Raw genomic sequence first — 144,179 nt, 5'->3', positions numbered from 1 at the left:
CCTCACAAGATTTCATTAAAATTCAACTCATTTTTGGATCAACAATCTTAATTTTATTGATGAATCTTTGAAAAATTCTACAAGAAAAGATAAAGGAATCAAGAATAACCACTGCTCTAGATTTTCTCTCTCCTATTTACTTGCTTCTCACTCAAAAAATATCTCTCTCCTTTCCTTTACAACTGAATGGCTATTTATAGGGAACTACATAGTGGATGACAGCTAATCTGTCCTTTATTTTCGGATATGGTTTGCGACATTCTCGCAACCTTACAAATATTAATCTCGCACACTTCCTAATTTTCGCAAGTCCATCATATTTTTCTCATGATTTAACTTATGTCGTTTATAATGTCGTTTTTGAAATTGCTTTGCGACATTGTTGTGTTATGTTGTTAATAATTTCGCTGAAGTGTTGCAGCTGCGAGATTCTGATCCTACATCTTGCCTCTTCTCATGTCGTCTCTGCGAAGAAGAGAATGATATGAGAAATGCCGCAGTTATCCATCTCTTCGTATCTTGCATTTATTACACGTATCTTTTCTTCCATTAGTTTCTTGACACGTCTACTGTAACCGCTGCTTCTCAGCCGTTCACGTCTTTTCGCCTTAACTGTGTTTATCTTCTCGAAAAAAATTTCCTCTATATATACTCTTTCTTACTCTCCTTTTCTCTCTTTTTATCTTCTCTGCAACTTCATCGTTCTTCTTCAAATTCCGCCATTGCAACTTTTTCTTCTTTCTTCTTCTTTCAATATTTTTAATTTATTCTTCATCTCCATACTGTTCCCTCTGTAGATCTTCACTGTTCGTAATTTTCTTCCTTTTTAATTTTTACGAATTAATCTTCCTGCTGTGTTTTCCATGGATTTATCGAGGTTAGTTTTGTTTTTTCTTTCTTATGGGTTTTGCTGAAATTGATCTTGCTTACTGCCTTATTTGATGATGTTTATGTGATTCCCACATTGTTGTTATTTCAGCAAAAATGCCTCTAACACCAAATTTACGGTTTAGAACCCTAATATACCCAAATTGCAGCATAAGGTTGTGGTAAACAAAAGAAAGTCTGCGGATCATAAGGTAGTAAGAAACATTATTCTTTGCTAATAACAATATTGTTGCCTCTATTTCTTATCTGGATTGTGATTCGCAGGGTGATAAGGATGCCAACAAACCTCTCAAGAAATATCGCCACCTCAAAACCGTTGAAACCTTTGTTCCATTTCACTTACTTATCCCTTCAAAATCTCCTGCGACATCTTCGCAAGTTAAACCATTATCTCCAATTCGCGAAAAGGTTTCCTCAGATTTCATTCCTTCAACTGACCTTTCAATGATTGAAACCCCCCTTATTAATCCTTTTGTGGATGAAACTTCTTCTCCTCCTATTAATAATGTTTCCCAACCTTCTATCATTGCCAGTTCTCTACCTGAGCCTCTTCCTTTTTCGAAAGAAACTGTGGAAGGAATAAATATTGCTTTCACTGTTTTGTCTGAGATTCTGGATGATGTTAAGAAGTATCCCATTGATCCTATTAAATCTGGTGTTTGCGAAATTCTGAGTAAGTATTTTGGCTCTGACAGAGCTGCTTCGCAAACAGCTTTGGAAAAAGAGGTCAAAACTTAAATAAGAATCTCCAAACGATGACTTTAGAGTGTAATGCTCTTCGTCTCGAAAATCAAAAGCTCCAGAATGTTTCGCTGGATCGCGACAATCTTCGCAAGAAGAATGATGAACTGAGAGGTATGATTTCCTTACCTGTGTCTTAAATTTGCTTTTCTGATGATTTTATCCTTTCCATATTTAATTGCCCTTGAAATCCCTTTTTCGCATGTTAAGCCTTAAACCAGAAACGAATAATGGAGAGATATCAATTTGAATCTGCTGTTGAAGAAGCCCGTGTTGATAAAGAGATTTTGACGGATCAATATAAACAATTAGATAACCTCTATTCATATTCTGTTGATCATATAAATAATCTTACCAATGAAAATACCCAATTAATTCAGAGGCAAAACTTATTAAGTAATGAAATATCTCGCCTCTATTATTCTTTATCTAAAGCTAATCTAGGGACGGAAACTTTATCAGATGAGAATAAAATTTTATCTCAAGAGAAGCGAACTTGTTTAAACAAGATGGCGATATCTTCGCAACAACTTAGCATCCTTCAGAAAGTATGTGATGACCAAGAACAATCTCTTCGCTCTTTGAGAAATGAACTTAAAGAAGTAACAGAGTTATCTATCTCTGAAAGAGATACACTCATTCAAGGTAGAATAGCTTTAAGTGTAAAGGCGAACCAACTTAAAGAACAATATTCCAAACTAGAAGAATCTTATTCTTCACTTGCGAAGAAAAATGCTTTTCTTATTTCTAAAGAGAAAAATCTTCGGTCTCGACTTAAAGGTTTAGTTGGAGATAAATTTGATGATGCGATGGACCGTTGGGAGAATAATTCTCTGACTTTGATTCAGCACCTTATTTCGCAAAAGGAAGGTAGTCATAACAGTTTGACTGCCTTAACTATCTTTTCTGTGTCATACCTTTTTGAGTTCTTCATCTTACTGAAATTTTGTATTCTACTTTTCGCAGAGTCGGAGAAAAATCTTCATTCCTCCATTTCTGTTTTGGAGGCTAAATATGCCAAAATTCACAAAGAAAATGCACTACTCGTCTCTGTCCTTACTAGTGCTCACGACCGAGCAGAAAGAAGACTGGATTATCTTGCTCACTTTAAGGATATTCAAGGTAGGAATCATCATAGAACACTTCTTCGTCAAGTTCATCTCCGGGCTGAAGTTCTTGTGAATGATATTTTATTGTCCAAATCTCTTCCTCCTACATCAATCGAATCTTTGGAAGTAGATGATGATGAAATTCCTCGTCCTGCTGACAGTGATTATGATTATGAAAGCGATGGAGAGAATAATCTTTTGGAAGATGAAGAAGAGATCCCTTCTAAGGAAGCAACTGCTGGTGCTAATCAAGATGGAAGCAAAAAAGAATTTTCTTCTAAAGAAGTAATTGCTGGCGATAATCAAGATGGCGGTGGAAAAGAAGTCCCTCTCAAAGAAATTATTGTTGGTGAAGATCAGAATCGAAATGAAGAAAAGGCTGGCGATAATGAGAACATTGGCGAAGAGCGCCCATTGTCTCCTTCTACTGGAATTAATACTGAAGCATGAGCTTCTTATCTAGTTCTATCTTCTTGAACTCTCTTATCTTTATTATTTCTTGCGAATGATATTCTTCAACCAACTTTGGAATTAATTTTCTCTTTTAGTATTTTGCTGGCGAGAAAGATAATGCCTTTTGTTTACTGATTCCCATATTTGCCTCTCATTATCTTTCTTGCGAGAAATGATCTGTTATGAATACTTATAAATATTCTGTTTTGTCATGTGGTCCTATTTTGCCTTCCTAATTAAAGGTCTTATTATGCCACCTGTTGTCATTGCGACAAAATAGCAGGACGTTCTTGCATTTTCATGCAAAAACCCATTGATCTTGCCTTAACTTTTTTTTTGTATTATTGCCTCTTTAGGATTATTGCGACAATATGACAGGCCTAAATATTCTTGCGAAAATAAAGCCCCATGACATTGCCGTTGTGCGACGAAATCGCAGGACGTCTTCGCACTTTCATGCGAAAACCCATTGATCTCGTCTTATCTTTCTCTTTAATATTATTGCCTCTTCAGGATTAACTCACAAATATGACAAGCCTTAATACCCTTGCGAGTAAAAAGCTTCATGACATTTGCGTCTTAAGACACTTATCAGCTCCATAATGGAGGGTGCCGCCCTTATCTCCCCCCTGGTTGCCCCTTCAAGGAGGCGTACCTCTACCATACAATGTTGGCTCCTCCCATCCGTTCTTAACAACAACCAGTTGTTTTCACAGCCTCTTATCCCTTTTACCTATAAGGTTTATGGTTACGAGACTGCACCCTAAGTGGGGTTTTCTTCGGGCCGAGTACAGTATAAGCCAAGACTTGTCAAGAATGGCAAGGTACGCTCCAGACGCCCCTGGCACTCTTGACTCAACCGTGTACCTCGGCGCCTTGGTCAGATTATGCACTCCTTGGGAGAGTCCTTACTACCTTAGTCTCCCAACCTAAGTCATATGCTTAAGCTGAGAATCCAAGGTGCCTCTCCCGGATGGGCTTTATTGACCCCAAATCTCCATGACTCAGGTTCCAGTGGCGGTATAGCCTTTCCCTGAGCCATGCAACAGGTACCCCCTTATATGACGTACTTTAGGTCTTACATTTGCCTCTTGCGAAATTTTATTCACGAACTAGGGTGTACGCCATAAAGGTTCGCCCCTTTCTCTTTTGTCATTGTTCTCTGATTATCTCTGCGAAAGTTTCGCATATCATGATCTTGTTTTGATATGAATAATCTCGCAACTATTCTTTCATTGAATGTTTATTCGCAATCGTTTTGTTGCGCCGTACATAACTTCTCAAAGCTTCTTATGGATAATATCTCTTTAAGTACAATCTGTTCCATGGTCTGTCAAGTCTATGACCAACATCTCTACCTTCTGGATCCATTAATTTATAAGCTCATGTCCCAACTATCTCCTTAATGATGTAAGATCCATCCCATTTTTCGCTAACTTTCCACCATTTTCTCGCTGATATATTGGTGTCTCTCGCAGAACTAAATCTCCTGGTTGAAATTCGCGTACTTTGACACGTTTATTATATTCTCGGGCTAATATTCGCTGATAATTCTCCATATGCTGTAAAGCTGTTTCTCTTTTTTCTTCTAACTCATCAAGTTTGCTTAAAATCAAACTCGCACTAAGATTTTTCTCCCAAACTTCTCTCTTTGTCGTCGGAATAACAACTTTTGTTGGTAACACCGCTTCAACTCCATATGTTATACAAAAAGGTGACATTCCAGTAGCTTCTCTCCTAGTTGTGTTATAAGCCCATACTGCATTATGTACTTGTTCACACCATGCTCTATGATGTCTTTCTAATTTCTTCTTTAATATATCTGCAATTGTTTTGTTTGTTGCCTCTTCCTGCCCATTAGCTTGTGGATACAGAGGAGTAGACTTTCCACATTTTATCTTAAATGCATTAAGTAACATTTCTATGTTCTGTCCTTCAAACTGTTTCCCATTATCAAATACCAACTGCGCGGGAATTCCGAATCTTCAAATGATATTTTCGAATATGAATGTAAAGATATCTTTGTTGCGAATATGCTGTACTGGCTTTACTTCTGTCCATTTTGTAAAATAATCTGTTGCGACTATTAAGTATCTTCTTTGTACAGATCCTGGTAAAAATGGCCCCACAATATCTAAGCCCCACTTTCCAAAAGGCCATACACTGGTTGAAGATGACAATAGTGCTCCAGGTGCATGTATTTTCTTTCTATGCCGCTGAAAATCTTCGCAACGTCTTGATATTTGTTTTGCATCTTCGTGCATGTAAGGCCAATAATAGCCTTGCATTTTTGCTCTATGTTCCAAAGATCTTCCCCTGCTATGATTGCCAGCATCCCCACTATGTAACATTTTTAGCACCTTTTCTCTTTCTTCCCGTGTCAAACATCTGAGTGATGGTCCATTAAAGGATTTTCGGTATAGCAGCCCATCTCTTAATTCATAATTTGTTGCGCGGCTTTTTAACTTGTGTGCTTCCAATCTGTTTCTTGGTGTTTCTCCTTTCGCCAAATATGCATGAAGTTCTGTTCTCCAATCTGCGATATTGTTCGTTTGTTCTTCTTCTCCACCTTCTATTATCATTACGTTCACTTCTTCTTCTTCTTCTTCTTCTTCTTTATTGATTGATGGTGACAGAAGTGTTTGTATTTTTATGCATCTCGCAGTTGGATCTGTCATCATGCTTGAGATGAAAGCAAAAGCGTCTGCGAGTCTGTTATCCTTCCTTGAAATGTGCCTCCATTTTATCTTTGGGATTTTCGCTCACAATTCTTCAACGAGCTTCTTGTATTTCTTCAAGGATGGTTCATTTGTAGTGTACTTTCTCTTTATTTGGCGAATAACTAGCTGCGAATCACTAGTGATCCTGGCATTTTCTAGTTTCATTTCTATTGCGAACTTTAAGGCATGTACCACAGCTTCATATTCCATTTCGTTATTAGTGGATGCGAATTTCAATCTGAATGAAAAAGCCATCTTCGCTCCTTCTGGTGAAATTAAAACAATTCCAACTCCATTGCCTTCTCCATTTGATGATCCATCTACCAATATCTCCCATCTATTTGGTTCTGTTAATAAGTCTTTTGGATCTCCATGTTCTTCTTATATATCCATCATCTCCTCTACCGCTTCATCATCTTCTAAAGGAAATTCTGCTAAGAAATCTGCGACAACTTGTGATTTTGGTGAAGATAATATTTCATACTTGATTTCGAAATGTCCTACTTGTGCATTCCATCTCTCCACCCTACCTGATCTTTTTGAATTCTTCATCACTGATTCAATTGGTACTTTTGTTAGCACCCTTATTTTGTGTGCTTGAAAATATATGCGAAGTTTAAATGCGGCGTATACTAATGCTAAAATTAGCTTCTCAATTTTGGAATAATTCCTCTCTGCAGCATTAAATGTTTTGCTGATGTAATAAATGGGCTTTTCCACTCCTGCGTCCGTTCGCAATAACACAGCGCTTAAAACATGTGATGTTGTCGCAAGATAGATCAATAGTTCTTCTCCTGGTTCTGCCTTTTGTAAAATAGATATATTCATAAGGTGTTCTTTGATCCCTCGATTCTCGTTAGCTCGATTCTCATTAGCTCGATTCTCGTTATCCAAATTGAAGACATTGAGAATCTGAAACGACCTAACATCAATACAAAGGATTGATATATTGCTGCAATTATATGAAGAAATAAGACAACTTTAACCAAATTTTTAATACCAACAAAAAACTTCTACTTGTAAGCAACTGTTAGTGTCTGCTTATTTGCATGATAGAAGTACGTCTTTTTGGTTTCATTTTCCTAGGTTTAACTCTTGCATGATTTCCAAAAGTGCTTGTTCAACAAATGAAAAAAAGAAGTGAATTTAGCAAAGAGAGGAAGTCAGATGCATAAAATTGTAAAAAGAAAACATCCACAAATGTTTTATATAACAAAACCATGCATGGAAGTTCCAATTGCAAAATTGAAATATACGGTTTATGATTCAGCTAACCTACGGATATAACTAAAAAAAATGTACATGACCCGGGGAATTTCAATATTTAATCATCAGGTTTATGATAATTAAAGAAACATGAAACATGCTATCCTTTTTATATAACTCCATCGACAAGTTAATTCTGATGAGTGTCAGTAATTCTTGCAAACTTTCTCACCCGTAATTGAGACTTATTTGAAGAAGGATCATATATAATGAAAAAATAAGTAATGATTTCTCGTCAAACTAGTTATAATTTACATGGGAGGTGTAGTTGCAGGAAATCCTACACTACACCCCTCACAAGATTTCATTAAAATTCAACTCATTTTTGGATCAACAATCTTAATTTTATTGATGAATCTTTGAACAATTCTACAAGAAAAAAATAAAGGAATCAAGAATAACCACTGCTCTAGATTTTCTCTCTCCTATTTACTTGCTTCTCACTCAAAAAATATCTCTCTCCTTTCCTTTACAACTGAATGACTATTTATAGGGAACTACATAGTGGATGACAGCTAATCTGTCCTTTATTTTCGGATATGGTTTGTGACATTCTCGCAACCTTACAAATATTAATCTCGCACACTTCCTAATTTTCGCAAGTCCATCATATTTTTCTCATGATTTAACTGATGTCGATTATTATGTCATTTTTGAAATTGCTTTGCGACATTGTTGTGTTATGTTGTTAATAATTTCGCTGAAGTGTTGCAGCTGCGTGATTCTGATCCTATATGAGGCAGATTGGAAAAATCCAATCTATAGCAATTCCAAGCCATGCAATCCACTTCTCATTTGATTTTTCGGTTAGACACGCATCAAGATAATATTTTTTTTTAGATCAACACTAAAGCAAGACCAATGAGATTTCAAAGTTGGAAAATTTCATGTAAGTACCAATTTTACTAATAACCTAATTTCGTACAGTGATGCAATAGTTAATGCAACAATGACGATAGAAACACTAAGGTGATCATCATAAAATCGCAAAAGATGTTGGTTACCTTTTTTACTCCGACTATGGAAGACTTTCCTTTGTTAACTATGGTATCCCAAAAAGCAGTTGTGAGTAATTCTTGCTTAGCACACCTCTGTGTGCAATATAATCAGCAAATGGATCTACCATCTAATATCTTATTAAGAACTACAAAACACAGTCATGACAACGTTAGGCTACACCATAAGCACCAGTGGTCCACTGTAAAAAGCTATTACACAATCTTAATGCTAGCTAGTATCATTCTCTTCAGTTAAGTGAAATGTCAAGTTGGGGAAGCAGATTCAACGAGTACATTATGAAAACTGTAACATAAATTGATATGGAAAAGTATGGGGCAAATGGATTATCAAAATATGTTAATTACAAATCAAAGTAGCATACCCATATGACCATGAATATCAAATATTACAGGACGAGCAACTAAGGATACTGTATTTCACTCCCTAGTTCACCTATAGGCAATGTATGCTGACGTTTTTCAAAAGCATAGTCTAACTAAGTAAACACACAACTCTATCAAGTAAACTAAGTAAACACACAACTCTATCAAGTAAATCTGTTTCTTTGTTGCAATTCATCAAGCAACTTGTCCACAAACAAGTTAAATTACTCTATATCATATAAATTAAAACACCAAAAAGAGAATGAAAGTAAAATAACACGAAATCGTATTGCACATGATGTGATACCAAAATCCCTGAAATTGTACCAAATGTTTGTTAACCTGAATAAATAAAATTGCAAAAGAAGAAGAATAGTAACGAATCTCAATCATAGAATTAGGGCAACATAATAATTAAAATTAGGATAATCAATCTATAGAAACCCCTAAAATCAAATCTATAGAAACCCCTAAAATCAAATCTAACATGAGATGATATTTATTATTCATAACTTTTCTCAGAGAACAAGGCAGAAGAACAGTGAAGGATATTCAATATTGGAAGAAAAACACGAGAACAACACGAATCTTACAACAAAGAGGTTTCAAGAAAAACAGTGATTTTTGAAATACCTAATCTCTTGCTGATAATATAATCTCTTGCTTTGATTCTTTTTGCGTTAATTTCACGGTCGACTTTGAATACGACAGAGACAACATAGAAAATAAAAGAAAATCAACAATTTTTCTAGAGGAGCTTTCACGGTAGAGGAGAAGATGATATTTTCCTTTTACTTTCAGCGTTTTTCTTAGTTTGGTTTTTTAGGTTTTGATAATAACTGAACAAGAAAATGTAGTTACTCATAGATAAGGGAGAATCCACTAAAAAATCGTGAGTGGCTTATATTTTGGCGGTATTTTATTGGCTCGAGCGGGAAAATTATTTTTCTAAATTAATTTGTTTTGTTTTTACATAATAATATTTGAATTGTTACACTTTTTAGCGTGACATAATTAATAAATTTTTATTTATTTTTTGGATATATTGTTACACTTTTGGACAATGTCACACAAATTTGTGTAACAACCACTGTCGCGTTTATTAGTGTAACAATTCAGTGTTACAAATTACTCAATTTGGTGTAGCGGATGATTTTTACTTGCTCCGAGCATTATGGTTAATTTGTTTGAGCTAGTATTGAACTTTTCAAGTCTTCTTCTAACATCTTTATTTTATCAAGAACAACAGCTAAATCAACCTCAAGGAATTTTTCTCGAGCGAGAGAAGCGCTTTCTCTGTCATCAAAACTTATTTGTTGGGAGTTAATCCTTGCTTCAGTTGCTACAAGTTTTTCTTCTAAACTATAGAAATCTCTATGAAGATTATCACATTCAAGTGATTTTTTATTTAGGTCATTCTCACGATCATTGAGGACATAATCGTTAAGGGAATTCCAACCATAAAGACCTGAGTAAATTCTTCTTAATTTCTTGTTTTCTCGACAGCGATCAGTCAGAAACGGTGAGAGAGAAGAAATTGTCAACTTACTTTTTCCAACGGTTTCAATAGCTTAATATACACTGAGATTTCCTCATCTGCATTCTATTAATATTTGAGTCACCTTCATCAGAATGTTCATCCAACTGTTCTTCTAGGCGTGATTCCCAATTATCAACAGTTTCTATATCAAGAGGGTATTTAGATATTGATCTAGATGTGACAGTTTCCTCAGGTGTTAAAAAAATATCATCTGGTTGATTCTGAACTGGTGTTACGTTATTAGAGATAATACGTTCGTCCATAGAATCAGATTGCTTCAAACACAGACTTATTAGGTCTTTCTCGTGTTTTCCTGCTCTGATACCAATTGAAAATGCGGGGGTACCATTATACACCACCAACTTAGGCAACCTGTATGGACTAAACTCGAATACAATTCCAAGAGTTATAACTTAATGAATCTCAATCAGAAATCATATGAAGAGTTTATATCTCTTTCTCTCACAATCAATATGTAAACGGAGAAAAGTCCGTGAACCTGATTATACCGTGAGAGTACTTGGAAGATTCCAAATATCAATATCCAAGATCAATCAAGTCGTATCTAACAATTACGATGGACGTATCTACTTAGATTGAGTTACGTACAACCTGTGATATTTCAATTATAAAGATAAACAATATAATGCGGGATAAAAAAAACACACATACACACCAGAAATTTTGTTAACGAGGAAACAACAATTGCTAAAAAATCCCGGGACCTTGTCCAGATTTAAACACCAAACTGTATTAACTGGAAAAACAATTGATACCAAACAATAAAGAAGATACCAAATCAATAAGTCAAAAGAATTTACACAATTTTTCTTAATGAGAAACAATTGAATCAGAATAATCAATCCATACATCATAACTGAAAATATAAATTGTACATAATTTTGTTAAGAGAAAGCAAAATAAATGCAATAAAATCAAGCTTTTCTTAAACAGAAAAACGATTGACTAACAATAAAAGAATCATTACCTTGGTTTCCGCAGCCACTTCTCCCCAGAAAGATATATCATTCAAGCACCAGTTTAAATAAGAACTCTCCCCCTGTTTGTTTTTATCCTCTCGCAAGAACAAAAGAACAACAACAAAGACAAATCAACCTTTACCAGGGAAAGGTTGAATCACCAATGCGTGCCAATAACAAAAGTTTAAACCCACAACTCATATGTTATGCTAAACACAACCTATGTAAACATAAATTGTTATCAACATCATTGTGACTTTCACACATGAGTTTATATTTCCTTATGATCCTTTGATAAAGCCTACCTAAAAAGGCTAGAACTTAATCCCGCTAAATCAGAAAGCCACACAAATATATGGGATAACACAATATGAGATTGGAAATTAGGTTTTAACAAAAACCGAAACTAACATCTCATAAACCGAAAACAATAGCATAAAAATAAACCTGAAAACACGAGGGTATAACAACCACACCCAACTGTTTCATTTAACAACCTGTATGGACTAAACCTTAATAAGATTCCGCGAGTAATAACTCAATCAAGGAATAGTTTTAAAGAGTTTTATGGTGGGTTTGTTTGCATAATTTACCGTTTCCAGGAATTTATAATCCCATGGGATTACAAATTCTGGGATTTATGTAAATTCCTTGTGTGTTTGGTAACTCAATTAAAATTCCTAGGATTTATAGAGTTTTCTTGTATTAAAGTCTTTGTACCATTTGGTATTACCCTCAAATCTTAAAATTGCATATATATGGGATTTTGAGTTAAAAAAAAAATTGGGTATAAATCCTTGATAAGTTTCCCCGCAAATCTTAGGGGGGAGGGGTCAGACTCCATATGGAGGATTTGCTGGAAAATTGAATCCCATTCCAAGGATTCGGGCAACCAAATATACAGAGGGAAACGTAATTCTAAAAAATCCCCTAGACCCATAAATTCCACCCTTAAAATTCTACATCCAAACCCACCATTATATCTTTCTCTACACAATCAGTAGTTAAACAGAAACGAGTCTCTAAACCTGATTATAGCGTGGAAGAACTCGGATGGTACCAAAGAACGATATCCAAGATCAATCAAGTTCTATACAACAAACAAGGTTGGACTTAACAACTTTGATTGATATACGCACAACCTGTGATATTTCAATTATATAAAAAGACATAATGTGGAAAAAGAAATAACACAGACACCAGAAGTTTTGTTAACGAGGAAACCGCAAACGCAGAAAAACCCCGGGACCTAGTCTAGATCGAACACCAAACTGTATTAAGCCGCTACAGACACTATCCTACTACCAAATAACTTCAGACTGGAATGTAGTTGATCCCTAATCGAGTATCCTACTGATTAAGGTACAATCGCGCTCCTCACGCCCATTGAATCCCAGCAAGACTCCTCGCAATCGATTCCCTTAGCTGACGTCACACCAACTAAGAGTTGCTTCAACTCAATTGAAGATTTTAAACCAAATATACCTCCCACAGATTAAGCCTATATATGATCTCCTTTTACAATCAAAAAGTTTGATCAAAGGTGATGCAAATCGATAGCAATCGACAAAGTCTATCTAACCTCAAAATCCGGACTTATGCAACCCGAAGTGCATCCTAGATTATTATTCACCTTACAAGTATAAAACTTTTGGAATCAACAAAGTTCAAGACGAAGAGAACTTTGATGATTTCTATCTATCTTGATCGACTGAGTAGCTCAATAATCGATCAAGATAAGGATACTTGAGTTATCAAGGAAAGATAATTGGACCTGGCTTCAAGAATCCCTATGAAGTCTTTGTAATCGCTAAACCCTAAAAAGGTTAGGAAAAGGACGACTCTGGTTACAACTAGGACACATCAAAAAGTAGTGTTGGTATTCAAAGATCCCAGTTGCTTGAAGTTTCCCTTTTATAGACATTCAAAGTATATGTTGCTTTAGGTTTAAGCTAAGATAGCTTTGGAACCAAGCAATCAATATCTACCGTTAGATGAATCTTTGAATCTGATCTACATAAACAAGAATACACTCTGGTTAGGTAAAACCGTAACCGAACCGTGTATAAAGGCTATGTTCAAGGTGGTTCGCCGAAAATAGCCGATTTGAACTTTAAAAGCTTAATATTCATTTTCATGAAAACTTAAGACATTAACCTTGAGTCACAATCATGTGATCAATTAAGTCTAATGTTTTTTTAGAGAATTGATCAAATGCTAATTATCTCGTAGAAATAATTTAATCGCACTTGAAAATAATCAACATGGTTAGTAGGTGTACAAAGTACAATTACCATGGTCGTTCTTGAGTCCTTTTAGTCATTGTATGTGTACTGGTTTGTAAGCTAACGAGCCAAACCAAGTTCGGAGTTAACTGAACTATTTAGGTATGAGTATCGGTACGGATACCTTAAGACTATGACCGGTTCCGGAGTCCACAAAACTTGAAAAAGCGGGGGTCTAACAACCACACCCAAAATTTCACTTATCAATCTGTATGGACAAACTCCAATGTAATTTATAGAGAACCAACTTGACAGTCAGACTCAATCTAGATAAAAGTATATCAAAGAGTTTATATCTCAATCTCTCGATTTGATATATACTCAAGCAAATAGAAATCTGCGAGTCTTTATCAAATACTAGAGAGATAACTTGGATGGTACCAAAGACCAATATCCAAGTGTCAATCAATTTAAATCAACAACCAAAAGGTCGAATATTCTAATTGATTGAACAATGCACAACCTGTATTATTTCAATTATAATGATAAAACAATATAATGCAGAAACTGAAATAACAGAGACACCAGAAATTTTGTTAATGAGGAAACCGCAAATGCAAAAAAAACCCGAGACCTAGTCCAGATTGAACACACACTGTATTAAGCCGCTACAGACACTAGCCTACTCCAAATTAACTTCGGTCTGGACTGTAGTTGAACCCCAATCAATCTCACACTGAACCAAGGTACAATTATGCTCCTACGCCTCTGATCCCAGCAGGATAGTATTGCACAGTTGATTCCCTTAGCTGATCTCACCCACAACTAAGAGTTGCTACGACCCAAAGTCGAAGACTTTAATAAACAAATCTGTATCACACAGAAAAGTCTACGATAATAGATAAATCCGTCTCCCACGAATAGACCTACAAGTTTTTTTATGTCTTTTGATAAATCAAGGTGCACATGAACCAATCAATAAACTGGTCTTATATTCCCGAAGAACAACCTAGTATTATTGTTCACCTCACAATAATCTTAATCGACGCAGCGAAAAAAGGTATTGTGGAATCACAAACGATGAGACGAAGTTTGTTTGTGATTACTTTTCTATCTTGCCTATCGGAGATATAAAATCTCGAGCCAATTATTACAATCGTACTCGTAACGATAGAAGATGCAAGATCAGATCACACAACTACAAGAAAACTAGTATCGGTATGGCTTCACAATCCCAATGAAGTCTTTAAGTCGTTAACCTGGTTTAGAAGAACAAACCAAAGGTTAAAGGAGAATCAACTCTAGCTTAGCACAACTAGTATCACACAGAATGTGTGAGGATTAGGTTTCGCAGTTGCTAGAGTTCTCCCTTATATACACTTTCAAATCAGGGTTTGCAATCAATGTTAGCTTAGTAACAAAGCATTCAATATTCACCGTTAGATGAAAACCTGATTAGATTCAAGCTAATATTTCTAAACCGTTGTATCGAAAACTTATCTTGTTACACACAAATAAAATGTCCAATTTTGGTTCAACAATAGTTAACCAAATGGTTAGCCATATGATTACTTTCATATCAACCTTATTCTTCTTCACCATAGCTAGTTCAAATGACTCAAATGAACTAGTTAGAGAGTTGTTCAACTGCTTAGATCTTATGTAACCACACAAGACACAATCGAAGCAAAATCGTGTTGATTCACTCGAATCGGTTCATGAACTTTATAGCCACGGTTTGCAAAAGCATTCCTTAGTTTAAATAAACATGAGTTCAAGAACAACCAGTTTTAGATATAACCTGCTCAAGTTCGCGGACTTAAGCTCATGGAAGGAGTTCACAAACTCCAGCAGAAATTCTCGGGTCGAGAACTTCCGCCAGTTCGCGGACTTAGTTCGCGGACTTCCATTTCTCTTGATCAACAAAGATCACAAACTTTGGTTCAAGGAATAAGGACTTATACATATATGTGTTTCCACAACAATGCTTGTATCTTACCAACGGTTATGTAATCTAAACTCTCATTTCAATCATTGAAACATTCTCAGAGGACGGATATAGCCGTTATTCACAAACCATTTTTCGTCAGAGCAATTTTCAAAGTGATTGAAACATAACATGACTTTCGTCACTAGGTAAAAATGAATTCGGCTAAAGTGAAAGCTTACCAACACATATTTCGAGAAATTGATAGGCGAGTGTATATGGGGAAAAACGATTTGGTGGTTTTTAAGGAATTGAGGAGACGACCGTATGGAGGAGACTCCTCGAACCGAGCGAAATGTTAAACCTCACACAGATGCACCGCTGCAAAGGGGGTGCTTTAGATTCTAGAGATCAATCTGTAGTACTCCGGCCTAAATCAAGACAATGACCGTTCCAGAGTAAATTCGTTCACAAGAGAGGATGGGTTGATATGTAGGAGGGAAGCTGAGAAATGTGTGAGATCAATGGTGATCGAGATTGTGGGTGTGTGAATTCTGAATATGATAAGCTCTGAATGATTGAAATTGCTCAATTGAGAATAGTTGCTCAATTGATGAGTTGATGATCTCGTGTTGTCGATGAGACGTGAGATTGATGATATTGTTGATGTTGATGATTCAATCATGATTCAGAGACTTATTTATATTGCTGGAATTTTAGACACCATGACCCCATGAAGTGTGACAATTGATGGAATCAAGGAGTGGGGAAGTGGAGATAGTGTTTGAAACAAGTTGCTCAACGTGTGGAGACTTGGTCGATTTTCCACCCACTACCTCGTGAATTCCTTCAACTGATTGCACGACTTGCTCACATTCCATCGTGTGTTTGAATACATGTGTCGTAGACCGCCAGACCAAAACCCTAAGTGATATCCCCCCAAAGTGACACGATTGACGTCTCGTGGTATGTTAGTCAATTTATGACTTCGTGGTTTGATGGGACGATGAGTCCATGTAGTTGCTGAGTTGAACATGATGTTCTGAAACTCATGAATTGACCATGTCATGAGACAGAGGTATAGTTCTTACGATGAAGTGAGCAAGTATTGCTCATTCGATGGATCGTTGAATATTGATTGTTGAACCAATATTCCTTGGTTTGAGCAAATATTTATCATCTGAGCAAGTGTTGCTCATGTGATGAATTGTTGAATATTTGATCATCTGAGCATGTGTTGCTCATCTGATGGATTATTGGCAGCGTACCAAAAATATTAATTAGAATACTGGTCGTTGAACCGAGCATAATTAATAAAATTAATGACCATGAGGTCGTCGTAAAATTATTAAGGTTGGAATCTGGAATGATGATCCTTGGATTCAAAAACCCTAATTTGATCAGTTGATGATCAATTCATGGTTCGTCAGAATTTTAACCATGGGACGAAGGAGGGAGCGACTACATGGGACCGTGGATCAACCATGTAGTTTCCATATGCTCACGTGAGCAAATACAAAGAACTCCTGAAGAGTTGACGATTTGTTGGTGAAAGAATGATCAAATGCTGGTTTAATCATTTATTCGAAAATGCTCGTCTGAGCCTTAGGTGAAAAAACCTAATTACTTATGAAGAGGTGAGGGACCAACCAAGGAGTCTTGAAACCGGCCCTGGGTGGTCACGGGATCGAATGACGATCACTTCATGAAAATCCAAAGTGTTTGGAAGAGTTTTGGACCTAATACGTGTAATTGTGCACATTAGGTCAAAACTGTGAAAATTGATGGGACCGACTTCTGTAAGCCAAAGAGCAAATATTGGTCGGTCAAGATAACATGCTTGCGTCCCCAAGACGTCCGTGTCTCAGTTCTGAGAATTTTGATATTTTATGACGAGCAGTGAGCGTCATTCGAGAAAATATGCCAAAATTAGGGTTTCGCTGAAACTGAGGAAAACACCATGAGATGATGGAGAATAATTATAAAATAAAGGAATGAGGAGGTGTAGGACCGTGAAACCAAGGTATGGTCGGCCAGTCGTGACCACGGTCCCGTGGTGCCTTTCCCTTAATTTTATAATATTTTTCATGATTTTATGAAAATATCATGGATTTAAAGAGTTTTGATGAATTTAGGGAGTTTCCCTGAAGTGAAGGAGTTTTCATGAGTTCAAGGAAGCAAAAATATTAAAATAATAAAAACAAGGGCGCGTGGGGCCGTGGGATGCATGGCCGGCCGGCTAGGGCCCGGTCCCACAAGTTTTCATAATTTTATATATATTTTTTAATGTATTTTTCATGATTTGAGGGAAATTTTCCTAATTTGAGAGAAATACCATGAAATCAAGGAATTTAATAAATTCAAGGAAGATAAAATAAATAATAATAAAATAAAGGGGCGTGTGGGACCGGCTAGGGTCCGGTCCCACAAGTTTTTCATAATTTAATATTATTTATTTCCTAATTTTTGCAAAATACCATGAAATCAAGGAGTTTTTTCATGAAATCAGAGAAATAATAATAATAATAATAATATGAGGAACCATAAGGTGTGGGGCCGGTTGGCCAATGGTCACGCCCCACACTATTTTTTCTTAATTTTATATTATTTTCATGGGTTTATGAAAACACCATGAAGTCGAGGAGTTTCCTCGAGACGAAGGAGATTTGTTCAAATGAAAGGATTTTCATCAGATGAAGGAAAATAATAAAAATATGATAAAATATAAAATTGGCGTGGGATTGGTCATGTCACGGTCGGCCAGTCAATGAGTCCAGTCCCTTGGCGCCTTGGTCAATATTTTGATTATTTATTATTTTCTTCCTATTTTGCAATAGGTTAATAGTTTCGTCGTATTTTGAAATACTCGTTCGTGCGGTGACTGTTAGTGCATTGTCGTTGAATACACTTTCACCATATAAGTCGGGTTTTACTTAGAGGTATCTCAGACGCCCGGTTGTTGATTATTTATTACTAATTGTGGAATTCAGTGGAGAATAATTCACAAAACTGAGTAATAAGATGTTTCTTATTAATTCATAGGATCAGCTGAGGATTCGACTACGAATTCATAATAATAAAGTGAGAATTACCATTCCATGGGATCGTAGATTCGACAATAGAATCGGAGTAATTAAGATTTATCTATTACCATTTATGAGACCAGTTGTGGATTCGATCATGAAATCGGAGTAATGAGATAATATAGTTATTGTTATTCTATGAGATCAAGCTGTGGATTCGATCATAGAATCAAAACAATTGTTTATTGCCATTCCATGGGACCAGTCGTGGATTCGACCATGGAATAGGAGCAATTGTTATTGCCATTCCATGGGACCATTCGTGGATTCGACCATGGAATAGGAGCAATAATAGATTATTCTGGGAATTCAGTAGTGAATGTCACGGCAGAATTAATCTTAATTAGGAATAATTAACTTTGTGGCTCTATACTAGCAGAGAAAGCTGTCTAGGAGCATTAATTATCCCGATATGAGCTTGTCGGTAAGTCATATCCTTTATATAGTCAGGGTAAACTCATTGTTTGTTCCTGAATACGTTATCGCTCTATACTAGCAGAGCAAGCTGTCTAGGAGCCGTCCATCTCGTGATACTATATAGAAATAATCACTGAAAGTGTTCAGTATTCATGAGATATGCCGTTGTCCAGTCGTGAGACTACATATCTACATGTACTCTGAGAGAAAGTACTCTCCGTTGAGAATTCGATGAGAGACCCGTGTCTCAATACTCACGTCTGATTGCTGGATTAGAGCTTCGTATGATTATGAGTTTACGATTTTATCCCTTGTCGAAAATCCTCCATATACATTAAGTTCCCTTCTTACTGAGGAAAGTTGTGTTCCTCAGTCAGCATTAAATGGTGATTTTCCGGTCATAAATAACAATACCAGTAATTGAACTTAGTCGTAAGTTGAGACGTTACCGGATTTAGAGAGCATGAGCAAACCACGACTTGATGAAGGCTTCAATGTCATAATTGGAGTGTCGTTTGATGAGCATAAATTGGTGTTGAACCGCTGGTTTGGACGACGAGTCCGTGGTTGGTCAGGATTCGCGGGATGGGCCCATGAAAACAAATCCTTGTTTTATGAATAGACGCTCGTTCGTTCGTTAGTTTAAGGAACAAACAAAATAGACCTGAGTCTAATGATATAAAATTCGTCTATGAGCTTTCACGAAAAGCAAAATTTTATATTTTAAATATGTGAGATTTCATAAAGTGGAATAAACTCTCGTTTCAAAGGTGGATGCTCGTACGAGAGAAAAGTTTTTTTTTTTTTGATAGACGTGCGTCTGTTAGTAATAAAAAAATTTTTATGAGCCTTCATGAAATTTTTTATCTTCGAGTTTTCGGAAAATCTTTGAAAATATACTCTCGCTTCAAAGACAGATGCTCGTGCGAGGGAGCAAATATATATATATATATATTTCAAATTTACGTGAGTTTCACGTTGAATATATATATTTTGTAAAATCAATGGTTTGATTTTGAACAACTGTTGAAAGTAGATAATTATACATGGTGAAATAATGTCTATATGTGAGTTTTCACAATTGTAGAATGGACGTATGTACAATTTTTTTGAAGATCAGTGAGTGTTCACATAGTAAAAGTTTACGTGGGTTGTTCACGGCTTTATGAAAATTAAGTCATGATTTTTGAGCAATTGCTGAAAGTAAGCAATTGTATACGTGATGAAATAATGTATGTATGAGTTTTACGATTTTATAGTGTATGCACACATGTAGAAAATCAGCGAATGTTCACATGAAAGGTTATGTGAATTATTCATAGTTTCACGCAAAGTCAGGTGTTGACTTTAAATAATAAATTTTTCTCGTCTTGGCAAGTTTGAAGAAGCGAGCAGGTTTTTCGAGGTTTTTATGTTATTATCACTAGGTTCTTGAAACCGTAAATAAGTAAGAGTTGAGGATTACCATTTTTGTTGCGTGTTTGTTATTGGTATATCCATGAATCCATGCCTTGCGCCTCAGATAGTGGTGACTTCTGGTTACAGCCACTCTTCGGGATCTTCCGTGGAGCACTCCAAAAATATCAAGTCAAAGATGAAGACTTCTGCGGATACTCATACTGAGGAAAATCAACCTTTCAGAGACACTGGAAGCTGACATATTATATGTCTCTCGATCATCCGAGAGTCGTCCCTCATTAGCAGAAGCACCACCGACTTCAGCAAGTGAGACTATCGGCTGAAGATGAAGTTTGGCTTTGTGTTGATGGTGTAGCTCCTGATTGGATGAATGAAGAATTTCGTCATCAGAAAATTCAGAAATTAGGTCTTCGTTGAAATTGTTGTAGAATCTTCGTCCGATGTCGGATTTTCGCGGTCGATCCATGTATCCTCATGCCCAGGAAATTTCCAAACTTTCTCAAAGAAGCCTTTTGAGTTCCGAGCATGTTTAGGATGTGAAATCGACGAAACAGTAAACTTCCAGGAGACCTTCAGAAAATTTTCAGCTGGCATGTGGTCCAATGTTTTGGCCACAACTCTTTGCTCGTTTCTCCAATAATTTTGAGTTTTGGATATGTTGTAGAGTACCTTCATACGAAGAGAATGGTATATGACCCATCCCTAGATTCTTCACCAATTGCTCCCAGCTCGTAGGTTTGTACAGGACAGTGCAAAATCATCTCAGCCGAGCTTGCTGTAAAACACTCATGTTGTGTTCTTAGACCATTCGCTTGTGTCTTAAATGGTTGGTGAAGGATTTTAATGTCGTTTATTCGTTTGAGATCAGGACCCCTTGATTGATACATGATCATGGTGCTTGCAGCGCCATCTTGCTTCTGTCAGTCGTAGAAACATCGCTTCTGAAACCCTGGTCATGGGACCATAGCTGAGGTTGCTCTTGAGAGGGGATGATGTAATGACCAGGGTTTCATGTCCCGATGGTAGCATTACTTTTATGATGAATGATTAGCACATGAAAGTCTGGTTCCACGAGTCTTGGACTGTGAAACTGGTCGTCATGATCAGTGGATCGCCAGTCCCCAGTATTTTGGTTAGATCTCTCCTCTTCGTTTTCTCTTCTTCTGGCAAGACTTGGATAGAGGACCCAGGTAGAAAAATTGATGTAAAGACCTAGATGATCGAAGTTGGAGGTACCTTGATGAAGTACTTAGTGGAAAGACCTGGTGGACACCGATCGACTGTGGAAGTCATGAATACCGTCTAAGAATTGCTGCTTGCATATTGTACTTTCTGGAAGATGTAGGAACCTCATACGACGTCGGAATTTGATGCTTGACTCCAACTTTTGAAGCTAAGAGACTGAGTTATCCCATGAGACAAGAATCACTCAATTTGGAGTTGTAGAGGTCATCCAACGAAGCGTGCACATTTGTAATTTTTAATCCCGTACAAATTTTTCAGATTTCGTAGACCTGACGGTAAAGGCCATATCTTTCAGCTCGTACGTCTAATTGATGCGCCCTTTTGGTAGGTTGTATAAGAGACATAGACGAACATCTTTTGTTGAGGAAGTATCGTCTCATTCCTCACTCGTTGGTACGTTTTTGTAAACCCATTTACTGAAGTATGTTGTATCTCATTTGTAGAGGTGATGAGAACATCTTGTAGAATTTTGTGTTGTGCCCGCCCATCGTGCAATCTTCAGAAATACTTTCATGTGAGCATATTTCATGTCTACACGCCTTGATATGAATCATTAGTGCTTCGAGAAGTCTGTTTCCTCGAGCAATACTTCAGAGAATGGTTAGTTGATGGAGCCTTGTCATGAGGATGTTGCTCCTGAGACCGTTGTTGGTGCCGAGACCATGAATTATTATGCTACAGATATATTTGTCGATGCTAAGATCATGGATGGTGTTCCTCTAGATATTATTGTTGATGTTGATACCATGGTTGAAGTTGTTCTAAAGACCGAAAAGTCTAGAACTATGATTATAAATATAATTATTCTTCCTTCATCCAGTGAGCCTTTTACGTTCACGAACTAGTTAGTGAATTGAGAATCCGGTATACTGGGAGTTCAACCTGAGTGCTCTTGGAAGCATGATTGTATCGTGAAGCGGCTTTGTAAGTGAATCCACATTGTTGTGGAAGATAGCAACAGAAATCTCCATTCTAGATCGGTGAAGGGAAAAAGTTCCTCAGTCATGTAAGGTTTTGTGATGTAGATAAGTCCCGTTGATGAAGTTTCACGGAATCACCTCAGGTTGCCCAGTGTATGTTGAAGGAGTTGGTAACATTCATGTGTGAATGATGTTGCATCTGCTTCAGAAGTCTTATAATGAGATAATGAAGACTTATCGAATGTAGTGTCGTGCTGGTGTTGAATCAGTGTCGAGATATTTGTGTTGAAGCCAGAGGCGCCATTATCGAAGGTGTACTCTTTGATTGGGAGTACAATTTTGAAGGCTTCTTAGATGATTGAACGTTGAAGCGTCATACCCCTTGAGCATGTCTTAGGTTTGATCGTCTGGGCCCCGACTTTCTTCTGTTGATTCAGCATTCCTTTCGTTGCAGCAGTGAGATTCAACACTTGTGCAGAAGTCAGAGCTTTCTAATTTTGTGGCACACATGGACGCTCCTGCAAGGCTATGTAGAAACTCCCAAAGTGTTCTTTGCCATGTTTGGACATCATCTCAGCAATGAACGTCTCAGTGATCGGTTCAGAGAAATGTCAGATTCAACTACTTGGTAAATTCCTAATGCGGTGAAGTTACCATTCATAATGTCTTGCAGAGTTGCTAGCAAAATTAAGTCCCCATGCTACATAGCATGTGAGGAAATAAATGACGTAGACACGGGAGGAATGAGACTTTCCTGAGTGTGGAACCTCTTGATGAATGTCTATGCATCTTTTGCAGGTTCTTGCTTCAATCTCATCAAAGTTCGAAATTCCTCCAAGTGCTCCATCTTTTCAGCGTGGATCCACGCTCTTCTGAAGGACTTGTCATATCCTGGATCTTCATGATTATGTGAAACTTGGTTTCTGTCCAGGTTGAACTTATGTTCACTTTGATAATGATGTAGCCATAAGAATTTCCGAGCGCTCCTTCAAGGTCTTTGATTGAGATGGAGCATGGGTATCTTCTTGTCGAGTGATGCATGTGGATCCGCTGGTTTTCAGTGGAATGTTGTTGATGGCGGTGTCAGCATCGATCAACATTCTTCCCAATTCGTTTCTTCTGAGATTGACTGTGGTAAGCAGTCCCCAGTCGTACACCTCTTGGTCCATGGATGGAGGCTCAAGAAGTATTTTCGGAATGGACTTCTTGACATGATGTGTTCAGTGCTGTGAACATGTCTCTCCTTCGTGCCTTCGACAGATAGAGCAATTCACGTTCGACCAGGATTGAACTGCCTCTTTGATAGGTTGTTCAGAGAGAGTGTAAAGCTTATGATTGGGAGATGACTCTTGTGTACTCCTTCAGTCCCTCGTTGAAGCTATTGTGTATTAACCTTCTCTTTGAAAATTTGCTTCAAAATATTGCAGTTACTTGTTGGATGATTTGATGAATCTATGAAGGTGACAGTACCTGGGTTTCTTCATTTTTCTTCAGTTGGCTCTCTATGATGAGCAGCGATTTGATTGCACCATCTTGAACCCAGAATTCTAGTAACTCGATCACTGCTTCATGATAAGTTTGAGTATGTCCGATCATCTCCCCGTTCGTTAATGTCGGATCGAGGTTTGTGTAAGATTGGTTATCCTTTCTTGATGCTTTTGTAGGATGAGGTGTTGTATGTCTCATGTTTGAGCAGGAGCTTTCCTTTTGCTTGAGCAATAACGTTCATGGAAGGTTGGACATTGTATTGTTTGTTGATCAGGCGTCGGCTGCTCCGAGGTTCCTCGACCTTGTAGACTTTGCTCAGCAAAGCAGGTGTAGTAGTCACTGATCGTTTGGCTGCTTCATGAAGTTCTGAGAGAGTCTGGAATCGAAGATTCTCCAGCAAGGCCCTGTAGACCGGGAGCATGCCATTGATGCACAAGTCAACCAATTGTAGCTCCGTGACGTTTGGGTCATGACAATTCAGGGCTTGGACTCTGAACCTTTTCACATAATCATTGGGATTTTCACTGACCCTCTGAAACATTCTTCCAAGGTCGGAGAGGGTGACTTGTTCTGACACGAAGAAGTATTTCCTATAGAATGCGTTAACCATTTCTCCCCAATTGTTGATAGTCTCTGGTGCGATGTTGTTATACCAGGTGTATGCCCTGTCTTTCAGAGATTTTGAGAATTCCTTGAGACGAACGACATGATTATGTTCATGTTCTCCCAGGGCTTCGAGAATACGAGAGACATGTTCCCGAGCTTTTCAGTTCCATCATACAAGGTGAAAGTTGGATAAACGTAACCTTTGGGGAGTGGAATCCTCTGCGCAGCGGCAGGATAAGGAGGTTGATGACGATGGTCATGCGATGTCTTGTCTTTTCCACGGTTCTCTAAGAGGTGCTCCAGATCCTCGCGAGTAATGAAGTTCGATGATCCCTTCGCTGATGAGTTGTCTGCAGCAGTTTTGCGGACTTCATCGTCTTCTACTGGATGGATTGGAATTACTTCAGAATCGTCGTCTGAGGATTTTTCCTTCTCCTTTCCCTTCTCTTGAGTTTTTTCTGACATCTTGTCAGTAACAGTTTTAAGATAATTACACAGCTCCTTCTGTGCAGCAGCCATGTCAGTCTGATTCTTTGCAAGGGTCTCCTGCGCTTTGATAAGATCAGCAATGATAGGTGGTGGATCTCCTATGACTTCTTCAGGGTGTCGTCCGGACAGTGGATGACCTTCGACGTGAGGAGGAGAAATGTCACCACGATCAGTGTTGGAGGTCGGAATTGTCTCCGGGATATTCTGATTGTTGTTGTTGCTAGTACTAGCACGGTTTGTGTTAGGATTCGTAACTAAACCTGACCTGAGATCAACCATCTTGTGAAATTGTGAGATTGCAACCGAGAGAATGATCTCCCACTGTGGTCGCCAATCTGTAGATGGGGAAAAGCGATTTGCTGGTTTTTAAGGAATTGAGGAGACGACCGTACGGAGAAGACTCCTCGAACCGAGCGAAATGTTAAACCTCACACAGATGCACCGCTGCAAAGGGGGTACTTTAGATTCAAGAGATCAATCTGTAGTACTCCGGCCTAAATAAAGACAATGACCATTCCAGAGTAAATTCGGTCACAAGAGAGGATGGGTTGATCTGTAGGAGGGAAGCTGAGAAATGTGTGAGATCAATGGTGATCGAGATTATGGGTGTGTGAATTCTGAATATGATAAGCTCTGAATGATTGAAATTGCTCAATTGAGAATATATGCTTAATTGATGAGTTGATGATCTCGTGTTGTCGATGAGACGTGAGATTGATGATACTGTTGATGCTGATGATTCAATCATGATTCAGAGACTTATTTATATTGCTGGAATTTTAGACAACATGACCCCATGAAGTGTGACAATTGATGGAATCAAGGAGTGGGGAAGTGGAGATCGTGTTTGAAACCAGTTGCTCAACGTGTGGAGACTTGGTCGATTTTCCACCCACTACCTCGTGAATTCCTTCAACTGATTGCACGACTTGCTCACATTCCATCGTGTGTTTGAACACACGTGCCGTAGACCGCCAGACCAAAACCCTAAGTGATATCCCCCCAAAGTGACACGATTGACGTCTCGTGGTATGTTAGTCAATTGATGACTTCGTGGTTTGATGGGACGATGATTCCATGTAGTTGTTGAGTTGAACATGATGTTCTGAAACTCATGAATTGAACATGTCATGAGACAGAAATATAGTTCTTACGATGAAGTGAGCAAGTATTGCTCATTCGATGGATCGTTGAATATTGATTTTTGAACCAATATTCCTTGGTTTGAGCAAATATTTATCATCTGAGCAAGTGTTGCTCATGTGAGGAATTGTTGAATATTTGATCATCGGAGCATGTGTTGCTCATCTGATGGATTATTGGCAGCGTACCAAAAATATTAATTAGAATACTGGTCGTTGAACCGAGCATAATTAATAAAATTAATGACCATGAGGTCGTCGTAAAATTATTAAGGTTGGAATCTGGAATGATGATCCTTGGATTCAAAAACCCTAATTTGATCAGTTGATGATCAATTCATGGTTCGTCAGAATTTTAACCATGGGACGAAGGAGGGAGCGACTACATGGGACCGTGGATCAACCATGTAGTTTCCATATCCTCACGTGAGCAAATACAAAGAACTCCTGAAGAGTTGACGATTTGTTGGTGAAAGAATGATCAAATGCTGGTTTAATCATTTATTCGAAAATGCTCGTCTGAGCCTTAGGTGAAAAAACCTAATTAATTATGAAGAGGTGAGGGACCGACCAAGGAGTCATGAAACCGGCCCTGGGTGGTCACGGGATCGAATGACGATCACTTCATGAAAATCCAAAGTGTTTGGAAGAGTTTTGGACCTAATACGTGCAATTGTGCAAATTAGGTCAAAACTGTTAAAATTGATGGGACCGTCTTCTGTAAGCCAAAGAGCCAATCTTGGTCGGTCAAGATAACATTCTTGTGTCCCCAAGACGTTCGTGTCTCATTTCTGAGAATTTTGATATTTTCTGACGTGCAGTTGAGCGTCATTCGAGAAAATATGCCAAAATTAGGGTTTCGCTGAAACTGAGGAAAACACCATGAGATGATGGAGAATAATTATAAAATAAAGAAATGAGGAGGCGTGGGACCGTGAAACCAAGGTATGGTCGGCCAGTCGTGACCACGGTCCCGTGGTGCCTTTCCCTTAATTTTATAATATTTTTCATGATTTTATGAAAATATCATGGATTTAAAGAGTTTTGATGAATTTAGGGAGTTTCCCTGAAGTGAAGGAGTTTTCATGAGTTCAAGGAAGCAAAAATATTAAAATAATAAAAACAAGGGCGTGTGGGGCCGTGGGAGGCATGGACGGCCGGCTAGGGCCCGGTGCCACAAGTTTTCATAATTTTATATATTTTTTAATGTATTTTTCATGATTTGAGGGAAATTTTCCTAATTTGAGAGAAATACCATGAAATCAAGGAATTTGATAAATTCAAGGAAGATAAAATAAATAATAATAAAATAAAGGGACGTGTGGGACCGGCTAGGGCATGGCCGGCCGCCTAGGGCCAGGTCCCACAAGTTTTTCATAATTTTATATTATTTATTTCCTAATTTTTGCAAAATACCATGAAATCAAGGAGTTTTTTCATGAAATCAGAGAAATAATAATAATAATAATAATAATAAAATAATGAGGAACCATAAGGTGTGGGGCCGTCTAGGACCAAGGCATGGCCGGTTGGCCAATGGTCACGCCCCACACTATTTTTCCTTAATTTTATATTATTTTCATGGGTTTATGAAAACACCATGAAGTCGAGGAGTTTCCTCGAGACGAAGGAGATTTGTTCAAATAAAAGGATTTTCATCAGATGAAGGAAAATAATAAAAGTATGATAAAATATAAAACTGGCGTGGGATTGGTCATGGCACGGTCAACCGGTCAATGAGTTCAATCCCTTGGCGCCTTGGTCAATATTTTGATTATTTATTATTTTCTTCCTATTTTGCAATAGGTTAATCGTTTCGTCGTATTTTGAAATACTCGTTCTTGCGGTGACTGTTAGTGCATTGTCGTTGAATACACTTTCACCATATAAGTCGGGGCCTACTTAGAGGTAGCTCAGACGCCCGGTTGTTGATTATTTATTACTAATTGTGGAATTCAGTGGAGAATAATTCACAAAACTGAGTAATAAGATGTTTCTTATTAATTCATAGGATCAGCTGAGGATTCGACTACGAATTCAGAATAATAAAGTGAGCATTACCATTCCATGGGATCGTAGATTCGACCATAGAATCAGAGTAATTAAGATTTATCTATTACCATTTATGAGACCAGTTGTGGATTCGATCATGAAATTGGAGTAATGAGATAATATAGTTATTGCTATTCTATGAGATCAAGCCGTGGGTTCGATTATAGAATCTGAACAATTGTTTATTGCCATTCCATGGGACCAGTCGTGGATTCGACCATGGAATAAGAGCAATAATAGATTATTCTGGGAATTCATTAGTGAATGTCACGGCAGAATTAATCTTAATTAGGAATAATTAACTTTGTGGCTCTATACTAGCAGAGCAAGCTGTCTAGGAGCATTAATTATCCCGACATGAGCTTGTCGGTAAGTCATATCCTTTATATAATCAGGGTAAACTCATTGTTTGTTCCTGAAGAAGTTATCGCTCTATACTAGCAGAGCAAGCTGTCTAGGAGCCGTCCATCTCGTGATACTATATAGAAATAATCATTGAAAGTGTTCAGTATTCATGAGATATACCGTTGTCCAGTCGTGAGACTACATATCTACATGTACTCTGAGAGAAAGTACTCTCCGTTGAGAATTCGATGAGAGACCCATGTCTCAATACTCACGTCTGATTGCTGGATCAGAGCTTCCTATAATTATGAGTTTACAATTTTATCCGTTGTCGAAAATCCACCATCTACAGCGAGATAAACTCCGATCGAAATAGCAAATGTGCATAATGAAAGTCTATATATCAAAACGACTATTTTCTCAAGAGTAGGAGATAGAATAGATAGACTTTTGAGTGACAGATAAGTTTAAGTCTCCACATACCTTTTAGTCGATGAAGATACACCAGTTCCTTGAGTAGTCCTTCATCTTGTATGATGATTGCCATGGAGTTCTTGAGCTCAACTACACTTTCTATCCTAGTCTGAGACCTTTAGCTATGTAGGCTAGAAATCAAGACTTATAGTTTTGATCACTAACATTGAAAAACATGCTTGAGATAGCAACGTATGCGAGTTCGACCGAGCAATGCTCTAATAATCTCCCCCTTTGTCAATTTTAGTGGCAAAACTATTAATACATATGGAATACAAAAAATAAATAAATTAACTTTTGTAGCTCCTATTCCACATGCCTAATCTTCAACATTACTCGAAATCTTCGTCACTTCCAAGTACTCCAATGATTCCAAAGGTTGTAAGTTTAGCATCATCGTTGTTGAAAATCCGTAGTTATAACAATGAGAAAATAAGAATTCTCAACCATTGTTACACAGTGTCATAGTATTATTACACAATATCAAAGTTCAATTGTATCACAACTTCGACAACAATACTAGGGTGATATCTATCACTCCCCCTTTGTCAATACTCCATCTCACATGGAAACCACTTCCCCTTACATAATGATCTGAAAACTATATGTATTTTTAGTGTGAACTACACATTAATTCTCCCCCTTTTTGTCAATAAAATTGGCAAAGGTACGAAAACTAGTGGGATCCTAATGAAATTTCCATAGAGACATTTCATGACCAAAAGAAAGCACATATCAACTTTGTAGATGCAATCATAAAGCCGAAGCTAAATGCTTTCATCAAGGAGTTTATAAAGATACAAGATAACCCCTATAAAATTCCACAGCCGCACTCCCCACAAAGATATGGTAATTAAGTGCAAGTTCAAAAAGAACTCTCCCCCATAAAATGTCATTCCCGAAAGAACAACAAGAGCGACCTTAATTTCGAAATAAAAGAAGGATTTATTTGGACATAACAAATCACATACAAGTATGAATTTGAATCCAAAACGTTCAATTAAATTAACCACAAGAGAACCCATGATTAATTTAATCGACAAATTCTCAAACATAAGTGAACTTATGGAGACTTAAAAAATACAATTAGATTAATCACAAGAGAACCCATAATTAATCTAATTGAAATACACAACCAAATTAATCACAAAAGTAATCAATTTAATTGGTCATGCTCGACATAAGAAAACTTACGAAGCAACAACTAAATAACCAAACAAGATGATTAACTTAGTTGAAAATGCTCGAAATAAAGTACCTCACGGAACAACAACATAGCTAATCAAAAATAATAAACTTGGTTGTTTAATGCTCAACATAAGACACTTTACGGAGCCTCACAGTAATACATAAAATATGGATCAGCGATGATCAATACTGCGGAATACACAAGGATTCATTCTATTTTCCATCATTATTCGCATAACGACATTCAATGGACATAATCCTTGCAAACAAAAGATTTTAACCTATCTTCCATCAATAAATGACATAATAGGCTTAACTTTTGTATTTGTCAAAAGTCTATTCATTCTTTTATCAATACATGCATATCGACATACGAAAGACTTTACTTTTGACAAGGTATGGGACAATCATAGTTTACAGACGTAAACACACATATCCCATAACAATATTGCAATATATAAAACCATAAGATTAATACTGCAAAAATCATCTTCCAAACAATTTAGAAATTAAACCAATAAATCTAAAAACATGAAGATGAAAACGTTGGACATAGCTATTTAAAAAGCGGGGGTCTAACAACACCACCCAATATTTCACTTAGCAATCTGTATGGACTAACTCCGAAATACTTTGCTAGAGAATCAACTAGACAGTCAGACTCAATCTAGATAAAAGTATCTCAAGGAGTTATTATCTCTCTCTTGATTTTATTTTTACTCAAGCTAAAAACAATAGCGAGTCTTTATCAAATACAAGGAATAAATTGGACGGTACCAAAGACCAATGCCCAAGGATCAGTCAATATCAATCAACAACCAAAGGTTGGATTTCCAATTGATGATCTTTAACGCACAACATGTATTATTTCAATTATATAAAATATAATGCGGAAAAGAAATAACATGGACACCAGAAGTTTTGTTAACGAGGAAACCGCAAATGCAGAAAAACCCCGGGACCTAGTCCAGATTGAATAAACACTGTATTAAGCCGCTACAGACACTAGCCTACTACAAGCTAACTTCGGACTGGACTATAGTTGAACCCCAATCAGTCTCCCACTAATTAAAGGTACAATTGTACTCCTACGCCTCTGATCCCAGCAGGATACTGCGCACTTGATTCCCTTAGCCGATCTCACCAACAACTAAGAGTTGCTGCAACCCAAAATCGCAGACTTGATAATAAACAAATTTGTCTCACACAGAAAAGTCTATCAAAGGATAAATATGTCTCCCACAGAAAAACCCTAGATTTTTGTTCCGTCTTAAGAAATAAAATCAAGGTGAACATGAACCAATTGATAATCCGGTCTTATATTCCCGAAGAACAGCCTAAATTAATCAATCACCTCTCAACAATCCTTCTTGAATACACAAGCAGTTTTTCGAGGAATCACAAACAGTGAGACGAAGATGTTTGTGACTTATTTATGTTGCCTATCGGAGAACTCTCACGATCTCAAGCCAATCAATAGATTGTACTCGTAAGATAGAAGATGCAAGATCAGATCACACAACTACGATAAAATTAGTATCGGTCTGGCTTCACAATCCCAATGAAGTCTTTAAGTCGTTAACCTGGTTTTAGAGAAGACAACCAAATGTTAAGGGAGAATTGACTCTAGCGAGCGCACAAGTATCACACAGACGTGTGGGGATTAGTTTTGCACAATGCTAGATGTCTCCTTTATATAGCCTTCAAATCAGGGTTTTTCCTTAGTTACAAATCAATCCATATTCACCGTTATATGAAAATCTGATTTAGATTCAATCTAATATTTCTCAACCGTTAGATCGAAAACTTAGCTTGTCACACACACTTGGGTAGACGTTTTACTGGGTTTGTGAAAACCGTGCCCAAATGTGTACGTGTATGTTGGTTCAACATAGTAACCCAAAAGGTTAACCATATAAGTATTTCATATTAACCTAGTTCTTCTTCACCATAACTAGTTCAATTGACTCAAATGAACTAGTTAGAGAGTTGTTCAATTTCTATGAGATCTTATGTAACTATACAAGACACAATTGAAACAAAGATGATTCGATTCGATGAATCGGCTCATGAAATTTATAGCCATGGTTTGCATAAAGCATTCCTTAGTAATTTAAGTTTCATATTCAGAGCACATCTTTAGATCAAAACCACTTAAGCTCACAAACAAGTTCGCGGACTTAAGGCAACCGGCAGAGTTTTCCAAACTCAGCAGAAAATCTCGGCAAAGAGACTTCTGCCAGTTCGCGGACTAAACACGCAAACGAGTTTTTGGAAAATCCCAGCAGAAATTCTCGGCAAGAGAACTTCCGTCAGTTCGCGGACTGATTTCGCAAACTGAGTTCGCGGACTTGGAAAAGCCAATTCCTCCGGTTTCTTTCAATCAACAAAGTTCAAAAACTTCTGATTAAGGAATACATGGTTATGTAATCTAAGCTCTCATTCCAATAATTGAGACATTCTCAAAGGACGTTATATAGCCGTTATTCACAGACCGTTTCACGTCAGAGCAATTCTCAAAGTAATTGAAACTTTTCATGACTTTCGTCACTAGGTGAAGATAAACTTGATCAAAGCGAAACGCTTTACCAACACACGATTTCGAGAAAAAGATAAGTAGTGAATACTCAACGCGAAATGTCAAATGTGTATGATCCAGTCTATATAGCATACGAATTTTTGTCTCATAAGAAGTAGGAGATAAAATAGATAGACTTTTGAGTGATAGATAAGTTCAAGTCTCCATATACCTTTTTGTTGATGAAGTTCCATGGTTCATTGAGTAGATCTTCGTCGTTGTATGATGAATCGCCATGAAGTCCTTGATCTCAACTACGCTTTTCTATCCTAGTCCGAGACTTAGCTGTAATATACTAGAAATCAAGACTCATAGTTTTGATCACTAACATTGACAAACATGCTTGATATAGCAACGCATGCGAGGTCGACCGAGCTATGCTCTAACAATCTCCCCCTTTGTCAATTTTAGTGACAAAACTATTAATACATATGGAATACAAAAAAAGATAAACTTTAGTGGCTCCTATTCCATAGTCTAATCTTCAACGTTCCTTGAAATCTTCGTCCTTCCAAGTACTCCAATGATACCAAAGGTTGTAAGTTTAGCACCACCGTTGTTGAAGATCCGTAGCTATAACAATGAGAGAAATCGAGATTCTCGATCATTATTATACAGTGTCATAGTATCATTATGTAACATCAAAGTCCAATTGCATCACGACTTTAACAACAATACTATGGTGATATTTATCACTCCCCCTTAGTCAATACTCCATATCGATCATGGAAAACACTCCCCTTACACAATGATCCGAAAACCATATGTATTTGTAGTGTGAACTACATTATTTCTCCCATTTTTTGTCAATAAAATTGGCAAAGGTAAAAGAACGGGATCATAATGAAATTTCCACAAGAGACATTTCATAGACTAAAAGAAAAAATACATACCAACTTAATTTAGATGCAATCATAAAGCCGAAGCTAAACGCATTCATCAAGGAGTTTTAAGATACAAGATAACCCCTATAAAATTCCACAGCCGCACACCCCGCAAGATATTACCATTAAGCACAAGTTCAAAAGAACTCTCCCCCATTTGATGTCATTCCCGAAAGAACAACAAGAGCGACCTTAATTTCGAAAGAAAAGAAGGATTTTTTAATTGGACATCAAAAACCATGGAAATGATTTTCTATATCCAAAACTCAACAAATTAATCACAAGTAAACCCATGATTAATTTAATCGGAATACGCAACTAAATCAAACCACAAAAGTGATCAATTTAATTGATTGTGCTCAACATAAGAAAACTCACGGAGCTACAACTAAGATAACCACACGGAGATGACTACCATAATCGTCCAAATACTCAACATAAGGAAAACCTTACGGAATATACGACTACATAAACCAATAGAACATGATTAGTATAGCCGTTCATATACTCAACACAAGAACTTGTGTAATATATGAAAAACTCAACTAGGATAATTATAAGAGAACCTATAATTAATCTAATTGGAATACACAACCAAACTAATCACCGAAGCAATCAATTTAATTGTCAAAAGATTTTGCTCGACAAAAGAAGACTTTCGGAGCAAATAACTAAATAACCAATCAAGATGATTAATTTAGTTCAAGAATGCTCAACATATAGCATCTCATGGAACAACCAACAAGGCCAATATTAATCTACATAGTTGTAAGGTGCTCAACATAAGATACACAATGGAGCCTTCACGGTAAAACATAAAAAAATGGATCAATGAAGATCAATACCGTGGATAACATACAAGGATCTATTCTATTTTCCATCACTATTTTCATAACGACATAATAGACTTTATCCTTGTCAAACAAAAGATTTCATCCTATTTTCCATCAAATAAATGACTGCATAGGCATAACTTTTGTAATTGTCAAAAGTCCTTTCGTCCTTTCATCAATATGGATATCAATTTATGAACGACTTTTCTTTTGACACAATATGGGACCTTCAAGTTCACGGACGCAAAACAATACATATCCCATAAAAATATTGCAATACTTCAAAACAGATTAATACTGCAATAATATCATCCTCCAAATATTTTTAGAATTTAAAAACCAATAAACCTAAAAAATAACATAAGAAGATGAAAACAAAAATAGCTATGTGTAGTCACAATCTTCGCAATTCAAGCTCTAGTTATTCTTCCAACTAATCCAAAAAGAAGACATACTAGGCAACAAAAAGACAAGCTAGAGAGAATCAGACTCCATCGTTTTCCTGACAACGAATACGGATATGGGCAGTACAGGATCCTCACAAGACATGGAGTCTTCGGGCTTGTAAACGCCAGCCTTCTCTGCTTCATCAGAGAGATGATTCTCTTTACGAAGATCATTGATTTGATATTTTATTAGACCAAGGTTAGACACAACCTTTTCCAACTCCGTTTGCACCTTATCAAGACCTTTTAAAGTATCAACAATCTATTGTTTTGCTTCCCCAAAGTACTTAAGAAAGTCATGAACGACTTCAGCAGAGATCATATCATCCTTCTCAACATCTTCATGAGAATAAGCAAAGAAGCATGAAGCATTGAGATGATCTTCATCTACAACTGTTCTCTTCCTCCTGGAATCAACCTCAACACTCTTGTCAAGAAATCCTTTTCCGAAACCACCATAGAAAGAAGAGAAGGAAGACATTCTTTGAAAATCCAAAAACCACCAGAGACACACGTACGTGACTTGTAACCCTAAGAGGTTGGATATTTTATCCTTGGGGACAAAATTTTAGGGTTTCAAATAAACTGCTGACTCGGGCCAGAACGGAATCCGTTCGAGTACAACAAATACCCAAGAAATAAAGTCCTTCAAACATTTGAAAATAGGTCCTAAAAACAAATTTTAAGACAGTATGCAACATTTTCTTTTGACTTAACCAATACTTGATCTTAGCGGATCTGTCAACACAGGTTTAGCTATGGACGATAATAAAATAGCTTAACTTAACAGATGCAAGCAGCAAGTATACCTGTTTTTAAAACAAATTACTCAACAGGATTTTACATGAGTAAGTTCTCGAACCTTGTGATTAATTAGCACAAGTACGAGCCTACAGGCTCATTACGAGGTTTATGTCTTTGGTTAAGTTTGTTTTTTCTCTTAGTCTTAGACAGGGATCCTGTCTGACATGAGAAATTATCATAAAATTTATTGTCATCAAAATAAGAGACATAGTTAGAATTCTTACCAGAAGTGTCTTGACATGAGGAAGAAGATAATCTGTTCGCAAGCTCTTTGTATCTTATAATTATCTCTTTAATGTCTTTTCTCATCTCATCGATTTTCCTTTCTTCTGGGATGACTTTCTCAACAGGAACAAGATTGCTTTTAGAGACAGGGCGTTGAACCTCCTTAGGACGGTGTTTATTAAGACGTCTATTTGCCCTTGAACATTGGGGGAACTCACTGTACTGACTTTCCTGGTAGCATACAAAGGATATGTATGAAAGCCAATTGGCTCAATCATACGGATGTCAATCACACCTTTGAGAATCAAATCTAGGGTGTGTTGCAGTTGAACTAAGGATCCTTTATTCAACTTAGAGTTTCTCTTTTGTCTAACAAAACTCTTGGTCTCACAGACCAGACATACCTTTTGATCATAAGAATGATTTGAGGATGTTGTCTTAATATTATCATCAGAAGATTTGTCTCTTTTACAGAATGTCCCAAGTTTGGCGGTAACAATAGGAACACATGTTTTTACTTCCGATAGTAAAGCATCAGAAGTTCTTAATATGTTAGATTGCTTTGAACACCCTTGATCGGAGAGTTTATTCAAACGTCGTTCAATATCCAAGGCATATTTTTCGAGGCAAGCCTCAAGAGTTAAACATGAAGATTTATCTTCAGCATCGCCATGGACTTTGAAATTTCTTACAATACCAAGGAGAACATTGACATGGTGTTTTAACTGATCCAATCTGACAGCTTGAATTCTAACAAAATTTAAAATCAAATTACTCTCTTCAGTTGTATTCCATTCATTAGAAGAGAAGGTCTCTTTCGAAGAGAGATCAAAAACACACATGCCATTGTTTATCTGTCTCGTCGAACCACAAGGTTTTTCTATATTCGAGATTGAATAACCTTTGTCTTTAGTAGAATTAGATGAGAGAGAATCTTTATTACTGGTGACGCGTTTATCAGAGATAGTACTCTTGTCCATAGAGTCAGATCGCTACAAACACAGACTGATGAGGTCTTTAATGTGTTTTCCTGCTCTGATACCAATTGAAAAAGCGGAGGTCTACAAAACCACCCAATATTTCGCTTAGAAATCTGTATGGACTAACTCCGAAATACTTTGCTAGAGAATCAACTAGACAGTCAGACTCAATCTAGATAAAAGTATCTCAAGGAGTTATTATCTCTCTCTTGATTTGATTTTTACTCAAGCTAAAAACAATAACGAGTCTTTATCAAATACAAGGAATAACTTGGACGGTACCAAAGACCAATGTCCAAGGATTAATCAATATCAATCAACAACCAAAGGTTGGATTTCCAATTGATGATCTTTAATGCACAACCTGTATTATTTCAATTATATAAAATATAATGCGGAAAAAAATTACACAGACACCAGAAGGTTTGTTAACGGGGAAACTGCAAATGCAGAAAAACTCTGGGACCTAGTCCAGATTGAATACACATTGTATTAAACCGCTACAGACACTAGCCTACTACAAGCTAACTTCGGACTGGACTATAGTTGAACCCCAATCAGTCTCCCACTAATTCAAGGTACACTTGTACTCCTTCGCCTCTGATCCCAGCAGGATACTGCGCAATTGATTCCCTTAGATGATCTCACCCACAACTAAGAGTTGCTGTAACCCAAAATCGCAGACTTGATAATAAACAAATTTGTCTCACACAGAAAAGTCTATCAAAGGATAAATATGTCTCCCATAGAAAAACCCTAGGTTTTTGTTCTGTCTTAAGATATAAAATCAATGTGAACAGGAACCAATTGACAATCCGGTCTTATATTCTCGAAGAACAGCCTAGATTAATCAATCACCTCTCAACAATCCTTCTTGACTAAACAAGCGGTTTGTCGAGGAATCACAAACAGTGAGACGAAAATTTTTGTGACTTCTTTATCTTGCCTATCGGGGAACTCTCAAGATCTCAAGCCAATCAATAGATTGTACTCGTACGATAGAATATGCAAGATCAGATCACACAACTACGATAAAAATAGTATCGGTCTGGCTTCACAATCCCAATGAAGTCTTTAAGTCGTTAACCTGTTTTTAGAGAAGAAAACCAAAGGTTAAAGGAGAATCGACTCTATCGAGCGCACTAGTATCACACAGACGTGTGGGGATTATTTTTGCACAATGCTAGATGTCTCCTTTGTATAGCCTTCAAATCAGGGTTTTGCCTTAGTTACAAAGCAATCCATATTCACCCGTTAGATGAAAACCTGATTTAGATTCAAGATAATATTTCTCAACCGTTAGATCGAAAACTTAGCTTGTCACACACACTTGGGTAGACGTTTACTTGTTTGTGAAAACCGTGCCCAAACGTGTACGTGTATGTTGGTTCAACATAGTAACCCAAAAGGTTAACCATATAAGCATTTCATATTAACCTAGTTCTTCTTCACCATATCTAGTTCAATTTACTCAAATGAACTAGTTAGAGAGTTGTTCAATTGCTATGACATCTTATGTAACTACACAAGACACAATTGAAACAAAGATGATTCGTTTCGATGAATCGTCTCATGAACTTTATAGCCATGGTTTGCATAAAGCATTCCTTAGTAATTTAAGTTTCATGTTCAGAGCACATTTTTAGATCATAACCACTTAAGCTCACAAACAAGTTCGCGGACTTAGGGCAACCGTCAGAGTTTTCCAAACTCAGCAGAAAATCTTGGCAAAGAGACTTCTGCCAGTTCGCGGACTAAACACGCAAACGAGTTTTTGGAAAATCCCAGCAAAAATTCTCGGCAAGAGAACTTCCGTCGGTTCGCAAACTGAGTTCGCGGACTTGGCAAAGCCAATTCCTCCGGTTTCTCTCAATCAACAAAGTTCGAAAACTTCGGATTAACGAATACATGGTTATGTAATCTAAACTCTCATTCCAATCATTGAGACATTCTCAGAGGACGTTATATAGCCGTTATTCACAGACCGTTTCACGTCAGAGCAATTCTCAAAGTAATTGAAACTTTTCATGACTTTCGTCACTAGGTAAAGATAATCTTGATCAAAGCAACGCTTTACAAACACACGATTTCGAGAAAAAGATAAGTAGTGAATACTCAGCTCGAAATGTCAAATGTGTATGATCCAGTCTATATAGCATACGAATTTTTGTCTCATAAGAAGTAGGAGATAGAATATATAGACTTTTGAGTGATAGATAAGTTCAAGTTCTCCACATGCATTTTTGTTGATGAAGTTCCACGGTTCCTTGAGTATATCTTCGTCGTTGTATGATGAATCGCCATGAAGTCCTTGATCTCAACTACACTTTTCTATCCTAGTCCGAGACTTAGCTATAATAGACTAGAAATCAAGACTCATAGTTTTGATCACTAACATTGACAAACATGATTGATATAGCAACGCATGCGAGGTCGACCGAGCTATGCTCTAACAGCTATGTGAAATCACAAAAATTGCTATTCCAAACTCTAGTAATCCTTCAAAAACAAGAATAAATTTTCATAAGAAGTTTCCTAGGCATCAAGATAAACTCGTAATGCACATATAAGATGATTTGTCCTTAGAGGGTAGAATCAATCTTTTCCGCCTGGATTTACACCAAGAATAGCTTCCAAATGCGTATAAAAATATTTTCTTAACAAAGAAGAACATACAAAGTCATTAGCGACCATGCACCATAGTTCACATAAAATGATTGTGAACATTCAAGAATCCCATAGTATTGCGTGTTACTGCCCATTCTTGAACTTCCTTCTTTGTGATTCAACAACAACATTCTTGTAAAAGCTTCAAATGAGCTTATAAGAGTAGTAGTCCAAGAATACAAGTGACCAAGTCCAAGAGAAGTGGAACAAGTTCAACGAAACGGAGCAAAACACTCAAAAACAAGAGACATGACAAATACCAATCTTAACTCATCCGAATTCAAAAATTCTCATCTCCATTTTGAATAGAAATCAAAGAGGAATAGAATGCAAAAAGAATTAGGTCATTCCGAGTTCGGACGAAGAAATTATGGCCAAAACAAGTTTACCGAATATCAACGTCTACAGGAAAGTATGTGTACCAAGAAGTCCAAACATCCCGAACTATTATTTTCAAACCTAAACATTTAAGAACCTTAAACACAGATCAAGTTAGGTATAAAAGAACTATAAGAAAGGTATGTGAATCATTATAAGTTCTCTAAGCAAATAAAAACACAAATCTTGCTCAAGTTTATAGACATACCTTTTTAGATGAATCCAGTTGAATTCTACATCCTTACCAAGCATAATCTGTGCTCCCCAATTTTCGTGCTTCCCTAACCGTATACATAACAGGGCATTCCTTGTTTAGGATACACTTACAACACACTCAAGTTGTGTTGAGGTGAATAATGTCTTGCTCACCACAAGTGACTTTTGGATTATCATGAAAGAGATCGCTTTTAGAACCTTTCACATCCAAATCCATCTTCCCAAAGAACTCTTTAAGTTCCAGCATCATGGGTACTGCTTTCTCCATAGTCATGGAGATTTCTGGGAGATCATTACTTTTTACACTCAAAACATCATTGCCTTTCTTTGGTATCCACTTTTGAGTGCGTTTAGGAACGACCGAAACCTTCTTCCCATTACTCTCTTCAAGAATTTCCGGAAGAGAATTGGATTGACTATTCTTTTGCAAGTTAGTCTTTCTCCAATTGGAAGCATCAGATCTTGTCTTCATCTTTACTAAGTTATCCTTTTGATAACTGTTATGATTGTGAAAAGGATACGTATGACGTTTATAGGCCAATCTTGGCTTATCACAGTACTGATTCCTTTGCCTAAAGGTTGGACAGTTACAACCTGTAACGTTAAGAGGATTAGGCTTAACGTATGATCTTGGTTTCAGAACTTCTTGTGATGCCCAAACAAGAACATCATGAAGTTTATCATTCCTTATACGGAAACGACATCTCCTTTCCAGGTGACCTTTATTTCCACAATAGTGGCAAACATAAGGAATGTTCTTACCTCGATCTGTATGTGCTGACTTTGGAGGTTGATATACTTTGCTCTTTCGAACCTTAACTACCGGTGAAGGTATTTTACTTTTTCCATTAGTGGAAACCTTTTGTTTATAAGAATCACTAGCCTTGTGATAAGTGCATAATTCATATGATTTTAGTATCCATTCCATACTTGCTTTAGCTATTATTCTTGCGTATTTTCGTATTATTACTTTGGTTTTCTCTTATTTGTCTCAAATAGGTGAATCATCCACAAAGGAGCTACAAATTTCTGAAAAGATCTAGGAAGATAAGTATTCCAAGTATCCAAGTGCCCAAGTCCAAGACAAGTAGAAGAAGTGCGACGAAAAGGAGCAAAACGCTCATAATCAAGACACAGGCCAAAGACCAATCTTAACTCATTCAAATTAAGGATTTTTTATCACCATCTTGAATATAATTGAAAGATAAAAAGAATGCAAAAATATTGAGATCATTCCGAGTTCGGATGAAGAAGTTGTGGCCAAAACAGTTTTGATTGAATACCGAAGACAGTGAAGTCCGTGAACTGGGTTTGCGGACGGGGTTCGCAGACTTATTTCCGAAAATATCTTCTGGAATTTGAAGTTTGCGGAATGGGTATGCGAACTTATCAAATGGGAAACGTATATTCACACCTTGGAAGGCCTAAGGGCACGTTTGGAGCCGTTAGGTCATATTTTCGGGTCAGGTTTTTAAACCTAACTAAATACTTGGAAGCCAAGCAATGTAAACATATAAAAAAGTATTAGGTTATGTAAAAGATATCAATCGACTCATATCACAATTTCTACATCAAAATCTAGGGTTTACCCCTTTAGGGGGAAACCACCATTATTCATCTTCTTTGTAATATGAGTAGCTAAATCCTTTGTTGATTAAGGATGAATTCAATGTTCCAAGAGTGAAGATTTATTAATAATACAAGTCTATTTGAGGTTTTAATCATCATCGATTGTTTTCATTATATTTAGGGTTTATGATTGATTCTTAGATTGATTTGGGTGCGCAACCAGATTAGTCTATTTATCATTCTATTGCTAGTAGCGAGTTGAGCGATTCGTAATTGTCGTGCATCTCCTACATAAGTAGAAAACATGAGACCTTGCAGAGGGATTCTGTAAAGCAATCGTGTGTGGAAACAACACCACTAAGTGAACCGAGCATACTGAGTTTAACTGCTGGAATCAAACCTAAATTCACAAAACATATAGTGTTCGGTGAGTTACACCTTGTAAGCGTACCTCAAGGCGGCTCAGTTGAACAGAATCCGATGACTAAGCGTACCTGTTACCCGGTGATACCAGGAGTTTTGGGGATGGCTAAGCGTACCTGCTATTCTACGGTTGGTGATGAATGATTCTAACGGAAGATAGATAAGTATATTAATCCATCTATCGCTTGGTAACGACGAAGGATTCCTTAATCATCTCTTTCTTCTTTATTGTCTTTATAATTATCTCACAACCAAAACCCCCTTTGTTATTTACTTTATCTTGCTATTTCAAATAACCTATCAATTACACAGCTCTCTGTGGGAACAATCTCTTACTACCGCTATATTACCAGTTAATTAGTGGAAATATATTTATTAATTTGTTGAGCCTACGACAGCCCAAACACCTTGACAAATTTTACCTCTTTGCTAATACTTGGAACATCTATTCCCTTATAGCCTAATCCTCGTGTATCACGATGATTTTTACTTGCTCCTAGCATAGTGGTTAATTTGCTTGAACTAGTATTGAACTTTTTCAAGCCATCTTCCAGCATCTTGACTTTATCAAGAGAAGTAGCTAAATCAGCCTCAAGGCGTTTTTCTCGAGCGAGACAAGCACTTTCTCTGTCATCAAAACTAATTTTTTGAGAGTTAAACCTTGCTTCAGATTCTGCAAGTTTCTTTTCCAACAAAAAGTACTTTTGATAAAGATTATCACATTCAAGTGACTTCATACGTAGGTTTTCCTCAGAATCCTTGAGGATCAATTCGTTAGAACGATTCGAAACATAAACACCTGCGTAACATCTTCTCAATTTCTTGTTTTATCGACAGAGAGGAGTCAGAAGAGGAGTGACATGAAAAGTTGTCATGTTCTTCTTTTCTAACGAATTCAAAACCTTCACATACTCAGAGACTTCCTCATCAACATCTCTATCAATATCTGAACCACCTTCATCATAAAGTTCATCCAACTGTTCTTCTAGGCGTGTTTCCCAGACTTCAACAAGTTTACATTAAGAGAATGTTTATATACTGACCTAGATGTGACAGTCCTCTTCGGTGAATCCAAGATTTGAAAAGGTAATTTATGAACATGTACGTTATTAGAGATAGACTCCTCCATAATCAGATCGCTACAAACACAGACTTATGAGGTCTTAAACGTGTTTGCCTCCTCTGATACCAATTGAAAAAGCGGGAGTCTAACAACCACGCCCAAAATTTCGCTTAGCAATCTGTATGGACAAACTCCAATGTACTTTCTAGAGAATCAACTAGATAGTCATACTCAATCTAGATAAAAGTATATCAAAGAGTTTATATCTCAATCTCTCGATTTGATATATACTCAAGCAAATAGAAATTTGCGAGTCTTTATCAAATACTAGAGAGATAAATTGGATGGTACCAAAGACCAATATCCAAGTGTCAATTAATTTAAATCAACAACCAAAAGGTTGGATATTCTAATTGATTGAACAATGCACAACCTGTATTATTTCAATTATAAAGATAAAATAATATAATGCGGAAACTGAAATAACACAGACACCAGAAATTTTGTTAACGAGGAAACCGAAAATGTAGAAAAACCCAGGGACCTAGTCTAGATTGAACACACATTGTATTAAGCCGCTACAGACACTAGCCTACTCCAAATTAAATTTGGTCTGGACTGTAGTTGAACCCCAATCAATCTCACACTGATCCAAGGTACAGTTATGCTCCTACTGTAGTTGTTGGAAAACCTACACTACGCCCCTCATATGATTTCATTGTTGATCAGCTCAATTTTAGGTTTACACTCTTAATTTTATTGATTAATTTCCGAATGTTCTTACAAGGAAAATAAAGAAATCAAGAATGATCTCTGCTCTGAACTTTCTCTCTCCTATTTTCTTGTTTCTTACTCAAAAAAGATCTCTCTTTCCTTTACAACTCGAATGACTATTTATAAGGAAATACATAGTGGATGACAGCTAAACTGTCCTTTATTTTCGGACATGGTTTGCGACATTTTTGCAACCTTACAAATGTTAATTTCGCAAGCTCTATAATTTTCGCAGGACTATCACATCTTTCTCATGATCTTTGCTGACGTCGTTTCTGAAACTGTTCTGCGACGCTACTGTGCTGTACCATTGATAATTTCGCTGAGACATAATTGTTGCGAGATTCTGATCCTACATCTTGCCTCTTCTCATATATTTCTCTGCAAAGTAGAGAATGATGTGAGAAATGCCGCAGCTGCTTATCTTTTCATATTCCACATTTATCACACATACTCTCTCTTCCATTTATTTCTTAACACGTCTTCTATAATCGCTACTTTTCAACCGCTCACGTCTCTTCGTCTTAATGGTGTTTATTTCTTCGAGTAAATTTTTTTCTTTATATACTCTTATCCCCCCCTTTTTCCACTTTTCTTTTTACTTTCTCTTCTATTTTTATTCTCTCATCTCTGCAACTCTGTTATTCTTCTGCAAATTCTGCTGCTGTAATTTTTTCTTCCTTCAATCCTTTTACTTTCCATACATTCCCATACTCTATATTCAAACATGGATCCAAGTGGTCATAGATATGAGAAGAATTTACAAGATGTCCAAAAAGATCTTGCTGATAAAGGTTTTACACTCTCCACCATTCCTGGTGAGAATGCCAAATCAATTCTTTCTGTCAAGCTTTTCTCTAATCAAAATTGTGATGATCAATCAATCATAATTTTGCTAGGTCAGATCCTCGCAGGTCTCCCTATTCCTCTTTATAACCCAGAACTTCCTTTATTTTATGAAATTCTCGCTCATCCGGGATTTTCGCGGGCCATCTTCCAACTAAGTGGGGACTGCATTCGTCTGATGCTAGAGTTCGCTAATCGTGGTGCTGGTAGAGGATCTCTTTACTCCAAAGAACTTAGGGATCCAAAATTCGAAAACCTAGAGAATGTTGTTGAGAAGTATACAGTGGTGAATTTCTCTGAAAACTACGAACTTATCTCCATGAAGAAAGAGAATACTCGCTGGGGTATTCGATTAAGAAGGAAAGAAAACATTGATGAAGCCAAAATTATTATGAAAGATGTTGACTGGCATTCTGGTAAAAACACAACTCCTCGCCAATCCAAAGACGATAAATGGTGTGTTTTTCCTTTAATGTTAAAATGACCCTTCATTGCGGGATCAAACGTTCTTCCTGCGAATCGCGCTGCATATCAACCTTGGGTTTTCTCTTGGCCCGATAAGGAGAAAGAGGTATGTTTTTCACCTTTAACTCATTTTATATTTCTTTATTGATTTTTACTATTCTATTCGCTAACTCTTGCGATATTCCACAGATCCAAAAACTAAAGGATAGTTATAACAGAACTGGGAAATCTAGTACTCTGTTAGCTCTTCGCTCATACACAGATGAGGTAAGAAATTTTTTCTTATGACTTTAAATAGTACTATTACTTCCATGCTTCCATTTCTTATTTCTATCTATGTGTGAAGATTATTGCTGAAGTAGAAGAATCTGTTGATGCTGCGAAGATTAGTGATAAAGGTAAAGGTACTCTTCACAGGGAAAAATCAACTGGTCCTCCTCCAAAGAAAAGAAAAGTTCGTCCTTCTTCTCCTTCAAATTTTCTTCCTAATGAAAATTCCGAAAGTGACAAGGGTGATTAAGATAACGATGATCTTGCCGCAACCGAAGATTCTCCACCTGAATCTTCTATGTCTAAGCTTTCTGGCCTCTTCTCTGATTCTCTACAAGGAATGGCAGATAGCCAATTTGCAAACACTTGCAAAGCTCTCGCTACCCTTTGCGATGTCCCTTTACTAGATGGTGATAGCTCTCTTTATGGAGTTTCTATATCAGTGACTCCCGACTTCTTGCATTCTCTCAATAGTCTGGTATACTTTTATCTTTTTACTTCTTCATTGTTATAATGCAAAATCTCTATCTATATTAATATTTTTTATTTCTTTTCGTAGGCTGGAAAAGCTTCTTTTCCGGTTGCCTCAGATCTAGAGAGAAGACACGAAAATCTTGAAAAGAAGAATCTTCAATTTTGCAAAAGGAATGAAGAATTGGAAGTAGAAGTTAAAGGTCTTCGCGAGAAGAATAGACAAATAGTTGATTATTCCTCTTATAAGAACAAGATTTCTAGTCTTAGACAAGCTAATAATCATCTTTACGGTATATTACTTTTATCTTTTCTCTCTATTCATTTATCTTGTTGTTTTATCTTATTTAAATGATCCTTTTTGCAGACATTTATGGTCTTTCTGATGAAGCTACCCTTCTTCGTTCATTTCCTAATGCCTTGGATAATGATACCCTTCTTGAACGTCTTAACAATTCCTTAAATAGCTTCTCAAATGATAGAATTTCATCTCTTTCTCTAAATGATCTTAGATCGAAATTTCGCCTCTTAGAAATTGATCATAGATCCAGTTTATGCTTAGCCAACAGATTTAAGCGTCTCCTTATTGATTCCAAAGAGAAAACCAATGAGTTAAGAACTAAGATTATCGGTCTCATAGATGATAAGTATCGTATCTCTGACCAAGGTGCCAAGGCTTTGGCGAAATTCCAAGAGGCCCTCCTTGAAGTTCAACTTGAGCGAGATGAAGCTAACCGCAAGAATATTGAACTCTGCGAAAGGGAAAATCAAATTCGTTCTCGTCTTCTCATAACTAGTGAAGATGAATTTTTCTAGGCTGCGAAAATTTTAGATGATGCTAGAAAAAACTTAGGCGTAAATGTTAGTCCCCAAGTTGAACATACAGCCTTGATTAGAGACATGATTTCTGACAGAGAAGGTTGTTAATTGCTCTTCTTTACTAATCTTTTGCTTCTTATGAATTTTCATCAAGTTAATAATTTGTTGTCTTATGTTCGCAGATTCTGAAAATAGATATCGTGAAAAGATTGAAGAACTTGAAGCTGAAAAGGAGGAACTCGCAAAGAATCTTTCTTCTCGCAACGACAGGTATTCTAGATTGAAGAATCAAATCAAAATCACCGTTGAGAATTTTAAGAATGACGCTATGCATTTTCGCAACCAAACCATCCAAATGGTTTGTGATGATTATAATATCCCACATTCTGATTACCCTTGTCTTTTAGAAGAAATCCCACAGAATACTCCCAGTTTGATTATCTCTGATAGCGAAGCTGATAATGAAGAATCTGATAGTGGTGGAAGTTCTGATGGTGATGAGGATTCTGACGCAGATGAAGAGGGAAACAAGTCTGATGAAGATAATGAAGGATTAACCAAGAAATAGTCTTTACTTCTTTCTTTGATTCTTTGTAATACTTGTACATTTATTTCTTCTTTCTGTTTATTTGTATTTCTTTCATTTTGACCTGCGTAAATTAACACAATTCTTATTTGCAATACAGTTAATCAATATAATCATTAATTCTTGAATTTTTGAGTAAATCTCTCATATGGAGACAAATAACATTTTCTAATTTCATACATTCCCATACTTGCCTCTGTTATTTGAATCCAAATGAGAGGTTTCATAAAAAATTTCTTATTGTATAATTTCGCAACCTTTTGCGAAGTGAATTTTGTTTCTTTTCAAAATCTCATTCCTGTGTGGTCTTATTTTACCTTCCTAATTAAAGGTCTTATTATGCCACCTCTTGTCATTGCGACAAAATCGCAGGACGTGCTTGCACTTTCATGCAAAAACACATTGATCTTGCCTTTTTTCTTTTGTATTATAGCCTCTTCAGGAATGTTGCGACAATATGACAGGCCTAAATATTCTTGCGAAAATAAAGTCCCATGACATTGCCGTCTTGCGACGAAATCGCAGGACGTCTTCGCACTTTCATGCGAAAACCCATTGATCTCGTCTTATCTTTTTCTTTTGTATTATTGCCTCTTCAGGATTGTTGCACAAATATGACAAGCCTTAATATCCTTGCGAATAAAAATCCTTATGACATTTGCGTCTTAAGACACTTATCAGCTCCCTAATGGAGGGTGCCGCCCTTATCTCCCCCTGGTTGCCCCTTCAAGGAGGCATACTTCTACCATACAAGGTTATCTCCTCCCATACAGTATTAACAACAACCAATTGTTTTCGCAGCCTCTTATCCCTTTTACCTATAGGGTTTATGGTTACGAGACTGCACCCTACGTGGGGTTTTCTTCAGGCCGAGTGCAGTATAAGCCAAGACTTGTCAGGAATGGCAAGGACGCTTCAAACGCCCCCGACACTCTTGACGCAACCGTGTACCTCGGCGCCTTGATCAGATCTGCACTCCTTGGGAGAGTCCTTATTACCTTAGTCTCCCAACCTAAGTCATGTGCTTAAGTTGGGAATCCAAGGTGCCTCTCCCGGATGGGTTTTATTGACCCCAAATCTCCATGACTCAGGTTCCGGTGGCGGTGTAGCCTTTCCCTGAATCATGCAATAGGTACCCCCTTATATGACGTACTTTAGGTCTTACATTTGCCTCTTGCGAAATTGTATTCGCGAACTAGGGTGTACGCCATAAAGGTTCGCCTCTTTCTCTTTTGTCATTCTTCTCTTATAATTTTCTGTAAAATTCATTATCTTTGCGAGAGTCTTGCAAATCATTATATTGTATCTGAATTTCGCAATCTCAATTTTGTTGTTTAATCAAATTTATTTTTGAGAATTTTACTTATTGCGAGATTATCGCAACAACTTAATCATTCATACATTTCTTGTTTTTATTATCTTTGCCATCCTTTGCTTCTTTATTATTTTCTGCTACTGCTTCCTTGGTAGTGGTATGTTCATCCTTTTTATTCTGATCTATCATTAATTTCGCAACATCTCTTCTCCTTTCTTTTCGATTGTATCCACCATCAACCTCTCACTTCTTTGTACGTCTTTGATTTTGTGTCGCCAGTTTTCCTTCTTGTTTGCTCTTCCTTCGCAAGATTCTATCTCAGTTTCGTAACATCTTTTTCCTTCGACCCAATCTCCCTTTATGATTCCTACACCATTGGGGGTGAGGGAATTTGATGCATTGGTGGAAAGTTGAAGCTACACCTAGAATCCCATGTAGCCAAGGTCGACCAATTAATGCATTGTAGGGTGATTCTACATCAACGACATATAATAAGATTTTAGAAGATATTCCCTTCAATGGAATTTGCATAGTAACCTCCCCTTTAGGCTTGTTAGCAGTACCATTAAAACCATAAATCTTATATGTTGATGGTATAAGATCATCATCTCTTCCACCCGTGGTTTTATAAGTATGATAAAATAAGATGTTCACAGAGCTTCCAGTATCAACTAGAATTCTATTAATTGCCCATGAATCTTCAGCTTCATCTTCCTCATCTTCTTTGGGTTTTGGATTAATTTCTAATTTTATTACCAATGGATTGTCATGCACCTCTTCTCCTTCGGGAATTTCTTCTGTGGTAAAAGAAATGATCTGCTTCTGCCATTCTTCTAGTGGCAAAATTTTTGCAATATTCATAATTTCTCTTCCATCATTATCTCTTGCGAACACCCTACTCAAAACATTATCATGAAAATCTTCATTTGTCTTATATGAATGTACGATAGAGTGACAGAATATATTTTTTGCTTTTGCACCAACTTCTATGAAGAATGTTTCTTTCTTTTTCATCGTATTCACTTTGTGATGGTCTGGCGGTGGTAGTAATGGTTGAGATTGCGGATGCCCTACCAGAAATTCGTTTAGTTTTCCTTGATCTATCATTCTCAAAATAATTCTCTTTACATTTCTGCAATCGTTTGTGGTATGTCCATGAAAATGATGATAAGAACAAAATTCATGACTCATGTGATTTGGGGGTGGTTCCGTTCCCATATTCCATGGTGTTGGTATATTATTCATCAAGATTATAGCTTCCCATATCTTCTCCACACTTTCATTTAGAGGTGGCATCTTGATTTCTTCCCATACTACCTTGTGACCTCCTTGTCCTCTATTAAAGTTTTGTCTTTGACCTCCATAAGTTTCTTGCGGTTGATCGAGTCTTTGAATCTTGTTATTTCCTCCACGACTATAGAAATTTATTTCTCTTTCATACTCTTCTTGATCTCGGCTCCCCATAGCTACCAATTTCTGCTGATTGTTACTTGTCACCTTCTCTTGTTGTACTTGCGAAGTATTCGCCACTGTGTTTATTAGCTTGGGTAATAAGCTTGCATTCGCTGTTTGTGAGTTGGTGTTCGCAACTGGATATGATTCCATTTCATTTTGTCGTTCCTCTAGAGCAATGTATTCTTCTTGAAGTTATCGCAATTCAGTCATTGTAATCGTATTCTTGACTCTGAAAATTTGGACATACAACAGGTTTGTTGCAAACATAGCATTGATAAATGATAATATGAGATATCTCTCATCTATACGGCCAGCCATTTCGCTACACATAGTTCTCCATCTTTTAGTCAAGTGTTTCAAACTTTAGCCAATCCTTTGCTTCAATCCAAACACATCTTCTATACCAGGTCGTGAGGAATTATTACTTATATATGCTCCCAAGAATGTGGTCTGCAAATGATTGAAGGAGGTTATTGTATTCTTTGGTAAACCTTCAAACCATTTTAACGCTTCTCCTGTTAAGATGGATGCGAAATATTTGCACAATACCGCATCATGATTTTCCCATTGTAACATGCACCTCACATAAGCCTTAATGTGCTGAATTGCACAAGTTGTTCCATCGAAAATGCTGGTTAATGCAGGCAAATTGCATTTTGGTGGTATTCCTCCTAATTGTACTTCCCTTGTAAATGGAGTTTTCGCAGCTTCTTCTATTGCTTCATCCAATTGTCTTCTACCTACTTCCCCTATGTTATTTAGCATTCCTCTCATTTCTTCCAATTCTTTCAAAATTTGTTTATTTATGCCTGAATCCTGACCCATTGGTGTCTTTAATTTTGCTTCTCTTCTTCTGTGTTCACGTCTATCTTCTCTTGCGAAATTTTGTATCTCTTCTTCATTATCCTCATCTCGTCTTCTTCTGTGATTCTCTTCCTCATCCCTATCTTGAATTCGCAAATGATGATGTCGTTCATTTTCCCCTCCATAATTTTGTTCATTTTTTATCAATTCAATTCGCTGTCTTTCAACCATTCTCTTTACTCTATCATACTCTTCATTGAGATTATCGTTATTCCGGTTTTGTATGCGCTTTCTTTCCCGATTGTCATGATTGTTCTGGCGAATTGTCTCCTGAAACTCTTGTTCTTCCATTTCCGCTCTCAATCTTTCACGTTCACAGATTAAACGTGCTTGTTCAACATTATGTCTTTCAATTTATTCTTCAATTGTCTGTTGATTTCTTTGAGTTTCTCTCACATGTAAAATTCTTCTTCCTTTCTCTTGATTTCCTCCAATTTGCCCATCATCAAAAGTTTCATTTTGTGGAACGTAACAATCATCAGTTCTTTCTCTATTTTCGCGATATTCTTCATTAGGATTTGACATTTCTTCTTGAATATTGTTTCCAGCATTGATTGTGGGTGAATTTCGCCTCATTTCTCTTCTAGTCGATCTTGAATATGATTTTGTAATACTTCTCGATCTTCTATTCAGCAATCTTATATTCTCCATCCTTAATTCGTGATTTTGCCTTGTTAAATTCGCACGTTCTTCTGCTTCAGCTCTTCTTTCTTCATGTATTCTTCGTCTCAATGTTTCTAACACTCCAATTTCCCCACCTCCATGAATTATTCCTTCATCTTCTTCTTGATTTCTCTCTTCCTGTCTATAATTTCTATTTTGTTGCTTTTCTTCTATTTCTTCTGCTGAATTTGATCGCCAAGTGTATACGCTCACTCTGTCATAATCTGTATTTCTCTCTTGAACTAGTGTTTGTTGAATTTGCCATTGAATTATATTTTCTCTATTATTTCTCATTCTAGTAGATTCTCCCATTTCACTTCTTTCTCTTCCAGCAATTCTTTGGCTTCTTCTAATAGTAGTCGGTTGTTCGGATGTATTTCTTCTTCTAGCCATTTCATCAATGCTAACAGTATTGCCAGAAATTATGAAAAATTCTTAATCAATCACTTTAAATTTTCACAAATCTCAATATCAATCTTTAGCTTTTTCTAGAATAATCTTCAACTCGTCCCTGTTTCTAGCGCCATTATGTAGTTGTAGGAAAACCTACACTACACCCCTCATATGATTTCATTGTTGATCAGCTCAATTTTAGGTTTACACTCTTAATTTTATTGATTAATTTCTGAATGTTCTTACAAGGAAAATAAAGAAATCAAGAATGATCTCTGCTCTGAACTTTCTCTCTCCTATTTGCTTGTTTCTTACTCAAAAAAGATCTCCCTTTCCTTTACAACTGGAATGACTATTTATAAGGAAATACATAGTGGATGACAGCTAAGCTGTCCTTTATTTTCGGACATGGTTTGCGACATTCTCGCAACCTTAAAAATGTTAATTTCGCAAGCTCTCTAATTTTCGCAGGACTATCACATCTTTCTCATGATCTTTGCTGACGTCGTTTCTGAAACTGTTCTGCGACGCTACTGTGCTGTACCATTAATAATTTCGCTGAGACATAATTGTTGCGAGATTCTGATCCTACACCTACGCCTCTGATCCCAGTAGGATATTGCACACTTGATTCCCTTAGCTGATCTCACCCACAACTAAGAGTTGCTAGGACCCAAAGTTGAAGACTTTAATAAACAAATCTGTGTCACACAGAAAAGTATACGATAACAGATAAATCCGTCTCCCACGAATATACCTACGAGTTTTGTTCCGTATTTTGATAAATCAAGGTGAACATGAACCAATCAATAAGTCGGTCTTATATTCCCGAAGAACAGCCTAGTATTATTCAGCTCACAATAATCTTAATCGACGCAGCGAAAAAAGATATTGTGGAATCACAAACGATGAGACGAATTTTGTTTGTGGTTACTTTTCTATCTTGCCTATCGGAGATATAAAATCTCGAGCCAATTATTATAATCGTACTCGTAACGATAGAAGATGCAAGATCAGATCACACAACTACAAGAAAAGTAGTATCGGTCTGGCTTCACAATCCCAATGAAGTATTTAAGTCGTTAACCTGGTTTAGAAGAAGAAACTAAAGGTTAAAGGAGAATCGACTCTAGATTAGCATAACTAGTATCACAAAGAATGTATGGGGATTAGGTTTCCCAGTTGCTAGAGTTCTCCCTTATGTACACTTTCAAATCAGGGTTTGCAATCAATGTTAGCTTAGTAACAAAGCGTTCAATATTCACCTTTAGATGAAAATATGATTAGATTCAAGCTAATATTTCTCAACCGTTGGATCGAAAACTTAGCTTGTTACACACAAATAAAATGTCCAATTTTGGGTTTACAAACCGTTCCCAAACATTAACATTTGTTGGTTCAACAATAGTTAACCAAATGGTTAGCCATATGATTACTTTCATATCAACCTTATACTTCTTCACCATAACTAGTTCAAATAACTCAAATGAACTAGTTAGAGAGTTGTTCAATTGCTTAGATCTTATGTAACTACACAAGACACAATCGAATCAAAATCGGTTTGATTCACTTGAATCAGTTCATGAACTTTATAGCCACGGTTTGCAAAAGCATTCCTTTGTTTAATAAACATGAGTTCAAGAACAACCGGTTTTAGATATAACCTGCTCAAGTTCGCGGACTGGGTTCGCGGACTTAAGCTCATGGAAGGAGTTCACAAACTCCAGCAGAAATTCTCGGGTCGAGAACTTCCGCCAGTTCGCGGACTGAGTTCGCGGACTTCCATTTCTATCGATCAACAAAGTTCGCAAACTTTGGTTCAAGGAATAAGGACTTATACATATATGTGTTTCCACAATAATGCTTATATCTTACCAATGGTTATGTAATCTAAACTCTCATTTCAATCATTGAAACATTCTCAGAGGACGGATATAGCCGTTATTCACAAACCATTTTTCGTCAGAGCAATTTTCAAAGTGATTGAAACATAACATGACTTTCGTCACTAGGTAAAGATGAATTCGGCTAAAGCGAAAGCTTACCAACACATATTTCGAGAAATATATAGGCGAGATAAACTCGGATCAAAATAGAAAATGTGCATAGTAAAAGTCTATATATCAAAATGACTTTTGTCTCAAGAGTAGGAGATAAAATAGATAGACTTTTGAGTGACAGATAAGTTCAAGTCTCCACATACCTTTTAGTCGATGAAAATCCACCAGTTCCTTGAGTAGTCCTTCATCTTGTATGATGATTGCCATGGAGTTCTTGAGCTCAACTACACTTTCTATCCTAGTCCGAGACCTTTAGCTATGTAGTCTAGAAATAAAGACTTATAGTTTTGATCACTAATATTGACAAACATGCTTGAGATAGCATCACATGCGATTTCGACCGAGCAATGCTCTAACAGAACTATTTTGGTACGTGTACCGGTTTGGATACACAACAGAGTTCGGGAACATATAACTATTTTGGTACGTGTACCGGTTTGGATACTAACCTAGTTACGTGACCACAGTTCCTAAATGGTTTGCATATGAGTATGCGTACTGATCCGGTTCACGAGTTGAACATATTTTTACATAGTGTGCATAAGAATATGCGTACCACAAATCTGCAAGTTGTAGATGGGGAAAAACGATTTGCTGGTTTTTAAGGAATTGAGGAGACGACCGTACGGAGGAGACTCCTCGAACCGAGCGAAATGTTAAATCTCACACAGATGCACCGCTGCAAAGGGGGTGCTTTAGATTTGAGAGATCAATCTGTAGTACTCCGGCCTAAATCAAGACAATGACCGTTCCAGAGTAAATTCGGTCACAAGAGAGGATGGGTTGATCTATAGGAGGGAAGCTGGGAAATGTGTGGAATCAATGGTAATCAAAGATTGTGGGTGTGTGAATTATGAATATGATAAGCTCTGAGTGATTGAAATTGCTCAATTGAGAGTAGTTGCTCAATTGATGAGTTGATGATCTCGTGTTGTCGATGAGACGTGAGATTGATGATACTGTTGATGCTTCAATCATGATTCAGAGACTTATTTATATTGCTGGAATTGTAGACACCATGATTCCATGAAGTGTGACAGTTGAAGGAATCAAGGAGTGGGGAAGTGGAGATCGTGTTTGAAACCAGTTGCTCAACGTGTGGAGACTTGGTCAATTTTCCACCCACTACCTCGTGAATTCCTTCAACTGATTGCACGACTTGCTCACATTCCATCGTGTGTTTGAACACACGTGCCGTAGACCGCCAGACCAAAACCCTAAGTGATATCCCCCAAGTGACACGATTGACGTCTCGTGGTATGTTAGTCAATTGATGACTTTGTGGTTTGATGGGACGATGAGTCCATGTAGTCGTTTGAGTTGAACATGATGTTCTGAAACTCATGAATTGAATATGTCATGAGATAGAGGTATAGTTCTTATGATGAAGTGACCAAGTATTGCTCATTCGATGGATCGTTGAATATTGATTGTTGAACCAATATTGAGCAAATATTCCTCATCTGAGCAAGTGCTGCTCATGTGATGAATTGTTGAATATTTGATCGTTGTTGTAGTTTTTCAAAAGTGATAAATAAGAGTTCGTTGCTCGGACTTGTAAAAATTTAAAAATAAAGATATATACAGAAAATATGTCACAAGATCAAGAGGAACCAGGACTCAGGATTCCAATGTGTTTCATATTCAAGTGGCTCAAAAAATAATCCTAGGCGATTATAGCTCAAAATAAAACAAATATTAACTCTATCTTTGCCAAATTAGATTCCATAAAATATTACTTGTATCTTATAAGCATGGCACATCAAGAATCCCTAGGACTAAGCATGTTCCATCAAACAAAATCACAAGTAATTAATTGAAATCATAAATCAATTAAAATCGGTGCAAAAAGTGAATTAAGAATTATTTAAATAACCACATGGCTGAAAAACAGCTTCCTCCATCATCCCAGTATTGGGGTTTAGCTACTCATAATAATCATGTTCTCAAAATACATACTTGATGCTCAAAATATGATTAAAAGAGTGAAAAATATAAAACAGTGAAACTACGACCCTCTATAAGCGTCCAGATAAGAACGATACCAGGGAACTGCAGTAAAGGAACGACACTCCGCTGCCGCTGTTAATGCTGCGGAAAATAAGACTGCTCTGTGCAGTCTTTTCTTCGTGTTCTTCAAGGTCCTCTAATGGCAGCAGCAGCAACAGGTGGGAATTGCTGCTAATCCTTCTTCTTCGCTCCTCTGCGTCCCAAACCTTCCCCAAACTCTTGATAAACTTTTGTGAACCCATCCCATGATATTTATACACACACATGGCGATTAAAATCCGAGTATAACTCGGTTTCCTTGTTTTTCACGGAACCCTCTTTACGCGTCTTCTTTAGGTCTCCAACTTATCCCAAACTCTTAGTTAGATATAGAAGAATCTATAAGAATGTATATCCACAACTTAGTCACGCTGGAAATCCAAATTTGACTCAAACAAAACCCAACAAAGTCCGAGTTTTTCTTCTTCCCTGTTTTATCTCCAATCGGTTCTCACGGCTTATCCAGCCACTTCTGGCCCTTACAATCACCCCTGTTAGCTTCCTATAAGTCCATAGAGTAAGCCCAAACATTTCCAGCCCTTTAATCGCACTATAGCTCCTTCAAAAATTCCGATCAAAAACTGCCAGTTAACAAACTCACTTTCCCGCCAAAACTTCATTTGAAATGTGAAGAAGAGATGCCCCCTATCCAGCTCCGGTGTCCCTTTAGCAGATGCCTGGAAATGGGTCACCCCTTAGTAATTAGGTTACCCCTTATCCAAAATCGAGGGTCCGTATAGTGAGTTTTCTGGGATATTTTCCGCACTTTTTCGGGGTTCCTCCGGGGTATTTCTGAGGTGCTTCCGGTACTCTATCAACGGAGGTCCAAACGCCGCATTTTCAGCCAATTTCGCCGCAAAACCTTATTCTTCTAAAAACACCTACAAATAAATAAAATAACCAAATAAGTATAGAATGGAGCACTAACACTATATACAATTGAGATATATTAGACACATAAATGCGTCTATCAAATACCCCCAAACTTATTATTTGCTAGTCCCGAGCAAATCAAAACTACAAAATAAAATCCTAACTCACTGTCGCAGGCATCGTCGATTGCGTTTAGCGTATGCAATAATCCTTTAAACCCCTAGGTGGCCCTAGTGGCCGAGTTATAGTCTCGGGAGGGCTTACAAGAGATATACCCACAAAACCTGTACTCCAGACCTTAGCTATCTACGCAGAACCTTGGAAGGCACTAAAGAATCTCCTTGGTTGGCATACTTATTGACTACAGGAAGAAGTACCCTGATGCGAAATTCCAATTGCTGTACACGAGTTTGCACTCAAGCATACTAAAATTCATATAAAGTGACAGAGCTCTACTCAGATAGTTGCACTATGGACATCATATTCGGAGTCAAAACTAATCACATGGATAGATCAAGAAGATGGATATAGAAAAACATATATGGTTTTGATGTTTACTAAGTGAACGACGTTTCCCATATCTGTCTGAAGGCCGCCAAAATGAACCTATCCTAATGGATTGAGATACTAGTCTCACTAATATCAACACACTGGCATATACAAGGGTACCAGTGGTCGATAACCTAACTCTAGGTCAACACAACTGGCATATACAAGGGTACCAGTGGTCGAATTTATTGAATTTATTCCTTTTGGTCAAATGGTCTGGTCTCAATTTCTTTCTTCTTTTTTTTTTCTTCTTTTTTCAACTTTTTTTTCAACTTTTTTTTCTTCTTTTTTTCCAACTTTTTTTCAACTTTTTTCTTCAACTTTTTTTTTTTCTTGGTATCTCAATCACTCTAATTCACCCTAGCATTGGTAAGAACTTGAATCGTGAGCCCCACCTAATCACTTAGAGTAACATAGTTTAAAAACAAAATAAAATAAAAATAGAAGTGAAAAGGACTCAACGAGATATGGTGAAACTATCATGTTATTTCTAACACCTTATCTCTGTGCTTTTATGAATAGACTCTTCTAGATGTTTCCATCTAATCAGATTGGTTCCTCAACTCCTACAACCAAAATGCTTCCATCCACTTAGATTGGTTAGTGCAATCCTAAATAGGCATAAATTTCTAAGCTCTGGAGTTTATTTATTGCAACTAAAAAGTTTCTCCCAAACCCCCAAACTTAAATCTAACATTGTCCTCAATGTTCTAAAGATGAAATTAAAAGCATGAACAAGGAGAAACTGTTACCATTTGAAGCAAAAGAGATAAGGAAAGATATTACCGTGTCGCATGAATATTGGGTTACCTCCCAAGAAGTGCTAAGTTTAAAGTCTTCAGCCAGACTAAGCAAGGATTAGTCAACTCGAACCGTATAACAGTAGCCGGAATAACTGTGGGTCTTTAAAACCAAAAAGAGCTGACAAAAGGAAACTGCAGTGAACCAAGAAAATGTACAAGACTAGCATGCCCTTACCTAGTTTCTGGATAACTATCGCTAATTGCGGTTCAGGTTCAGGTTCTATGAAGGGGTCTAAATAGACTATTTTTCTCGGATGCATTTCCTCATAGGTAGGATCCAAATTATTAGGTCCTAGAGTCTGGGAAAACTCAGATAAGAACCTGGAATCACAAAATAACCTAAATAATTTAGGATCCTCTAAGTCAATTAGGTATGACTTACATAGTTGACCACAATCAGAGTAGTGGTCATTCTGAATCAAATGTGTCGATTCTAATTTCCTAAAGTACTTAGGATTAGTCTCAGAACTTAATAAGTGACACATTTGAAATCTATACGTTCCACAATTGGAAGAAAACTATTTGGTGGGAAAACAAAGTCAATCTGGGTATCATATCCTGGGCAAACCACATCAACCAGAGGATGGGTTTCTAATAACTGAACTTCGTTATGGACATCACTAGTTTTCATAATTTTTGAGGATGGGACCGGCCAGCTTGGGCCCGGTCCCACGAGTTTTCATAATTTTTTAATATTGTTTAGGTATTTTTGATGATTTGAGGGAATTTTTCCTAATTTGAGAGAAATACCATGAAATCAAGGAATTTGATGAATTCAAGGAAAACTAATAATAAAACAAAGGGGCGTATGGGACCGGCTAGGGCATGGCCGTCCGGCCAAGGCCCGGTCCCACAAGTTTTCATAATTTATTTTATTTTATTATTATTTGATGATTTGTGCAAAAATACCATGAAATCAAGGAGTTTTTTCATGAAATTAGAGAAATAATAATTATAATAATAAAGAACCGTGGGTGTGGGGCCGGTTGGGACCAAGGCATGGACGGCTGGCCAATGGTCACGTCCCACACTCCTTTCCTTAATTTTATATTATTTTTTATGGATTTATGGAAGTACCATGAAACCGAGGAGTTTCCTCGAGACGAAGGAGATTTGATAAAATGAGAGAATTTTCATCAAATCATGGAAAATAATAAAAGTGCATTAAAAATATAAAACTGGCATGGGTTTGACCACGACACGGTCGGTCGGTCGTGTGTCCATGCTCCCAGCACCCTGGTCAATATTTTTAATTATTTATTATTTTCTTCTCTATTTTGCATAGATTCATCGTTTCGTTGTATTTTTGAAATACTCGTTCGTGCGGTGATTGTTAGTGCATCATTGTTGAATACACCTTCACCATTTGAATCGGGGCTTACTTAGAGGTAGCTCAAACGCCCGATTATTGATTATTTATTACTAATTGTGGAATTCAGTGGAGAATAATTTACAAAACTAAGTAATAAAATGTTTATTATTAATTCATAGGATCAGCTGAGGATTCGACTACGAATTCAGAATAATAGAGTGAGCATTACCATTCCATGGGATCGGAGATTCGACCATAGAATCGGAGTAATTAAGGTTTATCTATTACCATTTATGAGACCATTTGTGGATTCGATCATGAAATCGGAGTAATAAGATAATATAGTTATTGCTATTCTATGAGATCAAGCTATGGATTCGATCATAGAATCAGAACAATTGTTATTGTCATTCCATGGGACCAGTCGTGGATTCGACCATGGAATATGAGCGATTGTAATTAGGAATAATTAACTTTGTGGATATATACTAGCAGAGCAAGCTGTCTAGGAGCACTAATTATCCTGATACGAGCTTGCCGGTAAGTCATATCCTTTATATAGTCAGGGTAAACTTGTTGTTTGTTCTTGAAGACGTTATCGCTCTATACTAGCAGAGCAAGCTGTCTAGGAGCCGTCCATCTCGTGATGCTATATAGAAATAATCACTGAAAGTATTCATTGTTCATGAGATATGTCGTTGGCCAGTCGTGAGATTACATATCTACATGTACTCTGAGAGAAAGTACTCTCCGTTGAGAATTCGATGAGAGACCCGTGTCTCGATACTCACGTCTGATTGCTGAATCAGAGCTTCGTATAATTATGAGTTTACGAATTTAGCCTTTGTCGAAAATCCACCATCTACATTAAGTCCCCTGCTTACTGAGGAAAGCTGTGTTCCTCATTCAGCATTAAATGGTGATTTTCCGGCCATAAATAATAATACCAGTAATTGAACTTAGTCGTAAGTTGAGACGTTACCGGATTTAAAGAGCATGAGAAAACCATGACTTGATGAAGGATTCAATGTCATGATTGAAGCGTCTTTTGATAAACATAAATTGGTATTGAACCGCTGGTTTGGACGACGAGTCCGTGGTCGGTTAGGATTCGCGGGTCAGGCCCAATAAGGAAATCCTTAGAAAATTAGGTTTTGGAAATAAAATTGAAATAAAAGGGATTAATCCCTTTTTTTTTTATTCCTCCCTCACACGACCAGCACCTTGATCAACTCTTCATCTTCACCACGCCAACAGTAGGAAGTTTTTGCCGGAGCTCCGATCGCCGCCGACCGTCGCCGCCACGTCCGGCCAGTTTCCGGCCGGCGCCGACCAGGTGAGCGATTTTTTTTTTTTGCTGTTGTTTACATGAATTTCATGAAGTGATCATGTTGAGATCATATACATGTGTATACAATTGGTGTGAGTTTTATGAAAAACCCTAGTTTTTTGTAAACGTATGTTCGTTCGATCGTTAGTTTTGTAAACTAACTATAATCCCTGATTTAGGAGAGATTTTTTTTTAGTATATGAACCTAGGTCCAGTGATAAAACTTAGTTTATGATCTTTCATGTGTACCAAGGTTTTATCATAAAAGAAGTAAATTTTCATGAAATCGGAATAATCCTTCGTTTTAAAGACAAATAACGATGACACGAAGGAAAAATAGTTTTTTATATATATATATATGCATCCGTGACCTATATTGTGTAAAATATGATGGTATATTTTATTTGCATGAATTTTTTTTCATTAGATAAAATTCTTGAGAATTTATGTAAGCAATGTTGCATTAATTGTTGTTTTTTCGAAAAATCAGAAACGTGGGTTTTGAGGAACCTTCGAAGATAGACAATATATTTATGATGAAATATATTATTGTTGTAAACTTCATAGGTAAGTTGTGTGAATGTTCACATTATGGAAATTGTGTCCGTGATTTCATGAAAAATCAGTTTCAGAAATTAAATAAAGTTTCGTTCGTTTTTGCAGTTTTCGAAGAGACGAACGATTTTGGGGTGCTAACTCTAGCATTACTATCACTATTGTTAGTGGAAGTATAAAAGTTAAGAGTTACCATTTTTGCTTGTATTTCCTTGATTTATATCTGGACGGCATACTGAAGTAGAATGTAGTGTGACCCTTTTCAGCTACTTAGCAAAGATGTCCAATTCCCAAGCTGACGACGCCTCGAGGGAAGAGATGTGTGTTGATGATGGTATCTCCAGAGATGATACATGCATGGATGAAACTTCCGTTGGAGGAGACAAAGACGAAATCCCTGGGATTAAGAATGTCCCGAACATAGATGATGCATTCTTTGAAAAAGATATCCCAGGAGCTGAGCAACATTTGAAATCCCCAGTGTATCGTCTTTTGATAAATCCCAGAACTGTTACTCAGAAGAAATTGGTGACTCCTAAGACAGTGATTCGATTTTGTCTTGAACGAGGGGTCTTCGCCTCATCAATCATAGAATTTAAGCTTTCTCGACGACCTTTGGAGAAATTTTCCGGCTGGGCAAGGCATATGTTGGGTTTTCCTCATGTGAGGACTATGCTCGACCAGGCGCAGCAAGCTTCTGGAGAGTTTTTCATTTATCATGACGCAAGTGGTATTATGGCTCTGTTTGCTCGCTGGTGCATTTCCACTCACACTTTCATATGTAGATGGGGAGAGTTTACCATTACCTTGGAAGACGTGGCGGCTCTGATGCATCTCCCGATCACGGGCAATCTTCCTGGGGAACTTTCAGATGAGGAGACCGCCGTTTCTTATGTCTTGACAGCTGCAATGGAGAAAGCGAATAAGGCTAGCAGTAAAGGATGCTATGCTTCCTGGTTGACACACTGGTGTCCCAAAGACTAGATTTCTGATAAACCCATCGACGGTATGTTACCCATTGCTGCTTTCTTATGTTTATGGTTGTCCAGAGACGTTTTTGAAGACAGTGGAAACTTGTTTAAGCCTTTTGTGATTCCTTTTGCTATTAAGATGGCTCAAGGTGATCAACTTACGATAGGTAGTTTATTCTTAGGATCCTTGTATTACAACCTGGACTCCTTGATTATAGACTCCAGTGTGTCGAACGGCTCTATGAAGATTGAGTGTTATGCCAACACGATGTTTCTTCAAGCTTTGATGTGGGAGCATTTTAATAATTATGCACCTACTCCACGTAATGTTCTGCAAGGACCGAATACTGATGCGCGCCATACTTTCCCTGAGAAAGATAATGCTAGGATCATGCGTTGGTCCACCAAGCAGCCTCGTTCTAAAATACGTTTTATTGATGTGTTAGATGAAGAATCTGAGTTCAATTTTCGCCCGTGGGTGTCAGTCCCTGATTATGTTTCTCAGCCGATGACTTTCAATACTGGAGAAGGCACGAGTTTGACGTCTGGTGCGCATCTGAGTGATGGCGAAAGATATTTCATGTTGAGTTGCACTCCTGGTCATTTGCTATCAATCACGTTTGGAGAGCTTTCAGTGGAGGAGTATAATATTGATAGATCAGCTAAAAAATGGGTATGGATCAGTGTGTTCCAACCATACGGAGAAGGAAGCCATCAATTGAGCAACTCAGGATTCATTTGGATCATACTCCCGTGGAAGGGAGAAGCTACTGGTTTCCTGGTTCTGATAGATTCGCCTATGTAACCCCAGGTTATGTAGAATTCTGGGACCAGCAACTTGGGCGTTTGCGTGGCTTTGTAAGATTTCCCAAACCTCCATTCAAGGATCTTCCTTTGGCTGAGATGATTTCCAGTCAACCAAGATTGAAGTATCTTTCTGGTGATAAACGAAAGTCGTCTCCAGGATGCTCTCAGGTATGTTTCTTCATATAATCTTCACGAAATTATAAGAACTGTATTCTGATTATATTACTGGATTTCACCATAGGACGGTCGTAATATACGACCTCGAATCGGTGTATATTTCTCAGAGACTGAGGCGGTTATTCATGGCGGAGAAGGCAGGCATAAAGGTTATAAGCTGTTACCTAATATCGTAAAGTCCCCAGTTGGTGCTTTGGTGAGTTCCCAATATTTCTCACCGTGACTTTCACTGCTATTAGAATTAGAATCATGAAGCTAATGTTGTTAATTTTGTTGCAGAATTTTACTCCATCAAGTCTTGAATGTCTTCAATTTTCTGCTACTGAACAAGCAATCGCTGATTTGAGTGACGAAGAAACTGTAAGTATTTCTTCACATATTCAAATGGGGTGCTTCATAGACGAAAATATTGATTGTAAAGGACGTGTACAGGAGGATGTCGTCATGGAGATGGAGATTCTGGAACTCAATCATCCTATGGGAATAGGAATGGAGGTAATTCCCAAGATTCGGAGCCGGATGGAAGTGATGTTCCTTTTGTCGTTGATGTGGACAATTTCAACCCCTTGGACACTTTGGAGACTCCTCAAGTAAGTATATATCCTGTACATTCTTCATAGAAGTATAAAAGTGTTGACTTGTAAATGAAGGAATGAGAACCCATGTGAATATGTGAAAACTTAGTCGAATTTTGTCGTCAGAAAATTCAAACCCAGCTTTTTAGTAGAAACGCTGAAGAATCTTCGTACGGAGTCGTATTTTGATGATCTGCATGTGCAAATTCAAGCCCGGAAAATTTCCAAGCTTTAGTGAAGAAGATTTAAGTTTTGAGCACGTTCAGAGCCTGAAAAAGGCGAAATAGTAAACTTCCAGGAGACTTCCAGAACTTTTTCAGATTGCGCGTCACTTGATATTTTGGCCACATCTACTCGCTCGTTCATCGGATTGTCATGAAATTTTGACATGTCATAGAGGACATCCATACGAAGAGAATGGAATATGACACATCCTCGTATTCCTTTTAGATTGATCCAAGTTCGTCTCCTAGTACAGGGAAGAGTTCAGTTTCTTCAGACGGACTCATCGTAAAATGTGTTTTCATGACTTCCATGTTATTTGCTCGTGCCTTGAATGTAGTATGATTAACCTTGATGATGTTGCCTTGCTGGTATACTGTGTTTCATAATCTCCTTTGGATTCGTGACTCTAACCTCATGTAATCTTCGTATTAGGTGCTAAATACCGAAGTTGAGGATACTGGAGCCAACGATGATAAATCTAACCATTCCAGAGTTATTGATGAAGAGACAACCATCCCTGCATTTCAAGGCCATGAGAAGGTTGCTACTGCTGTTATGGAAACCCAGATGGTTGTTGCCTCAGTGATAGAAGAAACCGAGACAGCAGCGGAGAATACTGAAGGAACTGTTGCTTTAGTCGTGGGAGCCACTCCAGTGACCGAGAACCGTATAATAGTGTATGAATATCCAACTGCAGGGGTCGCTTTCGATCCTCCCTTTAAAACTTCACTCCCGTATCATGAACTGATCGGTGGATTCAGCGTTCCCATTGGATATGCACGCTTGTATGAGACGATATGGAAGAAGTTTGGCCACATGACCGTTGACAGGAACCCTGGGCGTGCTTATGCTTTAACCATGCAAGTAGGCGTTATCTTGCATGTCGTGAGTGATATGCATACGAGACCCAGGAATACCGTGACTCCAGATATACTCTTTGATTGGGAGTTTAACTTGGAGAATTCAGAAAGACTTGGCCTCAACGTGAAATGGCTTCGTAAGCAAATAAACGTTATCAAGGATTCATGTGAGAATAAAATACCCTTTCCAAACGATGTTGTGAAGGAGAAGGAGGACAAGATTTCCAAGCTGACCGAGAAGCTGAACAAGGAGAGGGCGGCTTTGCAAATCTTGGAGGATGTTGATGAGCGAAAGCCTTTTCTTGCTGATCTCTTGAACTTCTGAACTTCTGAGAGATGTGAGGTTTATACTTGGGTTTTTGATATTTATATGGTTTTGGATTGACTGATGGTTGAGGATTTTCTTGTAGATTTGATAGAGATTTTATTTTACAAAATATGAACTGAATTTTGATAAATTGCTGAATTCAAATAATGATTGCAAATGTTTTGGAGGAATTGAAACACAAATGAAAGAAAATCCTAAATGTTAAATCCCAATGCCATGAGTGCTTCAAACGCCCAATACCTTAAATGTCCAATAATTTCAGATAAACGCCTTGAGCCAATTTTCGTGAATTACTGGTAGGGTTCTGCCATCTGTGTTGGTCAATTTGTAGTATCCTCCGTCCACGGATTCAGCGACCATGAATGGTCCTTCCAAATTGGAGTTCCTTGTAGAATGAAGACCGCGCTGAACTGCTTTGAGAACGAGGTCTCCTTCATGAATCTTGTTAGGCTTGGTCGATCGCGCCTTGAATATCTTCCGCTGACTCGGAATTCCCTGTTTTATGGAATTCCTCGATTTTCCCCCGTATGGACACTCACGCGGAAGAGAGTATCCAGCATAGTGTTGATCATGCTTAGCCAAGTCTTCAGCAATAAACCTCTAGATGGAGTGACCGATTTGAAGGAGTTATGAACCCAACCATTGAGTGTAATATTGCTGAGGTGAAGTTACCCACTCGTAGCTTTTGATGACTGCTAAATTATTCATGGGGAGAAGTCCTTGGACCATAGTAGCGTATTTGAACATTGGTAATATTGGAGCAAGAGGAGGAATAAGACTTGCCTGAGCTCGAAACCTTCTGACAAAGGTGTGCGGATTATCTCCAAGTTCCTGTGTAAGTCCCATCATAGTTTTTACTTCTTCCAGATGCTCAAACGGTGGTGCGTCCTCTGCTTCGTCTTCCGACTCGGAGTCCTTGTCGATGACAGGATGTGTTGAAGGCATCGTTGTCCTTTCAGCATGAATCCAAGTTCTCCCAAGGACCATGTCGTATCCAGGGTCTTCCTGGATTATGAAAAACTTGGCCTCAGTGCAAATCGATCTTTCCGTAACTTTGAGAGTGATGAAGCCGTATGCGTTTCTGGAGATTCCTTCGTGATCCCTGATTGCTATGGGAGCGTGGGTGGCTTCCCGTCGAGTAATACCAGCAGGTATGAGAGTTTTCAAAGGGATGATGTTGACGGCGGTACCAACATCGATGAACTCCCTCTTGAACTCATTTCCTTTAATGTGCACTGTGGTGAGCAGTCCCCAGTCATACATTTCTGTGTCAGTGGCTGAAGGTCCGGTGATAGTCTCTTGGATCAGCGGACGTTTTCTGGACACGATGTGGTTCAGTGCTGCAAACATGTCTTTCCTTTGAGATTTCGAAAGATACAACAGCTCGCAGACATGTTCGATCAGAGATTGGACCGTTTCCTTGACAGGAGGTTCGGAGATGGTAAAAGTTCTGACTGGGAGGGGGTTTTTGTGCACCCCCTCAGTCCCCAGGTTGATCTCTCCTGATTCGACCTTTTCTTTGAATATGCGCTTCAAAATTTTGCAATCACTCGTGGGATGGCTGACGTATCTATGAAAGCGACAATACCGAGGATTTTCCATGGCCTTTTCAGTTGGTTCCTTCTTGACATAAGGCAATTTGATTGCGCCGTCTTGAATCCAGGCATCGAGTAGTTCATTAACTTCTTCCATTGAACAGGGAAAATCAGGTGCTTCTGGATCTTCCGTATGCTGAGGAGGGATTTTCGAATTCTCCTTCTTGTGTGTCTTTGAAGGGGTGGAGGAAGTCTGCTTGTGTTGTGGTTCTGCTTTACGCTTACTCCCTTCCGCGACAGCATTTGTTGAAGGTTGCAGGTTATACTACTTGTTGATCAGACGCCTGCTTCCTCGAGTGTCTTTTGAATCTTCAGTCTTTGTTGACTTTGCTCTTTCCAAAAGAGCAGGTGCAGTGGTTGCCGACCTCTTCGCAGCTTCGTGAAGCTCTGAGAAAGTCTGGAATCGAAGGTTTTCTAGCAAGGCCCTGTAGACCGGAAGCATGCCATTGATGCACAGGTCCACCAGTTGTTGCTCCGTGACGTTTGGGTCATGACAATCCAGGGCTTGGACTCTGAACCTTTTCACATAATCATTGGGATTTTCACTGACCCTCTGAAACATTCTCCCAAGGTCAGAGAGGGTGACTTGTTCTGACACGAAGAAGTATTTCCTGTAAAATGCGTTAACCATTTCTCCCCAATTATTGATGGTCCCTGGTGTGATGCTGTTATACCAGGTGTATGCCCTGCCTTTCAGAGATTTTGAGAATTCCTTGAGATGGACGGCATGATTATGTTCATGTTCTCCCAAGGCTTCGAGAAAACGAGAGACATGTTCCCGAGCATTGCCATTTCCATCATACAAGGTGAAAGTTGGAGAAACGTAACCTTTGGGGAGTGGAATCCTCTGCGTAGCGGCAGGATAAGAAGTTTGATTACGATGGTCATGCGATGTATTTCCTTTTCCATGGTTCTCTAAGAGGTTCTCCAGATCCTCGCGAGTGATGAAATTTGGTGATCTCTTCACTGATGAGTTGTCTGCAGCAGTTTTGTGGACTTCGTCGTCTTCTACTGTATGGATTGGAATTACTTCAGGACCGTCGTCCGAGTATTTCTCCTTATCCTTTCCCTTCTCTTGAGTCTTCTCTGACATCTTGTCAGTAAGAGTTTTGAGATAATTACACAGCTCCTTCTGTGTAGCAGCCATGTCAGTCTGGTTCTTTGCAAGAGTCTCCTGCGCTTTGATAAGATCAGCAATGGTAGGCGGTGGATCTCCTCTGACTTCTTCAGGGTGTCGTCCGGACAGTGGATGACCTTCGGCGTGAGGAGGAGTAGTGTCACCACCATCAGTGTTGGAGGTCAGAATTGTCTCCGGGATATTCTGATTGTTGTTGCTAGTGCTAGCACGATTTGTGTTAGGATTCATAACTGAACCTGATCTGAGATCAACCATATTGTGAGATTGCAACCGAGAGAATGATCTCCCACTGTGGTCGCCAATCTGTAGATGGGGAAAAACGATTTGCTGGTTTTTAAGGAATTGAGGAGACGACCGTACGGAGGAGACTCCTCGAGCCGAGCGAAATGTTAAACCTCACACAGATGCACCGCTGCAAAGGGGGTGCTTTAGATTCGAGAGATCAATCTGTAGTACTCCGGCCTAAATCAAGACAATGACCGTTCCAGAGTAAATTCGGTCACAAGAGAGGATGGGTTGATCTGTTGGAGGGAAGCTGGGAAATGTGTGGAATCAATGGTAATCAAAGATTATGGGTGTGTGAATTCTCAATATGATAAGCTCTGAGTGATTGAAATTTCTCAATTGAGAGTAGTTTCTCAGTTGATGAGTTGATGATCTCGTGTTGTCGATGAGACGTGAGATTGATGATACTGTTGATGCTTCAATCATGATTCAGAGACTTATTTATATTGCTGGAATTGCAGACACCATGATTCCATGAAGTGTGACAGTTGATGGAATCAAGGAGTGGGGAAGTGGAGATCGTGTTTGAAACCAGATGCTCAACGTGTGGAGACTTGGTCGATTTTCCACCCACTACCTCGTGAATTCCTTCAACTGATTGCACGACTTGCTCACATTCCATCGTGTGTTTGAACACACGTGTCATAGACCGCCAGACCAAAACCCTAAGTGATATCCCCCAAGTGACACGATTGACGTCTCGTGGTTTGTTAGTCAATTGATGACTTCGTGGTTTGATAGGACGATGAGTCCATGTAATCGTTTGAGTTGAACATGATGTTCTGAAACTCATGAATTGAACATGTCATGAGACAGAGGTATAGTTCTTACGATGAAGTGAGCAAGTATTGCTCATTCGATGGATCGTTGAATATTGATTGTTGAACCAATATTGAGCAAATATTCCTCATCTGAGCAAGTGCTGCTCATGTGATGAATTGTTGAATATTTGATCGTCCGAGCATGTGTTGCTCATCTAATGGATTATTGGCAGCGTACCAAAAATATTAATTAGAATACTGGTCATTGAATCGAGCATAATTAATAAAATTAATGACCATGAGGCCGTCGTAAAATTATTAAGGTTGGAATCTGGAATGATGATCCTTGGATTCAGAAACCCTAATTTGATCAATTGATGATCAATTCATGGTTCGTCAGAATTTCAACCATGGGACGAAGGAGGGAGCGACTACATGGGACCGTGGATCAACCATGTAGTGTCCATATGCTCACGTGAGCAAATACGAAGAACTCCTGAAGAATTGACGATTTGTTGGTGCAAGAATGATTAAATTTTGGTTTAATCATTTATTCAAAAATGCTCGTCTGAGCCTTAGGTGAAAAAACCTAATTAATTATGAAGAGGTGAGGGACCGACCAAGGAGTCATGAAACCGGCCCTGGGTGGTCACGGGATCGAATGACGATCACTTCATGAAAATCCAAAGTGTTTGGAAGAGTTTTGGACCTAATACGAGCAATTGTGCAAATTAGGTCAAAACTGTGAAAATTGATGGGACCGGCTTCCGTGAGCCAAAGATCCAATCTTGGTCGGTCAAGATAGCGTGCTCGTGTCCCCAAGGCGTCCGCGTCTCAGTCCTGAGAATTTTGATATTTTCTGACGTGCGATTGAGCATCCATTCGAGAAAATATGCCAAAATTAGGGTTTCGACGAAACCGAGGAAAACACCATGAGATGATGAAAATAATTATAAAATAAGGAATGAGGAGGCGTGGGACCGTCGTGGTCAAGGAATGCTCGTCCGGTCGTGACCACGGTCCCGTGGTGCCTTTTCCTTAATTTTATAATATTTTGATGATTTTATGAAAAATTCATGAATTTTGAGAATTTTGATGAATTTTTGGAGTTTCGATGAATTGAAGGAGTTTTCATGAGTTCAAGGAAGCAAAAGATATTAAAATAATAAAAAAGGGCGTGTGGGACCGTGGAAGGCATGGTCGGCAGGCTAGGGCCCGGTCCCACGAGTTTCCCTAATTTTATAATGATTTTATGAAAAATTCATGAATCTTGAGAAATTTGATAAATTTTGGGAGTTTCCATGAAGGAGTTTTCATGAGTTCAGGGAAGCAAAAAATATTAAAATAATAAAAACAAGGGCGTGTGGGACCGTGGAGGCATGACCGGCCGGCTTGGGCCTGGTCCCACGAGTTTTTATAATTTTTTAATATTTTTTAGGTATTTTTGATGATTTGAGGGAATTTTTCCTAATTTGAGAGAAATACCATGAAATCAAGGAATTTGAGGAATTCAAGGAAAACTAATAATAAAATAATAAAACAAAGGGGCGTGTGGGACCGGCTAGGGCATTGTAATTGCAGGATATCCTACACTACACCCCTCATATGATCTCACTATTATTCAACTCATTTTTAGGTTTACACTCTTAATTTTATTTATCAATATCTGAATATTCTTACAAGAAAAGATAAAGAAATCAAAAATGATCTTTGCTTTAGACTTTCTCTCTCCTATTTTACTTGTTTCTTACTCAAAAAAGATCTTTCTCTTCTTTACAACTCGAACGACTATTTATAAGGAAATACATAGTGGATGACAACTAATCTGTCCTTTATTTTCGGATATGGTCTGCGACATTCTCGCAACCTTACAAATGTTAATTTCGCAAACTCTCTAATCTTCGCAGGACTATCACATCTTTCTCGTGATCTTAGATGACGTCATTTATTTTATCATTTCTGAAATTGTGCTGCGAAGCTGTTATGCTGTGTCATTGATAATTTCACTGAAACATTGTCATTGCAAGATTTTGATCCTACATCTTGCCTCTTCTCATATCTTCTCTGTAAAGTAGAGAATGATGTGAGAAATGCCGCAGATGCTCATCTTTTCATATTCTGCATTTATCACATGTATTCTTTCGTCCATTTGTTTCTTGACACGTCTTCTGTAACCGCTACTTTTCAACCGCTCACGTCTCTTTTTCTTAATGGTGTTTATTTCTTCGAGTAAAAAAAATCTCCTTTATATACTCTTCTTACTCTTCTTTCAATATGAAAAGATATGAAAATAATTTACAAGACGTCCAAAAAGATCTTGCTGATAAAGGTTTCACACTCTCCACTGTTCCTGGTGAAAATGCCAAATCAATTCTTTCTGTCAAACTTTTCTATGATCAGTTTTGTGATGATCAATCAATCATAATTTCGCTAGGTCATATTCTCGCAGGTCTCCCTATTCCTCTTTATAACCCAGATCTTCCTTTATTTTATGAAATTCTCGCTCATGCGGGATTTCGCGAGCTATCTTCCAACTGAGTGGGGATTGCATCCGTCTGATGCTAGAGTTCGCTAATCGTGGTGCTGGTAGAGGATCTCTTTACTCTAAAGAACTTAGGATCCTAAATTCGCAACCTAGAGATAGTTGCTGAGAAATACACAGTAGCGAATTTCTTTAAGTACTATGAACTTATATCCATGAAGAAAGAGAATACTCGCTGGGGTATTCTCTTAAAAAGGAAAGATAACATTGATGAAGCCAAAGTTCTCATGCAAGATATTGACTGGCATTCTGGTAAAAACACAACTCCTCGCCAATCTAAAGATGATAAATGGTGTGTTTTTCCTTTAATGCTAAAAGGACCCTACATTGCTGGGTCAAATGTTCTTCCTGCAAATCTCACTGCTTATCAACCTTGGGTTTTCTCTTGGCCTGAAAAGGAGAAAGAGGTATGTTTCTTATCATTTAACTCACTTTATATTTCTTTATTGATTTTTATTATTCTGTTCGCTAACTCTTGCGGCATTCCGCAGATCCAAAAACTGAAAGATAGTTATAACAGGACTGGGAAATCTAGTACTCTGTTAGCTCTTCGCTCCTACACGGATGAGGTAAGAAATTTTCTCTTATGATTTTAAATTTTCTTAAATTTTCTATTTTGATTTTAAACAGTATATTGTTACTTCCATGCTTCCATTTCTTATTTCTGTCTGTGTGTGAAGATTATTGCTGAAGTAGAAGAATCTGCCGATGTTGCGAAGATTGGTGATAAAGGTAAAGGTGCTCTTCGCGGGGAAAAATCAACTGGTCCTCCTCCAAAGAAAAGGAAAGTTCGTTCTTCTTCTCCATCAAATGTTCCTCCTAACGAAAATTCCGAAAGTGACAAGGGTGGTGAGGACAACGATGATCTTGCTGCAACTGAAGATTCTCCACCTGAATCTTCTATGGCTAAGCTTTCTGGCCTCTTTTCTGATTCTTTGCAAGGAATGGGAGATAGCCAATTCGCAAATACCTGCAAAACTCTCGCTACCCTTTGCGATGTCCCTTTACTAGATGGTGATAGCTCTCTTCGTGGAGTTTCTAGATCAGTGACTCCCGACTTCTTTCATTCTCTCAATAGTCTGGTATACTTTTGTCTTTTTATTTCTTCACTGTTATAACTGAAAATTTATTTCTATATTAATAATTTTATATCTTTTCGCAGGATGGAAAAGCTTCTTTTGTTGTTGCCTCAGATCTAGAGAGAAGACGCGAAAATCTTGAAAAGAAGAATCTTCAATTTCGCAAAAAGAATGAAGAATTGGAAGCTAAAGTTAAAGGTCTTCGCGAGAAAAATAGAAAATTAGAAATTGATTCTTCTTCGTATAAGAACAAAATCTCTAGTCTTCAGCAAGCTAATAATCAGCTTTACAGTATGTTACTTTTCTCTTTTCCCTTTATTCATTCATCCTGTTGTTTTATCTTATTTAAATGATCCTTTTTGCAGACATTTATGGTCTTTCTGATGAAGCTACCCTTCTTCGTTCATTTCCTAATTCCTTGGATAATGATACCCTTCTTGAGCGTCTTAACAATTCCTTAAATAGCTTCTCAAATGATAAAATTTCATCTCTTTCTCTAAATGAGCTTAGATCTAAATTTCGCCTCTTAAAAATTGATCATAGATCTAGTTTAGGCTTAGCCAACCGATATAAGCGTCTCCTTATTGATTCTAAAGAGAAAACCAATGAGTTAAGAACCAAAATTAGCGGTCTCATAGATGATAAGGATCGTATCCTGATCAAGGTGCTAAGGCTTTGGCGAAATTCCAAGAGGCTCTCCTTGAAGTTCAACTTGAACGAGATGAAGCTAACCACAAGAATATCGAACTCTGCGAAAGGAAAAAACAAATTCGTTCTCGTCTTCTCATAAGTAGTGAGGATGAATTTGTTTGGGCTGCGAAAATTTTAGATGATGCTAGAAAAGATTTAGGCGTAAATGTTAGTCTCCAAGTTGAACATACAACCTTGATTAGAGATATGATTTCTGATAGAGAAGGTTGCTAACTGCTCTTCTTTACCAATCTTTTGCTTCTTATGAATTCTCATCAAGTTAATAATTGATTGTCTTTGTAATACTTGTACATTTATTTCTTCTTTCTGTATATTTGTGTTTCTTTCATTTTGACCTGCATTAATTAAAAAAATTCATCTTTGCAATACAATTAATCAATATAATCTTTAATTCTTGAATCTTTGAGTAAATCTCTCATATGGAGACAAATAACATTTTCTAATTTCATACATTCCCATACTTGCCTCTGCTATTTGAATCCAAATTAGAGATTTCATAAAAAAATTCTTATTGTATAACTTTGCAATCTTATGCGAAGTGAATTTTGTTTCTTTTCAAAATCTCATTCCTGTGTGGTCTTATTTTGCCTTCCTAATTAAAGGTCTTATTATGCCACCTCTTGTCATTGCGACAAAATCGCACGACGTCCTTGCACTTTCATGCAAAAACCCATTGATCTTTCCTTAACTTTTTCTTTTGTATTATGGCCTCTTCAGGAATGTTGCGATAATATGACAGGCCTAAATATTCTTGCGAAAATGAAGCCCCATGACATTGCCGTCTTGCGACGAAATCGCAGGACGTCTTCGCACTTTCATGCGAAAACCCATTGATCTCGTCTTATCCTTTTCTTTTGTATTATTGCCTCTTAAGGATTGTTGCACAAATATGACAAGCCTTAATATCCTTGCGAACAAGAATCCTAATGACATTTGCGTCTTAAGACACTTATCAGCTCCCTAATGGAGGGTCCCGCACTTATCTCCCCCTTGGTTGCCCCTTCAAGGAGGCATACTTCTACCATACAAGGTTAGCTCCTCCCATCCAGTCTTAACAACAACCATTTTTTTCGCAGCCTCTTATCCCTTTTACCTATAGGGTTTATGGTTACGAGACTGCACCCTAAGTGGGGGTTTCTTCAGGCCGAGTGCAGTATAAGCCAAGACTTGTCAAGAATGGAAAAGTACGCTTCAAACGTCTCTGGCACTCTTGACTCAACCGTGTACCTCGGCGCCTTGATCAGATCTGCACTCCTTGGAAAAGTCCTTATTACCTTAGCCGCCCAACTCAAGTCATATGCTTAAGTTGAGAATCCAAGGTGCCTCTCCCGGATGGGCTTCATTGACCCCAAATCTCCATGACTCAGGTTCCGGTGGAGGTGTAGCCTTTCCCTGAGTCATGCAATAGGTACCCCCTTATATGATGTACTTTAGGTCTTACATTTTCCTCTTGCGAAAATTGTATTCGCGAACTAGGGTGTACGCCATAAAGGTTTTCCTCTTTCTCTTTCGTCATTTTTCTCTGATTACTTTCTGTAAAATTCATTATCTCCGCGAGAGTCTCGCAAATCATCATATCGTATATGAATTTCGCAATCTCAATTTTGCCATCCAATCAAATGTATTTTTGAGAATTTTTCTTATTGCGAGAGTGTCGCAACAACTTAATCATTCATACATTTCTTGTTTTTATTACCTTTGTCATCCTCTGCTTCTTTATTATTTTCTGCTACTGCTTCCTTAGTAGTGGTATGTTCATTATTTTTATTCTGAGTTAGCATTAATTTCGCAGCATCTCTTCTCCTTTTCTTTCGATTGTATCCACCATCAACCTCTCACTTCTTTGTGTATCTTTGATTTTGTGTCGCCAATTTTCCTTCTTGTTTGCTCTTCCTTCGCAAGATTCTATATCAGTTTCGTAACACCTCTTTCCTTCAACCCAATCTCCCTTTATGATTCCTACACCACTGGGGTGAGGGAATTTGATGCACTAGTGAAAAGTTGAAGTTACACCTAGAATCCCATGTAGCCAAGTTTGACCAATTAACGCGTTGTAAGGTGATTCTACATCAACGACACATAATAAGATTTCAGAAGATATTCCCTTCAATGGAATTCGCATAGTAACCTCCCCTTTAGGCCTGTTAGCAGTACCATCAAAACCATATATCTTATATGTTGATGGTATAAGATCATCATCTCTTCCACCCATGGTTTTATAAGTATGGTAAAATAAGATGTTCACATAATTTCCAGTATCAATTAGAATTCTATTGATTGCCCATGAATCTTCAGCTTCATCATCCTCATCTTCTTTCGGTTTTGGATTAATTTCTAATTTCACCACCAATGGATTGTCATGCACCTCTTCTCCTTCGGGAATTTCTTCTGCGGTAAAAGAAATGATCTGTTTCTGCCATTCCTCTAGTGGCGAGATTTTCGAAATATTCATAATTTCTCTTCCATCATTATCTCTTGCGAACACTCTACTCAAAACATTATCATGAAAATCTTCAATTGTCTTATATGAATGTGCGATAGAGTGACAAAATAGATTTTTTTTCTTTTGCACCAACTTCTATGAAGAATGTTTCTTTCTTTTTCATCGTATTCATTTTGTGATGTTCTGGTGGTGTGGCAGTTGTTGAGATTGTGGATGCCCTACCAGAAAGTCGTTTAGTTTTCCTTGATCTATCATTCTCAAAATAAATTTTTTTACATTTCTGCAATCATTTGTGGTATGTCCATGAAAATGATGATAAGAACAAAATTCATGACTTCTGTGGTTTGGAGGTGGTTCCGTTCCCATGTTCCAAGGTGTTGGTATATTCTCCATCAAGATTATAGGTTCCCATATCTTCTCCACACTTGCATTTAGAGGTGGCATCTTGATTTCTTCCCATACTACCTTGTGACCTCCTTGTCCTCTATTATAGTTTTTTCTTTGACCTCCATAAGTTTCTTGCGGTTGATCAAGTCTTTGAATCTTGTTATTTCCTCCACGATTGTAGAAATTTCTTTCTCTTTCATACTCTTCTTGATCTCAGCTTCCCATAGCTACCAGTTTCTGTTGATTGTTACTTGTCACCTTCTCTTGTTGTACTTGCGAAGTATTCGCCACTGTGTTTATTAGCTTGGGTAATAAGCTTGCATTCGCTGTTTGTGAGCTGGTGTTCGCAACTGGATATGATTCCATTTCATTTTTCCTTTCCTCTAGAGCAATGTATTCTTCTTGAAGTTCTCGCAATTCAGTCATTGTGATCGTATTCTTGACTCTGAAAATTTGGACATATAATAGGTTTGTTGCAAACATAACATTGATAAATGATAATATAAGATATATCTCATCTACAAGGCCAGCTATTTCGCTACACATAGTTCTCCATCTTTTAGTCAGGTGTTTCAAACTTTCGCCAATCCTTTGTTTTAATCCAAACAAATCTTCTATACCAGGTCGCGAGGAATTATTACTTATATACGCCCCCAAGAATGTAGTCTGTAAATGATTGAAGGAGATTATTGTGTTCTTTGGTAGACCTTCAAACCATTTTAACGCCTCTCCTGTTAAGCTGGATACGAAATATTTGCACAATACGACACCATGATTTTCCCATTGTAACATGCACCTCACATAGGCTTTAATGTGTTGAATTGCACAAGTTGTTCCATCAAAAATGCTGGTTAATGCGGACAAATTGCATTTCAGTGGTATTCCTCCTAATTGTACTTCCCTTGTAAATGGAGTTTTCGCAGCTTCTTCTATTGCTTCATCCAATTGTCTTATACCTACTTCAACTCTATTATTTAGCATTCCTCTCATTTCTTCTAATTCTTTCAAAATTTTTTTATTTACACCCGAATCTTGATCCATTGGTCTCTTTAACTTCGCCTCTCTTCTTCTGCGTTCATGTCTATCTTCTCTCGCGAAATTTTGCATTTCTTCTTCATTATCCTCATCTCGTGTTCTTCTGCGATTCTCTTCCTCATATCTATTTTGAATTCGCATATGATGATGCCTTTCATTTTCCCCTCCATGATTTTGTTCATTTCTTATCAATTCAACTCGCTGTCTTTCAGCCATCCTCTTTATTCTATCATACTCCTCATTGAGATTATCGTTATTCCGGTTTTGTGTACGTATTCTTTCTCGATTGTCATTATTGTTTTGGCGAATTGTCTCCTGAAGCTCTTGTTCTTCCATTTCCGCTCTCAATCTTTCAAGTTCGCAGATTAAACGTGCTTGTTCAGCATAATGTCTTTCAATTTCTTCTTCAATTGTCTGTTGATTTCTTTGAGCTTCTCTCACATGTAAAATTCTTCTTCCTTCTTCTCGATTTCCTTCGCCATCTTGGTCATTTCGTCCCTGATGTTGTTCGTTCTCTTGATTTCCACCATTTTTCCTATCATCAAAAGTTTCATTTTGTGGAACGTAACGATCATCATCTCTTTCTCCATTTTCGCGATATTCTTCTTTAGGATTTGATATTTCTTCTTGAATATTGTTTCCAGCATTGATTGTGGGTGAGTTTCTCCTCATTTCTCTTCTAGTCGATCTTGAATATGATTTTTTAATACTTCTCGATCTTCTATTCTGTAGTCTTATATTCTCCATCCTTAATTCGTGATTTTGCCTTGTTAAATTTGCACGTTCTTCTGCATCAGCTCTTCTTTCTTCATGTATTCTTCGTCTCAACGTTTCTAATGCTCCTATTTCCTCATCTCCATGAATTATTCCTTCATCTAATTCTTGATTTCTATCTTCCTATCTATAATTTCTGTTTTGTTGCTCTTCTTCTACTTCTTCTGCCGAATTTGATTGCCAAGTGTGTATGCTCACCCTATCATAATCTGTATTCCTCCCTTGAACTAGTGTTTGTTGAATTGGTGATTGAATTTGATTTTCTCTATTACTTCTCATTCTAGTAGATTCTCCCATTTCACTTCTTTCTCTTCCGGCAATTCTTTTGCTTCTTCTAACAGTAGTCGGTTGTTCGGATGTATTTCTTCTTCTAGCCATTTCTTCAATGTTAACAGTATTGCAAGAAATTATGGAAAATTCTTAATCAATTACTCTAAATTTTCACAAATCTCAATATAAATCTTCAGCTTTTTCTAAAATAATCTTCAACACGTCCCTGTTTCTAGCGCCATTATGTAGTTGCAGGAAATCCTACACTATACCCCTCATATGATCTCACTATTATTCAACTCATTTTTAGGTTTACACTCTTAATTTTATTTATCAATATCTGAATATTCTTACAAGAAAAGATATAGATATCAAAAATGATCTTTGCTCTAGACTTTCTCTCTCCTATTTTACTTGTTTCTTACTCAAAAAAGATCTCTCTCTTCTTTATAACTCGAACGACTATTTATAAGGAAATACATAGTGGATGACAGCTAATCTGTCCTTTATTTTCGGATATGGTCTGCGACATTCTCGCAACCTTACAAATGTTAATTTCGCAAACTCTCTAATCTTCGCAGGACTATCACATCTTTCTCGTGATCTTAGATGACGTCATTTATTTTATCATTTCTGAAATTGTTCTGCGACGCTGTTATGCTGTGTCATTGATAATTTCGCTGAAACATTGTAATTGCGAGATTCTGATCCTACAGGCATGGCCGGCCGGCCAAGGCCCGGTCCCACAAGTTTTCATAATTTATTTTATTTTATTATTATTTGATGATTTGTGCAAAAATACCATGAAATCAAGGAGTTTTTTCATGAAATAAGAGAAATAATAATAATAATAATAAAATAATAAGAAACTGTGGGTGTGGGGCCAGTTGGGACCAAGGCATGGCCGATTGGCCAATGCTCACGCCCCACACTCCTTTCCTTAATTTTATATTATTTTTTATGGATTTATGGAATTACCATGAAACCGAGGAGTTTCCTCGAGACGAAGGAGATTTGATAAAATGAGAGAATTTTCATCAAATCATGGAAAATAATAAAAATGCATTAAAAATATAAAACTGGCGTGGGATTGACCACGACACGGTCGGTCGGTCGTGTGTCTGTGCTCCCAACACCTTGGTCAATATTTTTAATCATTTATTATTTTCTTCTCTATTTTGCATAGGTTCATCGTTTCGTTGTATTTTTGAAATACTCGTTCGTGCGGTGACTGTTAGTGTATCATTGTTGAATACACCTTCACCATTTGAATCGGGGCTTACTTAGAGGTAGCTCAAACGCCCGGTTGTTGATTATTTATTACTAGTTGTGGAATTCAGTGGAGAATAATTCACAAAACTGAGTAATAAACTGTTTATTATTAATTCATAGGATCAGCTGAGGATTCGACTACGAATTCAGAATAATAGAGTGAGCATTACCATTCCATGGGATCGGAGATTCGACCATAGAATCAGAGTAATTAAGGTTTATCTATTACCATTTATGAGACCAGTTGTGGATTGGATCATGAAATCGGAGTAGTAAGATAATAGAATCAGAACAAGCTGTGGATCAAGCTGTGGATTCGATCAAGCTGTGGATTCGATCATAGAATCAGAACAATTGTTATTGTCATTCCATGGGACCAGTCGTGGATTCGACCATGGAATAAGAGCGATTGTAATTAGGAATAATTAACTTTGTGGCTCTATACTAGCAGAGCAAGCTGTCTAGGAGCATTAATTATCCTGATACGAGCTTGCCGGTAAGTCATATCCTTTATATAGTCAGGGTAAACTTGTTGTTTGTTCCTGAAGACGTTATCGCTCTATACTAGCAGAGCAAGCTGTCTAGGAGCCATCCATCTCGTGATGCTATATAGAAATAATCACTGAAAGTATTCAGTATTCATGAGATATGCCGTTGTCTAGTCGTGAGACTACATATCTACATGTACTCTGAGAGAAAGTACTCTCCGTTGAGAATTCGATGAGAGACCCTTGTCTCGATACTCACGTCTGATTGCTGAATCAGAGCTTCGTATAATTATGAGTTTACGAATTTAGCCTTTGTCGAAAATCCACCATCTACACAAGTCTATATATAACTACTCCGCTACATGAAAGAGTACATGTAATTAATACGGCTTCAGACTTATAACAGTTTTCCCAATTTGTAAGATCGATAACACTGTCTTGTATCTGAATTTATTGTAGTTTTATATTTCTCTGTAAATCGATTCGAAACATTCCCGAATATTATCAATGACACATATCACTGTTCCAGGCTATTTTCAAATGATAAAGCTTGAATCATGATTTTGATTTCGAACAATAAATTGTACTTAACCGAAATTCATCATCTACGAACAAATATTCATTAAGCTTAGTCATTATATTTCGAGAACTAATTATCAAGATAAAATTGACTCGAAAATCTTGTATATGCATAATAGTCTAATTAGTTATGCGACATCGTCTCATTAATAGAAAAGTGAATATAACTTGAGAAATAGGTGGTTCAGTCTTCGCTTACCTTTTGTTGATGAAGTTCTCCAAAATCTTCGGTTGATCTTCTTCTTCAAACGGTAGAACGCAATGATGACTGTAGTGATCCACTGTTTCCCAACTACATTTCTATCCTAGTCGGATCCGTCTATCCGGAGAGGAAAGTACCTTAATTAGGCGAAATCTCTTACGACCGCTTGTTTAAAGGCTTTTGTGGGATCAAGAATCTCTATGAGTATTGTTGGTGGGAAACTAGATTATTGCATTGTTATTTTAGTTCTGGTTATTGATTTGATTGATTAGCGGTTGTTGAAACTTTGATTACACCTAGTTTGTTTATTCTTGAGAACCTTCTCTTCTGATATATGAATCACTCAAACTAGATCAAAGTATTGACGGTGTCTTTAGAACCATCTTCGGATATAAAGACATTTTGTAATAATCCATTGTTAACAGACTTCATTCTGTATGTGATTGATCACAAGAGGATTCAAGTTGTGTTGTACATGTTATTATTGAAGACAAACGAATATTTGAAGATGAGGAAGTTTTTCTTATTAGTTTTCATATCTTGTGAATTATGTGCACAAACCTTGATCGGCTGGGATCCAACTAGAATCGCGTTTATCTTTGATAGACTTGATTGGCTAGTTGCGTGAGATCGGTATCACCTTATGGTTACTCTTTGAGTTCTATATTGATTGATTGAAAATCTAGAATTTGGTTATTTCCATAATCAAAGTTTAGGTTGATCTAACCAGACAAAGGAGTTTATTAGTTTAAACGGAAGAGCCTTTGTCAACGACTCATAATATATTGAATAAAGTAGTTGCCAAAAAGATTTATCCTTTACTATTAGGAATACGATCAAAAGGATTGGTGATTCACGTGCGTGACTCTAGAATTCGAAGGCGCAGAGATACTGAGGAAACTAAGTAGCGAAGGGAAGTCTACTTGGTCTCAACTATACAAACTTGGTATTGGATTTTGTATAGCGGCTTAATTATGAGAGTATTCAAAATTGTACTAGGTCCTGAGGTTTTTCTGTATTTGCGGTTTCCTCGTTAACAAAATCTTGTTGTGTCATTTATTTTGTTTTCCACATTATAACTGTTATTATAATTGACTAAATTACACACGTACGGTAACCCTAATTGCTTGACATTGATCAATCGGTTATTATCGTAACTATTGTCAAGTAAATATCTTGTTGTTGTGTTGTTTCGACCTCGTCCATAAAAAATCACACAAGGTATATAACTTAAGTTGTATTGTCTCGACTCTGTCCATAGAGGATCACTTAAGATACTGGACTTATAGGTTCATATTTAAAAGATTGTGGTGTATTTGGGTACCCTCATCTTTTCAACAACTGATATAAATATGATGGATTCAAGTACTTCTGAGACACCTGCTGCATGAAGGAAGTTAGTGTTGAAGTATTCATACGTATTTGAGTCTCTACGTTGTTGCCGCCGAAACGTTCTCATGACCATCATATTCCATTAGTTCCATATTCTTCCCCAGTTAATGTGCGCCCATATCGGTACCCATATTTTTACAGAAAGAAGAGATTGAAGGGAGTTTGCTAAATTAAAAGAGGTCGGCTTCATTCATCCTAGCTCAAGTCCATACCATTCACTAGTTTTGTTAGTTCGTAAGAAAGACGGCTCGTGGCGGATGTGCGTAGACTACCGTTCTTTAAATAACAGCACCATCAAGGATCGATACTCAATTTCAGTAGTGGATGAGCTATTAGATGAATTAAATGGCGCGATAATTTTTTCAAAACTTTATTTACGGTGGGGTTATCACCAGATTCAACTCCATGACCCGGATATACTAAAAACTGCATTTCTGACGCATGATGGTCATTATGAGTTTTGGGTAATGCCTTTCGGCCTTTCTAATGCTCCTGCGACTTTCCAAAGTCTCATGAATGATCTTTTTCAGCCTCATCTACGTTGATTTGTCTCGGTACTTTTTGATGATATTTTGATTTATAGTAAGTCAGTTGAAGATCATATTCACCATTTGTCGGTTGTTTTTGATATTTTACGGGCTAATCACCTCTTTGTGGATCAGTCAAAGTGTGCGTTTGCGAAGTCCTCAATAGGTTATCTTGGACATAAATTTTTAGCAGAAGGAATGTCAGTGGAGGACGAAAAAATTACAAGCATTTTGAAGTGGTCTGTTCTGTCGTTGGTAAAGGATCTTCGTGGGTTTTTAGGCTTCACAGGATACTACCATAAGTTTGTCAAGGATTACAGAAAGATTAGTGCGCCTTTAACGGGGTGTCTGTAAAAGGATGCATTTAATTGGTCCAATGATGCTACAGTTACTTTTAAAAATCTCCATACAACGCTAACAACTACCCTAGTCCTGACACTTCTTGATTCTCAAAGGAATTCGTTTTAGAATGCGACGCTTCAGGAAACGGACTAGGAGTTGTTCTTATGCAAGAAGGTAAGCCCATTTCTTATCATAGCAATCCACTTTCAGGGGAGAGTTTGAATCTCTCCGTTTATGATAAATAAATGTTAGCTATTGTTTCCGCTGTCCAAAGTGGCGCCATACGTACTAGGTCGACATTTTAAAATATATACGGATCACTGAAGCTTAAAGTACTTCTTGGAAAAACGATTATCTTCGATAGAACAACAAAAATGGGTAACTAAGTTGCTTGGTTATGACTATGAGATAATTTACAAGTGTGGCACTGAAGAAAATGTTGTTGATGCTTTATCTCGAGTATAAATTCCTCACCTTATGGATGTTACAACGCCAATATTTTCTGGGGTTCAAGAAGTAATCCAGGAATGTCAAAATGATAACGAGATGATATTAATTATTGATGGTTTATGTCAGGATCCAAGCTACAAGGAAAACTATTCTTATGTGGATAACACTTTGAGATACAAGGACCGTATTGTGGTTGCCTATAGTTCTCCTTGGAGTGCTAAGCTCTTACATGAGTTCCATGAAACTCCCATGGCTGGGAATTCTGGAATTTTGCGTACTTATAAACGGTTGAAGCAAAAATTTTACTAAAAAGGAATGAAGAAGTTTATTAAAACATACATTACTGGTTTTGATGTATGCCAGTGGAACAAGTTGGAATCGATTTCTCCTTCAGGTCTTCTGCAACCGTTACCCACTCCCGATGACATATCGTTAGATATATCAATGGATGTTATAGATGGGTTACCAAATTCTGGTCACAATAATTCTATAATGGTGGTGATTAATCACCTTTCCAAATATGCTCATTTTTGTGCAATATCTCACCCTTATAATGCCACTACTATAGCGGATGTCTTTGTCCGTGACATTGTGCGACTACACGGCGTGCCTCGGACTATTGTAAGTGATCGTGATCCTATTTTTCTTAGTAACTTTTGTGAGACTTTCTTTTCTCTACAAGATAGTAAGTTATGTCGAAGTTTCTGCCTATCATCCACAAACCGATGGACAAACGGAGGTGACGAATCGCACTCTAGAATGTTATCTACGCTGTTTTTCCAGTAAAAAACCTCAAGAGTGGTCCCGCTGGTTGTTGTGGGCGGAATGGTGGTATAATACCACTTACTATTCAGTCATTGTTAGAGCATAGCTCGGTTGAACTCACCAAGCATTGGTATGTCAAGTTTGGTTGTCATGTTTAAGTATGAAAACAAATCTAGAGTCGCTTGATTAAATACTAGAGTCAACTTCGTTTAAGTTAGACTAGAAAGTCTAGGAATGTTGAGACATATAAGTATTACTCCGAAGACCTCAAGAATGTGATGAAGTAACGAACTACAACGACGACATCATCCTTCCACTTGAGGTTAGTAATACTGACTTGAACTTGTTTCATTACTAACGTTTTTCCAAGTCGTGCATATTGAAAACATAACTGCAAAACTGTATATACTGTATATATATATATTGTATATTATACTCTAGTGATGTGACATGATCATAATAGTATGATCATAGTATTAAGGAATTAGACTACGAAGTATAATGCTTATCTTTTGAACTTCGTAGATATGAAATCTACATAATCTTGTATATAGTGTTATGATTATGTGAATGGTTTATGGTGAAGATTTCATCCTAGGAAACAATGTTTTACATTTGTTTAAAGGAAATACGTTCATAAATTTTTTTTGTGAATCGAAAGGGAAATCAATTGGATTATTGGTCTTACTATTCATTACATATCTTTGGATGACCAATATGTGTGAGTTGGTAGAACGGATCTTAACTCAGGTTATGTATCTTGGTATAGCCAATCACAATGCCTAGGCTTATGATTTGGTATGACAAGTCCTGGTAATTGGTGTAATCGATCCTAAGTAATCACCATGAGATGGTATGATTGATCCTTGTAATTGATGTGACCGATCCTAGTAACCGGTGTGAGCGATCATAAGTGTTGTGTGAACGATCCTTGTTATTGGCATAACTGGTCCTGGTAACTGGTGTGACCGATCACAAGTAGATACCATGTGTAGATGGAACCGATCCTTGTAATTGGTGTAACCGATCCTAGTGACTGGTGACCGATCACATGTAGGTACCATATTTAGGTATAACCGATCCAAGTGATTGGTATAACCGATCCGATCCCATGTATGTGACTTGGAAAGACCGATCACAACTAACCATTATGATTTAGTATAACCAATCATATAGTAGTCTTGGAATACTTGCAAACCAATTCTAAACTTGTTTGGAAGTGTAGTATAACCGATTCCAAGAAAGAAAATCCATGTAAATATGAAATAAGGATTTGCAGTGAAAAGATGTCAACATACTTTGAACACGAGTAGTAACTCTTATCATTTATTGTTCAAAGATATTCCTTGGTACTCAAGGTGATCCTATGCCGAAACAAATTAAGAATCTTCTAATGAGGGTTTTTGATTTTATATGCTTTAATTACCAGCAATTAATGCATATCTCTAGAGAATAAAAATTAGTAATGTGCATTTACTAATTGGAGATTTTCTATTAAGAGATTTCAGAAATATTGGACCAACATTTATTGGAATTATGAAAACCGATTTTGCTATTCATTGCATATTTTGATAATATTTTCGGTTATGAAAATTCCTTGGTGTCCAAATATCCTTGGTCTATAAATGCCTAAGTTTGCATTTCTAGCAAACTATCCTAAGAGCTGGGTGTTTGAGGGTAAAAACTGATTCTGCTATTTTTGGTAAATTTGGGTGTGTTGATGAGAAACGAATTCAAACCCTAAACAAATGCACTGTACGAGAGTACTTTTAGATTCGAGAGATCAATCAGTAAGACTCTGGCCTAAACCAAGAAATGGCCGTTCCAGATTCAATTCGGTCACAAAGTGAAGGAGAAGGGTTGATCTCAGGGAGGGAAGTGAAGAAGGTGTTTGATATCAGAATGTTGAATTATGAAGGTGTGGTTGTTTTATGACTTGTATCAGAAAATGGTTTATGGATACTTGTGTTGATAACAGTTGTCCTTTGAAAATAGGTTGAAAAACCTATTTATACAAGCCATTGAGCGCACCCCTGATCTCGTATGAAGTGGAGGCAGTTAAGTAGTGGAGAAGTGGGTTTGTACAAAAGGTGGTGACCATCACGTTTCTTTTATGTGGGAAGACCGGTCACCCTTTCACCCACTACTTCCTCATAGTTGTTAACTGTCTGTCCTTTCCTGACACTTTCTCGTAATGGGCGTGTTGCACGCACGCCGTAAACCACCAGACCAATACCCCAGTAAACATCCCCCAGTTTGTGACATGTTTGATGTCTCGAGTAAATGGGTCAAGTCGTGAGACTTGCCGCTAGAAGCAGCACATACTGCTTTTGAGTCAAATAACAAAATTATTTGTGGAATTAATATTTATAAAACATCGTTTATAGTTGATGTATATAAAGCGTTGCTTTTAAACAAGCAGCTTAAAATATTCGATGCTCACGAAGCATCATTGTTTTAGAGCTCGTCTAAGTTAGTCGCGGAGCTTAATGTCTTAAAAGGAGCGTGACCGCCCTCTTTCAGGGAGTTGGTAGGTGCTACACACACATCCCAGGGAGTGGCCGATCAGTCCCTATACGAGAGTGGCGACTGGTAGCCATTCTAAAATCATATCGGTAGATCCAGGTTAGATCAGGACCGCTTAAATTGGCTATCCAAGTTGAGTGGCTGAGACGATTTGCGGCAGTTAATGACTGCTGTTGAATTACATGCAAGCAGCGCAACTAGTTACCTTTGGGAGATCGTTTGGGATCCTTTTGGGCTAGTTGTTGCTTGGCCGATCGTTCCCAATGAAAGAGGAGTGGATGGTGATCACGACGACATCTTGTTTGTCACCTGAAATCAAATCTAGGACGGTCGACTCGTCTGGCGAAGTTGGACGACGGAGATGATTTGAGGAAGTTGCATACTGCCGTTGATTCAATTTTAGGGTTTTAAAGTCGTGTGGCCAACCTACTTTGGGCCAACGATTTTGGTCATTCTCAGCGTGCTAGAGAATACTTAATTGGTCATCACAATAGCCGAGCCATCAGTGAATGTATCCGCACCCTACCCGTTGAGTGAGATTGAACCTAGGACGGTCATGATTGATTTAAGACCGACCTAGAAAGCCTAATTCGATAAAGATTCTTTTCGTTCTCGCGACTGGCCTGTCTTTGAGCTAACGTTTTTGGTGGTTGTTAGCATATCATAAGTAGTTCGACCGGCCAGGAATGGAGGCGAGTTGCTGGTGAGTATATCTGCACCTCATTGGTCGTTCGAAATAACATCCGAGCCATCCAACTAGGTTGGCTAAGTTTGACAGATGTGATGAGTTTGAGACCGATATGGTCGGTCTTAGGTCGTTGAGCTTATTTTCAACAGCGCGATCACCCTAACTTCTGGCTAACGACCAGGGATGTTGCGGGTGAACTAAAAGTATCCCGATCGACTAAGGTAATAGTGGGCCCGGACACTATGGAGATTTCCTAGTTCCGCTAGGAAGAGGCTAAGCTTGTTAAATCGACTGGGAAAATCATATGGTCGTGATTTCTTTTAAGACTGACATGGACAATCTAGGTTTTCCTTAAGGAATTGTTTCGATCGTGCTAACTCTTAATTAAGAGCACATTGACACGGAAATCTCTTTATTTGAGAGAGTGGTGCAGCCTGTGAGTGTTTTCATGCAGATCTCAATACTAACACTTCGGGAGATTCGTGCTACTCCGCTGCGAGTGAACATTAATCGTCATGTCATGCCAATATTGAGAGTTCGGCTGGGAACATAGCATAGCAAAATACCAGGCCGGTCAACGCATTAGTGAATAATGCCGGTGTAAAATAGGATTCACATAATATTTGGGATCGTTGTTGTATGCACCATTCTGAGTGAATTACATATATATTCGAATACATTGAATTTCTCAATACATCCGTGAGAGGTTTATGCACTCATTATTTTTTAGATGACTTTCGTTCCTTTGCAGGATGACAGCGCATTAAATACAGGGTTTGCGATTTCGGCACTGAACTAAAAACCACCATCCACATTAAGTCCCCTGCGAGCACGTAATAGTGACGCTATTGCGGGTTAAGCATTAGATGGTGACAGTTAAAGAAATTCACGAGAAGTTTGGTGTACATTACCAGGATAAGGGCTGGTTCGACCCTTGAGTATGATACGTCTCCTCTTAGCGCATGTCAGTTGTTTTTCAGATGGATAAGAATCTACTTGATCGTTATCCCGCATCTGAAGCCTTTGTACACGGCGAGTGGAGACTCTTCTCCTTCTCGGGATCTTGTTTCTTTGCGGAATATAAAGGAAACGCATGAGCCTCCTTCTCTGCATTGATCATCACAGAGTTGCTTCCTTCTTTATTTCAGGTATTTCTTCATACCCTCACTTGGTTTGATTTGATTTCTCTTATCACGTAGGTTGTTGATACAATCACAATGTCTCTTTGCAGTATATGATGGAAAATGCTGGTGATGATTATTCTTTTACTTCTCCAGAGAAGAGCTTTGAAGTCGACAAACCCAGGGCTAGCGCGTTCGAGGAGGTTATCGCCAAAATAGATTCTCCGTTCCGTGAAGCCGGTCGTGCCATATAGGGTATGTCTGTTGAGCACTTACGCATCGCTCGAGGGCGTGTTCAAGCTTTCTTGGCTTAAGTCGACATGGAGGAGAAATGGAGGCACGACGAAGCGCCTCAGCCGACGAGCGCGAGAGCGGAAAGGTTTGCAGCTCGGTTAAAGCGGCGAAGGATCGATCATAAGCAACCTCCCAGTGAAAAAAAGCATGATTACCCTATTCACAATGGCATCATCATTCTCGACTCTGTCGTGGACGAACCTGAACACCCAAAGGTTGTTGGAGCAGTTTCCGAGAAAGGTCCTGAAGCGTCTTCTGGAGAGAATAGTAAAACAATTCCCGAAAGGGATGATGTTGATGCAGCTCCTGAAAGAGAAGTCACGGCGGCTCCTTGGGAGGATGTGGTGGCATCTTTCAAACAAGATGCTGAAGCAACGTTCAAAAGGGAGGTTGAAGCGGCTTCCGGAGAGGACGTGGTAGCACCTTGTGACGAAGGTGTTGAAGTAGCTTCCAATGACGGTTCTGGTGAAGGCATTGTTGATCTTTCTAGTGACTAAATATCCCTTTTGTTACTTTTATTCGTAGATGAGCACTTTTCATAGTTTGTAGACATTTTCTTCTTATACTCAGTAGCTTTGTGGCTGAGCCTAAGTTTCATTAAAGGATGGTTCTTTTATTCACGATATCTTGAGACTCTAGCTGTAGCGCTCCCCAGTAGGGTTACAATAGAATCTCTATATTCCATTGAGTTGTGTAGTCAATGAGAACGCGACACACATATAAGCGGTGATGCGTTTTTATGTGACTGTGTACTGCCTCCATGATAATTGAATGTAACCTTAAAAATAACGAAGGATGCAATAATGGAAACTAAAAATTGGCCACGAACCTGTCCACCTCAATTGATAGCATGTTGCAATCCACGTAATGATGCGATGATCGAGAGGCCGCCTTATCGTCGAAGTAGGTTGTTCTTCAGGGTACGAAGCGCTTTCCCTAACAATCATATACTGGTTGTTTGACGATTCCCTTGCACCTTTTCTTTTTGCATGTATTCCTTCAGTGTTTCTTGAAAACTATGGGATGTTTCTTTTTAGGGTTTTGTCTTTCTGGTTTGAATTGATAGGTAATGATGAGGATTTAGGCTTGCTCAAGACTTTGTGTCACGATTCAGGAGTAAAGAGATCTTTAAGAAAACAATACTTCGATTAACTAACAAATTGAAACCTTAATTATGAATGCAAGCAGTTCTATCATTTTGGAGGAATTACAAACATTGCATGAAAAGGGAAATTGCTGGAGAAAACACTAAAGAGAACGCCGGAGGAAGAGTAGCACAGCATTTTAGGTATTGAAAGGCTTGAGACATCGTGAGTGAATTGTCTCACCTTCCAGTTCGTCGGCGTTGATGAGCTTGCAGTAACCCCCTAAGATAACGTCTGCCACTAGATATGGCTCATCTCTCCCTTCTGTAGGTGAATCTGGTTGAGTGGTAACTTTCACTATCATATCTCCAATCTGAAACGGGTTTGGGTGTTGCACAACTACTTGACTCTTAGACTCGTTATCTTTGATGGAGACGGATTCTAGATTTTTAATGAAACTTTCAAAAGGCCCAGCAATCCATTCACATCTCCTAGTAACAGCTAGGTTGGTGATGGGGTCAAGTCCCCGGCCCTTGACGGATAGTGGATTGACTGATTTTAGAAAGGTTGTTCGATAAGACTTACTTGGGTTCGAAATCTTCGAACGCACGTCAATGGGCTCTCTCCAGGTAGTTGCGTCACACTGGAAAGTTGTTGATACAACAAAAAATAATCTTTGGGGTTGGACGGCTTGTTGGCAATCCTTTCAGGTATAGACACTGGCAAAGAACACTCTCCTAGCTTTGCTTTGTTGTCATGCACCCACGAGCGCCCCAGAATCATATCATAATTCGGGTAGTATTTCACAATATGAAATTTTCCGCGTGTTAGAGCGTCTCCTACCTTGATTTCGAGGTTGATGTACCCGTAAGCGTCTCTAGACTCTCCTTCAGAATTTTTAATTATGGTTGGGTAGTGAACAACTTCCTGCTTTAAAATCTTTGCAGCTTTCAGGGTCTTGACAGGGACAATATTTCAATCAGATGCTACATCGATCAGTGTGCTGTCAAACTCGACATCCTTCAAGCGAGCGGTGGTTAGGAGTCCCCAGTTGCATCTATCAGTCGCGCTTCCCAGGAAATATTGGGGTTTGGAGTGGTTTTCCTGACTGGAAACAGACGCTTGCCTGATACGACACGATTGAGGGTTCTGAACATGTCTTGACGCTGCGTCTTGGAGATATACAGTATTTCACATAAACGCTCCATCATAGACTGCACAGTTTGGTGAACGGAGTCCCTAGAAATCATGCAGCTCCTGACAGGAAGAGGGTCTCTGTGAACTCCTTCATTTCCTAACTGAAGTTCTCCTGCATCCACCTTCTCTTTGAAAATGCGCTTCAATTTGTTGCAGTCACTGGTCGGATTGTTGCAAACCTATGGTAGCGACAATACTTGGGATTTGCCATTTCTTCTTCGGTCGGCGGTCGTTTGAGAGAAGGTAGTTTGATGGCGTCATCTTGTATCCATGCTTCCAGGAGTTATATGACTTCGTTCATTGGAAATAGGAAGTCTGGAGCAGCATCCCCAGGTTCTTGCACAGGATTCTTAGCCGCGGCTTTCCGAGATAGAGTCGCCTGCGCTGGTGCTGCACGCTTGGGTTATTGTTCGCTGCTGGAGCTTTCCTTTCCCCCCTTCACCTACTACGCTTACAGAAGGACCGGTGTTATATTGCTTGTGAATGAGGCGTCTGTTTCCTCGAGTTTCGCGTGCATCTTCACCCCTGGATGGTCTGGCGCTTTCTAACAACGCTGGTGCGGTTGTAGCCGATCGCTTAGCAGCTTCATGGAGTTCATAGAACGTCTGAAAACACATGTTTTCCAGTAAAGCACGATAGATGGGAACCATACCGTTGATGCATGACTCCACCAACTGCTGCTCGGTCACATTTGGGTCGTGACAATCTAAAGATTGAATTCTAAATCTCTTGACGTAATCATTTAGATGCTCGTTGTTTCGTTGAAACATTCTTCCTAGGTCTGAGAAAGTGATTTTCTCAGATACGAAGAAATATTTCTTATAGAAAGAGGTGACCATCTCACACCAGTTGGATATGTTGTTTGGTGCGATGTTGTTGTACCTGGTATACACTCTTCCGGTAAGCGACTTTGAAAATTCTTTCATACGAAGGACATGATTGTATTCGTGTTCCCCCAAGGATTACATAAAACGAGAGATGTGTTCACGGGCGTTGCCAGTACCATCATAAAGGGAAAACTGATGAGAGGAGTATCCTCTCGGAAGAGGAACTCTTTGCTCATCAGGAGGATAAGGAGGTTTATGCCGGTGCATGTCCACCGGGTTTTCCTTGCTTTGATTTTGGAGGAGACGCTCCAGATCCTCACGTGTGATGAAGTTGGACGGCTGATTCCTTTTTCTTGAGCGCTCAGGAGCAACACGAACTTCCTCCTCTATGAATGCATACCCTGTTGAAGTGCTTGCTCCAAGAGTGTTGAAAGTACTCTTTATTGGCTCCATGGGTTGACGCGGCTCTTGTGGTAGTCGCTCTGTCAGCGTCTTGAGGAAAGTGAGTACTTCTTTCTGAGTTGTGGCCATGTCCGTCTGAGCCTTAGCGATAACTTCTTGTCTTTCCATAAAATCGACAATGGTAATAGGGGGTTGGCCTCCTCTGGCTCCTCTAGCTTGTCCTGATGGGTGAGTGGCAGTAGCTCTAGTAACGACCGGGGGCGTTACGCTCGAAGAAACATTTGGGGTGGTGGCAGCGGATCTGGCTTTGGTGATTGGAGGTGTCACGCCTAAGGGAATGTTTCATGCGCCACTAGTATTGGTTATTGAGGATGTATTACCACGAGATGTGTTGATTGTGCTGGTAGGCGGTACATTGGTGTCACCGGCAGGAACGTTGACACCAGGGGTGTTGTCAGCGCCAGTAACATCGGGATTTATCGCTGATCCAGACCTAAGATCCACCATCTTGAATTTGAGAAAATTGAAATGAAATTAAAAATTGATCTTGCAATCGAGAGATTAATCTCCCACTGTGGTCGCCTGTTTTTTGAGGGTAAAAACTGATTCTGCTATTTTTGGTAAATTTGGGTGTGCTGACGAGAAACAAATTCAAACCCTAAACAAATGCACTGCACGGGAGTAATTTTAGATTCGAGAGATCAATCTGTAAGACTCTGGCCTAAACCAAGAAATATCCGTTCCAGATTCAATTCGGTCACAAAGTGAAGGAGAAGGGTTGATCTTAGGGAGCGAAGCGAAGAAGGTGTTTGAGATCAGAATGTTGAATTATGAAGGTGTGGCTGTTTTATGACTTGTATCAGAAAATGGTTTCTGGCTACTTGTGTTGATAACACTTGTCCTTTTAAAATAGGTTGAAAAACCTATTTATACAAGCCATTGAGCGCACGCCTGACCTCGTATGAAGTGGAGGCACTTAAGTATTGGAGAAGTGGGTTTGTGCAAAGGGTGGTGACCATCACGTTTCTTTTATGTGGGAAGACCGGTCACCCTTTCACCCACTACTTACTCATTGCTATTGACCGTCCGTCCTTTCCTGACACTTTCTCGTAATAGACGCATTGCATACCGCACACCGTAAACTACCATACCAATACCCCAGTAAGCATCCCCCAGTTTGTGACATGTTTGATGTCTCGAGTAAATCGGTCAACTCGTGAGACTTGCCGCTAGAAGCAGCACATAGTGCTTTTGAGTCAAAAAACAACATTATTTGTGGAATCAATATTTATAAAACATCGTTTATAGTAGATGTGTATAAAGCATTGCTTTTAAACAAGCAACTTAAAATATTTGATGCTCATGAAGCATCATTGTTTTAGAGCTCGTCTAAGTTAGTCGCGGAGCTTAATGTATTAAAAGGACCGTGACCGCCCTCTTTAAGGGAGTTGGTAGGTGCTACGCACGCATCCCAGGGAATGTCCAATCAGTCCGTATAGGAGAGTGGCGACTGGTAGCCATTCTAAAATCCTATCGGTCGATACAGGTTAGATATGGACCGCTTAAATTGGCTAGCCAAGTTGAGCGGCTGAGACGATTTTCCTCAGTTAATGACTGTTGTTGAATTACATGCAAGCAGCGCAACTAGTTACCTTTGGGCGATTGTTTGGGATCCTTATGGGATAGTTGTTGCTTGGACGATCGTTCCCCATGAAAGAGGAGTGGATGGTGATGACGAGGACATCTTGTTTGTGACCTGAAATCAAATCTAGGCCGGTCGACTCATCTGGCGAAGTTGGAGGGCGGAGATGATTTACGGCAGTTGCATACTGTCGTTGATTCAATTTTAGGGTTTTAAAGTCGTGTGGCCAACCTACTTTGGGCCAACAATTTTGGTCGTTCGTAGTGTGCTAGAGAATATTCGATTGGTTAGAAAAATAACAGAGCCATCAGTGAACGTATCCGCACCCTACCCGTTGAGTGAGATTGAATCTAGTCCGGTCAATTCGTCCGACGCAGTTGGTCGGTCATGATTGATTTAAGACCGACCTAATCATCCTAATTCGATTAAGATTCCTTTCGTTCTCGCGGTTGGCATGTCTTTGGTATAACATTTTTGGTGGTTGCTAGCATATCATAAGTAGTTCTACCGGCCAGGAATGAAGGCGAGTTGTTGGTGAGTATATCTGCACCTCATTGGTCGTTCGAAATAACATCTGAGCCATCCAACTAGGCTGGCTAAGTTTGACAGATGTGATGAGTTTGAGACCGATATGGTCGGTCTTAGCTCGTTGAGCTTCTTTTCAACAACGCGATCACCCTAACTTCTGGCTAACGACCAAGGATGCTGCGGGTGAACTAAAAGTATCCTGATCGGCTAAGGTAATAGTGGGCACGTCGGTGCACACTATGGAGATTGCCTAGTTCCGCTATGAAGAGGCTAAGATTGTTGAATCGACTGGACAAATCATATGGCCGTGATTACTTTTAAGACTGACATGGACAGTCTAGGTTTTCCTTAAAGAATTGTGTCAATCGTGCTAACTTTTAATTAAGGGCACGTTGACACGGAAATCTCTTTATTAGAGAGAGTAGTGCAGCCTGTGAGTGTTTTCATGCAGATCTCAATACTAACACTTCGAGGGATTCGTGCTAATCCACTGCGAGTGAACATTAATCGTCATGTCATGCCAATATTGAGAGTTCGGCTGGGAACATAGCATAGAAAATACCAGGGCGGTCAATGCATTAGTGAATAATGCCAGTGTAAAATAGGATTCACAGAATATTTGGGATCGTTGATGTATGCACCATTCTGAGTGAATTACATATATATTCGAATATATTGAATTGCTCAATACATCTGTGAGAGGTTTATGCACTCATTCTTTTTTAGATGACTTTCGTTCCTTTGCAGGATGACAACACATTAAATACAGGGTTTACGATTTCGGCCCTGAACTAAAAACCACCATCAACCCTGGGAAAATTTCATTTCTTGTTGTTTATGGTGAAGCCGTCTATTCGGAGAGGAAAGTATCCTAATTAGGTGAAATCTCATACGACCGCTCATTTAAAGACTTTTGTGGGATCAAGAAGCTCTACGAGTACCATTGGTGGGAAACTAGATAATTACAGTGTTATTAGTTTTCGATTTTTGATTGAATAACGGTTGTTGAAACTTTGAATGCACCTAGTTTATTCATTATTGAGAATCTTGTTTTTTGATGTAAGATTGACTCAGACTAGATCAAAATATCGACGGGATCCTTAGAATTGTTTTTACATCTAAAGACATGTTGTGATAATCCATTGTTAACAGACTCCATTCTGGGCTTGATTGATCACAAGAGATTCAAGTGGTGTTGTGCATGTTTTGAAGATAAAAGAAGATTTGAAGACCAAGAAGAATTCTTATTAGTTTTCGTATCTTGTGGATTTAGTACTATCGGCTGGGATCCAACTAGAATCGATTTATCTTTGATAGATCTGATTGATTAGTTGCGTGAGATACACATTCTCTATATTTTTCTTTGAGATTTATATTGATTGAGTGTGAATATAAACTTGTCTACTTCGGTAGTTATTGGATAGATTGATATAACCAGACAAAAGAGTTTATTGGATTAAATGGAAGAGCCTTTGTCAATGACTCATCTATATCTTGTAGAAAGATTGATTGGAGTGGTTATCAAACAGATTTTTCCTTAATTTGTTGTTTGAAATACGATCTAAAGGACTTGATATTCACGTATGTGACTCTAGAAGTCGAAGGCGCAGGGATACTGAGGGAACTAAGTAGCTAGGGGTAGTCTTCTTGGCCTCAACTATACGAAGTTGGTATTAGATTTTGTATAGCGGCTTAATTCTGAGAGTATTCAAAACTGGATTAGTTCCCCGGGTTTTTCTGCATTTGTGGTTTCCTCGTTAACAAAATCTTGTTGTGTCATTTACTTTTCTATTCCGCAATTATAATTGTTTTTATTATAATTAAAAGTAAATTACAGTTGTACGTTAACTCCGCAATACCTGATAATGATCCTATAGAGTTTAGATATTACCGAACCTATTATCAAGTAACACATTGTGTTGTTGTATTGTATCGATCTTGTATCCATAATCAATCACAAAAGTTATCTTGTTGTCGTATTATTTCGATCTCGTATCCATAGACGATCACACGAAGTGTGAAACGAATTGTCGTATTGTCTCGACTTTTCCATAGACGATCACATTCGGTAGAGGACTTATAGGTTGAAATAAAAATATTGTGGTGTATTTCGGTACCCTCGTATTAACACGAAAATATCTAACAATCTATGTTTGGTGCGATCCAACCTATAAGATTTGAATCTATGTCTGATTCAGTTAACGTTATGCAAGATTGCGAATACTCAAAAGTTGAAAATGTTACTACATTGTTAACTCATGATCCAGGAGTTAAGGAGATTAATAGACCATTTGAGTCAAACTTGATGTTAAAGAAGATGCTGAGAAAGAGTTGGTAAAACTCCTAAAGCCTATAAGATCTCTTTTTACAAGGATGTTATTATTAAAGACGGTATCTAATCTTCTTAAGCAAGAGATCGGAGAAAAAGACATTCAACTAAATATTCTAGCCAAAGAGAATATGGATCTCACTGTCAAAGTAGAAGCTCTTGGTAAATCTCTTACTCAAGAACAAGAGGTTCATCCTATGACTCTGACTAATGATTCTGTTATAATTTATTCTGATGAGGAAACCAAAAGTCCTTGCTCGCTTTTTACAGATTGTGAAAACAAGACTTGTTTGATCACATCTGAAACAAATCATGATGATGGTAGTCTGCCTCACTACATCAATTCATAAGAGAATGAAAAATCATCTTCTGATTCTTTTGAGTTGATCTTATCAGTTTGGGGTATATTCTGTCTTTCTACTGAGGAATGATATTTCAGTTTTTTAAGACAAGAAACTTCTTTTAATACTTTTACCACAGTATTTTGAAGAAGTATAAGTTTCCTCTCAAGTGACTGAAAGTTGTATTCCTTAAGATCTTTTTCACGAAATCGGTTCAAAGTTTCCTTTGGACAAGATTTCGTTTGATCATCAGCAGATGTAGAAGATGGTTTCTACATATTTCAAGAAATAAATAAGAGAGTTATACTCATATCAAAATAACAAATGTGTATGATACGAAAGTCTAAGCGCCGTGAAGTCTAAAGCTCAACTACACAATCTATCCTTGTCCGAAACTCCTATAATTAGACTAGAAATCAAGACTATAGTTTTGATCAACTAAACTTGACAAACTAGCTTGAGATAGCAACCTTGCGAGTTCCACTAATCCGTTCTCTAACAATATCCCCCTTTGTCAATTTTAATGACATAACTATCAATACATATGGATTACAAAATAAATAAACTTTGTAGCTTCTCATCCATCATGCTTAATTTCCTTGGTTCTTCAACATTCATTGAATTCTTCGCCGCTCCAAGTACTCCAGTGATTCTGAATGTGTTCGAATCAGCATCATTGTTGTTGAAGATCCGTAGCCATAACAATACGAAAACAGTTGTTCTCAAATATTGTTATACAATGTCATAACATTATTACACAACATCAAAGTCAAATTGCATCACAACTTTGACAAGAATACTATGGTGATATTTATCACTCCCCCTAGTCAATACTCCATCTCACAATGAAACATCCCCCCCCCCCCCCCCCCCCCCCCCCGCACGCACACACATAATGATCCGTAAACCATATGTATGTAGTGTGAACTACAAAATAATTCTCCCCCTTTTATCAATATAAATTGGCAAAGGTACGAAAACTAACATGATCATAATGAAATTCTCATAGAGGTACTTCATGACAAAAATAGAACGTATCAACTTTGTTTCGATGATTTCACATAGTCGAAACTTAGTATATTCACCAAGGAGTTAATAAAGATACAAGGTAACTTCTACAATATTCCACAGCCGCACTCCCCACAAAGATTTGGCAATTAAGTGCAAGTTCAATTAAGAACTCTCCCCCATAAAATGTCATTCCCGAAAGAACAACAAGAGCGAACTTACTATTACAGGAAAAAAAGGATTTCTCTGGACATTAACAAAACATGAAACATGAATTTTGAAAATGCGGGGGTATAACAACCTCACCCAATATTTCGATTGGCAATCTGTATGGACTAACTCTAATATACTTTTAAGAGAATCAACTAGACAGTCAGTCTCAATCTTAATAAAAAGTATATCAAGGAGTTGATATCTCGATCTCTTGATTTAATCTATACTCAAGGAAATAGAAATCTGCGAGTCTTTATTAAATACAAGAGATATAAACTTGGATTGTACCAAAGACCAATATCCAAGGATCAATCAATTTCCAATCAACAACCAAAGGTTGGATTTCACAATTGATCGATACAACGCACAACCTGTGATATTTCAATTATATAAAAAAATATAATGCGGAATAGAAATAACACAGACAGCAGAAGTTTTGTTAACGAGGAAACCTCAAATGCAGAAAATCCCTGGGACCTAGTCCAGATTGAACACCATACTGTATTAAGCCGCTACAGACACTAGCCTACTACAAACTAACTTCGGTTTGGACTGTAGTTGAACCCTAATCAATCTCACACTGATTCAAGGTACAATTGCGCTCCTTACATCTCTGATCCCAGCAGGATGCTACGCACTTGATTCCCTTATCTGATCTCACCCACAACCAAGAGTTGCTACGACCCAAAGTCGAAGACTTGAATAAACAAATTTGTATCACACAGAAAAGTCTACGGTGATAAATAAATCTGTCTCCCAGAGATAAACCTACAAGTTTTGTACCGTCTTTTGATAAAATCAAGGTGAACAGGAACTAATCGATAACCCGAACTTGTATTCCCGAAGAACAGCTTAGAATTATCAATCACCTCACAATAATCTTAATCATATGGTAGTGAAACAAGATATTGTGGAATCACAAACGATGAGACGAAGATGTTTGTGATTTTTTTTTTATCTTGCCCTATTGGAGATATAATCTCAAGTCAATTCTTTCAATTGAACTCGCACGATAGAAAATGGCAAGATCATATCGCTCAACTACTAGAGAAGTAGTTTCGTCTGGCTTCACAATCCCAATGAAGTCTTTAAGTCGTTAACCTACAGGGCCTCGAGAAGAAACCTAAGGTTAAAGGAGAATCGACTCTAGCTAAACCAACTAGTATCACACATGAGGTGTGGGGATTAGTTTTTCCAGTTGCTAGAGTTCTCCTTTATATAGTTTTCGAATCAGGGTTTGCAATCAATGTTAGCTTAGTAACAAAGCATTCAATATTCACCGTTAGATGAAAACCTGATTAGATAGAAGCTAATATCTTTCAACTGTTGGATCGAAACTTAGCTTGTCATACACAAATAAAATGTATTTCATTTAGGTTTGAGTAACCGTACCTAAACGTTTACACTTAGTTGGTTCACAAATAGTTAACCAATGGTTAACCATATGAGTACTTTCATATTAACCGTATTCATCTTTTTCATAACTAGTTCAAATGATTTCAAAAGAACTAGTTGAAGAGTTTTTCAATTTCTTAGGTCTTTATACATAGACACAATTGAAACAAAATAGGTTTGATTCATTTGAATCAATTCATGAACAATATAGCCATGGTTTGCAAAGATTGCATTCCTTAATTTATTGTTTAAGTTCATGAACTACCGATTTGAGAAAATAACCAGCTTGGGCACGCGTACCTTAACAACCGTATTGAGTTGGTTTTGGTTTCCAAACTCAGCAGACTTTTTCGGGTAGAAAATTTCCGCCAGTACGCGTACGGGTACGCATACCTAAGGTGACTGGTTTACTAGTTTGTAACTACAAACTTAGCAGAATTTTCCGGGAGGAAAAGTTACGCCAGTACGCGTACCCAACCTGTCTCCTTTACCAATTCCGTATGCACCCATGCACACACTTGATTTCCGGTACATGGACTTATACACTAATGTGCGAACACACTATATATGCTTATATACTTAGATGGTTACATAATCTCAACTCTACATTTCAATCATTGAAACATTCTTCTATAATGTTATAATAGTCGTTATTCACAACTATCGTCATCAAAGAAATTTTCAAGAGATTGAAACGTCATCATGACTTTCTTCACGAGTAAAGATGAAAATGGTTAAATCGAAAGCTTACCAACACGTATTTCGATAAATAGATAGGCGAGATAAACTCGGCTCGAAATAACAAATATGTATGTATGAAAACTATCATACTTATATGACTTTTGTCTCAAGAGTAGGAGATAGAGTAGATAGACTTTTGAGTGATATATAAGTTCAAGTCTCCACATAACTTTTAGTCGGATGAAGTTCCACTGGTTCCTCGAGTAGTTCTTCGTCTTCGTAAGATGATCACGGTGGAGTCTAGAGCTCAATTACACTTAACTATCCTAGTCCGAGACTTAGCTATAAGTAGACTAGAAATCAAGACATATAGTTTTGACAACTAAATTTGACAAACAAACTTGAGATATCAACGGTTGCGAGTTCGACCGAGCAATGCTCTAACAAATTTGTATCCAGAAAACTCGAATAAATTAATCCACAAGAGACCTTATTGATTCATTTAATCGGAAATGCTCAACATAAGAAAAGTTACAGAGCCATATAGTACTTTTACATAAAGTGGATCATGGAAAGATCAATACTGCGGAATATTCAAAAGTTCATTCTATTTGCCATCAATATTTGCATAATGACACAATAGACTTAAATTATGTGAGATAATCATAGTTCATGGACGTAAACACACATATCCCATAACATATTTTTTGTAATATATAAAACCAATAAAGATTAATACTGCAAAATCATCTTCCAAATAACTTAGAATTTAAATAAATAAATCTAAAAACATTGCAAGATGAAAAACCATTGGCAATAGCTATGTGTAATCACAATATATGCTATTCCAAATCCTAGTTAGCCTTCTTAAAACACAAGAATAAATTCTCATAAAAAGTTTCCTAGACATTGTAGAGCTTTCTCAGAGCATCTACCGAGAATTCCTTCTCATTATTGAAAAAAAACCATTGATAATGGGATCATTCAATTCCTCCAGATCTTCAGAAATATCAGTTAACTCACTAAGTTCTCTTTTCAGTTCACACAGGGTGTTCTTTGTCAGAGATAACATTTGTTCATAGTGAGCTATCTTTTCCGAGGAGAAAGTGATTTGAGATTTTTAATCATTTCTTTTGCTAATGAAATTCTTCACCATAGTTCTAAAGTTCTTATCATTCTGACAAATAGACAAAAACAGATAGAGGAAATCTTTTTCTAAAGAAATCTTTTTCGTCATTTGTAGACCTCTCCTTTTTCTTCTTTCAGGATTGGATTCCTTCACATAGATACACATTAATTGTTTCTACTGCATCCCTTTTTTTAGCACCTTTAGTTACAGGAGCCATGCAACTGTAGCTTTCAAAGGAATAGAGTTAAGGGCATTTTGATCACAAATGAATATAAATAGAGCATCGGACAACCAAACCCAACGAACTTTGAAAAAGTCTTTACGGCATGATCCATTATCTATTTTTGAAAAGAAAATATTCAATTGCAAAACTTAACTTTCATAACCTTAAGAAACTAACAATTATACACGACTTGAGCAACCTTGATGCAATCCTCATATTCTCAAGTTAATAAAGAGGATGCAAACATCACTATAATTAAATAGTGATGGAGTAAGTGTAATGCTCACATCTTGTGTCGCATGGTGACATACCAAGGTTTGTTGTATAAACAGACTTCTTATGTGACGGACCGAAAAAAATTTCCCTGATGCGCCATGATAATGCTACGATACGGGCCTTTAAGCTAGGTAAATGCACGTCCATTTTCCCTTGCAAGCATTCTCGTGGAGTTTGATGCAGCTAAATTAGCTTCCACACCGTTCCAACTTACCCTTGTTCCGCAAAGGGTTTATTAAGAAAATAAAAACTTTCTTAAAACGGCAAAAACGGCCTTTTGAGGCCCTAAACGATGGAATTTGGCTAAAATCCCAAGACCGTGATGCACAGGATCACGTCTTGATCGTTGGGCCGTTTCCAATCAATTTAGACCCGTCTTGAGATAAATTATGACAATAGGAGTTTTAGCCTCCAGATAGGCTATAACTTGCTTATCTGCATCAACTTGTCTCATCAAGTTTGGCCACAATCATCTCTTGTGTCGATCTACCGAACCAGATGATATGAGAGGCCAATGTGCCGCAATCATCTCTCAAAGAGATGATATGAGCGACAAAGTGCTGGACCGGAAATGCTGCAACTCATTGCGGCTGCCTACGTACCCTTCCCTACTCTAAAGGGATCAAGCACATACCGTAGTTCATCCACAAAGGGACCGCAACTAATCCAAACTCGTTTGCAAGACCGTTGCTTGACATAGCATAGTGATGCCTAAGCATCAAATACCCTCTTTGCAAGGCTACACAGCAATAAATGAGGCTTACCCATAATTTATACTCTTTTGGCTAAGCTATGAAGCTTACTTGGTGCATGGTCCGCATATGCATCTTCAACCAAGTACCCCTCCCTATATATGTTAACTTGCAATTTATACAACTTAGATTTGGGGACCAAATTGACATGCTTTCTTCACTATTCATGTACAATTATTGCGGGCAATGATTACGCAAAATAATTGCGCAACACTCGTTCGGCCAATCCTCTCTGGCCTGATGCACAATGATTGTGCAATATTGGATCTAGGCCAATTGTCCACATAATGCGCAAAGATTGCGCTGATACGCTCAAGGCCATCTACCCAACTAGCCTAATGCATCATCATGATGTAACATTGGCCCTAGGCCAATATTACTCTTAACACGACAGAAACATGAGATGAAGCTTCATCTCATGCCAAGGCGCATCTTCCAGCATGCGCGATGCTAAAAACACAGGGTGTTACAATATTCAGCCCTTTGAAGAATTTCGTCCCCGAAATTCAAAAAAAAACTATTGTGGACAAGCTCTTCGGTCTGGATTCCTGAGCAAAAGTCTCATACCATATGCTCATAAATCACGGGTTTCTTCAAGTTATCATAAACAGTAATTTATACCTTCTGAGCAAACGTCCCATACCGCCTGCCCAGGGACTCAAAAGTGCCCACAACATTACCGAGAATATTTTGTTGGTCGGTTGCCAAAAAATATCTCAACACGATATTCTAAGCGCACATCCCATACTACACGCTTAGGAGTCCCTAAGATAATAGTCAGCCAGTTGCCAACGTCTAAAATGGCCAATTGCCAAAAGAAATATAGACCAATTGCCAACAACACAGATGCCATATTACCAAGGAAATAACAGTCGGTCAATTGCCAACACCAAGTATGTCCAATTGCCAAAATAAATAATAGTCGGCTGATTGCCAACACTCAGAATATGGCCAATTTCCAGAAACAGACAACAATCAGCCAGTTGCCAACATCCAAAATGGTCAATTTCTAAAAGAGGGAATAGTCGGCCAGTTGCCAACATCCGCGCAAAAGTTGGCATATTCTCCAACTTTATTTCCTTTATAAGGAAACAATACTCGTTTGGCGAGTCCACTCCGCACAGTCCCTATATTTTCTTGAAACTTTCTCTGATACCAACTGTGACAGACCGGAAAATTTACGCCTGGCGCGCATCCGTAACTTCCCCGATGCGCCATGATGATGCTACGATCCGGGCCTTTAAGCTAGGCAAATGCACGTCCATTTTCCCTTGCAAGCATGCTTGTGGAGCATGATGCAGCTAAATTAGCTTCTACACAATTCCAACTTACCCTTGTTCCGCAAAGGGTTTATTAAGAAAATAAAAACTTTCTTAAAATGGCAAAAACGACCTTTTGAGGCCCTAAACGATGGAATTTGGCTAAAATCCCAAGACTGTTTGCACAGGATCAGGTCTTGATCGTTGGGCCGTTTCCAATCAATTTAGACCCTTCTTGAGCTAAATTAAGATAATCGGGTTTTTACCCTCCAGATAGGCTATAACTTGCTCATCTGCCTCAACTTGTCTCATCAAATTTGGCCACAATCATCTCCTGTGTCGAGCTACCGAGCCAGATGATATAAGAGGCCAATGTGCCGCAATCATCTCTCAGATAGATGATATGAGCGACAAAGTGCTGGACCGGCAATGCTGCAACTCATTACGGCTGCCTACGTACCCTTTCCTACTCTAGAGGGATCAAGCACTGACCGTAGTTCATCCACGAAGGGTCCGAAACTAAGCCAAACTCGTTTGCAAGGTCGTTTCTAAGCAATAATGGTAATGTCCTAGTCCGTATAGGCCGCTCCGTCATAATGCACAATGATTATGCATTATCGGGTCCGTGACATGTCTTAGTTATGCCTAGGCATCAAATACCCTCTTCGCAAGGCTACGCAACTATAAATGAGGCTTACGCATTATTTATACTCTTTCTGCTAAGCTATGAAGCTTACTTGGTGCATGATCCGCATATGCACCTTCAACCAAGTACCCCTCCATATATATGTTAACTTGCAATTTCTATAACTTAGAATTGGGGATCAAATTGACATGCTTTCTTCACTATTCATGTATAATGATTGCACACAATGATTGCGTACAATGATTACACACAATGATTGCGCAACACTCGTTCGGCCAGATATTTCTGTCCTGATGCACAATGATTGTGCAATATTGGCTCTAGGCCAATTTTCCATATAATGCGCAAACATTGCGTTGCTACGCTCAAGGCCATCTACCCAACTGGCCTAATGCATCATCATGATGCAACATTGGCCCTAGACCAACATTCCTCTTAACGCGAAAAAAACATGAGATGAAGCTTCATCTCATGCCATGGCGCATCTTTCAGCATGCGCCATGATAAAAAAAACGAGGTGTTACATCGTACCTCGTCTGACCCTGGTTCGCTTAGACTTCTTCTTGTCTTCAGAAGTACCATGTTGATTACCCAAATCCTGTTTCATCCTTTGCATGCCATTCTGAAGTTTGGCAATTCTTTTATTGTTCCTCTTGAATTTCCAACACTTACTTTGGACATGATTTGCATTTCCACAAAACAAATAATTCAGAGAAGAACTTTTGTTTTGCAGATTTGACTCCTGTTTATCACAACTTTCAATATCCATTATTCCAAAACCGACCGGAACAAAGGAGTTGTTTGTGCTCACAGTCTTGCTTTTGAACTCTAAACCATTTGTGTTACCAAAGGACTTCTGACCAAATAACATTACTGAGATCTTTTCAGAGCTTTCAGACAGCCTTTGTAGCTCACACTTAAGAGTATCAATCTCTTTTTCTTTTAGAAATAGGGTTCTGGTGAATTCATCGTTAAGACAATCAATCTCAAGATTTTTCACCTGAAGCGATGATTCAAGCTTTTCTAATAAACTCTTTAATTGAAGATTTTCCTGATGAATTTCTTCATTTTTATCCACGAATTTCAAAACCTCAGTGTCAGACTCGTATTCTTAATCAGAAATTGAGTTAATAGAAATTTCTGCTGAGAGAGCAAAATTTTATGTGCAGACTTCAGAAGTATGCATACTCTTGACAACTTGATTTGATTTCAATTCTTGTATTGAATCATCTGAAGCATCACAGAGAGAGAGAGAGCCGTTTCTTAGTCTTTTGCTTTTCTTCAAAATATCCTTGATCTTTTGTGTAATCAATGACCTATCAAGATCAACATGATTTGGACAACATTCATCATCCTAAGACAAGTTAGAAGCTTCGCTTGTGTTGGTCACAGCATTGAACGCAGATGTTCTGACTGTGTTCTGATCAAGATCAAGTATTTTTAACTTTCCAACAAGTGTATTCCTGGAAAGTGTTTCAAGGTTATTTCCTTTAACGATGGCATGTTTATTAGAATCGTATTTGGCTGGTAACGATCTGAGAATTTTCATCACAATGTCCTTTTAAGTATTAGTCTTACCCAATGCAAAAGACGCATTTACAATTTCAGACACTTTGTGATTAAACTCATCAACTGACTCTTCATCAGCCATACGAAGGTTTTCGCAATCAAAATTTAGGTTTTGAAGCCTAGATTCTTTTTCAGAGGTATTTCCTTCAAATACAATTTTTAAGATATCCCAAGCATCTTTAGACTTAATGCACGTAGTCACATGGTGCTGAAGATCTGGGGTAATGGCATGGATGATTACATTCAATCCGTCACAATTTTGCTTTGCAGCGAGAATCTCGACAGGATCATACTCACCAATATCCTTTGGTAAATTTACGTTGCCCACAGTAACTAATGGAAAATCATAGCCATTTACAACACAAACCCATGATTGAAAATCACGCACTTAGAGAAAGGCGCGCATAGCAGTTTTCCACCATAAGTAATTCGAGATGTCGAAGACTGGCGGTACGTTTACAGAGATAGCGCTTCTGTCCATAGAGTCAGATTGCTACAAACACAGACTTATTAGGTCTTAGTGTGTTTTTCTGCTCTGATACCAATTGAAAAAGCGGGGGTCTAACAACCACACCCAACATTTCTTTCGGCAATATGTACTCCAATATAATTCCATGAGAATTAACTAGACATTCAGACTCAATCAAGGAAATATATCCAAGAGTTGTATCCCTATTTCTCAATACAATCTGCAATCGAACAGATAGGAATATGTGAGCCTGATTGATATGAGAAATAACTTGAACGGTATCAAAAACCAATGTTCAGGTGCCAATCAATTATTACCCAACAAACAAGGTCGGATTTCCCAATTGATTGAACTACGCACAACCTGTGATATTTCAATTATATAGAATATAATGCGGAAAAGAAATAACACAGACACCAAAAATTTTGTTGACGAGGAAACCGCAAATGCAGAAAAACCCGAGACCTAGTCCAGATTTGAACACCACATTTTATTAAGCCGCTACAGATACTATACTACTACAAATTAACTTCGGACTGGAAAGTAGTTGAGACCTAACCAATTTCACACTGATCAAGGTACAGTCGTGTTACTTACGCCTCTGAATCCCAGCAGGACTCCACGCACTTGATTCCCTTAGCTGATCTCACTCACAACTAAGAGTTGCTACGATCCAAAGTCAAAAACTTATAAACAAATCTGTCTCCCATAGAAATGTATATTCTGATAGATAAATCTGTCTCCCACAAAAATACCTATGAAGTTTGTTCCGTTTTATGATAAATCAAGGTGCAGAAGAACCAATTGATAATCTGATCTTATATTCCCGAAGAACAACCTAGAAATATCAATCACCTCACAATAACTTAACTATATGGTTATAAAACAAGTTATTGTGGAATCAAAAATAATGAGACGAAGAGATTTGTGATTACTTTTTATATCTTACCTATCAGAGATAAATCTCGAGAAAATCTTAGAGAAGATAGTACTCAACACGATAGAACAAGTAATATCAGAATACGCAACTACAGAGAACATAGTTGTATTTGGCTTCAGAATACCAATGAAGTCTTCAAGTCATTAACCTATAATGGTTTTAGGAAAAACCTAGGTTAAAGGAGAATCGACTCTAGTCGCAACTAGTATCACACAAAAGGTGTGGGGATTAGGTTTCCCAGTTGCTAGAGTTCTCTTATATATAGCCTTTCAAATTAGGGTTTGCTAAGTTTGTAGTTGCAGGAAATCCTACACTACACCCCTCATATGATTTCATGATTACTCAACTCATTTTTAGATTTACACTCTTAATTTTATTGATCAATCTCTGAATATTCTTACAAGAAAAGATAAAGGAATCAAGAATGACCTCTGCTCTAGACTTTATCTCTCCTATTTACTTGTTTCTTACTCAAAAAAGATCTCTCTCCCTTTCTTTACAACTTGAACGACTATTTATAGGGAAATACATAGTGGATGACAGCTAATCTGTCCATTATTTTAGGATATGGTCTGCGACATTCTCGCAGTCTTACAAATGTTAATCTCGCAAACTCTCTAATTTTCGCAGGACTATCACATCTTTCTCGTGATTCTAGCTGACGTCGTTTATCGTATCATTTCTGAAATTATTCTGCGACGCTGTTATGTTGTTGATAATTTCGCTGAGACATTATCGTTGCGAGATTCTGATCCTACATCTTGCCTTTTCTCATATATTCTCTGCAAAGTAGAGAATGATGTGATAAATGCCGCAGCTGTTCATCTCTTCATATTCTGCATTTATCACACTATTCTTTCTTCCATCTGTTTCTTGCCACGTCTTCTGTAACCGCTTCTTTTCAACCGCTCACGTCTTTTCGTCTTAATGGTGTTTATTTCTTCGAGTAAAAAAATCTCCTTTATATACTCTTCTTTCCACTTTCTTTTTACTTTCTCTTCTCTTTTTATTCTCTCATCTCTACAACTCTGTTACTCTTCTGCAAGTTCTGCTACTGTAATTTTCCCCCCTTCAATCTTCTTACTTTTTATTCATTTCCATACTCTATATTCAAATATGGATCCGAGTGGTCATAGACATGAGAAGAATTTAAAAGATGTCCAAAAAGATCTTGCTGAGAAAGGTTTCACACTCTCTACCATTCCTGGTGAAAGTGCCAAGTCAATTCTTTCTGTCAAACTCTTCTCTGATCAGTACTGTGATGATCAATCAATCATAATTTCGCTAGGTCAGATTCTCGCAGGTCTCCCCATTCCTTTTTATGACCCAGATCTTCCTCTATTCTATGAAATTCTCGCTTACTCGGGATTTTCGCGAGCTATCTTCCAACTTAGTGGGGACTGCATCCGTCTGATGCTAGAGTTCGCTAACCGTGGTGCTGGTAAAGGATCTCTGTACTCCAAAGAACTTAGGGATCCTAAATTCGCAGACCTAGAGATAATTGCTGAGAAATACACAATAGCGAGTTTCTTTGAGAACTATGAACTGATCTCCATGAAGAAAGAGAATACTCGTTGGGGTATTCGCTTAAAAAGGAAAGATAACATTGATGAAGCTAAAATTATCATGCAAGATATTGACTGGCATTCTGGTAAAAACACAACTCCTCGCCAATCCAAAGATGATAAATGGTGTGTTTTTCCTTTAATGCTAAAAGGACCTTACATTGTTGGGTCAAATGTTCATCCTGCGAATCTCGCTGCTTATCAGCCTTGGGTTTTCTCTTGGCCCGAGAAGGAGAAAGAAGTATGTTTCTTCCAGTTTAGTTCACTTTATATTTCTTTATTTTTCTTTATTATTTTATTCGCTGACTCTTGCGACATTCTGCAGATCCAAAAACTGAAAGATAGCTATAACAGGACTGAGAAAGCTAGTACTCTGTTAGCTCTTCACTCATACACAGATGAGGTAAGAAATATTCTCTTATGATTTTAAACAGTGTATTGTTGCTTCTATTTCTTATTTCTATCTGTGTGTGAAGATTATTGTTGAAATAGAAGAACCTGCCGATGTTGCGAAGACTGGTGATAAAGGCAAAGGTGCTCTTCGCAGGGAAAAATCAACTGGTCCTCCTTCAAAGAAAAGGAAAGTTAGTTCTTCCTCTTCTTTAAATATTCCTTCTCATGAAAATTTCGAAAGTGACAAGGATGATGAGGATAATGATGACCTTGCCGTAAGTGAAGATTTTCCACCTGAATCTTTTATGCTAAGCTCTCTGGCTTCTTTTCTGATTCTCTGCAAGGAATGGGAGATAACCAATTCGCTAACACCTGCAAAGCTCTCGCTACAATTTGCGATGTCCCTTTATTAGATGGTGATAGTTCTCTTCGTGGAGTTTCTAGATCAGTGACTCCCGAATTCTTGCATTCTCTTAATAGTCTGGTATACTTTCATCCTTTTACTTTTTCATTGTCATAACTCAAAATCTCTTTATATATTAATATTTTTATATTTTCTCGCAGGCTGGAAAAGATTCTTTCGCTGTTGCCTCAGATCTAGAGAGGAGACGCGAAAATCTTGAAAAGAAGAATCTTCAATTTCACACAAAGAATGAAGAATTGGAAGCTGAAGTTAAAGGTCTTCGCGAGAAAAATAGACAACTGGAAATTGATTCTTCTTCGTATAAGAACAAAATTTCTAGTCTTCAGCAAGCTAATAATCAGCTTTACGGTATGTTACTTTTCTCTTTTCCCTTCATTCATTCATCCTGTTATTTTATCTTATTTAAATGATCCTTTTTGCGGACATTTATGGTCTTTCTGATGAAGCTACCCTTCTTCGTTCATTTCCTAATGCCTTGGATAATGATACCCTTCTTGAGCGTCTTAATAATTCCTTAAATAGTTTTTCAAATGATAGAATTTCATCTCATTCTCTGAATGAGCTTAGATCTAAATTTCGCCTCTTAGAAATTGACCATAGATCTAGTTTAGGCTTATCCAACCGATTTAAGCGTCTCTTTCTTGACTCTAAAGAGAAAACCAATGAGTTAAGAACCAAAATTAGCGGTCTCATAGATGATAAGGATCGCATCTCTGATCAAGGTGCTAAGTCTTTGGAGAAATTCCAAGAGACTCTTCTTGAAGTTCAACTTGAACGAGATGAAGCTAGCCGCAAGAACATCGAGCTTTGCGAAAGGGAAAAACAAATTCGTTCTCGTCTTCTTATAAGTAATGAGGATGAATTTGTTTGGGCTGCGAAAATCTTAGATGATGCCAGAAAAGATTTAGGTGTAAATGTTAGTCTCCAAGTTGAGCATACAGCCTTGATTAGAGATATGATTTCTGACAAAGAAGGTTAGTAACTGCTCTTCTTTACTAATCTTTTGCTTCTTATGAATTTTCATCAAGTTAATAATTGATTGTCTTTTGCTCGCAGATTCTGAAAGTAGATATCATGAAAAGATTGAGGAACTCGAAGCTGAAAAGGAGGAACTCGCAAAGAATCTTTCTTCTCGCAACGACAAGTATTCTAGATTAAAGAATCAAATCAAGATCACTGTTGCGAATTTTAAGAATGATGTTATGCATTTTCGAAATCAAACTATCCAAATGGTTTGTGACGATCATAATATCCCTCATTCTAATTATCCTTGTCTCTTGGAAGAGATCCCACAGAATACTCCCAGTCTGATTATTTCTGATAGCGAAGCTGATGATGAAGAATCTGATGGCGATGAAGGTTATGATGGTGATGAAGATTCTGACGCAGACGAAGAAGGGAACAAGTCTGATGAAGATAATGAAGGATTAACTAAGAAGTAGTCTTTGTTTCTTTCTTTGATTCTCTGTAATGCTTGTACATTTATTCCTTCTTTCTGTATATTTGTGTTTCTTTAATTTTGACCTGCATTCATTAAAACAATTCTTCCTTGCAACACAGTTAATCAATATAATCATTAATTTTTGAATCTTTGTGTAATTCTATCATATGGAAACAAATAACATTTTCTAATTTCATTCATTCCCATACTTGCCTCTATTATTTGTATCCAAATGAGAGATTTTATAAGTTTTTCTTATTTTATGCCTCAATTTCGCAGTTAATTATGTATAACTTCGCAATCTTATGCGAAGTGTATTTTGATTCTTTCAAAATCTCATTCTTATGTGGTCTTATTTTGCCTTCCTAATTAAAGGTCTTATTATGCCACCTCTTGTCATTGCGACAAAATCGCAGGACGTCCTTGCACTTTCATGCAAAAACCCATTGATCTTGCCTTAACTTTTTCTTTTGTATTGTGGCCTCTTCAGGAATGTTGCGACAATATGACAGGCCTAAATATTCTTGCGAAAATAAAGCCCCATGACATTGCCGTCTTGCGACGAAATCGCAGGACGTCTTCGCACTTTCATGCGAAAACCCATTGATCTCGTCTTATCTTTTTCTTTTGTATTATTGCCTCTTCAGGATTGTTGCACAAATATGACAAGCCTTAATACCCTTGCGAATAAAAAGCCTCATGACGTTTGCGTCTTAAGACACTTATCAGCTCCCTAATGGAGGGTGCCTCCCTTATCTCCCCCCTGGTTACCCCTTCAAGGAGGCGTACTTCTACCATACAAGGTTAGCTCCTCCCATCCAGTCTTAACAACAACCAGTTGTTTTCGCAGCCTCTTATCCCTTTTACCTATAGGGCTTATGGTTACGAGACTGCACCCTAAGTGGGGTTTTCTTCAGGCTGAGTGCAGTATAAGCCAAGACTTGTCAAGAATGGAAAAGTACACTTCAAACGTCCCTATCACTCTTGACTCAACCGTCTACCTCGGCGCCTTGATCAGATCTGCACTCCTCTGGAGAGTCCTTATTACCTTAGTCGCCCAACCTAAGTCATATACTTAAGCTGAGAATCCAAGGTGCCTCTCTCGGATGGGCTTTATTGACCCCAAATCTCCATGACTAGGTTCCGGTGGCGGTGTAGCCTTTCCCTGAGCCATGCAACAGGTACCCCCTTATATGACGTACTTTAGGTCTTACATTTGCCTCTTGCGAAATTGTATTCGCGAACTAGGGTGTACGCCATAAAGGTTCGCCTCTTTCTCTTTTGTCATTTTTCTCTGATTATCTTCTTGTATAATTCATTATCTCTGCGAGAGTCTCGTACATCATCATATTGTATTTGCATTTCGCAATCTCAATTTTGTCATTCAATAAAATGTATTCTTGAGAATTTTTCTGATTGCGAGAGTGTCGCAACAACTTAATCATTCATACATTTCCTGTTTTTATTACCTTTGCCTCCCTCTGTTTCTTTATTATTTTAGAGGTGGCATCTTGATTTCTTCCCATATTACCTTGTGACCTCCTTGTCCTCTATTATAGTTTTGTCTTTGACCTCCATAAGTTTCTTGTGGTTGATCGAGTCTTTGAATCTTGTTATTTCCACCACGATTATAGACATTTATTTCTCTTTCATACTCCTCTTGATCTCGGCTTCCCATAGCCACCAGTTTCTGTTGATTGTTACCCGTCACCTTCTCTTGTTGTACTTGCGAAGTATTCACTACTGTGTTTATTAGCTTGGGTAATAAGCTTGCATTCGCTGTTTGTGAGTTGGTGTTCGCAACTGGATATGATTCCATTTCATTTTGCCTTTCCTCTAGAGCAATGTATTCTTCTTTAAGTTCTCACAATTCAGTCATTGTGATCGTATTCTTGACTCTGAAAATTTGGACATACAATAGGTTGTTGCAAACATAGCGTTGATAAATGATAATATAAGATATCTCTCATCTACACGGCCAGCCATTTCGCTACACATAGTTCTCCATCTTTTAGTCAGGTGTTTCAAAATTTCGCCAATCCTCTGTTTTAATCCAAACACATCTTCTATACCAAGTCGCGAAGAATTATTACTTATATATGCCCCTAGGAATGTAGTCTGCAAATGATTGAAGGATGTTATTGTATTCTTTGGTAGACCTTCAAACCATTTTAACGCCTCTCCTGTTAAGCTGGATGCGAAATATTTGCACAATACGGCATCATGATTTTCCCATTTCAACATGCACCTCACATAGGCTTTAATGTGTTGAATTGCAAAAGTTTTTCCATCAAAAATGCTGGTTAATGCGGGAAAATTGCATTTCGGTGGTATTCCTCCTAATTGTACTTCCCTTGTAAATGGAGTTTTCGCAGCTTCTTCTATTGCTTCATCCAATTGTCTTCTGCCTACTTCTCCTCTATTATTTAGCATTCCTCTCATTTCTTCTAATTCTTTCAAGATTTATTTATTTACACCTGAATTTTGGTCCATTGGTCTTTTTAATTTCTCCTATCTTCTTCTGCGTTCATGTCTTTCTTCTCTCGCGAAATTTTGCATTTCTTCTTCATTATTCTCATATCGTCTTCTTCTGCGAGTTTCTTCTTCATATCTATCTTGAATTCGCAAATGATTATGTCTCTCATTTACCCCTTCATGATTTTGTTCATTCCTTATTAATTCCATTCGCTGCCTTTCAGCCATTCTCTTTATTCTATCGTACTCTTCATTGATATTACCGTTATTCCGGTTTTGTGTACGCCTTCTTTCTCGATTGTCGTGATTGCTCTGGCGAATTGTCTCCTGAAGATCTTGTTCTTCCATTTCCGCTCTCAATCTTTCACGTTCGCAAATTAAACGTGCTTGTTCAGCATAATGTCTTTCAATTTCTTCTTCAATCGTCTGTTGATTTCTTTGAGTTTCTCTTTCATGTAAAATTATTCTTCCTTCCTCTCGATTTCCTTCGCCATTTTGGTCATTTCTGTAGGATCAGAATTTCGCAATGACAATGTTTCAGCGAAGTTATCAATGACACAGCATAACAGCGTCGCAGAACAATTTCAGGAATGATAGAATAAATGACGTCATCTAAGGTCACGAGAAAGATCTGATAGTCTTGTGAAGATTAGATAGTTTGCGAAATTAACATCTGTAAGGTTGCGAGAATGTCGCAAACCATATCCGAAAATAAAGGACAGATTAGCTGTCATCCACTATGTATTTCCTTATAAATAGTCATTTGAGTTGTAGAGAAGGGAGAGATCTTTTTTGAGTAAGAAACAAGTAAACAAAAGAGAGAAAGTTCAGAGTAGAGATCATTCTTGACTTCTTTATCTTTCTTGTAAGAACATTCAAAAATTAATCAATAAAATTAAGAATATAAACCTAAAAAATGAGTTGATCAACAATGAAATCATATGAGGGGTGTAGTGTAGGATTTCCTACAACTACATAATGGCGCTAGAAACAGGGAGGAGTTGAAGATTATTCTAGAAAAAGCTAAAGATTGATATTGAGATTTTTGAAAATTTAAAGTGATTGATTAAGAATTTTTCATAATTTCTTGCAATACTGTTAGTATTGAAGAAATGGCTAGAAGAAGAAATACATCCGAACAACCGACTACTATTAGAAGAAGCAAAATAATTGCTGGAAGAGAAAGAAGTGAAATTGGAGAATCTACTAGAATGAGAAATAATAGAGAAAATCAAATTCAATCGCCAATTCAATAAACACTAGTTCAGAGAGGAATATAGATTATGACAGAGTGAGCGTACACACTTGGCGATCAAATTCAGCAGAAGAAATAGAAGAAGAGCAACAAAATAGAAATTATAGACAGGAAGAGAGAAATCAAGAAGCAGATGAAGGAATAATTCATGGAGGTGAGGAAATTGGAGCGTTAGAAACATTGAGACGAAGAATACATGAAGAAAGAAGAGCTGAGGCAGAAGAACGTGCGAATTTAACAAGGCAAAATCACGAATTAAGGATGGAGAATATAAGACTGCAGAATAGAAGATCGAGAAGTATTACAAAATCATATTCAAGATCGACTAGAAGAGAAATGAGGCGAAATTCACCCACAATCAATGCTGGAAACAATATTCAAGAAGAAATATCAAATCCTAATCAGGAATATCGCGAAAATAGAGAAAGAACCGATGATCGTTACATTCCACAAAATGAAACTTTTGATGATGGGCAAATTCGAGGAAATCAAGAGAACGGGCAAAATCAGAGACAAAATAACCAAGATGGCGAAGGAAATCAAGAGGAAGGAAGAAGAATTTTACATATGAGAGAAACTCAAAGAAATCAACAGACAATTGAAGAAGAAATTGAAAGACATAATGTTGAACAAGCACGTTTAATCTGCAAACGTGAAAGATTGAGAGCGGAAATGGAAGAACAATAGCTTCAGGAGACAATTCGCCAGAACAATCATGACAATCGAGAAAGAAGGCGTATACAAAACCGGAATAACGATAATCTCAATGAGGAGTATGATAGAGTAAAGAGAATGGCTAAAAGACAACGAATTGAATTGATAAGAAATGAACAAAATTATGGAGGGGAAAATGAACGACATCATCATTTGCGAATTCAAGATAGGTATAAGGAAGAGAATCGCAGAAGAAGACGAGATGAGGATAATGAAGAAGAGATACAAAATTTCGCAAGAGAAGATAGACGTGAACGCAGAAGAAGAGAAGCAAAATTAAAGAGACCAATGGGTCAAGATTCAGGTGTAAATAAACAAATCTTGAAAGAATTAGAAGAAATGAGAGGAATACTAAATAACATAGGAGAAGTAGGTAGAAGACAATTGGATGAAGCAATAGAAGAAACTGCGAAAACTCCATTTACAAGGGAAGTACAATTAGGAGGAATACTATCGAAATGAAATTTTCCCGCATTAACCAGCATTTTTGATGGAACAACTTGTGCAATTCAGAACATTAAAGCTTATGTGAGGTGCATGTTACAATGGGAAAATTATGATGCGGTATTGTGCAAATATTTCGCATCCAGCTTAACAGGAGAAGCGTTAAAATGGTTTGAAGGTTTACCAAAGAATACAATAACCTCCTTCAATCATATGCAGACCACATTCTTGGGAGCATATATAAGTAATAATTCCTCACGACTTGGTATAGAAGATGTGTTTGGATTAAAACAAAAGATTGGCGAAAGTTTGAAACACTTGACTAAAATATGGAGAACTATGTGTAGCGAAATGGCTGGCCGTGTAGATGAGAGATATCTCATATTATCATTTATCAATGCTATGTTTGCAACAAACCTGTTGTATGTCCAAATTTTCAGAGTCAAGAATACGATTACAATGACTGAATTGTGAGAACTTCAAGAAGCATACATTGCTCTAGAGGAAAGACAAAATGAAATGGAATCATATCCAGTTGCGAACACCAGCTCACAAACAGCGAATGCAAGCTTATTACCCAAGCTAATAAAGACAGTGGCGAATACTTCGCAAGTACAACAAGAAAAGGTGACAAGTAACAATCAGCAGAAATTGGTAGCTATGGGGAGCCGAGATCAAGAAGAGTATGAAATAGAAAGAAATTTCTACAATCGTGGAGGAAATAACAAGATTCAAAGACTCGATCAACCGCAAGGAGTTTATGGAGGTCAAAGACCAAACTTTAATAGAGGACAAGGAGGTCACAAGGTAATATGGGAAGAAATCAAGATGCCACCTCTAAATGCAAGTGTGGAGAAGATATGGGAAGCTATAATTTTGATGGAGAATATACCAACACCATGGAACATGGGAACGGAACCACCTCCAAACCACAGAAGTCATGAATTTTGTTCTTATCATCATTTTCATGGACATACCACAAACGATTGCAGAAATGTAAAGAGAATTATTTTGAGAATGATAGATCAAGGAAAACTAAAAGACTTTCTGGTAGGGCATCCGCAATCTCAACCATTACCACCACCGCCAGAAAATCACAAAGTGAATACGATGAAAAAGAAAGAAACATTCTTCATAGAAGTTGGTGCAAAAGCAAAAAATATATTCTGTCACTCTATCGTACATTCATATAAGACAATTGAAGATTTTCATGATAATGTTTTGAGTAGAGTGTTCTCAAGAGATAATAATGGAGGAGAAATTATGAATATTGCGAAAATCTCGCCACTAGAGGAATGGCAGAAACATATCATTTCTTTTACTGCAGAAGAAATTCCCGAAGGAGAAGAGGTGCATGACAATCCATTGGTAATAAAATTAGAAATTAATCCAAAACCGAAAGAAGATGAGGATGATGAAGCTGAAGATTCATGGGTAATCAATAGAATTCTAGTCGATACTGGAAACTCTGTGAACATCTTATTTCATCATACTTATAAAACCATGGGTGGAAGAGATGATGATCTTATACCATCAACATATAAGATATATGGTTTTAATGGTACTTCTAACAAGCCTAAAGGGGAGGTTACTATGCAAATTCCATTGAAGGGAATATCTTCTGAAATCTCATTCTGTGTCGTTGATGTAGAATCACCCTACAATGCATTAATTGGTCGACCTTGGCTACATGGGATTCTAGGTGTAGCTTCAACTTTCCACCAATGCATCAAATTCCCTCACCCCAATGGTGTAGGAATCATAAAGGGAGATTGGGTTGAAGGAAAGAGATGTTACGAAACTGAGATAGAATCTTGCGAAGGAAGAGCAAACAAGAAGGAAAACTGGCGACACAAAATAAAAGATGTACAAAGAAGTGAGAGGTTGATGATGGATACAATCGAAAAGAAAGGAGAAGAGATGTTGCGAAATTAATGCTAGCTCAGAATAAAAAGGATGAACATACCACTACCAAGGAAGCAGTAGCATAAAATAATAAAGAAGCAGAGGATGGCAAAGGTAATAAAAACAAGAAATGTATGAATGATTAAGTTGTTGCGATAATCTCGCAATAAGTAAAATTCTCAAAAATACATTTGATTGAACAACAAAATTGAAATTGCGAAATTCAGATACAATATAATGATTTGCGAGACTCTCGCAGAGATAATGAATTTTACAGAAAATAATCAGAGAAGAATGACAAAAGATAAAGAGGCGAACCTTTATGGCGTACACCCTAGTTCGCGAATACAATTTTGCAAGAGGCAAATGTAAGACCTAAAATACGTCATATAAGGGGGTACCTATTGCATGACTCAGGGAAAGGATACACCGCCACCGGAACATGAGTCATGGAGATTTGGGGTCAATGAAGCCCATCCGGGAGAGGCACCTTGGATTCTCAACTTAAGCATATGACTTAGGTTGGGCGACTAAGGTAATAAGGACTCTCCCAAGGAGTGCATATCTGATCAAGGCGCCGAGGTACACGGTTGAGTCAAGAGTGCTAGGGACGTTTGAAGCGTACCTTTCCATTCTTGACAAGTCTTGGCTTATACTGCACTCGGCCTGAAGAAAATCCCACTTAGGGTGCAGTCTCGTAACCATAAACCCTATAGGTAAAAGGGATAAGAGGCTGCGAAAACAACTGGTTGTTGTTAAGACTGGATGGGAGGAGCTAACCTTGTATGGTAGAAGTACGCCTCCTTGAAGGGGCAACCAGGGGGGAGATAAGGACGGCACCCTCCATTAGGGAGCTGATAAGTGTCTTAAGACGCAAATGTCATAAGGCTTTTTATTCTCAAGGATATTAAGGCTTGTCATATTTGCGCAACAATCCTGAAGAGGCAATAATACAAAATAAAAAGATAAGACGAGATCAATGGGTTTTCGCATGAAAGTGCAAAGACGTCCTGCGATTTCGTCGCAAAACGACAATGTCATGGGGCTTTATTTTCGCAAGAATATTTAGGCCTGTCATATTGTCGCAATATTCCTGAAGAGGCCATAATACAAAATAAAAAGTTAAGGCAAGATTAATGGGTTTTTGCATGAAAGTGCAAGGACGTCCTGCGATTTTGTCGCAATGACAAGAGGTGGCATAATAAGACCTTTAATTAGGAAGGAAAAATATGACCACACATGAATGAGATTTTGAAAAGAAACAAAATTCATTTCGCAAAAGGTTGCGAAATTATACAATAAGAAATTTTTTCTGAAATCTCTCATTTGGATTCAAATAACAGAGGAAAGTATGGGAATGTATGAAATTAAAAAATGTTATTTGTCTCCATATGAGAGATTTACTCAAAAATTCAAGAATTAATGATTATATTGATTAATTGTATTTCAAAGAAGAATTTTTTTAATTTACACAGGTCAAAATGAAAGAAACACAAATATACAGAAAGAAGAAATAAATGTACAAGTATTACAAAGAATCAAAGAAAGAAGTAAAGACTATTTCTTGGTTAATCCTTCATTATCTTCATCAGACTTGTTTCCTTCTTCATCTGCGACAGAATCTTCATCACCATCAGAACTTCCATCACTATCAGATTCTTCATCGTCAGCTTCGCTATCAAAGATAATCAAACTGGGAGTATTTTGTGGGATTTCTTCTAAAAGACAAGGATAATCAGAATGTGGGATATTATGATCATCACAAACCATTTGGATGGTTTGATTGCGAAAATGCATAGCGTCATTCTTAAAATTCGCAACGGTGATCTTGATTTGATTCTTTAATCTAGAATACTTGTTGTTGCGAGAAGAAAGATTCTTTGCGAGTTCCTCCTTTTCAGCTTCAAGTTCTTCAATCTTTTCACGATATTTATTTTCAGAATCTGCGAACAAAAGATAATCAATTATTAACTTGATGAAAATTCATAAGAAGCAAAAAATTAGTAAAGAAGAGCAATTAGCAACATTCTTTGTCAGAAATCATATCTCTAATCAAGGCTGTATGTTCAACTTGGAGACTAACATTTACGCCTAAATATTTTCTAGCATCATCTAAAATTTTCGCAGCCCAGACAAATTCATCCTCACTACTTATGAGAAGACGAGAACGAATTTGATTTACCCTTTCGTGGAGTTCAATATTCTTGCGGTTAGCTTCATCTCTCTCAAGTTTAACTTCAAGGAGAGCCTCTTGGAATTTCTCCAAAGCCTTGGCACCTTGATCAGAGATACGATCCTTATCATCTATGAGACCGCTAATTTTGGTTCTTAAATCATTGGTTTTCTCTTTGGAATCAATAAGGAGACGCTTAAATCTGTTGGCTAAGCCTAAACTGGATCTATGATCAATTTCTAAGAGGCGAAATTTCGATCTAAGTTCATTTAGAGAAAGAGATGAAATTCTATCATTTGAGAAGTTATTTAAGGAATTGTTAAGACGTTCAACAAGGGTATCATTATCCAAGGCATTAGGAAATGAGAGAAGAAGGGTAGCTTCATCAGAAAGACCATAAATGTCTGCAAAAAAGATCATTAAAATAAGATAAAACAACAGGATGAATGAATAAAGAGAAAAGAGAAAAGTAACATACCGTAAAGCTGATTATTAGCTTGTTGAAGACTATAAATTTTCTTCTTATACGAGGAAGAATCAATTTCTAATTGTCTATTTTTCTCGCGAAGACCTTTAACTTCAGCTTCCAATTCTTCATTCTTTTTGCGAAATTGAAGATTCTTATTTTCAAGATTTTCGCGTCTTCTCTCTAGATCTGAGGCAACAGCAAAAGAAGATTTTCCAGCCTGCGAAAAGATATAAAAAAATATTAATATAGAAAGAGATTTTGAGTTATAACAATGAAGAAGTAAAAGGATAAAAGTATACCAGACTATTGAGAGAATGCAAGAAGTCGGGAGTCACTGATCTAGAAACTCCACGAAGAGAGCTATCACCATCTAGTAAAGGGACATCACAAAGGGTAGGGAGAGATTTGCAGGTATTTGCGAATTGGCTATCTCCCATTCCTTGTGGAAAATCAGAAAAGAGGCCAGAAAGCTTAGCCATAGAAGATTCAGGTGGAGAATCTTTAATCGTAGCAAGATCATCGTTATCCTCATCACCCTTGTCACTTTCAGAATTTTCGTTAGGAGGAACATTTGAAGGAGAAGAAGAACGAACTTTTCTTTTCTTTGGAGGAGGACCAGTTGATTTTTCCCTGCGAAGAGCACCTTTACCTTTATCACCAATCTTCGCAGTATCACCAGATTCTTCTACTTCAGCAATAATCTTCACACACAGATAGAAATAAGAAATGGAAGCATGGAAGTAACAGTACTATTTAAAGTCATAAGAGAAAATTTCTTACCTCATTTGTGTATGAGCGAAGAGCTAACAGAGTACTAGATTTCCCAGTCCTGTTATAACTATCCTTTAGTTTTTGGATCTGCGGAATATCGCAAGAGTTAGCGAACAGAATAGTAAAAATCAATAAAGAAATATAAAATGAGTTAAAGGGGAGAAACATACCTCTTTCTCCTTCTCGGGCCAAGAGAAAACCCAAGGTTGATATGCAGCGAGATTCGCAGGAAGAACGTTTGATCCAGCAATGTAGGGTCCCTTTAGCATTAAAGGGAAAACACACCATTTATCATCTTTGGATTGGCGAGGAGTTGTGTTTTTACCAGAATGCCAGTCAATATCTTGCATAAGAATTTTGGCTTCATCAATGTTATCTTTCCTTTTTAATCGAATACCCCAGCGAGTATTCTCTTTCTTCATGGAGATAAGTTCGTAGTTCTCAAAGAAATTCGCCTTTGTATACTTCTCAACAACTATCTCTAGGTTTGCGAATATTGGATCCCTAAGTTCTTTGGAGTAAAGAGATCCTCTACCAGCACCACGATTAGCGAACTCTAGCATCAAACGGATGCAGTCCCCACTTAGTTGGAAGATGGCTCGCGAAAATCCTGAATGATCCAGAATTTCATAAAATAAAGGAAGATCTGGGTTATAAAGAGGAATAGGGAGACCTGCGAGAATCTGACCTAACAAAATTATGATTGATTGATCATCACAATATTGATCAAAGAAAATCTTGACAGAAAGAATTGATTTGGCATTCTCACCAGGAATGGTGGAGAGTGTGAAACCTTTATCAGCAAGATCTTTTTGGACATCTTGCAAATTCTTATCATATCTATGACCACTTGGAGCCATGTTTGAATATAGAGTATGGGAATGTATAGAAAGTAAAAGGATTGAAGGAAGAAAAAAATTACAGCAGCAGAATTTGCAGAAGAATAACAGAGTTGCAGAGATGAGAGAATAAAAATAGAAGAGAAAGTAAAAAGAAAAGTGGAAAAAGGGGGTAAGAAGAGTATATAAAGAAAATTTTTTACTCGAAGAAATAAATACCATTAAGACGAAGAGACGTGAGCGGTTGAAAAGTAGCGGTTACAGAAGACGTGTCAAGAAATAAATGGAAGAGAGAGTACATGTGATAAATGTGGAATATGAAAAGATAAGCAGTTGCGGCATTTCTCACATCATTCTCTACTTTGCAGAGAAGATATGAGAAGAGGCAAGATGTAGGATCAGAATTTCGCAATGACAATGTTTCAGCGAAGTTATCAATGACACAACATAACAGCGTCGCAGAACAATTTCAGAAATGATAGAATAAATGACGTCATCTAAGGTCACGAGAAAGATGTGATAATATTGCGAAGATTAGAGAGTTTGCGAAATGAACATCTGTAAGGTTGCGAGAATGTCGCAAACCATATCCGAAAATAAAGGACTGATTAGCTGTCATCCACTATGTATTTCCTTATAAATAGTCATTCGAGTTGTAGAGAAGGGAGAGATCTTTTTTGAGTAAGAAACAAGTAAACAAGAGAAAGAAAGTTCAGAGCAGAGATCATTCTTGACTTCTTTATCTTTCTTGTAAGAACATTAAAAAATTAATCAATAAAATTAAGAATATAAACCTAAAAATGAGTTGATCAACAATGAAATCATATGAGGGGTGTAGTGTAGGATTTCCTGCAACTACAATTTCGTCCCTGACGTTGTCTATTATCTTAATTTCCACCATTTTGCCCATCATCAAAAGTTTCATTTTGTGGAACATAACGATCATCAGCTCTTTCTCTATTTTCGCGGTATTCTTCATTAGGATTTGATATTTCTTCTTGAATATTGTTTCCAGCATTGATTGTGGGTGAGTTTCGCCTCATTTCTCTTTTAGTCGATCTTGAATATGATTTTGTAATACTTCTCAATCTTCTACTCTGTAGTCTCATATTTTCCATCCTCAATTCATGATTTTTCCTTGTTAGATTTGCACGTTCTTCTGCCTCAGCTCTTCTTTCTTCATGTATTCTTCGTCTCAACGTTTCTAACGCTCCAATTTCCTCATCTCCATGAATTATTCCTTCATCTGCTTCTTGATTTCTCTCTACCTGTCTGTGGTTTCTGGTTTGTTGCTCTTCTTCTACTTCTTCTGCCGAATTTGATTGCCAAGTGTGTATACTCACCCTATTATAATCTGTATTCCTCCCTTGTACTAGTGTTTGTTGAATTGGTGGTTGAATTTGATTTTCTCTATTACTTCTCAGTCTAGTAGATTCTCCCATTTCACTTCTTTCTTCCCAACAATTTTCTTGCTTCTTCTAACAGTAGTCGGTTGTTCGGATGTATTTCTTCTTCTAGCCATTTCTTCAATGTTAACAATATTGGAAGAAATTATGTAAAATTCTTAATCAATAACTCTAAATCTTCACAAATCTCAATATTAATCTTCAATTTTTTCTAGAATAATCTTCAATACCTCCCTGTTTCTAGCGCCATTATGTAGTTGCAGGAAATCCTACACTACACCCCTTATATGATTTCATGATTACTCAACTCATTTTTAGATTTACACTCTTAATTTTATTGATCAATCTTTGAATATTCTTACAAGAAAAGATAAAGGAATCAGGAATGACCTCTGCTGTAGACTTTCTCTCTCCTATTTACTTGTTTCTTACTCAAAAAAGATCTCTTTCCCTTTCTTTACAACTTGAATGACTATTTATAGGGAAATACATAGTGGATGACAGCTAATCTATCCTTTATTTTAGGATATGGTCTGCGACATTCTCGCAGCCTTACAAATGTTAATCTCGCAAACTTTCTAATTTTCGCAGGACTATCACATCTTTCTCGTGATTCTAGATGACGTCGTTTATCGTATCATTTCTGAAATTATTCTGCGACGCTGCTGTGTTGTTGATAATTTCGCTGAGACATTATCGTTGCAAGATTCTGATCCTACAAAGTTAGCTTAGAAAAAAACGTTCCATATTCATCCTTAGATGAAAATATGATTTAAGATACAAGCTAAGTTCGCTTGAAACTAAAGAAATATCTCTCCACCGTTAGATGGTCTTAGCTTGTCACACACAAATGAAATATACTTTCATTTAGATATGCTAACCGTACCTAAACGTGTATATTGAGTTGGCTCAATAATAGTTAACCAAAGTTAGCCATATGAACATTTTTGTCTTAACCACATTCATCTAACACATCTAGATCAACTATGATAATCAATCAATCATGAAAGATAATCAAATGAATCTAATTGTGTTTCATATAGTTCTTCAATTGTTGACAATCACATGGAAGTATATATGATCCAATTGAATCAAAATCGGATTTATTCGTAATGTACCAAGTACAAGAATCAGTTCATGAACATTAAGCCACGGGCTGCAAAGATTGCATTCCTTATTTCATAAATGTATTTGTTCATGAGTATGAAATCATACTGAACCGATTTTAGAACTTTCACCGCTCAGTTTGCAAATGGATACGCAAACTAAAGTTCCGGAATTTGGTTTTGTCCAACAGTTTGCAAACGGATAAGCAAACTGTCGTCCCATACCTAACTCGGGTAGAACCGTTCGCATACTGGTATGCAAACTTGGTTCCCGGACTTTAACAGATAACACCGTTCCGCATACTAGTATGCAAACTTGGTTTCCGGACCTGAATCATACCAACACAGTTTGTACACTAAGTACGTATACTGTGATGTTTTCCAGACAAGGGTTTTAGTTCTAAACTCCCATTTCAATCGTTGAAACATTCTCCCGTGAAATGACTTTTTCGCTCCTTTCGCTCCAAATGGCTGATTTCTTCTTCTTTTGTGCTAAATGACTCCAAAGTACCTAAACACTCAAAAGTAAACATAAGAGATGCAATTCACAAGGATAATATCTAAGAAAACATAAATACTAGATATAAAATTATGTTTTTTAGACACCTATCAAATTCTCCCACACTTAGACTTTGCTAGTCCTCGAGCAAATCAAACAAACTAATTCTAAAATTTACATACAACTTGTCGAGGCTATGGTCACAGTTAGCATGTATAACAAGCCTTTGAACCCCTAGGTGTCCCTAGTGGACGAGTTATAGTCTCGTGAAGGTTTACAAGAGGTGTACCCACAAAATTTATACTTCCAAACTCCAGCCACCTGTGAAAATTTAAGAATGTCACTAAATATTTTTATTAATTGGCATACTATCAATGATTACAAGAGGAAGTACCCACTTTCAAATCCAATTCATAAATTAGTTATATAGCTTCATTAGGAAAGTTGAACACAATCACAATACTCGGAATATAATCAACCACAATCACATAAAAAGATTAAGAAGATGGATATAAAAAGTAGATGGTAGCGGACTGCTGACTAAGGTGAACGGTGTTTCCCATATCTGTCTGAAGGTCATTGCCAAAACAAACCTAAAAATCCTATTGGATTGAGATACTGGTCTGAATACTAATATCAACACGACTGGCGTATACAAGGGAACCAGCGGCCGAAAAACTTAATTCTAGATCAATTCACTGACATATACAAGGGAACCAGTGATCGATTTTATTGAACACAATAATAATACTTTTTTTTCCAAATCGACAACATGATTGGATCTTTTGGATCCAAGCGCATGATTCTTGTCAGCAGATTACATGGTAATTCCCATGGATCCTGCATTCCACGCTTGTTTAGGTGACGGAGACAGGGAGAACACACACATATTGCTATCCAAGTGTCATTTTTTTTGTATATGTACACCGTTTGGTCAAATTGGTCTAGTCTTTATATATATATATATATATATATAGTAACCCAATCACTCTATTTCATCCTAGCAATGATAACAATTTGATGTTGGTGCCCCACCAAATCACTTAGAGAAACAATAGATAAATATGGAAAAATAAAATAGAACATGATATGGTGAAGACTCCGAGATATGGTGACAACTATCATGTTATTTGTTTTTATATTTTTATTTATTTATATATGAATAGACTCTACTAATGGGTTCCTCAACTCCTACAACCTCGATGTTTCCATTAGTGTAAGGCACAAGTTTCTAGACTTAGGACTTTATCATCTTCTTTTTTTTTTTTAGTTTTTCTACTTTTTTTTTCTTATAAACACAAGGGAAAACTAACAAGGCTAAAAACTCTATATGAGAACACTCCCCTACACTTAAACTTTACATTGTCCTCAATGTAAAATTTAGTAAATCAAAGTAAAGTTCAAGATGGGAAATTCATAACCTGATATATATACACGATAAGAAAATAAAATGCATAATAAAAATTGATACTCCAACTCATAGCTATTTCTGAACAATAGAGGATAAACACTAAACAAGCTATTTAGTTGGCATCTAATCCCAACTCAGCCAATATATACCTCATCGTCAAGAAAAAATTCCATCTACTTAGAAAGGCTAGTGTTTATCCTAAATTGTTCAAAAATATCTAAAAGTTGGATTTTTGATATGCAAATATCCAAAATAAGAAAATAAAGATAAAAGACTTGAGAAATAAAAAGATAGAGATAGATACACAAAACCAGTGGGTTGCCTCCCATTTAGCGCTTGGTTTAAAGTCGTCAGCCCGACTTGCAAGACAAATTCTCCATACACCAATAATCGGAAAAGTTGGGGATCCACCCATAACACCTGGATCGCAAGCACTAGCTTCACACAAATATTAGTAATATAAAACAGAAATGAAGCTATTAACCGATAAAAAATTTCCCCCACACTTGGAAGTGAGTAAAGAATATAGAATTCAGGAACTTTCACGGTTTCTTGTTCCAAAACCTGCATAGTATGAGAATCAAGTATCTCTAATGGCGGAAATCGAGAAACAAAGTCATTCAACAATATTCTCGAAGCACATACATTCAAACCAATAAGAGGTAAAGGAGAAGAAACAATATGCAAAGGGTTAGACAAACCTATCACAATCTCTTGTATCACGGAATCCTCTCCATCCTTGAAAAACTCAAGTGAATTATTCACCTCTTGTATATCATGGTCCTCTATCAAAGCTTTCAACCATTCTTCGTCCGTTTCTGCCTTAACCAAAATCTCGGCATCAACATCATCTTTACAATCATATGCAAGATCAATTGAGTCTTCCACAATATGGATCAAATTGGTTTCATTCTCAACACACTCCTCTTTGTTGCAAGCTACATACTCCACTGCTGATTCAAGTCTCACCATAAGGATCTTTTTTAGAACACTCATTGCATCATACTCAAGCTCTACCTTTTGAATAGGTTCTTGATCGTTATAAATATCAATGCTCGAGTAAGCTACACTAGTCTCATCATATTCCTTTTCAACTTCACCTTGATCGCAAAAAGACTCCATTGTACACTCCTCGGGGATGTCACCATAAATTGGTTCAAGCGATGTATTTTCATAGTCATCGTCACTATCATAGTTAACATAAGATTGGATACCACTTCCCAAAGATTGTTCTTTCGCAGAATTTTGCATGTCCTATTTGTATTCCTCAATGCCTTGTCTTAAATTGGAAACACCTTTTTGAAGCTCTTGGAGTGATCCATCCAAATTTTTAAAATAGTGTTCCATTTGTTTGTAAAGCTCGTTCGACAAGGCAAAAGTAGAATCACTTACTTCAGTATTGCTAGGCCAATTATCTTCCCTTTGAATGGGTGAATGATCATAACTACGATCAGAAATTAGGCCAAACATACTATGAGCATATTTGGTTGATGACACTGGCTCCATGCTTGGTTGTCTACAAACTGATTCCATGCTGACCATAAATTGTTGCATCTCATCTACCAAACTCGAAGAAATATAAATATGAGTACAACTAGTCTCCCCTCCTTGTGGTTGCTCACTTACATACCTACCATAAGAAGGTTGATATGTATGAGAATAACTCAAAGGGCACGTAGAATATTGACCATAATCAAAGGATTGGTTTTGATTGTATTCCCCGCAAGGGTGATAGTTTTCATAATTTTGTTGAGGTTGATAACCGTACCCATTGTTCCAATATGCTCTGTCCATAGAAATTGGTACATGAAACAAGATTCTCAAAACAAGGTTAAAACCAGAAAACAAGAAAAAAAAACTAAAAAAAACAAAAAACTAATAGCCTGTTTGGATACCAGAAGCAGAAGTACTTCTGCTTCTGGACTTCTGAAAGTTACTTCTGAGAAGTTGAAAAGTCAAGAAGTTAGTTTGGCAACTACGTAACTTACAAGTTGAAAAATCAATAAGGAAGTTTGGCAATATAAGAAAGTCAGAAGTGAGTTATCGTTCGTATTGTTCTTACTAGGCGAAATAATGATCAATTTCAATGATTCAAGACATGATTTATATTATTAATGCATAGTAGTTTTGATAAGTTCGCAAGTTTTTGTTCATCCCTTGATAATGCAAAAACACTCGCTAAACAAACTGCAAGTGCATACGTAGTACTCTTCTGGCACACAAAACATCAAGCGCATAGCAGTGCTCACGACAAAAAAGGGATCATTTCTAGCATACCCAAATAGTCGAAACCTACGGGTAACTATTGTAAATAGCCCAACTGTTGTACAACAAAAATACCATTAAAACGAAAAATCACCGGCATTGTAAACTCCAACTCTCAATACTGCAGATACCGACAAAGAAAATGGATCCAAAAACCAGTCTTTCTTTGCAACATTTCATCGAACACCTGTATAACATTACTCAAATCCCACTATTTTGAAACAGAAAATGATAACTAAGTTCCGTACAATTGAATCTTGACGAGTCCCATGAGCTATTCTACACATTCTTTCACCAGGCCCGTACTGAATGCACTTACAAAGTCCATGGATAAAATGAGATTTCAGAACGATGGATAAGCTGAACCAGACGAAATTTTTTCTTGTTAACAATAATCATAACACACAAATATAAATTTTTTGACAATCTTCTAACTTTATATTGGGTATAATGCGTAATATAGTTCTTCACTACCATTACCATTATCAAACCCTTGTTCTAAAGATTACAGAAATCTTATCTCATCTAATCTAGAGTTTCCAATATCACCCATTTTGCTTGAACATCCATTTTAATTAATGTTTCCTAATATCTCTGCAAATCTGTGATTACATCTATTTTTATGGTCATCTTTATTTCATTCACTCCCAATTAATCAGAATCAGAAGATAAAAAATCAAAGTCCCACGGAGAGAATAACCAGTCCAGATAGGAAGAGAAAAAAGAGAAGGAAACAAAAAAACGAAAAGGTTTGAGAAGTTACTTCTCCAGAAGCAAGAAGCAACAAATTTTTGCTTCAAAAAAAAGTTGCTTATCTGCTTTCAGAAGTCGATCTAATATTACCCTCCCATACTGACTTTTGACTTTTCGACTTAAATAAGTCGAAAAGCTACTTCTGAAATACCATCCAAACACCCTATAAAATAAGAAACCAAAAACAAATGACAACCGTTGCCTCCCCGGCAACGGCGCCAAAATTTGATCGCTGTCATATGCGTCAAAAATAAATTACTTTCTCACTACTAAAAATATATAATATAGCAAGGGAAAGAAAGGATCGTTCCCACAAAGAGGTCTTGGGTTGTCAATATGTTTCGGTTTCTAATGGCAAACAAGGGGAGATTTTATGTAACTAAACTAAAATAAAAGTAAATAAAGAAATAAATAAGCAAATCAAATAAGATGAGAATATTGGTTAAGGATTTCGTTTTCATTCACTAACATGTTTTTGTCTTAATAACTAGAATTGATATTTAATCTCTCATTATCAAAATCCCTAGGATCCCCAATCGAAAGAATATCCCGCAATTTCCTGATTTCATCACACATACATGTAAAACGATGAAAGTATGAATTCTACCAAAAGAATAACCTGACGCCTTGCGCTAATCAAGTTCAATTCCTATGGAGCATTAAGATTCATGAAATTAGGCTAATCAATGCAATTGAAATACATTGAGCAAACGATTCGAACAAAGGTCATGATTCACATATGATTACAAGGATGTATCACTACAAGCTATAACCATATTTATGCTAACCCTAAACTAGCAATAGATGTGAATACAAGTTCTACCAATTTGCAACTTTACAAAACAAACAATCAATCATGTTGTAATACGTCAATCATACAACTATATTTTCAGAGAAATCATGAACGATAAATATGAGACAAAACTAATATATTGAATCAAAGAACCATGTTATGTGAAATCCAACTATTCCATAAACCAACAATAAAATTCTAGCTCATATTCATGGAGTTCATAACAAGAATAAAGAGAAGAGTTTCCATGTCTAAAACCCTAGAACAAAAGTAGAAGAAGAGTTTAGAGATGAAAATAATCCAGACCCCCTTTACTGTTGTGTGAATAAGCTTTTTATATCCCGACTTGTTCCAATCTCGACTAACTCTGCCCATGTCCGCTTCCATACGACCCATGAGTGAAGCCCGATAAAAACAGGCCCAAATAGAATTCACTAAGCCTGTTAGTCTTGTGGAACTGACAAGGCATTCATCTCTAGCACCACCAGCTAACTGTAACCCATAATTCTTCTTCCCTGCACTTCACACTTCCTGCATTCCATATATCCCAACATCTATGTCTTCATTGTGAACTCTAAAACAACCACCACAAATCCATCTTGCCATCTCAATCATCACTGAAAGTAGCTTGATTCTTCTCTGCGCCATTGCTTGCATCTGTAGCTTCATACACAACACCACTTCTCAACCAATCAGCACCAACATCGCAGCAGCAACAAATGTAGCACATCTTTATTCACCACCAGCAAAACTTGCTCATCCATTCCTTGTTCTGCACCTGCAAATTCACTAGCACCAGTTGCACACTTTACAACTCCACCTACTTAACTGCAATGCTGCTTCTCCTCCAGCTGCTGCTTATCTAATTGCAGCTGCACATACCAAGCCATCACCATCACTTCCATATCATCTCACCATTCCTGCAACTCAAAGTGACTCAGCATCCACCATCATCTCCATCAAGCCAAAAGCTCCACACTCCAGCCATTACCCTGTAATCTCTGGCAGAACCCATGACCTGCAATGTCTCAACTGCAACAGCTCCACGGTCCACCTGCATCTGTCAGTTCCATCATTTCCAGCACAATCTGTAGCTTCAATCATATTGCTTCCAAACTCAAATCCATGCAATTCACTGCCACCAGCGTTTGCATATCCTAACATTCATCTAGCCATTGCACTTCAGTCCCTTGTTCTTGCATAATTGCCACTGTAATCCATCTCAAATTTAGTTCAGTTCAGCTCCTGCAACTGCAATCAGCTTCGCCTCAAGACATTCTTCTCTGTATCTTCATGTGAATACCCAATCAGTTCCTCCATTTCCAACTCAACCTGACAGCATCGCTTGTAGCTGCACTTCATACTCTGCAACATCCACAATTCACCAACAACAGCAACCACCTCCAATTCCAACATCATAATCTCTGGATCTCACATAGCCATTGCCCCTGCCATGACTCCTTGCTGCTGTAACAACCATCTCAGCACCTCATATCTCAATGACTCAGTTGCGACTCATTCTGCCACCATTTGCAGAAGCATACAACTCAATTGTCTCAGTTCAGCTGAGCCACTACCTGTACCGGCAACCAACATTCCATTTAAATCAAACCCACAACACCATACTGCAATATATCATTTCCAGTCCACTCCTGCATCATTCAACCACAATTTTAACCATCTAAGTCTTCATTATCAACTGCAGTAAGAACTCTTTCTTCTCAGCCAACACAAATCAGTGCAAGCAGTTGCTCCTTGTGCCCTGTTCTTCTCCAATTCATATGCCACAACCTCATAGCCTTTGTGATTCCAGCTCCTCTTCAAATACGAGTTGCAGAAGCAACCCATCTCTGATTTTTACATCAATTTCTTCATAGCAGCATCAGATTCTTGAGATTAAGCACACACCCACGTTTAATCAACCCTTGAACCAATCATTAACATCACCAGATTCTTAAATCGATCGTCTTCAGCAAAACCCTAACTTCTCTTAACTGAAATCTCAAATCTCCCATCTGTTCTTCATCAGTTCCTCTTCTCTGAGATCTCCTCCATCACTGATGTCAACAACAACCAAATGCTTCTGTGAACAGCCATCTTCGATCCCGGGTTCTTCTTCATTTTCTCAATTCTAATGGAGTCGCCGTTTAGTCTCTCTCTGCTCTCGATTTCAGGTGAAGCTTGGAAATAAAAGAAAAACATTTCTCTTAAAATTAGGGCCTGGTAATGATGAGAAGTGCTACAAGCACCCAGCGAACTGATAAGGCAGCCACTTTAGCAAACTAGCTCAGCTGGCCACCCCTTCTCCGTAGATAGACTCCGCATATCCTTCGCCCGTGAAATGACTTTTTCGCTCCTTTCGCTCCAAATGGCTGATTTCTTCTTCTTTTGTGCTAAATGACTCCAAAGTACCTAAACACTCAAAAGTAAACATAAGAGATGCAATTCACAAGGATAATAGCCAAGAAAGCATAAATATTAGATATAAAATTAGGTGTTTTGAGACACCTATCACCTATATAGTAGAAACCCCCTGATGTACTTTTTATGTCTTCCACACATCCCGCGCAATCAGCATCTGAATAGGCAGAAAGATCAGTATTAGTATTAAAAGTGTAAGATAGACCATACCTGACTATAAGATTAACATATCGTATGATCCTTTTTGCAGCTGCAAGATGAGATTCCTTTGGATTATCCTGAAATCTAGCACAACAACCAACACTAAAAGCAATATCAGGTCTAGTAGTTGTAAGATATAAAAGTCTACCAATAATAGATTGATACAGTTTTTGATCCACATTTACTCCTTTCTCATCTCTGTGTAGTTTACCAGTGATGGGCATAGGTGTCAGTTTTGGAGTTGACTTATCCAGACCGAACCTTGAGACAAGATCCTTTGCATATTTTTCTTTAGATAAGTAAATTTCATCCTTATGTTGCTGAATTTGTAATCCTAAAAAGAACTTTAATTCACCAACATTGCTCATTTCAAATTCTTTGCCAAGAGAGACTTTAAAATCTTTTGCAAGTTTTTCAGAAGTTGAAACATAAATGATATCATCTACATAGACTTGAGAAATGACAAAATCTTTCCCATTCCATTTGGTAAACAAGGTTTTATCAGCTCCTCCTCTCGAAAAACCTTTCCTAAGAAGAGAAGTAGTTAGTTTTAACCCACATAATTCCTTTTTAAGCTTAAGGACATGATTTTGGAAATAAAGGTTTTCAAAACCCTTAGGTTGAGCGACATAGACCTCTTCCTTTAAATTTCCGTTTAGGAACGCGGATTTTATGTCCATTTGAAACAGCTTAACCTTAAGGAAACAAACATGAGATAATAACAACCGAATGGAATCAAGGCGTGCCACAGGAGCAAAGGTTTCGTCAAAGTCGATACCCTCAATATGTGAATATCCTTGAGCGACAAGTCTGGCTTTATTTCTGATAATTGTGCCAAATTCATCAGACTTATTCTTGAATATCCATTTGGTACCAACAATATTGATATTGGAGGGACAAGGTACTAGTTCCCATACATCTTGTCTTCGAAAATGAATTAACTCTTCATACGTTGCATTCACCCAAAAGGGTTCGCTAAGAGCTTCATCAATATTTCTCGGTTCTACTTGTGAAAGATAACGACCAAAATTGCAAATATTTTGAAATTGTCCTCTTGTCTTAGCAGTAGAATATCTACCTACAATAATACTGTTGGGATCATGATTCCTTTGAACCTAGAAGTGTCGAGGAGGGACACATTTTTGTTCAACAGGAGCAGCCTGATCAGAGATCTTCTCCTCGTCATTAGAAATATCAAGATCAATAACAGTTGGGATGACTTCAACTGATTCTGAGATTTTTTTGACTTTATCAATTGTCTCAGTTGGAGGCAATTCAGCAGGAGGATTATCATGATGAAAATTACTAATATCATCAATGATAACATTATCAGACTCCATCATAACTTGGGTTCTGAGGTTAAACACTAGAAAACCACGACTATCAGAGGCATAGCCAAGAAATATACCTTCATCACTTTTAGTATCAAATTTCCCTTTTTGTTCTCGATCTTTTAGAATGTTACACTTACTCCCGAACACTCTGAGATAGTGTAAGTTGGGTTTTCTACCGTACCTCAACTCATAAGGGGTGTTGAGGGTTTTAGACCGTAGATAGACACGGTTGATCAAATAACATGCCGTGAAGACAGCTTTTCCCAAAACCTTAAAGGTAAGTTTTTGTTATGGAGCATTACCCTGGCCATTTCCTGAATGTTCCTGTTCTTTCTTTCTGCAACTCCATTAGCTTGAGGAGTAATGGGTGGTGAGTATTGTTGAATAATCCCCAGTTTGTCACAAAATTCAAACACCTTAGTGTCCTTGAATTCAGTTCCAAGGTCGCTTCTAATTTTCTTTAGTTTGCGACCTTGTTCGTTCTGGATTCTATTAACAATAATCTTGAATTCATCAAGGGTTTCATTCTTATGAAATAGAAATGCTACCCAAGTGAATCTGGTGTAATCATCTACCATAACTAAAGCGTACGTTGCGGGTTGGTGAATAGGTCCGAAGAGGTCCATATGAATTAAATCAAGTGGAGCTTTAGTGAGAATATCTCGAGATGATTTATGGTGAACTTTCGTTTGTTTACCCTTTTGACAGGAACCACATACACCATCAATCTTTGCATTGATTTTGGGAACGCCTCTAAGAAATTCTTTATTAATGATCTTAGTTAGAATTGATGTGACCAAAACGCTCATACCAAAGATGTGTAGATTCCACCTTAGTCAAATTGCAACAGTTATTGAACTGAGTATCCAGAAGATAACAGTTGTTTTTACCACGAGTTCCCTGAAAAATCACTTTACCATCTTTGTCTACAATGTCACATCCATTCACATTGAAGACAACTCTATGGCCTTTGTTATAGATTTGACTAATAGAAAGAAGGTTTGCAGCCATACCTTTTACGTATACTACATCACATATTTCAGGTACGCCGGGAAGTTTTATCATCCCCTTCTTTCTTATGTAGCAACAACTCCCATCTCCAAATGTTACCGGACCTTCTTCATAGTCGTTTTAAGTAACAAACCACGAGAGATCACCAGTCATATGTCGGTTACATCCACTATCAAGAAACCATTGAAAGGGCGATGTTGATTTTAAAGCAAAAGCTCCCATACTAACACTACTATCCTGTTTAGGATTTGTTGTTAGTTTTGTACATCCTTTTAGAGAAGCAAACAGTTGTTCAACTTTCTTTTAAAGATTACTTGCAACTTTTAGACTTTTCCGGAAGGACATACATGTGTGTTAAAAGTGATTGTAAGAGTCATAAAACATCCATGGACCAAAATCTTTAATCTCGTTTGATTAGTTCTGAGTCCCATGAGATTTCACAAAGCCTAAACCTTGTTTATCATCTGACTTACGACCACTCTTCAGAGAAGAACAAACAGAGTTATTCAAATCCATTGAAGGAATTTTGACAGATTTCAAACCCTTATACATTGCAATTTCTGCAACAAGATCAGAGTTGATCCGGATTTGTTCATCCAACTTTTTCTGGAGAATAACAAGTTTTTCAGAACTTTCTCTACGATCAGAAATTAATCCTGGTGAAGCGTTTATAGAGATTTTACTTTCCATAGAGTCAGATCGCTACAAACACAGACTTAATAGGTCTTTAAACGTGTTTTCCTGCTCTGATACTAATTGAAAAAGCGGAGATCAAACAACCTCACCCAATATTTCGCTTAGGAATATGTATGGACTAACTCCAATATACTTTCAACATAATCAACTAGACAGTCAGACTCAATCATATGAAAAGTATATCAAAGAGTTATATCTCAATTTCTTGATTCAATCCTTAATCAAACAAATAGAAATCTGCGAGCCTGATTGAATACAAGAGAAATAACTTGAATGGTATCAAAGACCAATGTTCAAGGATCCATAAATTTCAATCAACAACCAAAGGTTGGATTTACCAATTGATCGATTCAACGCACAACCTGTGATATTTCAATTATATAACAAAATATAATGCGGAAAAGAAATAACACAGACACCAGTAGTTTTGTTAACAAGGAAACCACAAATGCAGAAAAACCCCGGGTCCTAGTCCAGATTGAAGACACACTGTATTAAGTCGCTAAAGACACTAGCCTACTACAAACTAACTATGGTCTGGACTGTAGTTGAACCCCAATCAATCTCACACTGATCCAAGGTATAGTTGCGCTCCTTATGTCTCTGATCCCAGTAGGATATTACGCACTTGATTCACTTAGATGATCTCACCCACAACTAAGAGTTTCTACGACCCAAAGTTGAAGACTTTAATAAACAAATCTGTATCACACAGAAAAGTCTATAGGAATATATAAATCTTTCTTCCGCAGAAATACCTACGAGTTTTGTTCCGTCTTTTGATAAATCAAGGTGAACAAGAACCAATTGATATACCGGGCTTATATTCTCGAAGAACATCCTAGAAATATCAATCACCTCACAATAATCTTAATCGACTAGCGAAACAAGATATTGTGGAATCGCAAACGACGGGACGAAGATGTTTGTGACTACTTTTCTATCTTGCCTATCAGAGAAATTAATCTCAAGACAATCTTACGAGTGTACTCAAATACGATAGAAACAACAATATCATATCACACAATTACAGAGAAAATAGTTGGGTCTGGCTTCACAATCCCAATGAAGTTTTCAAGTCGTTAACCAACAGGGTCTCGATAGAAACCTAAGGTTAAAGGAGAATCGACTCTAGCTTATACAACTAGTATCACATAGAAGGTGTGGAGATTAGGTTTCCCAGTTTCTAGAGTTCTCCTTTATATAGTTTCCAAATCAGGGTTTGCAATCTAAGTTACCTTGGTAACAAAGCATTCACACTAGTATAAACAGACCCTTTTTGCCACGCCAAATTGGCGTGTCCATAGGGGTTTTGACACGCCAATTTGGTTTGGACTTGGCGTGGCTTCTTCTTGCGTGGTTTTAGGTATGACGACGTGGTTTTAGGTAGTTTATAGCCACGCCTGCCTTGCGTGTCTATTTCATGCAGAAATAGACACGCCAGAGCCATATAGGCATTGCTATATAGTGTCCCAAAAACTTAAGTATTGCTACTCTATAGACACACGATTTATTATTTTGGCGTGGCTATTTGGTTCACTATGGACTCACAAATTTCTTTTGGCGTGGCTATTTGATTCACTATAGATACGCAAATTGATTTTTGGCGTGGCTATTTGGTTCACTTTAGACACGCAAACTGCTTTTTGGCTTAGCCATTGGTTATCCGATAGACACGCCATATAGGTTTAACGTGGTTATATGTTATGTTTTATCCACGCCAATTTCACTTACCTTCATCCACGTGGCTGTATTAGGAACCGTTGAATACCACTCACATGTAACGTTGTGAGCCGTTCATTGGATATCCTATAGACACGCCCCATATAGGTTTAACGTGGCCATATGTTATGTTTTATCCACGCCAATTTCAATAACCTTCATCCACGTGGTTGTGTTAGGAACCGTTGAATACCATCCACATGTAAAGTTGTGACCCGTTCGTTGGATATCCTATAGACACGCCCCATATAGGATTAACGTGGCCATATGTTATGTTTTAGCCACGCCAATTTCAATAACCTTCATCCACGTGGTTGTATTAGGAACCGTTGAATAATATCCACATGTAACGTTGTGAGCCGTTCATTGGATATCCTATAGACACGCCATATAGCGTGGCTATATGTGATATTTAGCCACACCAATTTATAATTACCTTGATCCACGTGGCCGTATTAGGAATCGTTGGATCTCATTTAAAATGATGCAATATTGACCGTTAAATTATACGCATCCTTCACCGTCCACATGTAACGTTGTGAGCCGTTCATTGAAGATCCTATAGACACGCCATATAGCGTGGCTATATGTGATATTTAGCCACGCCAATTTACAATTACCTTCATCCACGTGGTTGTATTAAGAACCATTGGATCTCTTTTAAGATGATGCAGTATTGACCGTTCAGATGTAACTTGACCATCCACATGTAACGTTGCGAGCCGTTCATCGTAGAACCTATAGACACGCCATATAGCGTGGCTTTATGTGATATTTAGCCACGCCAATTTATATCTGCTTAATGTGTCTTTCTGTTATGTTTAGCCACGCCAATTAATCTCGAAGCATGTGTATTACGCGTGTGACGCCTCTAAGCCGTTCAGATATGACGCATCTAAACCATCCACCTGCACTATCCAAATTCTCTTATACTTTATAAATTGTGGTTAAATCTAAAATTCATATATTCCAAAATTCATATTATTATTAATAACACAGTAAAAAATGTTGAGCTTTGGTCTAACAGTTTGCAAAAGAAAATATTAAAGAGCATTTATCCAAAATCATCAGTTTTTCTTCAACTTTTTTGATGGTGGTGTCTCTTCAAGCAATTGATCAGGTTGTGACATTCTCGACGCGGCAAACCTTGTCATCCTCTGTTTGCCATCTGGAAATTGGTATGCCTGATCTACACTTTGTACACATAACTTTCTCTGCGCCTTTTTAATCTTCTTTGGAAGCTTGTAAGAGGCTGCATGACTCCCTGAATGTGGATTGACTGCTAGGTTCTCCTCATTCAGTTTATCTTCTGCAAGGCTGCTTGTTTTTCTTAGGTCACTGTCCAATTTCTTCTCAGAATCTAAAACTGGTTCTGGCTGTTTATGAGGTTTTCCATGCTGTGGAGTTTCCTGCAGCAAGAGATTAAATGTATTATATATATATATATATATATATTGTAAATCCAAGGAGAATTCGTCTGTCATGTGAATTCTCAACAAGAGACGGACAAAAGTCATTTTTCCAACAATGTAATAAAGCCAACTTCACTGAAGGCCGCGGCATTTTTCACAGCTGACGCCCATAATAAAACCCGTAACCAAATATCAATTTTCTAATTTACACTGGCATTCATGTTCCATTTAGGTGTTAATATATTTCTCTCTCGTACTTATTCTTTAATCAAACTGAATACACGATTTATGTAAAACAATTTATATACTTGATTAACAAAGAAAAAGAGCTAAGAAACTAACCTTGTCATCAGAGATGGAACAGTTATCTTTCGGCCATGCCACAAAAACAATTTAGGGTTTGATGCCGCGGCCAAAGTTTAGGGTTTGGCGGCATGGTCGCTCAAAATTTACCACAAGCATGTTAGTTTGGTGGCTGTAGTTGCAGGAAATCTTACACTACACCCCTCATATGATTTCATTAACATTTAACTCATTTTAGATTAACAATCTTAATTTTTTTGATGAATCTTTGAACAATCTTACAAGAAAAGATAAAGGAATCAAGAATAACCACTGCTCTAGATTTTCTCTCTCCTATTTACTTGCTTCTCTCCCAGAAAAAGATCTCTCCCTTTCATTTACAACTGAACGACTATTTATAGGGAAATACATAGTGGATGACAGCTAATTTGTCCTTTATTTTCGGATATGGATTGCGACATTCTCGCAACCTTACAAATGTTAATCTCGCAAACACTCTAATTTTCGTAGGACTATCACATCTTTCTCATGATTTTAGCTGACGTCGTTTATTATATCATTTCTGAAATTGTTCTGCGACGTTGTTGTGTTGTGTTGTTCATAATTTCGCTGAGACATTATTGCTGCGAGATTATGATCCTACAGTGGCGAACTTGGATGGTTGAGATTGCATCTCAGGAGGAAAGGTATCCGTCAATCATGGCTACCTTTAATTGGCAGTGGCGCCTTTAACTTGCGCTATCGGCATTGCGGCATGGCTGGCATGGCCCGTGCATGCCTTCAGCGCGGTTACGCGCGTATCCATAGCCACTGAAATTTTGGCACTTTGGTGTGGAAATCTTGCCTAAATTAGGGTTTGGCTTGTCGAAACCCTAATTAGCCTATATGGAACGTCGCATGGGGTGAGTGGCCATGTTTGGCACGTTTGGCATGTGCATCTGGCATGTGTGTCTAGTATGTGCGTTTGGCATGTTTTGCATGCTGCTTGGCATGCTGGTGCGTTTTTGCGAAACCAATTAGCTTTGCGACCATCTGGCGCGGTTTCTTTCTTTTCAACATTGTGGCGAGTTTAAAGTAACCTGATTGGTTAATGTAAGAGGGTCGACCAGACATGGGCGTGGCTACGCTTTTGGCGGATTTAAAGCGACCTGATTGGTCGATGGGAAGTGGGTCCAGAAAGCTAGGGCGTGGCCACACTTCCAGTGCGCTGTGGCGGATTTAATCGCCTAGTTTGGCTAAGCATAGTTTTTCGACCAACGGGGTCTAGAGTACTACGCGCGGCGCGAAACCCTAATTTTGCAAATTAGCCGGGTTTATGAGTTTTTTATGAGTTATCACAATAATTGGATGGATTTTGTGTGCTGCCACAAAAATCCTTATCTACAGAATGCAGTGTGCTTTCCGTCTGAGCATTTCGTGCGATGGCCTTAACTTTGGTGCTTGGAGGTTCATGCTACTACGCTGCGAGTGAACACAAATACGTCATGCCATATCGATATTAAGGGTTCTGCCGGGGAACATAGCACATGAAAGTACTCAGTGAGTCTTGTATTGGCGAGGTGCCGAAATTTACAGAGTGTTTGGGATGGTTGCTATATTCGCCAGTCTGGATAAATTTCATGTAAATATATTGAATCGATCAATAAATATGTTGGTGGAGAGGTTAGCACTCACGACACCGTTTCCTTGCAGAGTGACGTCAGATGCAAGGTTTTACGATTTTAACCCTAAGCTAAAACCCTGCTTAGCACGTAACAGTGGCATTGTTGCGGGGTAAGCATGAGATGGAGAGAGACAAGAGTAAAATCGAAAGAACAAGACTGAAGAGATTGCCAAGGAAATTCAACTAACCTTTGGTGGAAGGCATGAGGAATCTGTGATCCTTGTGTTGGCGGCTTTTGCATAAATTCGTCTTGGCAATGGGATGTTGGCACCAGTGCGACATCTTTGGCTACTGGTTAAGGAATGGTCCATGGCGCTGCTGGCTAGGGCATTGGCCAGGACGCGGACTGTTGGCGCCAGCTGTGGAGCGGACTGTTAGCGCTGGCTATGGAGCGGAGAAGATGGCGCTGTTGGCTGGCTATGAAGCGGAGAAGATGGCGCTGCTTTGTACGGCTAAGATGAGTGTTGAGGTGGTGGAGCCGTCAGCACTATAATGTATTGAGGCAGTATGCCGGACAACAGAGTAGTGAGTGTTGAGGATTTTACACGTCTCAATACTAACAGGATGGATGTGGTAAGGCAGTATGCCTTGCAACACAGTAGTGAGTGTTGAGGAGTTTACATGTCTCAACACTAAGAGAAAGGATGTGCTGAGGAAGCATGCCTGGCAACACAATAATGGTGTTGAGGAATTTGCACGTCTCAACACCAAGAGGAGTCTGTGTTGGGTCAACATGCCTGGAAACGCAGTTGTGGTGTTGAGGAATTTGCACGTCTCAACACCAAGAGGAAGAATGTGTTGAGGAGGCATGCCTAGAAACACAATAGTGGTGTTAAAGAATTTGCACGTCTCAACACCAAGAGGAAAATGTGTTTAGGAAGCTTTCCTAGCAACACTGTAGTGGTGTTGAGGAATTTTCACGTCTCAACACCAAGAGGAAGAATGTGTTGAGGAAGCATGCCTAGCAACATAGTAGTGGTGTTGAGGAATTTGCACGTCTCAATACCAAGAGGAAAATGTGTTGAGGAAGCTTGCCTATAAACACAGTAGTGGTGTTGAGGAATTTGCACGTCCCAACACCAAGAAGAAGAATGTGTTGAGGAAGCATGCCTAGCAACACAGTAGTGGTGTTGAGGAATTTGCGCGTCTCAACACCAAGAGGAAAATGTGTTGAGGAAGCATGCCTAGAAACACAGTAGTGGTGTTGAGGAATTTGCACGTCTCAACACCAAGAGGAAAATGTGTTGAGGAAGCTTGCCTAGCAACACATTAGGGGATTTGAGGAATTTGCACGTCTCAACACCAAGAGGAAGAATGTGTTGAGGAAGCATGCCTAGAAATACAGTAGTGGTGTTGAGGAATTTGCGCGTCTCAACACCAAGAGGAAAATGTGTGGAGGAAGCTTACCTAGCAACACACTAGTGGTGTTGAGGAATTTGCACGTCTTAACACCAAGAGGAAGAATGTGTTGAGGAAGCATGCCTAGCAACACAATAGTGGTGTTGAGGAATTTGCACGTCTCAACACCAAGAGGAAGAATGTGTTGAGGAAGCATGCCTAGCAACACAGTAGTGGTGTTGAGGAATTTGCGCATCTCAACACCAAGAGGAAAATGTGTTGAGGAAGCTTGCCTAGCAACACATTAGTGGTGTTGAGGAATTTGCACGTCTCAACACCAAGAGGAAAATGTGTTGAGGAAGCTTGCCTAGCAACACATTAGGGGATTTGAGGAATTTGCACGTCTCAACACCAAGAGGAATAATATGTTGAGGAAGCATGCCTAGCAACACAGTAGTGGTATTGAGGAATTTGCGCGTTTAACACCAAGAGAAAAATGTGTGGAGGAAGCTTACCTAGAAACACACTAGTGGTGTTGAGGAATTTGCACGTCTTAACACCAAGAGGAAGAATGTGTTGAGGAAGCATGCCTAGAAACACAGTAGTGGTGTTGAGGAATTTGCGCGTCTCAACACCAAGAGGAAAATGTGTTTAGGAAGCTTGCCTAGCAACACCGTAGTGGTGTTGAGGAATTTGCACGTCTCAACACCAAGAGGAAAATGTGTTGAGGAAGCTTGCCTAGCAACACCGTAGTGGTGTTGAGGAATTTGCACGTCTCAACACCAAGAGGAAAAATATATTGAGGAAGCATGCCTAGCAACACAGTAGTGGTGTTGAGGA

Source organism: Papaver somniferum, chromosome 1 (genome assembly GCF_003573695.1).
Source record: "Papaver somniferum cultivar HN1 chromosome 1, ASM357369v1, whole genome shotgun sequence".
NCBI classification, from domain to species: Eukaryota; Viridiplantae; Streptophyta; class Magnoliopsida; order Ranunculales; family Papaveraceae; genus Papaver; species Papaver somniferum.
The sequence above is the reverse complement of the archived record's forward strand: the minus strand, read 5'-3'. Positions refer to the sequence as shown.